Raw genomic sequence first — 121,896 nt, forward strand, 5'->3', positions numbered from 1 at the left:
CAGCTCGGAAGTTCAGCCCAAATCAGAAAATGTCGGGGACAAAGCAGACTGATTTTCCAGAATTTAAAAAAAAAAAAAAAAAAAAAAATGGGACACACATCAGAACACTCTCTTTAAGACTTCTCCAGTCAATCCGAAGAGCCTGGCAGAAAATGCTGCCGTCAAACAACACAAGCAAGCAGAGATTCGTTGGACCTATGTAGCTTGCAGATTCCGGCGTTGATGGGACACATGAGACATTTCTTCCGATTCCGCAGGCTTGCTGAAGAATCAAAGTACACGGTGGACATTTTGGGGCCAACTAATGTGTGTTCTGCTATGTCCAGTTAACAGAGGTACATGCCGCTGGGGGTTCAACGGCTCCCCCAGCAAACCGAAGGACAGCTTCTACTTAGATGAGAGCTCTGAAAGCCTACTTCTATCTTCATCCCACTCTTACTTTCTACGGTTGCCACTCGTTTGCCTGACCCCATAGGTCAGCCCTTACACTATACATTTCTTTGCTGAATTGAAACGAACTCTCCTCCTCTGCAGGCTTCACTGAGACTATATCCTGTCAGCTCGAGCGCCCTGGACAAATGGAGCTTTATTTGTCTTCACGAGAAGGTTTGAAAAGCCCGCCGCTGTGAGTGATGCTCTCGTTGCTCCAGTCGTGAAGTTCGTAGCATATGGAAGAGGGGCGACCGTCTACCTATTACATTCATATCGGCATTTTTATCAATCAGAACTACAGATGGGTCACGAGGGCGTAGCGTGGAGCAGCCTCCCAAAACGCCGCTTTGTCCGTCGCACCTGCTCCTCTGCCCTTCCCTCCCCTCCGCCTCTTACCTTCTGCTTTATGGCAAAGCTCCACCAAAGGTTGACATTGCCTCTGGAAGTCTGGAAAACACACGCCTGGTAAAACTATCCCCGCCTCGACACACAGGTGAACTCACAGAGTGAACTTTCCCGTTAACTCACATTGCCGTTAACTAACGATGGTGATGCTGCGAGCTCACGTGTGTGTGTGTGTGTGGGGGGGGGGGCTGATGCTTTTACGGTCTCCCTCCAGGCTCCTGCCTTGGATGCTGTGAAGTTGTAAGCGATTGAAGTGTTTGTGATCGGACGTAATGACAACGATGTGCGTCATGGTAGCCGTTGTGCATTATGAGAGGCCGAGCGGTCAAAGCACTAGTCTTTGTTCTACTAGTCTCACACCTGCACCTTGTTGCAGGTGTGAGACTAGTAGTGGTTTATTTTGCTTTTCGGCAATGAACATCTCGTCCGAATTGTTTTCGAGAGCACTTGAAAGCAGCACGCGCAGGATAAAGTGCGCAACTGCAAAGCTGATTTCTGTAGTAAGTGGATGCCTCGTCTGGTCACTGTGCAGCGTACGTGATCGTAGTTCTCACTGGGGACTGGAAATGTTATAGTTTAAGGTTGAAGTGTAGAGTGAAACCTCTATTAACACTGCCCTCTTAATGCCCCGCTGCCAGAATCTGTGGGTAGCCTGCCTATGAAACTTGAAAGAGATACCTGCAGACATTACCCAGGGCTGAGAAAGACAGCGAAGCGTCGTTTTTTGGGTCAACATTCTCCTTAAAGAAAAGACGTTAGACTTGAACGTCGGTCGAAGGCAGGGCAGTAAAGCCATGGCTGAATTAACACCCCAGGGGTCCCAGGAGCAAAGATTGGCTGTTGGGTTTCATTATTTCTGGAGGCACTCAGAAACCAGCCAGTGGCCTCATTTCTGGCTTGAATAATGAGTTGATTCACTGATCATTTGACTGACAGAAAGTTAATTGGCAACAATTTTGACATTTGATAACTCCTTTATTGAGCAAATCATTTTTGAACAAGAATGCCAAGAATTGACTGGTACCAGCTTCTCAGATGTGAATATTTTCCAATTTTCTATGATAGCAAATTCAACATCTTTGGGTTTTGTGACTGGTGGTCAGACAAAAAGTCTTCACAGAATAATAATCAGTATTTGTCACAATTTTCTGACATTTGATAGACTAAACAATCAATCAGTCATTTAAAAAATAATTGTCAGACATCGATAATGAAACTAATTGTTGGTTGGTAGCCTTAGGGTACTTCTGTGGTGAAATAATACTTCTTTGTACCTACCTAATACAACAGTTCTGCAATAAATCCCCCATTCACGAAGATTATAATGTTCAGTAAGTAAAGTGATGATGCTTTCAAAATTAATGTCATGAATAGTTTTTATTGATCAGTTACCTTCATACAAAGTGCGGTAAAGAGAAAAACCTGAATCCAATCATTATTTGCTGTGACCAGCCTTTGCCTTTTATGTGTGGAATGTGCCTGAATTTTACAAGCAGACTTTTTGCTTGATAGTAGGATAACAAATATCCTTTTTTTTCCCATCTCCCCAAATATGCTGCCAAAGGTACCATTTACTAATAAGACACCCTTTATACAGTAAATGGCTTATAAATTGTAGCTATGATTGCTTTACTAATGTTAAATGAATCATTTACTAATGCACTATAGAGTATTTTAAGCCATTAGTGAGAGTGTATTTTGGGTTGCCAGGTTTTGAAAAATCCCATTGGCTGGTGTTTATCCTTTCTATTTGGGAACTGTGCAGTTATAAGTGTTGGTAATGGTCTGGTAATTAATAAATACTCGTGGCCATCTCACTTTCTAATAAACCACCAATTGTGAAGTTTATAAATGTTAATAAGTCATGTTTTACGGGTTTTAATCATCAAGTCTGCAGTTGTAAGTTCAGATGCAGTCCTTTGTTACACATGAGTGGTCAAACAGTCTAACCAGTGAAAGGGACTTTTCACAGCCTGGAAACCTGAAAGTTATTAATGTATGAATTCTAATTAATATATTAATTAATTCTTATGATTAATAAGTATTAATTACCTATAACTAATCTACAAAGCTTTAGTGAATGATTTATTAAGCATTTATAAAGCCAAAAACCCCCTTTATAAAGGGTGCCTATAAAAAGTCTGTACTCTAAAGGTTACTTTTGGAGACACACGGAATGATAGCACAGGAGAAAATATGTTGAAGTATAATGTCGAAATGTTTCTGAAAGTTTTGATTAGACAAAGTAATCCACTGAAGAACCTGTACAACTGTAGTCCAGTTTTGTGGTTTATAAAGGAGAATTTCACTACAACTACCTCCTCATAATGTCATTATTTTACAAAACAAGTCGAATTCCTTCATTGGGGAGACCTGATTTCTGTTGATTCAAGAACCCACCATTGATATTAGATCAAATATACTGAAAAATACTCTGTGATTGCGTAGCTAGTATGTATGTACAGTTCCAGTGTTTTTCAGACACAGTTGTCACAGCTTAAAAGAAATAATCAACTCTGCTTTAGGAAAACTGTATTTTTTATTATACACCAGTGTATAATTTCTTAAGAGCAACAATCCTAGATTCCTTCCCCCCTCTATTTAAAAAAAGGCCTCAAAGCAAATGCAAAATTTAAAAAACATGAAATGACCCCTAAAAATCAGCATAAGAAAGTAAAGAAAAAGACTGACGATTGAACACTTTGTAATTTTCCTTAGTGCATTATAATCAACTCTATATAATATCTGGTGATCAGATTAGATTGAGTGTGTTAGCAATTATGCCTGCAATGCAAATTCTCAGTAGCATTCAGCCTAGGAGCTGGTTTTGATCGGTTTGACAATCACTGAGCTGCCGGTGAACAGTGTGGGGAAGAACTCCCCCATGAACTTATTCTTCAGGCGGTGCAGGAAGCTGACGTATCTCACCCCAGGTCCATAGCTGGAGAACACGTGCGACACCTGCAGGCCAACATGGAGACATGCAATAAAAAAAAATGTGCATCCAAGCAGACGACTGTACCTGCCTGGGGACTCAGTGACTCACCTCTTTCCAGGTGTGTGAGTAAGTGCTGAGGTCCTCAGTGGGGGTGACAGTGTGCTCGGAGATCACTGTGCTTTTGTCCGCACCCAGTAACTTCACATAGAGCTCGTAGATGGACACATGCAACTGAGTCTCCTCATACCTGACAAAGTAACAGATAAGTGAAATTTATAGAGAAGGTGTTTCAAGAAATCACAATTAAATGTAGTTCTGCAATTTTATAGAACAATGTTCATGAGTTGACAGCGGTTAGGCAGCACACTGAATTCTGCCTAACCTAGAATAAAGGAACTACAAAAAAAGTATTGGGTTCATTTTACAAATGAGTAATTTTCAGTTTATTTCTTAATAACTTCTAGGGCAACAATTATTTATTTTTTAATATTATCAATTAATCTGCTAATGATTTATGTAAATTGATCAAATCATTATTTAGTCTATGACATATCAAAATATAGTGAAAAAAAAAAAACAACACAAAAAAAAAACTGTCCTTCCCAGTTTGTCAGAGTCAAGGTGACGTCTTCAGATGTCTTGCTTTGGGCTATCAGCCCAAAACCCAAATATACTCAGTGTACAGCAACATGAAACAGACAAAATCCAAAAATCCTCGTACCGGAAAAGGATTATGTTTTCCTTCAAAACAAAATTATTATTCAGTTATCAAAATAGGTGCCCTTTATTCTTCCGTCAATCAAAGAATCAACTGACTAATTGTTTCAGCTCTAAAGATTTCCAAAAATTATCTTGAAAGAACCATGTAGTTTGGTAATCATTTTAGGGAAAATAGTGTAGAATGACATCTACTCGTTTCAGCTCGTTGGATTTCCCTTACAACTACAAATGAAATGTTTCTATTCCTATTGGATTATATACAGCTTTACTGATGATGAACACTTGGTTAATTCTCTTAAGTCAAAGGCAGGTCTTTTTTCTACAAGCAATTCCAAATCATAACACTATTTTCCAGATCTTATCTTTATAAACACACAAGCTGAAAGCCAGACACCCGTCCATGCCCAAATGATTCCATCATTTACGATGCAAACTTACATGACACATGTACAAATGCACAGACTGTGAAACTTGTACTGTACATGGTGTCATTTATGTGTGTCCCAACCAAGCTGATAAGGCCACAGTGATAAGTAATCATACGTGGTCTGTATAAGGGCATGGAAGTGGGAGGTGGGTGGGGGTGCTCATTAACCCACCAGTCTTGGATGACAATTTCAGGCTGAAATTCATCCAGCAGCTTTTCCCATAGTCCCTCTGCCTTCAGGTCCAACACCTGCTCCATGGAGAACCAGCTGAGGACAACAGAGCAGACAGGAGTCATATTCACCACATGCTCATAATTTGGGACAAACGTTTTCTAAGTCGTATCCTGGCCTTAAGTGTGTCAGTTTTACCTATCATCTTGTAGCTGGAAGCATATAATCACTGGTAATCCCTGTTATAACCAACTGTATGGTAAACATCTGACCCTCGGTAGCACCCACCTGTACTGACCCAATGCGCAGGTCACAGCACCTTCTGGGATGCCACTTGTATCATAGGGGAGGATCTCCGTGCTCGTGGTCCAGCCAGTGAAGTCACCTATAAATTAAGAGATTAGCTTCACAAAACATTGTTCATTTTCTTTGTTTTCATTTGCTGCCAAACATACTGATCAAATGCGTCTCTCACCATCAGGTTGAAAACGTGGAGGTCCGTTTGTTGGCACTTCAGGCAGCTCAGGTTCAGGTGGAGGGGTGTCTTTGGTCAGACCTGTGTCAGGAAAGACAAAAGGACAGCTGTAAAAGGTGACACACCTACTGAAGCCACTGTAATTCCACCGTAAATATCACAAGGCCAAAGAATATACCTCTCTGACAGGTTCACTGGGTGTGTCTCTGTGTGAAAAACACACACTTTAAGTATTAAGTATTAGTCAGCAGCTCATAAAAGTCACATCTGTAGTAGGAGACATACTATACATTAACAACTTTCGATATGTACTCTTTTTTTTTTCCTAACCAATACAGTGATAATTTTATTTTTAAAAAATGACAGTGTTACAATCCATGGACCTTGTTTCGCCTTCATGTAATGTGAACGCAGTTGTCAGAATTTCCTCTATAACAACTGTTTGGTGCTTTTCCTCATTACAGATTGGGCTGGACCAGTATCTTCTATAATAATAAATTCACCTATGATTATAGCTTTAGTAAGAGATTTAACAAAATAAAGTTTGAAAAATCACCTCAGTTTCTTAAAAACTGTCCATGCGCCTCTTAAAGCATCAGCAGGTCACTTTCTTCCTATTTCACTTCTCATTGTAGTCATTTTGAATCTTGGAAATATTTCCACTGAGTTTAAACTGGACTAGGTCAAAACCTAGTATGTGGCTGGACCGCCCTTTATCTGTTTGCTTCTCTACTATTCTCTGTGCCCACATACACAGTAACTTATTACAGCTGAATTCCCAATAAAGTTGTTATCACTTACATGTTTTTCTCTTTCTGTTGTCAGGAAATGGAACAAGTATGAAACAGTGACTGAAACTTGGCCCATTAAGACTCCATATTAACCGCCAGTCACTTCCAAGCCATTTCCAAACTGCTGCTCTGCTCTGCTGAAATCCTGATTTTATTACCGTGACGTCGTCTGACAGAATCACCATAAAAATAAGTTAAAGATATCTGTGCTGTGATTTCAGCTGTATTTACTTTTAAAATGATCATTCAGTTCTGTGTCAGATGCCGTGTGGTCAACTGAATGAGACACATAGAGAGGTGTGCCTGTGGAGGGAAAGCCCAAACTCGCGCTCGTGGGACAATACTGGCGACTCTCTTCAACAGAAAGTAGCTATGGTTTGTTCAGAATTTTTTTATTTCTTGCTTCTTTGAAGAAAACTCGCTAGAGGGGTCTGAAAAGTCGGTAAATCTAGAGACAAAGGCGCTAAGTTAGCAAAACTGCCTGTAAAAAAAACCCCTGATGAAGCAATAGAAACTGTTCACACCTATTCATTTTGAAAGAGCAACGGCCAATGATGTAACTTCAGCACTTGGCTTACTTAATCCTTTTCTGTACCTTTAAGATACTGTGTTTGTTTCTGGGGTTGCCACTTTTCCAAATCTCTGTATAAATGGATGGACTGTTTTTATATTAATACTATAACAAGTTGGCACACAGTTGGCTGATGTCTGGGTATCAGAGCACTATGGTTACTTCAACAGATGGGGGACACAGTGATGAGATAGAGCGCTCTGGATAAATACTCCACATAAAAACCAAACCAAGAACAGCAGTGGAGAAACTAACTTCCTGAGGATCAAGATTTACACAAGTCTTGTGGTTTCTTGCCACAAGACTTATTGGATCATTTCTATTACGCAGAGGAGTTTCAACAGTTTTCATGAGGAAGTGTGTGACTTTCAATTTTTGAAACCAGTGAAACCACTTCAGGATCAGTTTAGGTCGAAACTACTTTCTGATTAATTTTGAATTAAAACAGAACTTTGAGATGGAGACCTTTGGAAGATTTGGAAATTACATTGAAACACCCAAACCAATTAGGCTACTGTAATGAGTAGGCTGAAATGTACACCAACATCTGTGCCAGCTATAAACTCCAAGCCCAATGTAGATCAGTATTACTGATCTCTGACCCCTCCTCTGATTCACTACTGTAAATTGCATCTCAGTCCGGATCAGTACTGATCAGGAAAACGACACCAGTCATGTTAGTGGGAGAGTTGCGGTACCGTGAGGCGCAGGGTTCCGCAGTAAATTTCTCCCGAGCGGCTTTGCTTCATAGATGGACTTCCAGTCCAGACCGTCGGGCATCGGTGCGCCCTGCAGACTCCACTCAGCCTCACATTTCTTCCTCCATTCAGTGGCAGACATGGTGCGGGCAGACACTGTGCAACCTCACACTAATTCATCCAGGAAGTCTACACAGATTTCTTTACTCAGTCTACGCCCCTCCCTGCTGTTGCAATGTGCGCTGCTCCCCTGCCCCTTAAAGTCACACTAGTTTATATCGTTTCCAATTTTGTTTTTGTAGAAATATGTTTCTACAAAAAACAAAAGATTTTCAAAAATGTGTTTTAATAATAATTATACAAATAAAATAATATTATGATGTATGATATTGTCTTTAAAGTAATGAGTGTAATAGCAATAGTAAATTGAAGAAGAGTGTCTATATGAGTTGTTATAGAGGCCTAAAACTGATGTAATGCAGTACAAGGTTATTAGACAAGTCAAAAATATAACAGAATACATCAATAAATAATACTATTTGTTAAATAATTTAAATGGAGTGTAAAACGAAATGTAAGCTTTACATTCCAAGAAACCTTTTCTCTGGAGGATAGAGGAAAATTCTAAAGTTTTATATTTCATCTGATAGTCTTTCAGTCTGTCAGTTTTGGGGCTCAATATGAAAATAATCCCAAAACAGGAACTGTATCAAGGCAGGAGACAGATTATAAACGTAAAATTTAAGTCTTTAAGTATTTTATCCATTAAAAAAAACTTTTGTCATAATCTAAATACAATGAAATAGATGTATTAATTGGCACATTATTTTTGTTTTATATTATACATTTTTTTAATTGCAACAATTATTTAAGTACAATTAACCACCAAAAGAGTTTTTAAATACTCCAGCTGTAAACCTCAGACTCCACAAAACACACCTTGAGAAACTGTTTCTTCCCCAAGCTCTTTGCTGCTTTACAGGAACAGGAATATTGTAGAGACACTGATGGCCTGGCCTTTGGACTGCTTAGACGCCTGTACCTTTAATAGGCAGAGTTGAATTTAAGCTTATGTTGCTCTGATATGGATCAAAAAGCAAACTTTATGTCTTAAGGGAAACATTTGACATTAAAAAGCCAACCAAAGCCAAACTTACTCCTGTATGTCTTTTTTTTTCATTAGGTTACTTGTAAAAATCTGACTCACTGTATTTTGTAGAGTGTTAGTAATGACATGAGTTCAGCAGGGTATCTGGCTTCACCTAGTGAAATGACTAATAATAATAAAGTGACATTCATAATATTAATGTGACATTACACTGATTCCCGGTGGGAACGACTCTTTTAACTCTTTTTTTTCCATCTCATCCAGAAAGGTCAAAGGTGAAAGTCCGCTACAGAACTGGAACTGCCCAAGATTCAGTGTTTTTTGTACAAAAAACAAGTTCTGTGTGCAGGATACTTGTGATACTGTTGTAGAATATATTCTAGAATATATATAGAATATATTCTAACAACAAAAATGTTGTTAAATGTTTATTACTTATAAACCCATAAATCTAAATCAATGTATAGTGAGTTTTGTTCAGGGGAGAATTATTTTACTATGTAATAATACATACAATAAAAGTGTAATAATAGTACAGCTCGTATGCTCTTAACTAAAACTAGAACAAAAAAAACATTTGATGTGGGTACAAAGTACTTGACACACAATGGTTTCATGTCAAATGCATGCACTGTATTTCTTTTTGTATTTCATAATCTTATGTTCTTTCTTTTGACATATGTTTAATATATCTGTTTATTATGTACTGTAGTTATGGAAAACCCCAGTTTTCAGTGAGTAATATTCTACTTTAAGAACTGGAAAGATGATGATGATGATGATGGAAAGTATACTCGCCATCAGCTGTATTATTACCAGCTTGGAGATGCTGTTACTGCCCTGACTGACTGTTAAGAGGCTCTTGTCCTACTGACCCGTTAGTTTTCACCAGAGGTTTTCAGTGTACACTCTGTACCGTTTTCGTTAGCGCCACATGCTGGGGGACGGGATCTGCCTTCGTTTGGCTGCCGTGTTGGAAAGGGGAAGTGTTCAGGAGTGACAGCGCAACAGTGCAAATACTTTCCGCGTGTCTCCACCTTGTGGTTGAACGGTGCACTCAGTAGTAAACCCAACTTCAGCGACAGAACAAACGCAGTGCATTTTCCCCTAACCGATGGTTTCTGTACTTTTAGCATAAAAGCTTTAGTTGCAGCAGCTGCCTAGAGGCAAATGCACACTGCGAATAGACATTAACAAAGGCTTACACTTCCAGGCCATGCTAATATAGCTAGCAGACTAATTAAAGGGCTATTTCAGCAATTTCGTATTACACTTCCATAAAGGTGGGAGACTTGTGAAAGACAGATAAAAAAAAGAAATGAGGTCAACATCAGAGCAGTAGCGGCTGAGATACCCTACTGAATCAAGCTCCAGAAACACTGGATCCTACATTTCCCACAATGCAGCTTGAATGTATGTTTCATTAGACCTGTCCCACCTGTTAAAAGCTACAACTTAGCATTTAGCATTATATAGCATTTATATATAAACATTCAATAAATGGTTCATAAAACACTATAATGTAGTTATAGGCAGATATTTTAAGGACATTTTAAGTTTATATTTATTAACAGGCAAAACACCAATTGTCTGTCAGTTTGAACTTCTCAGAGAGGGACATATTTTATGTTAATAAAGCTGTGTTTTACTATCTTGTCATTCATTAAGTGTATATATATATATACATACATATATACATATATATACATATAAATATGTGTGTGTGTGTGTATATATATATATATATATATGTATATGTATATATGTGTATATGTATACACCATTCAGCCACAACATTAAAACCATTAACCGATCTTAATCGGTGTATGTTTTGATCTGGGTATGTTTTCTTATGTCATGGAGGTTAATTTCCAGTTCAGCTGCCAATGACATGAGAAGGACCCAGAGCCAGCAGGGTGTATGATTGGCAGAGAGCCAGAGAAGCAACAGGGGAAAGCAGACGCTGTGTCTGAGGACAGAGCAACATACTTTGAGGTAGTAAAATGGTTCCAAAATGCATACATAGTTGAATACAAAGCAGTGATGTATGAAATATATTTAAATAAATTAAAATACAGTGGAAAGCTCTGTATTATAAGTGTATTTTCTTTGACTGCGGCCATTGGCTGTGCTGGAAAAGTAGGACAGCATACTGTAAGATTATGTAACAGACATTCAGTAATCTGATCGCAGCTGCCAATTTCTAGTCATGTGTTACTGTATGGACAGGTGTTAAGAAAAAAAACATAATCTGTTGACGTCTTAAAGCCTCTACAGTCTGGGCTCAGTAGTGGTCGCAGTCAGTTTTTATTGACTCCAGAGAGAAGATTTCTGAATAGCTCACATTTATTAAAATGAGGTTCAACTGAGTCATATAACAAGTATGGATGAAGACTGATTATAATATGTATTTTTTTTATAACATAGCAGCACCATTGCTTGTAGACATTAACTGTTAGAGCTCTCCAGTGCAGGGATAGACACACGTAGGCTGTGCTCACTTCCTCACCTGTCGATGTCCGTATACAGTCAAACAACACCTGTCGCCTAGCCTTGTGCCCCTCTGCATTGTGGGTTTACTGACCAGTATGTTTTAGAGGTCAACTCTGGCTTCCTGATAATTCATGAGTTAATCCAGTCAATCGGTGAAGCAAACAGTTGAACAAACAGTTCTACTGCCAAAGGAAGGAGGATATAAACATTAACATTGCTCTCAGTGGATGAAGAAGACTCCCGTCTAATAATAATAGTGGCGTGCCACTTTAAGCAGGGTTAAAGCTTAACATCACAGATTTTACTCAAACATATTTAATCTGACAGAGGAGGGTTGGTGCAACACGGCTGGTAAATGCTGTCCCCTCAAAAGTCAGCACTGTCAAGACAGCTTGCTATTTGTCAATGGCACAGAGTCGTGGGTCAAAGTTCACCAAAGGAAGTTGCATTGTTGGAATTGTAGGATTCAGAGTTCTGGAAGTCTGCCTAAAGCTGGGGACTAAAAGCCAGGGTATCTGGGTCTCTTCTGCTTTGATTTTGACTGTCCTTTTTCAGATCCTTTTAAATGCCCCAGCTTCATGGAAGTGCAAAACGAAATTGCTGCAGTACTCCTTTAAGGGTTAGGACAAGTTGAAAGCACCAATAGACAAACTGATTATGACTTTAATTAAACCATCTATTCAATGTATAATAACTCATGCAGACTATAAAAGAATGGACAAATGTGAAAGCAACCATGTGTAACACAAACTGAAGACAAACCTATCAATGTGAAACTTATTCAGCATATGTAGGCTATACAGTATTTTCCCTATGATCTTGGCCCTGAGCCATAGTGGAATGCATGTTACATTGCACAGAACAGCAGGGGATTTACAGTCACATCACATGTGCAACGATCCATGGTTACATACTGTACTCAAAGCCTCTGGAATGCTTGCCCCTTATTCATTCAGATGCACTGATACATATTTGGTACGCTTCAATAAACATTTTCCAACTAGCGCACACTGCGTTCGTGTATTTCGATCCAGATAATCTTGCTGAGAGGGCCATACCTATTTGCCTAGCAACAGCACCTGGATGAATCAATTGTTAATACTGTGAAGAAGGGATGAGGTGGAGGATAAATGCCACATCCCTAATCTCACTTAACCCACTGTTTTCTTTAGTCTGATGCAAAGCTTTAAAATGTATATTCAAGTACGCATTCAGACAAGTACAAGTCATGATAATTCGTGATTATTAATTTTATTTGACCACTGATTGATCATCTAAACTTTGAAGCTGATGAAAACTCGAATTATTTGTCATTAATTTATCTAGCTTCCCTTGTAGCACAGCACCACAGCAGCTGAATTTCTGTAATATTTATGCAAAATGGGATCCCCTTTGGTGGCGGGTTTAGCCAAAGCTTGGAGATATCTAGTCAAGTCAGAGATGGATGGAGAACTGACTCGATGAAATTGAATCAGGGCCCTGGGTGGGCAGGGGCTCCTGTTTGACAGGTTGCAGATGGACCGGCAAGCCTGGTATAATTTTAGCCTTCTCCTGACCACACTATGTACACGTGACCCTAGTGGCTTCAGTTTCAATGGAGTAAGACCAACCACCAACACTTCAACAAGCACTGCAACAAGTACACCACCCCAGGCCAGCAAAAGATTGTTCATTTTGCATAAAATCCAGTTTATCCAATTTACCATCTGCATACTCATCATTCAATAGTTTTCTTTTATGTAGTCATTCTGGGTTTTAAGGGTTTAGGCAGTCAGTAGATAAAACTTCTTTTATTTTACTGAAACACATTGATACCTTAACATTTTTTTAGGATATATTTCCTAAAATTTTATGTTGTTTGCATGATCTGCATCTCCCAGCAAATTCTCTATGGACAAGAGTTGAATTTAATGCGGGAGAAAAGCTTTAAATATAGACTGCCATAAAGGTGTTATTTATAGAGGCTTGTTATGCCATTGTATTTGGTTGCCAAGCATATAATGTTACTTTTCCAGTCATGCTCCATTGAAATGGTTCCATAATGACGAACTGCTGATAAATCTCATAACTCGTGGCAGAGGTATTGAAATTGCACATTTCCACCATTCCTGACCAATGTGACATAATTTGCTCTAGCTTAATACCTAGAGTGTAAAACTGTACACAGCTGCAACTTGACACTGTGCTATTCTGACACAGGTCAGTGCAGTTGGCATAGATTCCTTTCCAAGGGTCAAGCTGTATTTGTTTCAGGAACTTGTCTTAGGCTATGCACTAATGTTCACTTCCTCTGACGAACTAAGAGCAATAAGAAGACAGAAATTGTTCAACACTCGAAGTTTTAAGAAAAATCAGGATTGTGTAAGGACACTGTGCATGCTGAAACCAAATCATTCCACTATCTTCAAAATATTTATCATTCCAAACTATCGTAAAACTTTCACACCTTCCATTTTATCATAGAAATGCCATGGACCTGTCCTCATTCAACAAATGTCCAAGCTTTGACAGGTGAATATTTCTTTGGCCTGAATGGTGTTTCAGCATCGTGTGAAGCTTGAGGAACGCTGTGGCCAGCATTGGCAAAAGGAACATGCGTCATATCACCACCCTGTTGCATAATTGTTCTAGACTGGCATTATTTAATCTCTCTCGGTGATATTTCAGTAAGTAGGAATGGTATCTGGTGGAAGTGGGTGATACTACTTCCTTCTGGAGAATAAAGGTTAGCCAAATCTATGTCTAGTATTCCTTACATATGTACCAGAAATGTAACTAAAATGTTGAGTCTCTTCCCATGGAAAATCCAGGTATTTACAGTATGCTTCAGTAATATACTTGTAATTCAAACCAAATGTCACATTCTGCATGAGGAAAAGAGGAAGATTGGTACATGGAGTGATTGTAGAAAGCTGCACAGAGACTAATTTGGTAACCTCCCACTCTGAGGACGGGCAACAGACAGCTGCGTAACAGGAGACGGGGTTTCAGGGCAAGGGCACTGTGACCAGCCGACACTCCTCTTGCCTACATCTCTGGACCTTCGCAGCTCCAAAAGCAGACGTAGAGAGAAAGAATTGGCAAAATACAACATGAGCAGACTTAGAGAACATATATTCATAGAAGACAGGAGGTCTGAGGTATTTGGCAGGGTTGGATGGGATATCTGAGTTGGAGGGGGGAGTGTTCTACATGCTGGTTGTACAGACAGTGGGTGGTAATGGTACAGAGGACTGGAAGGAGCAGGTCTAAGCCAGTCAGCTGCCAGTCAGAGTTGGCTGGGACATCCCACAGACTAGGTTGCTTGTTGGGACCCCCCCCCCTCTTGTAACAGGGCCTGAGATAACGCTCTTATGGGTCCCCATTTGAATTGTTGATGCACCTTCAGTATTTCACCTCAACACACCTTTATCAATGCATTATGACAACACCAATGGTGTCATCACTACGTATCTCTCCAATATAGATAGATTTAGATTTGATGAGTTTAGTAATGGTATTTGACTTCTATTTTGGGCACAGGGAAACTAGTGTGGTGCCCCTGAAACATGTGGGGGTGATGTAGCCTGCCTAGAGAATGGATCCCTGTGGGATAAACAGTTGTTGGAGAACAGCCCTCTTACCTTCTCTGACAGATATAGCAGGCTATTTTGATTTTATTACTAAAGGATTGGTCCATAGTTTGATCCAAATTCGAGTTAAATTCAGTTATGTAATGGGAATGTTTGGCCAATTGATAACGATAAATATTTTGGGGTTTTGTCAACTAGTCATAATTCAAAATATATCTGTTTTTAAGTATTTTACATTATTGGTCTAAACAAACCTTTAATAAAACAATTTTCATTAATAACGTAGATGTTATTTTGTCTTGTGTTTGTTTCTGTAAAATACCTGCCAATCAATTTTAGAGGGTGGGACTATCTTGATTTAAATTTGAGGACCAGATTGAGGCTTTGAAATAATAAGGCTCAGCTCGACTGGAAGCGAACCACCAAGGCAAAAACAAAAGCCCTGACAATACTGTCACTTGCATGGAATACAATTTTCTCTCAATTCTTCCAGGCAAAACTTTAATAAAATGACGTACAAAGTAGCTGCAGAGCATAGGCATTGGTAAAATAGTGCAAGACATTTGAGAGAGTACAGTATCAAAGAGGGGAGCTAATGAAGCTAATGTCAAAGATGGCATCATCTTTCATCCTCAGCGTTCCATCTGACAGTATCCCTATCGAAGATTCAATGTCTGAGAGTTGGCGTATCAATTAGAGGTGGACTGAGTCATGGCTGGTTTGACGTAGTTTCCTAGGCGGGTCAGTGAGGGTCAGCATAGCAGGGGTGAAGACAACAACAACTTCTGCACAACGTAAAGCTAAAACTAAACGCCCTGCAAAAAAAAATTAGATTTATGAAGCTTTTGATATTCAGTATTTGTTGAGTCTGTGTCAGAGAGGTGTGGATTAATCTCTATGGTATTTTTTGATGGCATACAAATCAGCAATATTCCAGAAACTGATTAAGTATATCTATAAGCCTGGTTATGCAGCCTCTTACAATTGTAAAATTCTTCTTCTAGAATCTAGTATGTGTACAGAAAAACAATATTTGTGGTATATGTATGTACATGTATATATTTTTAAATAAATGCATAAGTGAAAGAATGACATGGAGGCACATTGATTTTCATGTGGGATTTATGCTTTTGTACTTTCTTTCAGAACTGTACAGTTTCTTTCTATCTTTTGGTTGTTTGGGTGGGGTAGATACAAGAAATTGGGGAAGTTCCAGGTTTGGAAATAGGCTTTATTTATTCATTTTTTCTAATTTCCAGTACAGATATATTTCAAAATAAAAACTGCAAGTCATAAAATAAAACTTTTCTTTGACAGTATTCATTCCATTTTGGTTTAGTCAGAACAAGACAAAGAGTCTGACGCCATACTAGTGGCTCAGTGATACTGTACTAGGCACAGTGGTGCTTTTAAACTAAATGCTAACATTAGCATGCTAAAATGCACACAGTTACAAAGATAACATACTGATGCTAAGCAGGTATAATGTTTACAATGATCACCATCTTAGTTTAGCATGTTGGCATGCTAATATTCGCTAATTAGCACTAAACACAAAGTACAACTGAGGCTGATGGGAATGTCAGTTTTACAGGTGTTTGGTTATGAACCAAAGTATTGGGCAAATTGAAATTTGTCCAATGGAAGCCATGTTTGATGAGTGAAAAGAATACTAACCCTTTCACACCCTTTCCAACCCGACACAAAGACTTTGATCTCCATGGCATGTTTGGCAAGAATGAAGTGCAGCTTTTTTCAGTTGCTTCAATTCCCCCAATCCCACCCCACCCCCCATCTTGGATACTCCCACCATCTAACCGGTGCTATGTATGGGCCAAGAGGGGGTGAGGGGTGGTGAGGGTACAGCTGTAGCACCCGTCTTGGATGACTGAAATGTAAATGTGTCCCTTTCATAAACTGTTCAGAGTATCAGCACAGAGGCTCTGGCCAATGAGGGTGTAGCAGGCACTAAAATGGCCAAGCCAATGGTTGAGTGTTTGCCTGGTATATAAGCAGGGAGCAAAGACTACCAGAGTTGGGTGACCCCTATCTTGGCTGTGGTGAACAGGATCTGATCCCAAGGACTGTTACCTCTGTTCTTGTCTGGTGTGCAGGTAAAGAATTATCACAGCGACGATTAGCTTGTGGGGTTAAAGAAGGAGGAGAAGCTATATGGAGACATACGTGGATTTTGAGAACTATCCGAACATTTAGAATGGCAAATATAACTGTTTTTGGTGGCTTTTTTTACTGCGGTGAAGAGTTTTAGACTCCAAGTCCATGTTGAAATCAAAGGATAAATACACAACAATCCTGGGATGTCTGAAGCCATATGATACAGTCTCTGAAAAAAAGAGCCCTTCTGGGTATCAGAGGTCATTGAATTTTGCCAGTTTATTCTCAGTTCAGTGAAAACAGGAATGAGCATGTTGCTTTACCATAGCAGTAGCTGCACTGGTGTTGCATTGTTAACTTGTATTAATGTATATTCTTGCTCTTTGCAAATGGTTATCTCATACGGACAGTGATTTATGTAAACAGGTGTTTCACAGTTTGGCACAGGTAAGAGAGACTGCCCTGAGGCCCTGAATGTCCTGTAACAGATTTTAGCCAATTAAGAGTCACAATTTTAAGATGGATTTTTGACCTTTAAGACAACAAGATAATTGTTATAAGCAACTTGATTACTGCATCAAAAATGTTAGTTTTATAAATCAGCTTATTACTAAAATGTTATACTGTTGTTCACTACAGATCACATTTCAAGTGATGTAAGAAGTATTTCATTGCATGCGTCAGTCTTTTATTACTCATATGATCAGCCTATCAAGGCAAGATGAAACAAGTTCAAAAAAAGGTAACGTATATACCTACAGATAATTAGAAGTAAAGGGATCTTGCTGGATCATGGTGGATGGAGGAGTGGAGGGAAGCATCTGCAGCTTGTCAATCAGGAAATAGGCATAGTGACAACTTTAAGTTATGTAATAAGTGTGTGATCCTGTAGGGTGAGTGGTGATACAAGTGTGAGGGCAAATGTATAAAGAACATGACCATCAAAGACTTCTTCATGTGTATTTATGTGTCAACATGTAAACTGGAGAACTGGGGTTGTGAGTGTGTGCCAAGAGAATTAGAATGCTACTTGTATATGCTGACAACATTTTAAAGAAAAAGTTTACAGTCAGATGTGCTGATGCTAAAAATACCCAGCCAACACGTGTTCCTCCCCCTACTCTATTTCCACTGGACATTTGAGCGGTCAAGAATTGAGTGACACTTGTTACCAGGATTCCTCTGCCAGCACAATTTGAACTCTGCAGCTGTCTTGCGGAAAATCCCATATCTCCAAATGCTGAGGAGGTTTTGTGGATATACAGATCACTTTCACAGATGCTGTCAAATTAGAATTAATTGGTTTTTGATCATCCCTAGCCTCAGCTTAAGTTTGCTCATCCGGTGTTTCTTTCTTTCTCTTTGCAGTGTAAGAAAGCAATCATGCCTTTCGGAAACACCCACAACAACTTCAAGCTCAACTACAAAGTTGAGGAGGAGTTCCCTGACCTGAAAAAGCACAACAACCATATGGCCAAGGTCCTGACCAAGGAGCTGTATGGCAAGATGAGGGACAAGCAGACACCCAGTGGCTTCACCCTGGATGATGTCATCCAGACTGGTGTCGACAATCCTGGTGAGGCCCAGAGAGACACTTCAATTTAGACGAAGAAATTTTTTTATGATTCATGATTTAATTCAGACAAATTCAGGTCTACAAAATTATAAAAAAGTTATGGTGCAGTTGCGGTGAACATTTCTTAGTTTTGTCTGTGAATAAAATCATCTAATTAAATACTCATTATAAGCTTGTCTCAAACTATACATAAGCTATCATCTTCCTTCCCATCTTCTAATTCCTGCTTTCCTATTCGCTCCCTGTCTTCAGGTCACCCCTTCATCATGACTGTTGGCTGCGTTGCTGGTGATGAGGAGTCCTACGAGGTCTTCAAGGATCTGTTGGACCCCATCATCTCCGACCGTCATGGTGGATATAAGGCCACTGACAAGCACAAGACCGACCTGAACTTCGAGAACCTGAAGGTGCAGCACTCTTGTTTTCAACCAAGAGACAAAGAGGAGAAAGCGCTATGGTTAATTAACTTAGAAACTTAGAAATCACTAGAGAAACCTCAGACTTACTGTATAAGACTTTCAGATGATAAAGCAGCCATTACTGATTTGCATGCCTTCAACTAGAGAAATGGAACCCACCAGATGATGATACTTAGTGCCCTAAATTTGTGGACTTTCTTTCACTTTGTAATCAAATTTCATCAATTTGTTATAAGGGTGGTGACGACTTGGACCCCAACTATGTTCTGTCCAGCCGTGTTCGTACTGGCCGCAGTATCAAGGGATTCACCCTGCCCCCCCACAACAGTCGTGGCGAGCGCAGACTTATTGAGAAGCTGTCCGTTGAGGGTAAGCTACAAATAACTTACATTATTTGTAGTACATTAGTATGCAAAAGGTTGGGCAGTAATCTAATCCCAAACAATAGACTGTCCACAAGAAATTGAAATTGTCATTTAAGGATAAGAGGTGGAATATACAATGATGAACTCAAAAAGGAAACACACTGCTTGTTGATTTTAGGCTAAATCAGTATAAATGGTCCCATTGCTAAATAGATCCTGTTGAAAACTATACTATCACCGAAGAACATGCAATCTCCTGACATCTGTATGTCTGTATCTGCAGCTCTGACCAGCCTGGATGGTGAGTTCAAGGGAAAGTACTACCCCTTGAAGTCCATGACTGATGCCGAGCAGGAGCAGCTGATCCATGATCACTTCCTGTTTGACAAGCCTGTCTCTCCCCTGCTGACCTGCGCCGGAATGGCCCGTGACTGGCCTGATGCCAGAGGCATCTGGTGAGTACGACCCATTGTCAGCTGATGAGCTGTGGAAACACTTTTCAAAACTCTCAGAATAGATTTACACTTTCATAATGTTTTCATATTTTACGACGCTTTGACTCCATCTCCATCCAGGCACAATGACAACAAGACCTTCCTGGTCTGGGTGAATGAGGAGGATCACCTGCGTGTCATCTCCATGCAGAAGGGTGGCAACATGAGGGAGGTCTTCAGGCGCTTCTGCATTGGCCTGCAGAGGGTACACATTGATAACAAGTCAAAACAAGCTATGATTTGACTTAGTGAAAGCAGTGTGGATTGCTGCAGGTTGTTCAACTGACTCTCCTTCTTTCATATCTGCCAGATTGAGGAGATCTTCAAGAAGCACAACCACGGCTTCATGTGGAATGAGCATCTCGGCTACATCCTGACCTGCCCCTCCAACCTGGGTACTGGCCTGCGTGGTGGCGTCCATGTCAAGCTGCCAAAGCTGAGCACACACCCCAAGTTCGATGAGATCCTCACCAGGCTGCGTCTGCAGAAGCGTGGCACAGGTATACGCATACACACTCTTTAGCTTGTACACCTGTGGATCACCCTGGCCAGTCCATGAAGATCTCTGCAGACTCAGCAGCATTCTGAGCTATTATATGTTATCTGTACCTGATCCCCTGTCCTCGGTTCTCTTTAGGTGGTGTGGACACTGCCTCCGTGGGTGGTGTGTTCGACATCTCCAACGCCGACCGTCTGGGCTCCTCCGAGGTGCAGCAGGTCCAGATGGTGGTTGATGGCGTCAAGCTGATGGTTGAGATGGAGAAGAAGCTGGAGAAGGGAGAGCCCATCGACAGCATGATCCCTGCCCAGAAGTAAAGAGGGACAATCTTATGTTTTTCTCATGACCATTCATGTTCAATGGAGCCAGCTGACGGGCGTGCAGAGGAAACAGCCGCTCACCTAGAGACTCTTAAATCTTTTCACTCTGTTTTTCCTCCTTCCAGCTTTTTTTCTTTTCTCTGTCCTTCATTGTTTTTTTCCAAGTTCTCCTGTGTTGGTTGGTCACATCCTGGGATCAGCCTCCACTGAGCTGGGCTCACCTAGCAGATGTGGTTTCACCTACTTTTTGTTATAAAAAGTAATGATTATTGCAGCTGTGTAATACTGCTCAATAAAAAAGAGGCCCGTGAAATAACTAAATGAACCATTTTGGTCTTATTTTGTTGAAACATGAGAAACTGGAAATCACAAAACATCAAAGTCACAAACAACTATTTTTAGATCTTACCAAGTGTAATCTTCACATATTAATATTTACCTTGTCAGATGATCCAAAATGATTGACAACTATTCAGATTGTGTGCCAAAACTATGAAAACAAGACACCAAAATGAAAGAAAAAATGCCAACATCAGTGATTTTTATTAATCTTCAGCTCCATGTTCTCCATGTAATCTAGAATCACGCAATCTCAGTTTACAGTTTGTTTCTGAGGAGAGGAATTAAACAGTGGAGCAGTGTAAAATTACTCATACAGGTCAAACTGTGTGTTATTCTGTTTCTTTTGCATATAACATCAACTGTTTCCAAAATCAGTTTTGAAATGACAGTGCATGTTAAATACTGAGCCCCCTGGGGTCGTAATACTGTACCATCCATCATCTGGACCAGACCAGTGACACACTGTCTCTGAGCAGGTATACAAGCATTTACTCAACACTCAGGTCAAAAAAACTTTTCAAGATTTTTTTTAAGACAATGTTTATCCTTCTTATGCTAAGAGTGCATTGTTTTACACTAAGCTATCTGCTCTGTAGCCTGTTTCACGTCAATAATTTCCACTGAAATGCTTCGCAAACAACCTGATTCATATTTGCAATCAGGAAACAGTGAAAAGTGACGTAACGTTTCTATGGCTTGAATGCAACCCAGGGCTTTCAACATTTCAGGGACTTATTGGGATCACTGTAAATTCAAGTTAAAATAGAACTGCCAATAAAAATTGCACAATGTATTCCCAATGTCCTTGCTGGATCTAAAACATTTTTTTTTACACACTGTATGTCGTAGTACATATCATGGCATATCTAAATACTTCTAAGAACTCAGAAGCCCTCCTGAATGTACTGAACCTATCCCCTAGCCAACAATGTGGAGTGAAGTCACGGTACTTCATCCAAACCTTCCTGTTTGTTTTTGTGAAAGGGGGAAGGACCTGGTGCTACCTCTAGCACCATTTCTTTGTATCAATTCATGTCTAAAAATTATCTGCATTTCAAAAAGCTTCCGATCCTAGGTGTGCATCATGTTTCATTTTTTTCCCCCAAAACCCAAACTCGAAGTCATGCAGGATTGCAGGTTGCTTTTGTTCCCCATTGTCACTGACAGAAACTGCTTTAAACTAGAAGTACTTCCCTTGCTCTAGCTATAAATAAACCTTGAGCTCTAAGATATATACTATATTCATATATTTTATATACAGCCATCAACTGACTGATATAAATCCTGTTTTTTTAATGATATTATTCTAAAAAATAAATAAAGTACCTGTGCAAATATCCACAAATTGAAGTGTTTCACATTTAAGACATTGGCGCCCTCCAGTGGCTAGTTCTGGGTATTACCTATACAGGTACACTGGAAGGAGCTGATTCAAGTCAAAGCAAAGTGCATTGAGGTCTATATTACCTAATGCTAATATACACCACAATGAGAAACGTCCAGGGAGAGGACAATGACTGTGCCCATATTGGTTTCTGCTTCTCACCCTGAGGAGAAGGACAGGTCAAACCACCCTCCCCCATGTTGGGCTCCATGAAATAGCACACACCAAACAGGACTGAGAAGATGCCATACATGGGTCTACAGTGTGAAAGTGTGGATGATGGCGGAGTGTTTCCCTGTGAGAAAATATGGTCTCAAACAAAGAGCTGAGGAAAGCCAAACTCTCATTGTGATGATAGAAAAAGTTGGTGGTACATACGTATATGGACAGCTAAGGAGGGTGTCCCTGTTAAATTTAGGGAGTTGGAGAGTTATTTATCATGAGTGGAAAAGGAAATGAGGGTGGGGTAAGGGGGTTTTTTGGGTCACCGTGAGCAAAGCCACAACTGAGAGATAGTATTAACAGTAAATTAGCAGCCAAACAACATGATCTCAGTAGCCTACGTAAATATCACAGTATGTTATTCACTAAAAACAGGGAGGGAGAATAGAAAGCTTTCTCAGTTTTTTCTGTTTCTTTTTTTACATTAAATATGTACTGTATGAAGGCGCTGGGGGTTGTTCACTTTAAAGGCAACGGACTAAACAGAAGAAAATACCGTCCACACTGCCTTCGTGGGGCCTTTTCCAGATTCAGAACACTCCCCCCTGATCCCCACAGCCCACAGTCATCAATAATGGACAGACCAGCTTATTTACTGTGCCACAAGAAGACGAGGGCGGACACTTGGACACGTGTGTGTGAAGGTGAGTGTGTAATCTGAGAGGTTTCACTGCTTGGCTGATCCACTTTTGGTGTTTCCCATTGATATACCTACATGATGACTGAGGCGAGATCATCTGGCACAAAGTAAAACCAAACAATTGCATTGCACTGAACATACACCAGACTTACAGCGTCTCTTATTTTGGGGTGGGACGACTGACTGCTTTCAAGGGCAAGGTTTGAATGACATTTACAGCTCCCCCTTGTTTTAATCGCCTTGAAAGTTTTCAACACTTGAGGGTTTTGAGCTAGAAAGATTTTTCTCAGGTATGTGTCACTGCTGTTGTGTCTTTAGTGCGATGCTTTTGAAGAAACGTAAAGGGATGAGATGAGGTGGGAGGATGGAAAATCCAAATGCTTTGAAAACTCTGAACAAGTTTTACTGTCATTGACCAGCATTGACAGGCAATGAATCCAGCCAATCAGAGAGCAGCACGTAGTGTGCATGTGGTCCTTGCAGGTATCTCAAGTCCATTTCATTCTTTTAGAAAGCCAGTATAGACGACTTATTCACTGAATGTTAGGGTTTGAAAGTTACATAACCTTATAATAGTGAACCAAATCAGCTGTATTGATTCAATTTTGACATTGATGCAACTACAATCTAAATACGACTGCACCATAATGAGCTTTTCTTTTTTGATGCATGAAAATTTAGATAACCAAGAGGTTTGTTTCTTAGTAAATTTTATCCACACTTTAAATTCCTGCTCGTGTCATGCAGAAAAACTAAGCTGATTGAGAGGCGACAACTCTACTAGTTCATCAAGTTCAAGATGTCACTGGCTCATTAGTTGAGAGTCAGCCTCTGATTGGTTTTTCTGTTCCATGTCAGCCTGTGATTGGCTATTTCAAAGGCCTGTCAACCCTGCTCCCACTGACCTTAATCCAGTGCAGCAGTCACAGCTGTATGTACACGAATCGAAGCGATGCAACCCTCTGCGGCTGCTTTTCTTATCACTGAATGTGACCATCTCCAAATTTTGTGCATGTTATTGTCCCCCGGTGATGAAAAGTCAGCAGACGATCATCATGAGGAGAAAAAATGAACATGGTACGTATAGGTGACATATAAAAGAACAATTTAAAAAAAGGACTGGCTTGTCAATGACGTCCAGTACACGAGAGATTATGTTTTTCCGTAGTGGTGAAAGTGACAGTGGGTAAAAACAATGATCAGAGCAATAAATAACAAAATAAAGAGTCATTATGGCTAGAGTAGCAATAAAAAATATTCAACTAGATTCCGTCAGATCCAGGTCCAGTGGGTGCAGTAGCTCAGTGAAGAAGTTGGCTGAGCTGGGTGGGGTGATTGGGTGGAGGGGGTGCCTCAGTCTGTGTGACTTTACGGGGCAGGTGTTTGTGTATCTTTGTGTGTGTGTGTGTGTGTGTGTGTGTGTGTGTGTGTGTGTGTGTGCGCACGCAAGGGGGGGTAGTCATGAAAGAGACGGAAGAAGAAGTAATTTCTCTTGGGTCCAGCCCCTCGCCCCTTCTCTTCTTTTTTTTTCAAATATTTCCCCCCCTCTCTGTTTGCACACACACACATCAACACTCACTCACACAAAAACACACACTCATATGCAAACACACCCTCTGTTCAAAGTTCAAGGTCCTTAGAGATTTGTGTGGCAATGTCCCGAAAAGCTAGCGGTGCCCCCCAGAGTCGCGTGTAGCGCACCCCGTTAGAAGTCTCGGAGTTGCCCGTGGAAAGATGGCACACCTCGGCCTCAAAAGCCACGCGGCCCCCTGCCATGCCGTGGATACAGGAGAGCAGAAAGGGGCCCGCATAGTGGACCTGGCAGCCACATCCGAGCGCCGCCTCCCGCAGAGCCAGTACCACCTCCGCAGGGTCCCGACGCCCACCGCCCCTCAGATCCCAGCCACGTCCGACGGCCCGGGGCTCGGACGCTTTTTGATACCCAGGTAAATGGCAACTAGGGAGAGGCAGGAAAACCAGAAAAATGTTCAAGCATTGAACAGCAGCTACTACTACTGGTCTCATAATCAAAAATGAACTATCATCTAGTTTATAAGTGCAGCCAATGCAGCTGAAACACATGTACTGACCTTGTGACCGCAAATCTCCTGATTCCCTCAGATTCATTTGTGACCCTGTAAAACAAATGGGCAGAATAAGAGGTAATCCACCATAGTACTACGAGTCTTATGACCAACGCAGAACTCTCAAATGAGATGGCATTCAGCAGTGGATATAATACAGTCATACCAAGCAAGCATCAACAACAAGAAGCACATGATGTGTAGCACAGCGTGCCCCCCCGCCCACTTACAGGAATGCACTTTCCCATTTTCTCACTCAAAACTTCTAAAGCATGCAGACACTGTATAATGCAGTCCTTTGACTTTTTTTTGTATGGTACTAAACAGTCCCATCCACTGTTCTCAACAACATATGGAATAAAAATTCTATGAGTTTTATCCCCTCAACCACAAATGCAAAATGAAAACATAAAACACCATTTCTAAGGGTATATTTATGATGATAATAGAGTAAAAGAGTTGTTATAGTCAATCTCTTCTGACAATGACACACAGATCCTGGAACTGAAAGTTAAACATAAAGGCAAATGAATTTTTCTGGTTTGCAACCATGCTTGAAACCACTGTGTGAAACCTTGACAGTATGAGGATGATTAACAAATCATGCAGACAAGCAATAATTCATAGATAAAAGTATGAAAAAGTCAGGCAGGCATTCATGGTCCAGAGCAAATTCCCGCGTGACCAGGCAAACAGATGGGGCAGCACAGGTTGACAAGAAAGAAGCAACAGACATGGGAACTTACTAACTGTTTTTGATCCTTGTGGAAGAGTACAACCCGAGACTGATTTGTTTGAGCCCTGGCGCTTGGACGGGTCAAGGTTGACCCTGATGCCATGACAAGGGAAAGCAGAACGAGATAAAGATGGAGAAAAAGAGGGAGTTGAGGGGTAAGAGAGAAGATAATTGTAGCACAGGAGAGCAAGTGGTGAAAAAGAGTGAAGCGCAGGAGCTGATTGGCAAGGATAAAGCTGAGGTTTGATAAGATTAGACATGTGTGATTATGACGACTGGGAGGGAGAGGGGACCAGAGGATAATCCAGGGCCACAGAAGGGCTTGCCAAAAGGCCCGGCTGATAAGCATGGATCCATACCCAGGCTGTGCCCAAGCTGAAAGTTAAAACTTCACAACAACAATACTACATGATTTCATATCATGTATTTGATATGATTTACAGTGAATCTTATGCTCATCCCAGCAGTAAAAAAAAGCCCCAAATGCTAAATTACAAAAATTAGAGGCCATGGTGTCCCTAGGACCATATAAGAGCATGTGGGAACCAGACATACAATAAAAGCTACGCAGAGTCTAGAGTGTTAGGAACAATCATAGCAAGTGATAATGTAACTATAGCTCCATAAATTAGGATCTTACCGAAATGAATGAGGGAAAAAAAAATTCCCCTCTAAATAGGTTGAAAATGTAAAAACATAAACTTATGCTGTGTGAGTAGGTAGCTACAGTATAACTAAAAACCTTTCAATTCCAGTCATGACATTAGTACTTCAACTTATTACATCTGTAGTTAAGGGAATAGTTTGACATTTTGGAAAATATGCTTATTCCCTTTCTTTACTGAGAGTTAGATAGGAAGTTCAATACCACTGTCAAGTCTAAATGTGAAGCCTCAAGAAACTGTTATTAACTGTTACTTATGTTAGCTAAAGGTTGGAAGCAGAGGCAAACAGCTAGCCTGGCTCTGTCCAAAGTGCACAGACATGAGAGTGGTGTCAATTTTCCCTATTGAAATATATTGAGATCTTGTCTAAATGAAACTAAATTACCAGCTTAATAGACTCAAAGTGTAACAAAATAAACATACAAACTTATTAATATTGCCTAAGTAGTTCGGTAAATAGCTAACAGGAGAGTGTTAGCTTATCTTAGTATAAAGACTGGAAACAAGTGGAAACAGTTACACCAACCAACACCTCTAAAGCTCACTAGTTACACATTAAACACATTAAATTTCAGTAGAGTAACTACTGCTAACTATGCTTGTATGTTAAACGACCCTGCTAAGAAACAGCCCAGAACATAACCCTGTGTAAAACCACAGCTTGTCGTTTTACGCTTCGGTTTCTGTATGGATTAAAAATTACACATATAACCTGTTAATTACTGAGATTAAAAGTAGGTAGGTAGGTGTATTTTTGAACTTTTGACAGAGCCAGGTTAGTTGTCACCCCCTGCCTCCAGTCTTGCTATGCTAATCTAAGTTAACCATATCCTGGCTCCAACTTCACATTTAATCAACAGTTCTGGGAGTGGTATCCATCTTCTCATCTAACTCTTGAATAAGCTTATTTCCCCAAACTTTGAACAATTCCTTTAAAATGTTAACCTTTTCAAAGTAAATATTACTGGCTTAATGTGATGTTACTGTGATGTCACATTTTCATCATATATACAGTACGAAATATTATTGTAGATTCATTACATTTCAATTACTGGAGGTTTTAGAGAAGAGTCTGTGAGAAGAGACTGTTTCGGTCTAACACACCTAATCAAAAACTACACTGCATTAAAACTTGTGGGCTTCTGGGGTTCAGAGGCCAAGAACATTTTTCTGTTCACAAATTTGACCTGGACCTTCTGATGTGATATGTGACATGTAGTGTAAATCTACCTGCGAGTGAGTTTCGAGGTCAGCTTGGTGAAGAGGTTGGAGGTTGCCCTAGTGCGAGCGTGGGGCAGGGGGCTAGCATCATGGTGGGAGAGGGTGGGTGATGTGGGTGGGGCGGAGTAAACCGGGGGCCCACGGTCCCTCAGCTGTCCCCCGTGAAAGGTGCTGCGAATCGTCGAGCCGCGGGTCAGGCGGCATCGGTCCGAAGAGGAAGAGGAGGAGGCAGCTCCGGCCCCAGCAATGCTGAGCGTGGAGGGAGAAGCTGCAGGCATGCGGTGGCTCAAGGAGCTGCAGAGAAGGAAAAGAAACAGTAGGAAAAGGATTTTGCTTTAAGTTAGCCCTGAGAAAATCAGTCCTTTTCATTGTTTCGCATGGGCTTCGTAAGATAACTTTGAGTTTGAAGAGTAAAAAAATCTGGGAGGGTGAGTAGAAAGACATTAGCTTAACAGATCTATTTAGCCTGCTCCTCATATCTGCTTATGGCTAGAGGATCGAGGCTATATTAATCATGACGTTAGTCGCTACTAGCACACCCAGATCTTGGACTGAACTGTCAGTGATTGAGTTGCATTGTGGGAAACCCAGTTTTTACAAGGAATAACAATGTATGGAATAAACTAGACAATATCTCTGATTCGGTGGCATAAATTTTGATTTCAAATGCACTCAGTACAGTACATTTTTTTCCATTTTTCTGCTTACACTTAAACCATGACTTTTGTCATCACTGCACACCAGCATACAAAACAGCTACACTCCCTATTCAGCACAAAATCCGGCCTGTGGGTATATGCCTATTTTGGTTTATCTTCTATCTAACAGTTTTCACACACACACACACACACACACACACACACACACACACACACACACACACACACACACACACACACACACACACACACACACACACACACACACACACACACACACACGCACAAAGCTAAAGAGTCTGATATATCTCTATACACTGTTGTCTTTAAATGTTAGCTTCCAGTGTTTAGCTAAAATGATGAAACACATATTTCTACCTCTGTCTGATTTTGAGGATGCAGGCATAATGTTAATAAAACTGCAGAAACTGAGCCTGCAATTTGAATGTATGTTTCACCATAGAGCCATAAGATTTGTGCTGATGCAGCTCCATCAAATAGTTGGTACACTCACTTGAAGTATCACATGCTAGCCATGAAAAATCTGAACTACTATGAATATTAAAAAAATTCAACCCAAAGCGGTACCTGTTGTCTTTGCCGTTCTGCAGAAGAGAGTGTCTGTCAGCCCCCGAGCGATCTGTGCACACGTACGTATTCCGGCGTGTCATGGCACTTCCAGGGATGTTATTCTATAGAGAGCGGAATAATGTAAGAGGCAGATATTGGTTAAGATTCACTTTGGCAATCAGTGTAGTGAATTCCACAAAACATTACTATAGTGTCACACTCACCATAATCCAGCACTATGTCTCAAAATATTTCAAAAGTGTAATTGGCAATGTTACTAATACTAGCTACTAGGTCTGCAACACAAATCTATATCTGAATCTGCCATATTTTTTTGTATGAGAAGTGGATGGGGTTTACAGCATTTTCTGGGTTTATTCATTTTCTACTGCCAATGATGCTTCTCATACATAAGTGTAGCTGCTTATAAAATACACAAAATGATAATAATGATACTGTTTCAAACCATAAAGCATAACTTGTATTTGAACCCTAACTTAAAAAAAGAAAAGAAAAGAAAAGTATGTCTAAACTGTGTCTAAAAAAAGTTGTGACTGTTAATGGTCCAGGTGGAAATGATTGGCAAAATACAAGTCATAACTGCTTGATTTTTCTATATAAAAACTGTAAGCTGTCTATAGAATGGGAGGAAGCCCAGAGGAATTTTAAGTTGGTATGAACTGTCTGAAAATTAGCCATAATAGCTCATTGGGCCATGCTGTATTACACAATTTAAAAAAGAGGTTTTGCATGCCAATGCATGAGTTGGCCAATGGAACAAGAAACGAAAAAAAATGAGAAAGAAAATGACAAAAAACTAAAAAGCTATTTTTTTGCCGTTTCAATGCACTTTTGTGATGATTCGTTACTTCAGCTTGTCTGCTGTCAAGCCACCAAGGTGTCATGCTTCACTATGAGGTAAAAATCTGTCACGTGTTATCCTGCAATGCACAACACATCCAGTGAAAAGTGCTGAAAAGTTGAGGATGAACCTGGTGAATGTCTGAATATTGAGCTTAAAACCATCTACACCTCTGTGTTTTTTTTTTCTCGTATATTCTGGCAAATATGTATCAAGGAAAGTCCTGCTGCTTCGACTGCTAACAGTTCTTGTTCACAACGTACAGGCAACAACCAGCTGGATTACTTTGATAGTGAAGAAAAACTCGGAATCTGATCATTATGAGCCAGGAACTATATTTATCCTTGATGGACATTGGACTGATATCACTGCACAAAATGAGGTTTGCTGATTGCACTGATTACACTGTGAGTATAATGTCTGCGGGTTCCAGTCTGACTGGGTTATGACTCTGACGAGTGGTATGATGTTTGTGACCAACTGTGTCTGGATTGAAAGGGGGAAAAAGTCAAAATTTATGCGAAAATCTAATATTTGTTGAGGATTAATGCTGGTCAAATCTCCTCAGCTATACCGAACAAAGAAACATCATTTGAGAGACACCGACTAAACTCGACTTGAGAAGGAAATCTGTCCCTTACTGTGGTGGCAGTCATGTCTTTGCGGCGGTCTGGGATCTCAGACTTGTTGGGGTTGTTGGCACTGCTGACCATTGGGCTGGAGGGAGGGAGGCTGTGGCTCCCCATCACACTGCAACTGGCCTTACGTGAAGGCATTCGTCCCTCCCGCAGCTCCCGGTCGCCCGTACTGGTTGGGCTCCGTTTGGGGTGCATGACGGGCATGGAAGGCCCACCTTTGTTGTGGAGGACAGCAGAGCACAGACACATAGAGACTCATATAAGGAGTATTCTGCAAATACAGTGCGTTATGCAGGATAGAATTATAACCCCAATAAACACTCTCAGTTATGAGACTCCAAATGAGGCAACGGGAGTATTTTTATATTATCCAGGTTAACAGGGCACATAACCATGTGTTTTTTGTTTGTTGAAACTCCATATTGCACATTACGACTGGTTTTTCATTACAAACCATTAAAGCACGTTTTCATAATGTCAACTCTTAAGGTGTGAAGACAAAATTTACAGTGGCTCTGAGCAAGTTTTCTTCCTCATATCTGTAACTGTAACACCTTCAGAATTAAGAAGTTAGAGAAGAGACTCACAGAAGTCGCTGTGTCGTCGCTGCCTGTGGTAAGTGGAGGCACTGCGCTGGGTCTTGCTATGTGAGGAGGAGGTGGAGGAGGAAGAGGAGCCAGTAGCTGAGGAGTGCTTGTTGGTCCCGTTGGTGATGGGGCTGGGTCTTACCCTCGCCAGGGACAGGCTACTAGCTGTGCGAGCCTCACTGCCCTCCTGTAACATCACAGTCATATCGAACAGAAAAGTGTGTGAGTCAATATGACATTTGATGAATGTGGAGGTTCCCGTCAAGCTTTTCGCCTCATACTTCCAGCTAGCTGTTGTTTTTTTATGGTCAAGTTCAAGTTAGAATCATTATTTAATAACATTACATGTGGAGAGGATGGTAAGAAAAAAATGTAACAGTTGATAGTCCTTTAAACAAACATGTTAAAGCTATAGAAAGAAAGAGTGGTTATATACAGCACATAAATTCCCGGATTTAACACATAATTTTGCAAATCAGTCTGTATTTTATTTAGGCAACCTTCTTTTATGGTGGTTGGTGTTAAAATAATATTAAACTTACATTTAAAAAATATTGATTTATTTTGTTATATTAAAAGAGATTTGCAGACAAACCTGTTTATATTTGTCAGAGTAATGTATCATAGAAAGTACTGTATTCAAAAATATTAAAAGATACTCCAGTCTCTTGATAACTAATGTTCCATTTACCTCTGGTGATTGAGGAAAAGGTCGAAATGTTATTTCACTGACGGTAAGTTGCTCTGTTATGACAGTCAGCCTAACAGCTACTATGGATGAACAACTGCTGGGCAGATCTGTGAAACTCACTTCGCCTTTGCGGCCCAGCAGTAAGTAGGTGGCGGTGACCTCGTTGTATTTCTGATTGAGCAGAGAGTCCTTGATTTCCTCTGGAGTGAAGCCCATCCCGACCATCACCTCTGAAGAACACAAACAATGAGAAGATAAGAAAGAGACAGCGATATAATGAAACATCTTGTGTCTTGATTGCATTGATTAGTTTTGCAACATTAAAGACCTCTTAATATATTCTTTGAGGCAAAATGGCAGCTGACGCACCTATGCGAGCTGGATCACTGTAGTCCTCAACAGGTTCTATGTGGGGCTTCAGCTCATCCCCCTCATACCCTGTATTTATCCACTTGTCCTTCATGACTTGCTGTAAAAACAGAAATACAGAAGAGCTTCGGCTGTGTTCAAATTTCATGTTAGCTAACTTAAATTTTAACTTTTGTGCTGTTTGGCGCTCCTCACCTCAAGGGTGCAGCGTTTGGCGGGGTTGAGCACCAGGAACCGGCGAAGGATCCCCTCGCAGTCTGTGGACATATAGAATGGCACGCGGTACTTTCCCCTCAGCACACGCTCCCTCAGCTCCTGTTGGCCACATCACTAGCATGTTACACATGTGGCACATCACAAAAGCGACAAGCCAAACACAAACCAGGAGCAAGCTGCAAAAACATTTCAAAACATTCTGAAGATTCTCCAAGAAGAGCTGTAACATGAGTCATCACTTCATATGCTTTTATGTTTTTGTTTTTTTTAAATAGCTTTTGCATCAGGCAACAGTAACAGGAAATACTAATATCAAATAATTCAACTCAATAGAGGAAATTCGGACTTTCCCCAATCACAACTGTCACTCTGTCCATTTATGTGGAAGTCTTACTAACAACATATCCAACGGTACATGAAAGTATTTCACACTAGTCCGACGTTCTCTGATAAGACCAGTCAGTCTGATGTAATACTGATTGTTGCATAGAAAAGAAAATCCCCAGGTTGCTCACTGCGGGCAGTATGATGGGGTGCAGTCAGATATGAGAGGGGTTAAATACACACTCGTCTCCACCCTCTGGGAGAGCTCGAGGGGGCCATTCATTGCCATCTGCTGGATTTCGGATAAATATACTATTTTCGGGGGGGGGTTTTCCTAGCAGCAGTTCCTACTCGATGGTGCAATAACATTACCGAATACAAAGTAACAGAAGACAGAAGATTATTCTTTGACACCTCTATTCATCAGTAGGGGTGACATTTGGAATAGAAATTAGAAGGTCAATATTAGGTATTATGTACATCTGTTATATATGTGAAAGATTTAAATGACAGCTTATCCTGTACCCATAAAAATAATGAGCTATAATGTAGGAAAACTTGACACTAAACTTAATCAAAATAATTTCTTTTCTAGTAATCAGGCTTTAACTTAACTAATCTTAAACCTTTCCCAACAACCCTTCTGCATGGTTGAGGTGGAAAAGTCTATTGAGGTTGCCCAGGTCTGCCATCAGACACTGAGACAAACTGCACGAAAAAGGTGTAGCCACATTAACAGTGTCCTCTTCTCTCATGTCAATACACACTCATGTAAGCGGGATCCTTGAAGTCCCATGATTTTCGTCAGGACACACATACCGAACGTACTGTGCATACTTTAACTGTAGAGACTTCCACACATGTACACAGGGAGGAGTTTCCTGATCCTGATAACTGATTTTAACTTCAGCACAGGCTACTAAAAGGGCTAAAAGGAAAAAAACTAAGTAGCCTCAGTTTTTTTAGCTAGCAAAAATTCAACTAGTTAAAAACTGTTTAACTGTATACTGATTAATAATTATCTTCACGATCGCAGTCACACACAGACTACATCATTAGGGTATATTAAAAAACTGCTATAACTTGATGTATTGATACAAGTAATACCTGTCTGTTATGGTTTAATTTAGTGGACGGAGTTACTAATCTAGAGTGCAGCTTACACTTACACTTACTCTGTGCAATCAATTACCATTAACTTCATATAGAAGTATGCAAGTCGCATTCCAACATTATATGTACGACCTACAAAATGCTGTCTCTACCTTTCTTTTGGAGCCTGACTGATGAATCGGCTGGGCTGATACGCTCTTATCGAAGATACGTATGGAAACCCACTTCTGTAACCATATCCCCCTGAGGGACCCTCCAGCCTCTGAGTGTACCCAGAGAGACAGACAGTCCCCCCTTTCATCCACTTGCCTTCAGGTTCTGCCCATCAAAGGGCAGTGAGCCGCTGACCAACGTGTATAGGATTACTCCCAGACTCCAGACATCCACCTCAGGCCCATCATACTTCTTGCCCTGGAAAAGCTCTGGGGCGGCGTAGGGCGGCGAGCCACAGAATGTGTCCAGCTTGTTGCCCAGTGTGAACTCGTTGCTGAAGCCAAAGTCGGCGATCTTGATGTTGGCATCGGCATCCAGCAGAAGGTTCTCCGCCTGAGTCGTACATACATTGTGATGCAGGGGAGAAAGAAGCGGGGGTGGCCAGCCGGAGGGAGGGAAGGAGGGCAGAAAAGGGATGAATACAGAGAACAACAACAACACATTGGGAGAAGGAAAGGGGAGCAGTGGAGAAAATAGTTGGATGTGGGGAGTGAGAAAGTAGGTGGACACAAGAATGAGAGTTGTGATGAAGAAAAAAAAAAGAGCGCAAATGAGAGACAGATGGGGGGGGGGGGGGGGGGTGCTTGCATGTTGTCCAACAACATAGATACTGGACTTGACTCATACTGTACGTAATTCACTGCATTTGTTTAGGAATTTTATAATCTATTACAACAAGAGCCAGGCTGACTGCCTCAATCCTTTCCATGCATGTTAAAAAAACTACCTCTCCACTCTCCACGTGATTAAGATGCTAAAGGGCCCTTTTCATAGACACAGATTAGGACTAGTCCCAGATTATAATTTTCAATTTAGTGTAATCTGTCAGTAAAAGAAATGTCCTAGTCTTGGACTAGCCTTAATCCCTCGTCTCTGAAAGCAGCCAAAAAAATCTTCGTAGCTTTCTCACCTTCAAATCTCTGTGGACAATATTCTTCGTGTGGCAGTAGTGGACAGCGGAAACAATCTGTGGACATGAGGACACAGACAGACCTGAAGTACTGACAATTAAACGTGAGGACTGGTGCAATGTGGGTATCCAGAGGTGGTATATTCGTACCTGTCGAAATTTGGCTCTGGCTTCAACCTCCTTCATTCTCCCATGAGACACGAGGTAGTCAAACACTTCACCTGTGAGTGAGCGCAGCGGAAACTGATCAGTCAGGTAATGAAGCCAGAAGTATTACAGTCATACTGTTATTTGATTCTATATTGCTGATATACACAATCAATTTCAATTGCATCAATTGAGATATTAATATTCATAAGGTATAAGTGCCGTCAAGGTTTCAACATCAAGTTTAATTAATTCTCCTCAAGAGAAAATTTGTCTTCTAGCCATGCAAATTATAGAATGCACAGAGACTTAAAGGAATAGTTTGACATTTTGGGAAATGTCAAACTTATTCACTTTCTTGCCAAGAGTTAGATGGAAAGATCGATACCACTCTCATATCTGTCCATTCAGTAGGAAACTGAGGCCACTTATCTTAGCCTAGCATAGAGAGAGAGGGAAAACAGCTAGCCTGGTTCTGTCCAAAGCTAACAAAATCCCCCTATGAGCACCTCTAAAGCTCATTAATTAGCATGCTGTACCTTGGTTTACTTAAAGTTTAAAGTGAGACAATGTATGTTTGAAAGGAAGAAATAAAAAAATAAAAAAACAAAATGACAGATTGCACAAACCAGATCACATAACAAAACATTGCCTTCGGCAAATTTCTGTTACCTTTGGACAATGCCAAGCTATGTGTTTCCCACCCATTTCCAGTGATAAGCTAAATTAAGCTAACCGCGAGAATGGTATCATTCCAACTCCTCGAACTCTCAGCAAGAAAGTGAATAAGTGTATCTTCCAGGATGTCAGACTATGATCAAATACAGGAAGATAAAAATATATATCATGAAACAAGCACCAAAATCCACCGTACAGGCTCACATAAACAATAACAATCGACCCCTCACAAGAATTTTTGTACAGTCCCTTAGATGTTGCTTGAATACCATTGTGTTGAGTAGCTGCTAGATTTTGGATTAATGGAGCAAACTGTTGTTTGATATCATATTGAATATACTGTATATAAAGACAGATAGTACATTTTGGTCTTCATGGGCATTCAGGCACCAGTACAACTCCCTAATTCCTCCTTATGGTCCTTTTATCTGTGACTTAAAAGTAATATGGACCTGAAAGAAAGCCACATTTGCAACTGTGTCTGTGACATTCTCCAAGGTTGCAGTGAGCAAATGATATCGTCCGGGCCAGAACAAAGAAGAAAAGGGGATTGCTGACAAGAAACTAACACAAATAGAAACATAAAAGAGACTAATGGAAGCAAAAAGAAAAGGAGACATTAGATGCAATGTGCTGGCATAACTCCTGAAATTGTGTTAAAGTCTGTTTAAACGGCAGCACCATTACTGCGCAGGGGCTGCTCAGTTTATGCTGAGGTTCCATACTGTAATAAGATTGAACATAGCACTGTACAACACCTATTAGGGGAGAGTCTGCAGTCATCTTTAATTTAAAGACACTGTCTCTCATACCAGATTCGTCTACTGTACACTGCATTTTTTACTGTACAAGGTCTAAATATCTCAGAATTCCCAAACAACACATATTTGGATAGATAATAGGTCAATTTCACTTGTTTGAAGTGTAGAATAAGTCATATCCAAATAAAAATTAAAAAATCAAAATTATTTCAAGATAATGTAATAATTTGGCTCAAGACCACTATTGAAACAAACTGATGTACACTGTAAAGAAGTGACAGCAACAGCAGATTTTAGGTACTACTTTAAGACTGTATACAAATACAAATTGAATCATTTGTTAAAGTGAGCTGTAAAATTCCTACTATTTTCCCCAACTGTAAAGTGAATAAAGATGTAGATCTTAAAGACACATTTGAACATTGGACAAATATGCTTATTTGCATTCTTGGCAAGAATTAGCTGAGAAGACTGATACAATTCTCATTACAAAGTCCATTAAATATAATGCTCAGCAAGCAGACTGTTAACTTAGCATAGCTTAAAGACTGGAAGCAGGGGGAAACAACTAGCGTGGCTCTGTCCAAAGGTAACAAACCTCTACATATCAACATGTCTAAACCTTATTAATGAACATGTTACATCTCAGTTGTTTAATCTGTACAAAAACTGAACTGTAAAAAAGTTGTAGTTTTACTGGGGGTTATGTCCTGGACTATTTCTTGGTTGAGCACAGTGACTTCATAGATTCTCCGCTGACTGCCTGACAAACCCACTGTGATGACAAGACCATGTATGCATATGGTGTATGCATTTTATTTTATTTATTTTCAAAAATAAAGACACTATCGGTCAAAACACCCCCAATTTTTCCCAGTTTTCATTGAAATTTCAGCAGTTCAAGTCCAGTGAATGAACCTTAAATGATACGTTAGATTAATTGGTTAACTGACTTACAGCTTTTCCTCCAGCAGTGGAAGTAAATGAAGCCATGAAAATTAATGCAAACAATTCCTAAAGGTTCCCCAACTTCTGTTGATCACTTCCAAACCCTCTGTCTGTACAAAAGACTATACACTCTGATGCATAATTAGAACAACACTACCCCAGGAAGTAGGACTGGTGAGATGGCTTCTCATGATGGAAGACCAGCACCGTCTCCAGTCCTAAACCCCACGGAGCTGGTTTGGGATGAACTGGACGGAAGGTGAAAGCAAAGCAACCTGCAAGTGCAACACATTTGTGGGAACTTCTGGAAAAGTGTTGGGAAGAACTTTTCAGACAACGTCTCGAGAGTGTTCAGCGGCTGTATGAGTCAAACATTTAGATTCAATTTAGGATTCATATTTATGATTTATTTGTTCTATTCCTTAATTTTAGAAACACTGAGACATTCAATGTGTAAATTTCAGTAACTGGAGAAATGGAGGCGTTCTAAAACTTTTGACCGGTAGTGTAAATATTAATATACAGTTAGGTACATAAATATTTGGACAGTGACACAAATTTAGTAATTTTGCCTCTGTACACCACCACAATGAATTTGAATAGAAGCCATCAAGATGTAATTGAAGTGTAGACTTTCAGCTTTAATTCAAGGGCTTTAACAAAAATATTGCATTAACTGTGTACTGACAAGAACTAAGAAAAGAGACCACATTTCTCCTGTGTTAGCATCAAGGCATTGGCTCCCTGTAAAATCCAGAATAGAATTAAAAATCCTCCTCCTTGCCCTACAAAGCCCTTAATGGTCAGGCACCATCATATCTTAAAGAGCTCATAGTACCGTATCACTCCACTACAACACTGTGCTCCCAGAACGCAGGCTTGTGGTTCCTAGAGTCTCCAAAAGTAGAATGGGAGGTAGAGCCTTCAGTTATCAGGCTCCTCTACTGTGGAACCTTTTTTCCAGTTTGGGTCCGGGAGGCAGACACCCTCTCCACGTTTAAAAGTAGGCTTAAAACCTTCCTTTTTGATAAAGCTTACAGTTAGGGCTGGCTCAGGCTTCGCTTGCACCACCCCCTAGTTATGCTGCTATAGGCTTAGACTGCCGGGGGACTTCCCATGATGCACCAAGCTCCTCTCTCCTCGTCTCCCTCTCCATCTGCATGCATTCATATCCCATCAATGCTCGTTACTAACTTGACTTCTTCTCTCTCCTGTAGTTTTGTGCTTTCTCGTCTCTCTCCTCTCTCCTCCTGTCGCTTTCTGGTATTTCTGCCCCTGGTGCTGCAGAGTCTGGATCTGTGACTGCAAACCACCTACTGTCCCCATGATCAACACTCAACACCCACTGCTTCAGTTATTATTATTATCATCATTATATTATTATTAATATCATCACATTTAGTTATATTAGTATTATTATTCACCCTATTATCATAATCATTAGTTTTATTATTAGTCTCATTATTGTTATAAATCTTTATGTTCTGGTCAAGGTTTCTACCTGTTGAAAGGGAGTTATTCCTTGCCGCTGTCGCAAAGTGCTTGCTCATGGAGGAATGTTGGGTCTCTTTAAATAATATTATAAAGAGTACGGTCTAGATCTGCTATATATGAAAGTACCCTGAGATAACATCTGTTATGATTTGGCGCTATATAAATAAAATTGACTTGAATTAACTTGACTGCTTAGGAATTACAGCCATTTTTATTTATACCAACTCCATTTTCAGAGGTTAAAAGTAATTGGAAAAATAACTGACAATCAGTTTCGTGGTCAGGTGTGGTCTGTTCCCTGGTTATTTCATAACAAATGAAGCAGATAAAAGGTCTGGAGTTGATTCCAAGTGTTGAATTTGTATTTGGTAGCTGTTCATGGGAACTGTCAACATGCGGCCCAAAGAGGTGTCGATCCAAATGAAGGAGTCCATTACAAGGCTGAAAAATAATAATAATACAAACCCATCAGACAGATGGCAGAAACTTTAGAATGGACAAATCAACAATTTGGTAAATTCTTAAAAAGAAGGAATGCACTGCTGAGCTCAGCAACACCAGAAGGCCTGGAAGACCACGGAAGACAAATAAAGGGGAAGATCACAGAATCCTTTCCTTGGTGAAGAAAAACCCTTCACAACATCTCGTCAGGTCAAGAACACTTTCGAGGAGGTAGGTTTATAATTGTCAAAGTCTACAATCTATACACGCCTTCATGGTTGTAAATACAGAGGGTTTACCACCAAGGTGCAAACCACTTGTAACAGCAGTGTTATGGCATGGTCATGTATGGCTGCCAGTGGAACTGGGTCACTGGTGTTTATTGATGATGTGCCTGCTGATAGAAGTAGCAGGATGAACTCTGAAGTGTAAAGGGCTATACTGTCTGCTCAGAATCAGCCAAATGCTGAAACACTGATAGGACGATTCTTCACAGTACAGACGATTAATGACCCAAAACATACTGCAAAAGCAACCAAAGAGCTTCTCAAGGCAAAGAAATTGAATATTCTTCAATGGCCAAGTTGGTCACCTGACTTCAACCCAATGGAGCATGTTTTTCACTTACTGAAGACAAAACTGAGGGCAGAAAGACCCAATAACAAGCAGCCACTGAAGGCGGCTGCAGTAAATGCCTGGCAAAGCATCTGAAGGGGGAAAGTTCAGCATTTGGTGATGTCCATGGGTTCCAGATTTCATAATTATGTTGGCTTGTCCAATTACTTTTGAGCCTCTGATAATGAGGGACTATGTATAAAAATGTCTGTAATTCCTAAACGGTTAATGTGATATTTTGTTAAACCCCTTGAAGCTGGAAGTCTACACTTCAATCACATCTTGATGGCTTCATTTCAAATCCATTGTGGTGTACAGAGGCAAAATTACTTAATTTTACTTAATAATTATGTAACTAACTGTATATATGGTGGCTGTATCCCTAGAATAATCAGTTTTGTTTGTACAGTACATATGTTGTATGTATATATTGTTCTCTTCAAGTTAAAAAGGAAAAACAACACATTTGGACAGAGCTGAGCTATCTGTTTCCCAATGCTTCCAGTCTTTTTGCTAAAATAAGATAATCTGGCTCTAGCTTTATATTGTGTATACAGACATGAGAGTGATATCAATAGTCTCATCTATGGGCAAGAAAGCAAATGAGCATATTTCCCAAAATTTCAAACTATTTCTTTAAGATGTTCTTCAGTTATGGTGAAAAAAATAACCCCTCAAAAGAACCAATGTTTTGCAATTTTACTCTTAGCTACTGCGTTTCACCATGCATCCAAATAGAGGAACTAAACTGCATTATATTTCAAATACCAATGAATTTAAAAGGTGTAATTCCACCAAATCGGTAACCCTCTGGATGATTTGCACTCATAGCATTTCCTGGACATGATGGCCGATGTACCCACCTCCACTGGCGTACTCCATGATTAGGTAAAGGGTCTTATCCGTTTCAATCACCTCAAACAGCTGCACTGTAGCCCAAAACAGAATCAGATTAAAATCAAATATATATAAACAAATCCTGCTCATGTTATTAATGATAGCCACAGCTGTCTGCCTGTCTGTCTTAATACAGAGGAACCCGCTGTTAATGCTGTGGGGGCTTTTGATCCATATGTCATTTGAGCTTCAGAAAATCCCACCCAGTGAACTCTGTATGAGGCCTGAGACATCGTTTACTAGACTTCAGTCCATGAATGGTCTGAATCTTATTCAAAGCATTATACTTCTGTCTGGTCACAAATGGAAGCACCCCCCCCCCCGTCTCTCTCTCTCTCTCTCACACACACGCACACACACACACACACACACACACACACACACACACACACACACACACACACACACACACACACACACAGGGATGGTTGCACACCCAACCACATAAAGTCCATGGAGATGTATGTATGTGCATTACCTATGTTAGGGTGATTTAAGCCTTTCATTATCCGTACCTCCCGAAAGAGCTGGAAAGAAGACACAGTATTTTAATGGCATGATTATATTGGCCATAAATACAATCAAATCACAGAAAATCTGTGCTATAAATTTTAGCAATGAGGGCATTGTTGTTATCCTGTTCATAGCAATACATTTATGTATAGAGCCGTGTATGTTCTTGGAGTTGATGAGGGGTTTCTCAGTTATTTCTGACTTGTTACCCTGTCTTTAGGACACAGAAGTCACATGAGCTCAAATAGCTGTTGGGTTGTCATGTAGAAATGAGTATGGCAAACTTGTATTTTCTTTTAGGGACCTCTCATTTTTAGCTGATCACCGTTAAATTTCAACATCTGAAATAAGAACTGTCACAAAAGTTCCAGTGATTCCTATTAATTAAATCTGAAGTTCTTGCAAACATCAAAATTTTAATTTACTATGAAGTCTTGATCTCCATAATTTTCACTGTTCTGTTTAAGAAACAAAAGTCCACTGATGGTAAAAATTTCAGAAGTAGATCCAAAGACCAAAAACCAATCTGGTCAATAAATTTAATTGAAATAATGAGATAAGATTTTAAGATGTCCTGCTGATATAACAGAGAATGCAACGTTGTCAGAGATAAAACCTGTGAATTCTCTGTTATTCTCTTTATTGTCAATTAGACGATCAGGCCTTTCAGTTTGTCAGAAACTTAATATTGCTTCCAAATTTTTACTGTTAAATTGATGTGAATAGTTTTCTAATTGCAAAATCTAGCCACAGGAGAAGAATTTCAGTTCCACTGTAGAATCTGAAATCCATGCAGCTCTTCACTGTGGCATCAAACACGAGCTGGACTGGATGATTTACTCCTTTATAACCCGAAACCAACTTCTACTGAGTCACTTCAGCTGTGACACTTGTCCTGAGTAATTTTTAGAGTTCGGTGGGAAGATTATCATGGAAAATTAGCATACTGTAAACAGTTATTAGCATATTAAATGAGAACTCCACCAGCTTCCCACATCAAAGTCTGGTTACAAGTGTTGAGGAGCACTAATGCATATGTGAAAAAAGTATCTCAGCCGGAGATGCAGAAAATGTGATAAATTGCCTCAAGTGATGTCACTTGAGTCAGCTAGGAGCTTAAGGCTAAATTAACTGCTATAAGCACAACATACCTAAATTTCTGAAAGAAATTCTTGGCGGTTGAGTTGCACTGTGGGTAATGTAGCGATCAGGTTGTGTGCAATCAGTTCTGCTGCTGAAATTAAATTAAGGAGCCCTAAGTCATTGGCGGCTGAGCAGTACATGCAGCTGAATTTATACTTTTGTCCCAAAAGTAACAATATCACCTTCTGTGTCTGATATTCATCCAAATGAGAATTTGCGAAGCTGACAACAACCGTCAAAACCTCCTCACCATTAAAAACCGCAAATGGCCCACACACAAATGTGATGAATCTCCAGTGAAAAACCGACCAACTTCTCACTGCATGTTATATCGCTACTCTGGGGGATGTATTTGTACACTCTGTAAGAGCAGAGCAGGGGATTAAATTTGAGCCAGCTCCCCTGGTTTCATGTATATAACAGTACAGTCCCTCAGTAAAAGGCCATCGCTGAAAACCAGCGACTCTCCTCCATGTCGTCAACTCCAACTGAAAAAAAGATGGTGCGATAAGTTTTTCTATCCTCTTTTCTCAATCCTCCCCCTCTCTTGTTTTCCGATGTGTCTCCCTCCATTGCCTCCTCCTTCATTCAATTCCTCTAGCAGTCTTCTCCTCTAGCAGTGCCCCAACGTCACTGTTGCCATAGCGACCCAGGTATTAAGACCGGGCTCTTTCCCAGCTTCTCCAGCTGCGCTAGAGGGAATCTTGGGATACGTAGTGCTGATACGTCTCCTCATCCAGGCATCCCATTGGTTCCCTGCTCATCACAGCAGAGCTGAGCGTCCAGATCAGTCCAAACAATAAACAATCCCCCAGCAACATGTTCAATCCTGGGTCATTGTTAGCGACCGCAAATAAATAGCAAACCTATGATAAAGCTGACAGGGATGGACGCGCATGCACTGTGGCAGTAAGGTTCCTTGCTTTAATCTAGCAGATGGAAACAATTTGTACTAACATGTAAATTTCATCTTGGACATGTTAAGAGATTAAAATATACTATTAAAATGTTACTAAATCTAATTTCTGGGACATATTTCATTTTCAGGTGTCTTCCAATGCCACAGAGGCCAGTGTAAGAGTCTCTGCTTGTAATCTGCCTCTTTGTAATCTCTCCTCATAAAAATCCTTCTTCGTGGATTTTGAGGTTTGATTTTCTCATCTGTGATTTTACTTCCCTCTTTTCCTTCCTTCCTCCCCCTCTTTTATCCACCCCTATACAATACATCTCCCTCTTTCCTTCTCCCCTCTACATACATCACCCTCTAGATTATGCTAATATGGGCTCTTTCAAGTCTTCAGTACTAAGGATTTTCTCTAACCCACGGGTATGTAAAGAAGCCTGGTATCATCACAAGCCAACTGTAGAGTATTCTCTCCAATCAGTGGCCAATCCTTTGCCTCTCTCCTCAGTGCTGTCCTAAATGTTGCACCATTGTCTTTCACAGCAGCCAGTCTGGTCTAAAAAAGGACCAGGCAGGAAGATGGAATAATATTCAAATTGGGATTACAGTTCCTGCAAAGGATCTCATATTATAGCCAGGAAAGGTAAAGAAAACCCATTTTCTGTCATTATATAAGCACTAGCACTATGATTAGTCAAAGTATCAGTATTACAGGAAGCCAGTGATCAAAAAGGCAACAGATGGCTATGGGGAAAAAAAAACAATGAGAACTTGCATTTAGGGACTAAAGTCTTGGTAATACTATAACAACTCAAGGTCACTGCTATCACTGCACTGTAAAAACAGACACTGAGGAAAAGATTAGTTACAAAAAAAGAGTGTCAAATGAAAAAAATCTATGTAATAAAAAAGGAATATTTTCTTCGGTCCCTATTTATTCTGGACGTTCTTCTTGGATAATTTTGCAATGCAAAACCAGTAAAGTGAAAAATAGTAAGGCTTGTAGAGGCCCACAATATTTCCATTAGGATGTATGACATAAGGGGGGGACCATAGCATTATTCTTCCATGGGGCCCAGAAATCCTAGCTATGCCCCTGCTACTTTAATTCTACATTTCACCTCATGTAAAGAAAAACTGGTGTTTTTACCATTTGTAGCAGGACATATAGACATGTTTCCGTCAAACAAAATCACACACACTAGGCACATGTAAAGCACAATTTTTTCATCCCTGATGTGATCCTTCTGGTCTGTTCACTTCTTTGCCCATAGGCAGAGGAGCTCAGGCAGGCCGAGGGAGGTGGGAAGAGATAAGAGAGAGAGAGGGACAGATTTATGGCTAAATGAGGGAGACACTTTGGCCCATATGTGTGTATAGGCAGCATTATGGGCAAATATGGGTTGTTTGAATGGCGGCTGCATTCTTTGTCTCTCTAAGCTTTTATTCACATTTATTCCTTCACCACAATGTAGTTCTTTACCTGTGTGATCCAGCTCCAGAAAAGTTTTTAATTCATGTGGTTGGGGGATAAGATGGAGATATCTGACCATGTGATCAACCCTGGTCAAATGGCCTTCATGTCAGCCATGTTGTGTCTGGATTTCTACCAGCCCAGGTCTCCTGCTCCATATGTCTAAAACTCGAGCTGCTGAATCTGAGTCAAGTGTGTGTCTGTTCCCACTCTGAGGTTGCCCTTGATAGCTGGTGGAACCAAAGTGTCCACTGTTCAGCCTGTCCCTGACCTTCATGCACAACAAAACTCGAGTGTCCACTACTCAGGCTCAATACTCAACATGCTGACCAGCAGGAAAAAAGAAACCAGCCCATCAAAAGCCCTCCTTGTGACATACTCTACGTAAGCTTTTCTAAAGACACCTCTCGCAGTGAAATGGCCACCAAACCAAACACCATTGGCCACGAAACAATTACAAAAGCATCGTTGTTATCCACAGAAAAATTGTCTTCCCCAGACACACCTAAGAACATAAACACAAACAAAAGGATGGGTTGGGTGACCGCGGTTTCCAACATGAGTCACCCCTCTCTCAGGGCAGCGATTAGCCCAGAAAAAGACGAGAAATGATCTCTGGAGCAGAGGTCTCCTCTTGCTCCAATTCAGTGCACTTGCACCTGCCAAACAGCATCACATCCCACGAGCCCTCTCTCTATCAGCTGCTCGCTCATTCCATCCCCTTCTGAGGGGGAAACAGCTGAGGATAAACCTGAACCTCTCCAAGTGCCCAGCAGCGTATCAGTATTTTGTTGAATTACATCAGTCTGACCAAACCATCCACATTTTTGAGGCTTTGCTGCTGTTTATGAATTCAGATAGTATTAGAAAGTGTAGCATGTGTTTCATTTTGTACAGAAGACATGATGCACATATTCATCAATAAACAATCCATCAGTGTAAATGGGAAAAACTCACCTTTTGTAGGCTTGTTGGGTTCAACTGAGTTTTGTCAATGATTTTTATTGCAACCTGGAAGAGACATCAACCAAGTTTTTGATGAACACATCACCATTATAATTTGCCTTTGCTTTTAATCGCCTTCCTACATGAAGCTCAGAAGCCTTTCCTACTGATACCACTGATCCATATCTCACAATAATTCCTCAACTTACAAGAAGGTAGATATATATAATTCAAAGGACAGTATTATATTGTTTACCAAAGATGGTGAATGTGGGCTGAGGACACTGTGAACAGTCACTTCAACAAGCTGTAGTAAAGTCAGTTTGTGTGGTTTTAATCCCCACTGACCTGCATTGGCAAAACTAACCCTGGCTATAATGATGGTTTATTGTCAATTTCAGGAAAAAAACAAAAACATTGGTTTCAAAGTGTTTTAGCATCATATGGCCATGGCCTAAAAATTCTGAAAGTAATTAACAGCACTATCTACCTTATATTAGAGTATACCAGTCCCAGCTGAGAAATAAATATATAATATCCATTTTTGTGGACCACTTTCAATGAAGCCACCTTTAATAAAGGGGTTTTCGATTGTAACGAATGGCTTTATGACTATTAATTCCTTAATAAGTTCTTTATAGATCAGAAATTAGCCATTTATAATAGCAGATTTGGGGTTGCAAGGTTGTTCAGCCTTTCTATTTGGAGATAATGCAGTTACAAATTTTGGTAATCCATTAAGAAGGTAGGTGGTCATACGGTCCAATCAGTCAAAGACATTTTTTACAACCTGGCTTTCCAAAAGTTGTTGTTAATGGCTTATAACTGATCTATAAAGCTTTATTAAATGTCTTATTTAACATTAAAAAAGCAATTACTTACAACCTATAAACCTTTTATAAAGTGTACGTATTATAAAGTGGTACCTATTTCTGCTATCATTTAGTATTCAATGTTTAAAGCTTGTCCTTCTTAAAGTAACTCTAAAATGGACTGCAATCATTTCTATCGAAATAAAAATAGTGAAATTGCAGTTAAAAAAAACTTAAACAGAGAAATTTGTGTTAGAGGAGGTTTAATTAGGAGGTAAAATAAGAATATACAGTAAGATTTATTTCTTTAAAAACATGTTGAAAACTATAATGATGAAGACTCAACACTTGTCTGAATTACATCTTAAGGGCAACAGCAACATCAGCTGATTCTTGCCTTTCTTCACCTTCTTTCTACAAAGATCAGTTTCTCATTCATCATTTACCCATCCATCTCTGTATTCCCTCCTACCACCCTGGACCTCAAGTGCCCCGTGTCTCACCTCCCTGCCCGTCAGGATGTGGCGGGCCAGCTTGACCTTGGCAAAGTTTCCCTTGCCGATGGTCTTGAGCAGACGGTAGTTGCCGATGTGCGGCTGCTCATCGGAGCAGGAGGCGATGGAGTTCCTGCACCGGGCGCCCAGCGAGCGGCTTGACTGGCTGGTGGCCTTGTCTGAGCGGCTGGCCCCCAGCGACACATGCTGGAAGAAAACAAGGGAAGGGGGTTAAAGAGAGCAGCAGCAGCATCTGACTGGCAAAGGACCTCCAGGACTGCCTGTACTCTTTGAGCACTGATGGTCCACAGAGACAAAATGATCTGGATGAGCCCCTTCTGTCTCTGCAAGCTTGTTATTTACTCTGCACACCTAAGAATAGGTAGATAATTTGCTGGTTTTAAACAGAAACTAAACAGTTTTAAGGCATAGGTCCAGGGAACTCACTCTCACGCTGTGTCATTGCTCACATCGGTTTCACAGATGAGTGTGTATCACTGGCATAAACTACACAGGTAAACATTGGTACAATAAGCAGCCCAGCCTTATATATAATCTGTTGGTAGAATGAGAAAGTAACCTATCACGACAAACACAGAAAGGAGTGATGCTGAGCCAAGTGAATTCATGCCCTTCACTTCTGGGTTAACAGCTGTTGTCCAGCTCATGAACACTTGAACATAATGTTTCCACTTTGGGTTCCACAACATCTTGTTTAGAGCTCTACTACTTGACTGCTTGAAGATGTCTTCATGTAGTATGGCAGATGATTAGGGTAATACTTTCATTGCAATGTGAGGTAGCCCCGAAGCCCTGTAAACAGTTAGCCTCGCTGCTGCTGTTCCCTGTTAACCGCCTGATGCTGCTTGATCCTGGACCCCAATGCTTCAGAGTCTTGTTGTGCAGCAATGATAGAGTCCAAAGCTTGAGTCACAGATAATTTACAGCCAGGAAGCAGAGCAGAAGAGAAAGGGAGGAAAAAAATGTGCATTTACACAAACAAAGCTTGATGTATTACAGTATGAAGTGGCTTCTTGTCATGTGACGAAACAAGGAAAGATACAGGGGAAGAAAGACAGAATACATGGTGGGGGGAGGAAAACAACAGGCCATACCATGAGATAAGAGAACATTTATATCAGATGGAAAGGGGCAGAAAGGAAGGAGATTACCAGAGAAAGGACAACTAGTGGAGAGAGGGATACAGGAGAAAAGCGTAAAAAAGGGAGCAGATGCTGGCACAGTGGTCCCTCGCCAGTCCCAGGCCCTGAGGCATCACACTTCCATCCCCCCAGCATGTCATTTTGCTCTCAGCTTCAGACACACACACACACACACACACAAACACAACCACGCAGCCTTAAGCCCCACCTTCAGACACTCCCTCCTTGCCATGCTTCCATTCCTTTTCTCACGCCCCACCTAGAGCCAATTTGGACTCTCTCTACAGTCTACTCTACACACCAATGAGTCCCAACCGAGAGCACTGGAGGCTTTCACAACGTGCGGCAGAGTACATTAATCCCCCGACTGTACGGTGCACATTAAGCCAAGCCTCACCTGTGCCAATACGGCAACACCATATTTCACCCAGTCAATTCACTCATCTGTCATCATCGCTTAATTGTAGAGTGATGACAGCAGATCGAGATCCATTCTAATGGAAGGAACGGATGTGCATTCAAAATCAATCATGCACCTCGTAAACTCACACACATGTGCACATCAAGTTACACACACACAAACACACACAAACACACACACACACACACACACACAAGTCTACTGGCTTAATCACCCCTCTGTGTTGAAAGCTCTGCTAACAAACAGATGGGGGGAGGAATCGAGCCAAAAGTGTTTAAGGCAGAGAAATGACATAATGCAACGTCAATCAGTCCTGTCACCATTTTGATATACATTAATAAGGATTTTAGATAGACAGAGATAGGATCTACATTCGTGGACCCTGTTATTCTGCCTGTCTCACAGGGATAAATCCCCTTGGCTTCTTTCTTTTCTACAGGCCGCAACTGTTTTCCACTGTACTGAATGTACGGCGCTGTCTGACACCCACTGGCTCTGGGGTTGGGTGCTTTGTAGGCTGCGCAGCAATGGACTGCACATCATTTTACGCAGTAATCCCCTTGGCTTCATACAACAACCCAGATATTCTCCATGTATTTATTTTGGCCTTCTGTGCTCTTGTCCCACCCATCCAATTTCTAGGGAATACACGCACGCAGGCGCACGCACACGCACAGGCACGCACACACACACACACACGCAGCAGCAGCAGCAAGGAGTATAATGTGACATCACACTCTCTCCACAGCTTTATAATGAGAGGTGACGGCTGGTTTTCAGGCTTTCTGCGCATATCCGCTGAGTGTTATCGTATGCGGATGGACCCATTCCGGGGCTGTTCGCCTGCCATCGGCTCTTTCCCTTGCGCAGACACTCAAGGTTAGCCCGTTTCGAAAGAGTCTGTTCTGCTCAAATATGCATCCAAATATAATCTCCGGAGTCCTTTCACCTAATGAGGAGAAACAGCACCATCTGTGACCCCAGCCTGCACTGTGAATAAAGCCAGTAAATGCCCAAGGCCACATATACGAGGAGATCTCCGTTCAGGGATGCAAGATTTATCTTTGGCATGCACACAAATACAGGCTATAGGCTGTAATTGCACTTACATGGTCTCCAGTACTCCTGTCGTTTCCAGACGGTAATGCAGATCGAGAAGACATGTTGTTTTCTTTCTCCTTTTTCCCTGAGTAAGAATCACGGCGTATTTGCGCGGATGATTTTTACAGGCTCCACAGACAGAATAACATCCGCAGATGCGACCCACCGTCCCAAATCAATCTGCCTCTTCTCCAACCGGCTGAGCCGTGGTCAAGAGGAGACCGCTGCCTATCATGGCAGCAATGGATATCTGGAGGGGGGTGTCCTCAAACGAGATGCATGTCCACCATGCACTTTGCAAAAACACCGGGGACCGACGATGCAGCAAATGCAATGCAATGCAATGCAAAATCCCTAGCAACGAATAAGTGCTAAAATGCGGTGATGTTTGGCCGGAGCCCAGCGTCTCTGTGGCGACTCTCCACCCCCTGCCTCATCTCGCCATACAAAACAAACACGGCTCCGTCTCGATGTGTGTCCCCTCCGCTTGTCATAATACCGAACGACAGGCTGTATTCTTTGACTTTCAGCCCGCGATGCAACCCGCTCCGCTTTGCAGCAGCTCGCAGGAGAACACAGCTTACGGTGCAGCGGCGGTGGTGGAGGGGGGGGTGGAGGGGGGTGGGGGCGAAACGTTCAGAAATCGGTATTCCCGGTCGGCGAGATGCGCACCACCATCAAGTCGGGAAGACGACACAGGGACAGGAGTTCCGGTCGCTGGTTTGGAAGCAAAAGCCTTGATGGCGATCGCATCATGTAACTTTATGAAAACACAAGTCGTGATCTAGATAGACAGTGACAATAACAACTCATAAATGTCGCTATATCTATCTATAAATATCTGCTCTATTTCTTTATTTCACCCCTTGATCTTATGTGATAGGACTATTGTTTTATCGTTGGGTATTTTATTCAACTTAAGCTTTGTTGCCTACTTGTAGTGGCCTGATTTGGTTTTGCCACGTAAAGCACTTTGTAACTCTGTGCTGAAGACTGCTGAAATAAAGTGTATTATTCTTGGTTGTGATTGGCCCGTGAGCCCAGAGCTAACACAGAGAGGGCTAACTTGACCTTTTTGTTGACGGGCCACCGGCCCATCAATGCTGCAGCCCGCCGGGATTTGCCCGATGGCCAGTCCGGCTGTGCACGGAATGCATTAGACAAAGCCTAAGTGCCAGCTTTTAAAACTCAACAAATCTAAAGGACAAAGGAGGTGCCGGACTCAATCAAATAGCTGCCGGTCCCAATAGGTCCCAGATCCTGTTCTGGCAGGATCCAGCACAAATGAAGCCCTGGGTTAATCGTTTCATTATCTCAAGATAACAAAGCTCGTTTTCTCAGAATAAAGAGATAAATTAACCCATAATCATGAGAAAACGCTATAATGGTTTATTTCAACTTGTTATCTGGAGATAAATTTGTCATTATCTCGAGATAATTACAAAATAATGACATCCACGGCGGTTCTCGGCTTCCGTAGTATTTGCCCACGGGTAGATCTCAGTTTTATTTCTGGGTCATTTTTCTCATGTGTAACTGCGTGTCCATATACCTCTTAGAGGGCTCCTTGCTGAATAAAGAAAGGTGTTTTCATTCACAGGGCCAGGGTCAACAAACGTAAGATATAGCACTGGACTGATGGCCCATGTGTTAACCTGCGTTTCCCTCCACGTACGTTGGAACAGGCATAAGCATCCCGTTACTCTGAGTGGGAATCGGCGGGAACAGAACATGACTGGGTGGATGAACGCCCAAGTTCCACGAGGTGGGAAAACTTACCCTTTTATTTTGGAAACCAAATCTTCAAACTTCCTGTCCGATCCGTCTAACCGTACGCTGATTGACGCGGTTGAGATGCGCCACATCCGAGATGCTGACAGGTCCAACACAACACAACCCGCTGCCGGTTTTACCAGCGTAGATTTGTGCGTAAATTAGCATAAACTCTCCAAAGATGGCCGAGGAACAGAGCTCCACCATCCAGTCTCTGATTCCTTTGGTTGTTTTCTGCTTTTGTATGATCCGGTGTTCGTGACCGGTGGTGTTTTAGTGGCTTGCAGAGGGAGAGGTGTAGTCTGCACTGTGAGTGCCATGGTTGTTCTCTCAGGTAAAGCAAGTCATTTAAAAGGACAGAGGTATTACTCCACTGAACCGCGCCTCTCTAATACATTAAAATCTTCCCGAAACTTGACTAAAAGACCCGAAAAAATGTTTTGAAATTAGTATGAGATATGTGTGAAATTAGTAGAACAAATATTGTTCATCCAGCCTTTACTCTCTATAATTGGCTTTATAGCACACTGAAAACTGCATGTGCACCCACAACCGTTTGATAAACCTTACAGGGGTTCGCAGTCCCATCGTCTTCAACTCCTGAAATGATGAGAATTCCATGGAAACTTTTGTCTTCGCCCTGTCCTCGTAGTTCTGCCTGGTGTACTCGAAATGGCCCGTTCTAACTTTCAGGGGTCATCTCTGAGATTTGGCGGAGAGAAGAGAGATGCACACATCACATAAGTTGTTTGTGTGCTGCTGTGAGGAGTTGGTCCTTACTGAGCCGTGCGGTTCTGGATGTGCAAAAGGTTATTTTACTTTAAAATCCAGCATGTTCTGGGGTCTTCAAATATCGTTATCAGAGGCTCTGCTCTGATATTTCCCCACTGCTTCCTCCGACTCTGATACTTTGTTACCGTTCACTGTAGAGGTGTATACCTGATAATGCCCCCACAAATGCCTACATTTCTGTCAGCTGCCAAGTTCTCCTCTGGGCATTCTTGTTTTCAGCGGATGGAGGCCTTCTGTTGATGCTGATATCCTGACTTTAGACACTGCTTGGTCTACTTTTGTGTCTCCTACACCTACACTCCCCACATTCCCAAGAAACCCTGGTCTGTCATTTCCACTGACCCTATAATGGCTACAGTGATCTTCAAAATGGTAGGCTGATTCTGCCAGGCAGATCCCTTTATCCTCTTCTCCAGACTTCCTTTACAACCTTTTTACACCAAAATTGGTGCGTGTATGCAGGGTTTTTTTTAAATACGGGTAAACCCGCTGTTTGTTTGTTTTTTCTGGTGTGTTACATTCAATGTCACATACACGCCGGAAGCCACAAACAATGCCATGGAGACCAGTGACCATGTCACGGAGGTTACTTACTTACTCTCACCTCACTGTATTGCTATTGTAGCATCTTGCAGTGATGACGACAGAGAATAAAGTTGCCGTTGCATGTTTTTTAGTTGTTCCATAGACTGTAAAAAACCATAAAATTTCCTGGCTATTAACATGCCAACGTTTGAAAACTCTGACGTAAATACCCATGATTACTGCAGAGTCATTTGACCCTGGAATGAATGCCGATTGTGCCCTTTCCCACTGAAGACAAAAGTCAGATGTTAGTGGGTGTTAGTGTTTTTTGTCCAGTAGAGCCAGTAAGCCAGCACGTTTTCTTGTTAGATGGTATAGCTAACAGTATGCTTGAGCAGTGTACCCACAATAACCTCCCAGTGACAATGCTAGCAGCCTGATGTTTAGCAGGTATAGTCTTTACCATGTTCATCATCTTAGTTTAGCATGTTAGCAAGCTAACAATCATTAGTTCTGCATAGTATAGGAAAAATAAAAACTTTGACCTGGCGATGGTGCTAGATGACAAGAAAAGTTAAGGGATCGCCAACAGTGTTGCCAGATTGGATTGACAAAAACCAGCACCTGCTTATTTATGCAGTTATTCAATCAGCCAATCATGTGGCAGCAGTGCGGTGCTGAAACTCATGCAGATACAGGTCAGGAGCTTCAGTTAAGTTTCACATCAAATGTCAAAATAGGTAAAAATGTGACCTCCCTGGTTGTAGGTGGCAGACGGACTCGTTTGAGTATTTCTGAGACTGCTGATCTCCCGGGATTTTCACACACAACAGTCTCTAGAGTTTTCTCAGAATGGTGTGAAAAACAAAAAACATTCAGCAAGCAAGAGTTATGCGAACGTAACACTTTGTTTATTAGAGAGGTCAACGAGAATGGGCAGACTGGTTGGAGCTGACAGAGAGGCTACGGTAACTCAGATAACCACTCTTTACAACTGTGGTGAGAAGAAAAACATCTCAGAATTAACAACATGTCCAACCTTGAGGTGGATTAGCCACAACAGCAGAAACCCACTCCAGGTTCCACTCCTTTCAGCAAAGAACAGAAATCTGAGGCTGCAGCGAGCACAGGTTCACCAGAGCTGGACAGTTGAAGACTGGAAAAACGTAGCCCGGTCTAATGAATCTGGATTTCTGCTGAGGTAGCAGATGGTAGGGTCAGAATTTGACATCAACAGCATGAATCCATAGACCCAACCTGCCTTGTGTCAACAGTCCAGGCTACTGGTGGTGGTGTAATAGTGTAGGGAATGTGGTATTAGCCAACTGTTGAATCTATACTTCAAACGAATAGGGGGCTGCATATTACCTGAGAGTTGTTTCGTAAGAAACAAAGAAATGCACTCTTTGGGCCTTTGGCATACCGGGACATATCCCAGTGGGCTGCGGCATTGTTGGGTTGGTGAACTGTCAAAAAACCCATAAAGTTTTAACTGGTCCTGTCAGTCTCTTTACCGGGCCTCTCGGTGTACCTGTCATTCGGGGTGCACGTGAGAACGTGCTGCATGGGATTTGCAGGACCGGGCTCACTGGCCACTCACGGCCAAGTTTCAACCCTCACCCTCACCCTCATGCCTAATCTGCATGGATTGGGGAATAATGTTTTCCACGCAGGTTTACCTTGCATTCTGATTATGTAACTGGTAGGTTGTTTTCTGCAGTTCTCGTTAGACTGACAACCAAGACAATTTCACACCCAGTCTGTCCAGTCAGAGAGACAGGGATGATGTAGTGGTAGCTGGTCTAGAGGACAAGCCACGAGAGGTCCAGGAACGTGAGGGAGAGAGAGAGCAGCTAGAGCAGCAGCATCATTAGCTGAGCTCGAGGAAAGATGGAGGAATGTCGCTAAGAGAGGACGGCAACAACACAGGTTTATAGTCCACTCGCAGCTACTACTTCTTCATCCTCTCATGTTCTCTCATGACTCAGGGCAGACTGGACACTACAGTGACTCACTATCGCCTCTCGAGGTACAAAGTGGTATTATGAGACGGGACGGGCCCGGGCTAGCTGGTTAGCATGCTAACTTCAGTAGATATTTCTGCAACACAATGCATGGACGTCTTTGACATAACGTCAAAACTGTTATTTCTAATGTTGATAATCTTAGTTAATTTTAAAATGTTTTAAACTAAAATACTTGTATATTACCCGTTTAATATCAGTCAGTCGTGGTTTCAATACCACAGCCTGTCTGAGTGTTGTTGCTGACTGTGTGCCTTCCTTTATGGTCACAATTTACCATCTTCAAATGGCTACTACTTCCAGCGTGATAATGCTCTATGTCACAAAGCAAAAGATGTCTCAAACTGGTTTCATGAACATGATAATGAGTTCATTGAACTTCAATGGCCTCCCCAGTCACCAGATCAGAATCCATTAGAACACCTTTAGGATGTGGTAGAACAGGAGATTTGCTCCATGACAAATCTGCAGAACTTATATGATCCAGTCATGTCAACATAGACCAGGATCTCCAAGGAATATCTCCAACATCTTGTGGAATCCAGGCCACGAAGGACTGAGGCTGTTTGAGAGCAAAGGGAGGAACTACCCAGTATTAGTAGGAGGTTCCTAATAAAGTGCTCGGTGAGTGTACATATAAGCTGAAGAAAAATAATCGGCTGTATTGCATCAGGTCTTCTCTTTAATCAGTATTTCACAAACTCCAACTCAAACCATGGTTACTATAATGAAAAATTCACAATAGTAGTCGTAAAATAAAATACATCAACAGTTTTTTTGTCTTTAGATAATGTAACATTAAAATTTAAAGGTTTTCACTCATAAAATAATAAAATAATGAGAAATATCTCAAAAATTAATCCCATGAATAAATAAATAAATATGACGGATCGGGGGGGGGGGGTAATATAATGAGAAAATAAGCAGAAATTCAGAGATAAAATACTTCAATTTACAAGAACAATACTTGGATATTTTCTGGGTACATTACAATTACTAGAAATAACACGAGAAAAAAACTCAAATTTTCTCATAGATTATAAAGTCATACGTTTGCCAGAACATTCTCTGAGATTAAAATCACAAATTTACGCAAAAAACACAGAAAAATTGTGTTTTGTTTCTTTTTTTGCCAGAGAAGCACATCCATTCGCTTTGCAAGGTTGGATCGTCATCACATCACAGACAGTGCCGCTTGCCGTGTATTACGCCCGCAGTGGATTACCTACTCAAATTATTTTTTGCAACTGGATTTAGCAATAAGGAAATTCTCGTGATTTTAGCCCAGAATCATCATATTATCACAAGCATTCAGACTTTGAAGAGTTCAGATTTTTTCTCAGAATATTACCCCCATTCCCCTGCTCCATAATTTATTTTATTGTCTTATTCATATTTTATCATTGAGCTAAGCCTACTGAGCTCAGTAACCCGTCAGTTTCAATAATACTACTCAGATCAGAGATGGGGTTCAACTTATCTTTGGTGGAAACCGCCAAAATGGTACAAAAAGTAGCCCACATTATCACAACCTGTCCAGAACTGCAGTAAACCTCTCTGTTGGGCTGCTTTTTATTTGTTGCCAAATTGGACACCCAATTTGATAACAAAAATCAACAAATTCCATGACAATCCATCCAGTAGCTGTTGATATATTTCAACTGAAACCACAAATGTAAACCTCAGGGTGGCGCTAGTGGAAAAGTCAGGGGATCACCGAGGTCAGCAGGATTCATCCTCTAGGGATCATGGATATCTTTGCCAAATTTCATGGTGACCCATCGAACGATCAACAGACAGACTGACGCTCTCATCCCTAGAGCTAAAAAAGGGATGTCCACATTTCTGAGATGGAAATTCAGAGCCATTAGGAGCTATCAATTGATCCATCTTAACAGCAATAACATTTTATCAGCTGGCCACCAGAGAAGTTATCAAGGAATCCATATTTTTGTAATTATTGATTTAACAACAATGCCTCCCAAATACCAAAAAGTCACTATTTCAGCGAGGTTCGTGACCTTGTTTGCCTGTTTGGTCATCATTTGCATGAAAATGTGACACATGGAAATTCTGAGAGGCAAATTAGATGTTGTTCTGCAAAAACAAGTCTCCAAAAAAATATGGACTGAAGACGTCACCGTCAAAGAAGAAAAAACGTCTAAAACTTTGATTCCGTTCAAACAACCTTCAGAGTAAGTCCAAGTACTTGGGAATTGTGTTCATTCATACTATAACATGACTTCCTCTTAGTGCAGCGGTGGTGTGCTTGAAACACTTCAATGTAGACAGAAGATTCGTCATACAACCTAGTATGCTAAACTTTTATCAGTGACGAACACACGTAAGTACAATCTATTGCAGAAGTTGATCGGGTTACTGAAAAGGAGGGAACTTACAACTTATAACCGCACTGTAGCTGCAAAATAATTGTATTTCTATTCTACTGTCACTAATTTATATGTTATTTCTTTTTATCATATTTTCAAATATCATTTAATTCAATTTTTAATTTAAATATTCCGTAGTACTGTGTTTTTACATTTCACTGTAAATGCCTCTGTTGATGTTTTGTAAAGGCCTTTTGCTTGAATGAGGCTGTGATATTAATGTAGCCTTGCCTTTTTACTTCAGTTTGGTGAAGGTCTCAGTAGTTTGCTCGTGTGATACTTCACAACAGCCACTAGAGGGAGGCAATGTGTAACTAACGTTCTCACTTACCCTTGCTTGTCTGGATTGGTGAAAGTAAAAAAAAAAGTGGCAATACACTTAGAAAAGTAAATGTATTGATCATTATGTAACACACATTTGGTTATTTGGTGTCATGCAGATATAAGATTGAAAGGAAAAGCATCTAAAAATGTTGTTCTTCGTTCTAAATATAGTGTATATTCAAGGAATAATTCCTCCTGTAGCTTGGGTCAAATATACATCCATACATTTAAGCAGACAATATAGTCTTGCTGCCTTGTTATGCTATAGCTCTGCTATCCTGTAGGTTTCATTAATGAGCCTCCTGGACGGGTTTCAGTCAGGCGGGTGCCCACTGCCCCTTAGTTGAATTTCATGATCCACACCAGTCAGTGCTTATGACCTGTTGTGTAACACAGACAGGAGAGAGCATACGGTGCGCACACAGATGCACTGCCGAATGTGAAAAAGATGAGTAGCTTCACGTGTCAAAGGTCAAACATACCTATTGTGAAGTGTGGGAGGGCAGGGTTGCAGCGCACTGTCAGCAGGAGGGCAGAGAGGATGTGGCGTCATTGGGCTCAAACTTTAACTCTCTGCCGATGAAAGATGGATGGGAGTTCACGAAGGGGTGAGAGAGGCCGCTGAGGCCTCAAGTTGCAATCACAACACATTTTGGTTGGTGGTGTTTACAGCTTTTAAATCATATGAACTGATTTGGGCTGCAAGAAGAATGCTTTTCTACAGTCTGGTGATAGAATTTTCTTGAATCCCTTCCTAGTCAAATGGAGCTGAACAACAAAGTGAAGAATACATATCTGGTAAATATCTGGAAAATGTTCTCTCTTTCTATTTTAGAATCTGATTGTTCAGTGGAACCCAAGATGTCACTTAAAAATCATGGCCTGTATTAATCCACTTTCTAAGAATTACACTCTTATGCTCTGATGAGCCAAAATAGTGAAAAGTCATTGATGAAAATGAAGAATAAGACACATTTATCACATGACTTATTCCTACAATCAGTGAAAAGTAAAAGTAACATATAGAAGCAACTTTAAAGTGATCACATCATTGAACACATGAACACCTGTCAAACTGTTCATTCTTTCAAATAGACCTGTACAATCTCAGTTAATATATTTATATTATAAAAACATACAAATAGGGATGAAATACTAGGAAACTGTCTGAAATGTAAACTAAACCAAAACCAAATGGGAGCGGGGGGAAAGGTAGAAGTACAGTTCATTGACTAATGCAGAAACTGAAACTAAATGGAAATTGATTGCATATAAAATCAACGCCACTTTTTACTTGTTGTTTGAATCCCTTGATAAATTCAAAAACAAACATACAAAAAACTAGAGTGCCATCCTATCAAATGTGTGTTTGGAGACCAGTGCCTATAAGAAACAAGAATAGCAGCTTCTGCAAATAATAGGCTAAACTACAATATTTTCAATTATACATAATACTTCAGATAACTTATTCATCATGACTAATAAAATACAGGATACTTTCAAAAACAATGCCATAAATAGTTTTTATGGATCAATTAACATCATACAAAGTGCAGTAAAGAGAAAAAAACTGATCAAATCAGTATTTGCTGTGACCCCCGCTTTGTCTTCAAACCAGCACCACTTCTCCTCGATACACCTGGACACAGTTTCTAAGGTTCTCGGCAGGCTGGTTTTTGCAAGTACGGGTAAAAGTGAAAGGTTTTACTTTACTCTTTCATTTGAATCGAAGAGACAAGTTGCATGACTGGTACCTGCAATATAACCTTCAGTCTATTAAGTAAATACGCAATGTTTAGCAGTGTATTAATGATTTCTTTTTGTACATTTGTTTCACCTTCTGCTGTTTTTATTCCATTTTTACTGCGTTGTTTGTCACGTCATAAGCTGTTGCTGTTGAAAGTTTAATGTGCATCCAAAAAGCAGCTTGATGATAACTGCTATTGCAGGTTACGCTGCAGGTCAGCATGACTTCCCAACAATGTGGAAACAACATGACCTGCAATCAAATCCAACGAAGTGAATCTGTGGCTCCCTGTGGGTTCTGGGGCACAGGTCACACTCGTGTTTACCCTTTCTTTCACCCCCCTCGGAGAACAGATAAGCTCCCTTTTGGGGTCTAATGTTGTGAGCATACTCTAAATCCTACCTCAGATTGGGGTTTCCTGCAACACCTCTTCCTGATGGGGTACAGAATACAACCTGCTTACGTAAATAAGCCGGGGGAGAAGGCACAAGGAGCCAAAGGTGAGACCCCGCTGCCATATTTCAAGAGAGGAACCATTGTTTAGCTTGAGGCTTATTCCTTGCCATGCAAAGTAGTTTCCGTTCTTGCAAATGGCCTGAGCCAATGAATTTGTTGTTAACCAAAGAGAACAGACAACTTACTGGAAGTTTGGGGAGATCATGATAAAACAAAGTGGGTCAGGCTGATTCATGAACACTGGGGCTGATCTTAGTCAGACAAACAGTGCATCACGCTTGTTCACTGGCAGACACAAATATGTTGTCATCAGGGAAAATATTTCAGGAGATTTAAACGTAAGCAAAGAGAGTCACCGACTGCTACAATGATTCACTGATACCTGTGTTTATTTTGTTGTTCCTAAACGTTTCCTAATGGAGTGATTTGTGATTGTAGCGCAAACAGCACAACAAGACAGACTTTATGATCCAAGCGTTTCCATTTTTCACATGTGCTAACATCAGCCTCCCGGGCAAGCATAGAGTATCAAAACATCAGCTCCTGCCTCTGTTTCTGCTGCTACAACCACGTTTGTGTTTGGGGTTACAACAACAGCAAGTCCACCCAGAGAGTAAAGGTGAGGCCTCTAGGAGAGGCCATGGACTTCCCTCACAAATACACAGCCTTTAAGGATGTCCGTTTGTCCACCCTTTTTTCCATGAAAAGATCTGACAGCACAGTCACTCACTGTCATCCCCACTCTCTCTTCTTTCTTTTGCCACTCATCTATTTTTAACCCCCTGTTTCTGTGAAGTTAATGTGGGAGCTGCAGAGAATGCAGCACACTGTCAACAACAACAAGAAGAGACAAAGTTATTCTGATCGTATCGTCACTCCGCAAAGCAATGAGCTCTTCTTCCTCTTTTCAAAACAGAAAAACATCTTTTCAACACTGTTGCATGTTGAGTTTTTCTTTTCACCGCAAACTCAACATGAGAGAAAACTAACAAACAACAATATGTAAAGTTGTAATATCGGTATGTGTTGCATGATACGCTGGTTTTAATGTTGCGGCTGATCGGTGTATGACAGCCAACTCGGGGACAGCCAAGGTATTTTGGCAATATGCCGTCCATTTTAATGCAAGGAGGAACCACTTAGTTGTGCGAACTTGAGGAGTGAGCTGGTTGGAAGGTCACCCAAGGATACAAAGGAAATATAGGTAAAGTGACTGCTAAAATTAATTTTCATGGGCACAAAATGAGCCACTTTTGACTAATATAAATCTTGTGGGTTCAAAATCAGAATAATAAGAATAAAACTGGCTGTGTATCATTATGATTAATGTATAAATAATCATGTCAGAAGAGTCTGCAGCCATGCAAGTGTCTCCGAGAGCATTGCACAGCAGTGCTTTGAGCGAAATGCTAAAGTCAACATGCTAACACGCTGATACCTAAGCAGGTATGTTTACCTACTCAGTGGTGGAAAGTAACTAAGTTCAGTTACTCAAGTACTGTTCTTAAGTATACTGCTGAGGTACGTGTACTTTGCTTGAGTAATTCTATCTCATGCTACTTTATACCTCTACTCCACTACATTTCAGAGACAACTATTTTACCACTCCACTAGATTTATTTTAGAGCTTTAGTTATAAGTTACTCTGCAGACTCAAATTATTCATACAAAATAACATAATCAACAAATACATTGTCCTGTATCATTATAGATTAAATTTCCCAGCTGTACATAAAGTAATTTACCAGCTTCAACGTTAAAGTGATACATACTTTAATGCATCACAATTCAATAATTATAATCTGATAGAATGTACATTTTTGTGAAATGAGCCATTCTGAATAATGAGTACTTTTGCTTTTAGTACTTTAACCATATTTTGATGCTAATACTTGTGTACTTTTTAAAATACTATATTTTTGAACGCAGGAATTTTACTTATAAATGAGTATTTCTACACTGAGGCATTGCTGCCTTTAGTTAAGCAAAAGATTGGTGTACTTCCTCCACCACTGTCACTACCGTCATTTGCTTATTAGCACTAAAGACAAAGTACATCTGAGGTGGATGGGAATGGCAATCCCTCCGGCAGTTGCTGAGATTTCATTTTAAACCACAAATGTCAACCTCATGGTGGCGCTAGAGAAAAAGTCAGAGGATCACCATAGTGAGTAGACTTGATCTGTACAGACCATGAATGCCCATCTACCATCCACTGGCCGACCTGCAGACTGACGGACTAACACTGCCCTAGGGCCGTGCTGTTAGCAAGGTTAATAATGTAAACTGATGGTTTTCTACGACTGTAATTCACTTGGTCTGCCTCTTTTATGATGATCATCAACTGGAATTCAGAGGTTGTCCATCTTGTTTACCAGCATATCACTGGTTGATTGCCACTGATACTGAGCGTCCTGCTGTAATGAGGCCGTCTGTGAGGCCAGGGGATGTGCTTGCATAAATACAGACATTCAGGACCAAAAAAGCCACCACCTGTTTTTTCTCACTATTATATAGATGTCAAAATAGTTTAAACAAAGGAAAACAAATAACTCTACAGGTTGGGATGTTTACAGTGTAAGTGGCATCAGGCCAGCACAGACCTGAGGAAAAATATTTATATCGGTGCAGCCACCCAGAACTTTTAGCACAAATCAAATATAACAAGTTAGATTAAAGGAATCTAACCTGATGCATGTATAATTGTTGTTGACACAGTTTAAAAACGACTAATGATTTAAGATATTGTCAGAGTTTATTTTAGATTGCAGTCCCTACTTTGAACAAAGGTGAACTTCCTCTGCTCCGCCTGTGGCCAAGGACTGAGAATGATGATTTAATGTGACTGCTGATAATGAAACAAACAGGTTGGCGTGTCTGCTCCGTCTGACCTGGAGTGGAGCGGGCACCAGCAGGCAGGGCCATGCTCCTCCTCATCGCTAAATAAAGATGCACTTGTTGGGTACACAGTGATAACATAAATCAGGATATCCCATCAGGAGTGACAAAGAGCACCATTGTTTTGGTTCAAGTGGGCAGCCATCCTGACAGACAGTGTACACTGGACATGGGAGAGGACAGGAGGTCCTCTCTATTGAATCTTGCCCTAATGGGTCATGTCAGAACAGGCCGTTTATATGTAGTTACGCAATATGTTGGCTGTCAGGACCACACCTCAACCAAATCCAGACTACACTAAGTGAGTAAGGCGTTTTTTGACATTTGACAAAGCTGCCGCATATTTGACTCATACTCAATTTGAGAATGCAGTGCGTTCCCCTGAATTAGGGTTAGGGTTGTTATGGGAAAGCATCCGAATGAAACTTTGTTTGGTGGGTTAGCAGGTACTTAATACATACATCTGGCCAGTTTCAACTATGATGACTATTTCCACCATAACATTGATTGGTATGAGAGAAAAAGTTGAAGGTCAAAGTCTGACCAGAATCTCAATTGCATCACAAATTACTTAGACCTCCGCAATGCATTCCTACTGTAAAACAATAGAAAAAAAGCTTCACTGTTAACATATTTCATTGAATGTGTTTCTGCTAATGTGTCTAATTACAGAGCAGACAATCAATGTGTTAACTACTTTTGGTTGATTCTCAAGAGTAGGTTAGTACATGTAGAAATGTTCAGTAGCTTTACAATAAAGTAAGTGATAAGAGTTTGGTCAGCACTTATCTGTATGATGGACAATAATGATCACCGTAAAAGTATAACTTGACGTTTTGAAATCAGGCCTACGCTCACTTGCTTCTTGATGAGAGTTAGACGAGAAGGTTAATACCACTCTCATATCTGTCTGTGGAGTATTTGTTTAATCTGTACAAGTTGACAAGTTATGGTTTTACAGGGGAGTTACCTGTGTAGGAAATATTTTTTTCAGGGACTTCCTGGCAAACACACGGTGAAGGCAAAATACTCCAGGAAGGCACTGGGCCAGACCAAAAAATAGTTTCAGCACGTACCTCCCTGTAAAACTGAAGCTTTCATTTTTACATTTGTGTTTGTATACAGATAAAACAAATAAGATGTTATGAGTTTAGGAGGTACTGGTAGGAGGATTTTCTTAACTTTGAACTGAGCCAGGCTAGCTGTTTCCCCTGTTACCAGGGCTAACCATGTCCTGACTATAGCCTCACATGTACAGACAGCATCAATCTCCTTATCTAACTCTCTGCAAAACAGCAAATAAGCATTAATTATTTTTCTGTCTGTTATTTTACAAAGTATACTAAGTTATAACCTTTCCAGGTTAATTTCTTACCTTTCAAGCAGCACTTGGTTTCCATTTATTTCAGTATGTAACCACTTGCAACACTGCTTCAACTTGCAGATACTGAGAGTAGTAGCTGTGAATCTGCTAGATTTTTCAGTAAAAATTGAGTTTGCAGTATTGCCAGGAGTCAATGAGGGTAGAGAGCCGGGACCATTTTGAAAAGTGGCCTGCTGGTGCATTTGAGGATGCTGTGACATCCAAGTGTTGAGAGTTTTCTGCTGAAAGACACTGAATTCTTGAGATATGCTGTTAAACGGTAAAACCAAGCAGACAAACAAAAGTAAAGTTCTTCACTGTTAAGAGTCTCCTATCTACAGCAGTTTCTTAGAGTTGAGTTCGGCTTTCTTGAAGTCTGAAAATCAATCTAAGATCTTTGATGTAGTGTCAAAGTTGTTGGCAGTAATGAAAGTAATACTTGAAACATGCACTTGGATAGTCCTTTAGAGCAGTGTTTACCAAGGTGATCCAGGTTTTATTGATTTTTATATACTGACACTAATGCTTCCAGCTTCATTTTGGAGGGGTTCAATGACTGGATATAATCAGATTTAAAGATGTCACTATCAGCTCAATATTTCAGTGAGCTGGTATATCATTCTAGCATGAGTTATGAACATAGATTTATAGACTGGAGCAAGTGGGAAAAAAATACAGTGGAATGGCCTTGTCTAGAGTAAGCAACCCCTGGTGTTCAAAACTGACCTGAAAGAAGTGCCCCTCTTAGCCACAACACAATGTCTTGATTGAGTACTTTTAAGATATATGGTGCACTGCATGAGGAGCAAACAAACAGAAAAGAGTGGGTCCATGAAATGTGCATGACAGTGTGAACAAAGACAGGGCACGGCTTGCTTCCGAAAACAAACAGTGAATACAACCAGATGGATTTTCCATTGCAGAGCTGTGTTAATGAGAGGAAGCAAGGGAGTGCTTCCCAGGGATTGCATTGTGATACCGTGGACCGTTCCACCTTCAACAGCTTGATCGAGGGAAACCTCCAAGAGTTTGGCCCTCATTTGTACTTGCCCTCCTCAGTCAGAAATGGTAATCCCAACCTGGGATACCTGGAAAACAGCCATCCAGCATCCGCCTTCAGCCTGCTTTATGAGAGGATGTCTGATAATGCTCTCAGCTATACATATGACTCAGAAGCCACACTGCCAAACTTAACATTTAGTTGATGCCAACTACACTTAATGTTCTTCCTGTTCTGTTCCACAAATTCGTGGAACATATTAAAAATAAAAACAAGTGCACGGTGCAGTCCTAGGTCAAAGATGTCTAAGGTATATTGTTGGTAACAGGTAAACAGATTGAAGAGATATAGAAGAATGTTTGAAACTTTTTTTTTTTTTTTAGAAATATACGATTCCTTCTCCTGTTATGCATTAAATAGTTTGCCAAGTTTGCACTCTGATCTTTTTTAGCCATAAATCAAACACGTCAATAACAGGAAAGCTCTGCAGGACTGAACATGTTGCATTTCAGATGGATGGCCAGAAATGTTTAACCTGTGAATGCAACAACGCAATGAACAGCATTCTTCCAGCAATCACAACCCAAATACACAACTCATCTCTGACAAATCGGCCATCATGATTGTTAATAAATCTGGAGCAAGAAAGATAAACAGAGAGCCCTCTTATATACTGTATTGAGTCTTGAATTGTACATTGTGATGCATCCCAAGAAGATAAAACTACAGTAAAAGCAGAGGTGATGATTTCATACAAATAGGATTGCAGTATAATAGTAACGTCAGTAAAGCACATTTTTCTATAATATCTTGACATTCATTGTACGGATGCCCCAAAAATGTTCAAATTCTTAATAATGTCCAAAAATCGATTTTTATATCATTGTCATGCGTGTCTATATAGTACCTATTAGTCATTTTCAATGGAGGGAAAACCTGACAATAAAACATATAAGAGGTAACTGTCAAGTCTAAATATAAGAGAACAAGACTAGGTCAAAACCTAGTATATGGCTGGACCGTGTATGGTCAATGTGCGAAACTGAAGACGTCGCTGAAAACTGTTGTGGAACCGCTGTAAACAACTGCTTTCAATGAAAAGTAGCTAAAGCCTGCTCGATAAGTTGCTGAATGATGCTAGATGACGTAATACGCCAGTTAGCATATCATTGTGTCATATTTGCATTCTGCCTAGTCAGAGACGTTATAAGAGAGGTGACAAGCCACTTATCACCAACACCATATCGAGCCAATCTTATAGTTGCACTGATGCAAACGAACCTTTGTGCATGTGTAGTAGAAAAATAACCTGTGGAAAAAAAGCTTTTTTAACCTTATTTTCTATCAGATTTGACTGGTGATTCTATACATGCCGTTTTTATGTCCGGTGACCATTGAAAGTGAAGTATAGCTCTCTCCCCGATCATTTATACAGGGGCCTGGTATTGTTAGCCCAAAATAACTGCCTGGGGTTATTGCCAAGATGGCTGCTGAGTGGCGAGACTTGCCTATAAGTACTTTCGCCTGGTGTCAGCCACTTTCTGCCGTTTATCTGTTTGCTTCCCTCCAACTCTCTGTGCTCACATACACAGTATTTTATTACAGCTGAATCTCCAATAAAGCTGTTCTCACTTACATGTTTTTCTCTTTCTGTTGTCAGGAAACGGAACAAGTATGAAATAATGACTGAAATGTAGCCCATTGAGACTCCATGTTAACCAGCAGTCACTTCCAAGTCTTTTCCTAGCTGCTGCTCTGCTCTGCTATAATCCTGATTTTATTACCGTGATGTCGTTTGACAGAATCACCATAAACATAAATTAAAGACGGCTGTGCTGTGATTTCAGCTATATTTACTTGTAAAATGATCCCTCAGAGAGAAAGTTAGAAGCTCATTCTTGTCTGTGTCAGGTGCCGTGCAGTCAGTTGCATGAGACCGATAGAGAGGTATGCCTGCAGAGGGAAAGCACGACCTCACGCTTGTGGGGTCTGAAAAAGTGGTAAATCTAGCGACAAAGGCGCTAAATTGGCAACACTGCCTGTAAACGACTCCTGATGACAGCGTCACTTTTGAGGTCCAGCCAAAAAGACCTACATTTACATAGCATTTAGTTGTTCCCCTCCACTCAAAAATGTATCAGTTACTTCACATGGCTGTTTTCACTCTGGAGAATGATTTATGTGAAGTGTTTGACACTTGAGTTTGAGTCAATCATGGTCTAGAATGCAACTTGCACAAATGTGATGCGGAAACTTGAAACCTCAAGCACAAATACACTGAGAACGAACTGAGGAGAGATCTTGTGTCCAGTAGTTAAACTCATTTTTCAAAATTTTAAGGACTTTAAAATGACTGATTTTGGTAAAAAACATGAACTAAATCTGAAATATAAACATTCTAGTGAATCACCAAGATTAGCTGATTAGCTTACTTCTCGTGAGGGACCAGACCTTACCGGACTGATCTCAGTGGCGGTGTCATGATGAATCAGCAGTCCTGAGTAGGCTCTATGATTTTCAAATACATATGTGTCAGTGTGTCCAACCACAAGCTATAAATTCCCACAAGCTGATAACAAACCTCATGAGTCATTTAAACATTTCAAAGCGACCAACTGGCCATTCAGATTCAGATACAGACCCACTGAGTCGGAGAGGTTAGTGTGCGGAATGACCCCTGCTAAGGCTGCTTGAATTTGTTTTGAGAAGCCCACGAGCAGCTCAGACATGAAAAAGCTCTATGGCTGCTGCACCTTCACTCTGAGCTGCAGAGGGGAAGTTCCCTCCTAGAGCATAACGTAAACTTGGCTCCAATAAAAGCATCCGTTGGCACCTCAGTGGACAACAGGAAATCTTTGTTTATCGAAAAACATCCCGTTGTTGGCCTCAGGGTGTGTGACCCCTCTAGTCTGCTGGCAGAGCGTCATATAGTAGCCTTGGTGGAGCCCCATATTTCAGTTTATCTCTGTTTACTGAACAAAGCTGCCATATCCTTAAGATAAACAACAAAGGCATAAAGTATGTGTGTATATGTGTTAGCAGCATTGGTTCTGCGTCAGACCCTCTGACCCCTGTCTGTTTGTCAAAGTGCAGGTTGGTATGTATTGTTTAACATACTGTAGCTCTAGACTTAGTGTCTGACAAGCTCATGTTCAGGTGCCACAACACCTAAAGCCAAAGTTAGGCAGAATAAGACAATTGTAAAAGAGCATATCCATTGTAAGAGCTGACAACCGTGACAGTAGGCAGACAAATGCTATTCCTTTTTGTTTCTCAACTAAAATACAGGATACAGTATTCAAACCCACAATAACAGAGCTGTTGAATCTGTTCAATCCACCCAGTCAATGGGTTTTTATTACAGTTCCAGCAAAAGATCCATTTCATTCACAGTGGGAGTTCAACACATTTACATTTTGATACACTATTTACTTACATATAGGTGCACTATATACCAGAGAATGGGTATATATGGTTGGGTAAATACATGTTAAACAGCAAACATCTTAGATCATATTGCATTGCATCTGCTAGCAGTGGTTTCTGCCATGATGTGGAGGAATGAAAGGCTAAAAAAGACTGAAGAAATTACATTTTGAGCATACTTTATTCCACTTATTTATTTCTGTATTTGTTGAGATCAAAATAGAACAACTACAAGTCATAATGAGCTATTACGATCCACAATCTGTTTCACATTTCCATTAAAAATGCACATGTGGAGATGGAGAAATGTCAGTAAGTGAGCGTGTACAGTACGAGGAGTACCTGAGGTCAAGTTTCTTTAAATGGCTGGTAACAATATTTGGTACAGTTTTTGGTCAAGGTGCATGTACATCTCATTAGTATCTTCACAGCATGTCTGTGACCGCTCTCCTAACACAAACATCAACAGCTAGTCTTCTCTGTGAAGTTTATTTATATCTTCCATATTCTCAGCAGGTTGAGGTGCTGCGTTTCTGCCACATGTCCTGCGGATCCGCCTCGGACGGTGCTCTGAAAACCAGTTGGAGACGGTCATGGCAAGGCGGAGGAGACCTAAGCTGATGCAGTGCACCTCTGAGGTGATAGGGATGTCAGAAAATAGGGCGTGGTCCCGGCACATGAGGTCACTACTGCATTCAAAGTCTTTGACGATGTTGAGGATCTCCTGGCGCTCCGCCTGCCGCATCATCCCCCGTATGTTGAGCAGGGTGGAGACATGCTTCTTCCTGTGGAGAGGAAGGATATAAGGAGGAGGATGAGTGGAAGGGAAGTAGACGGGTGTTGATGGAAGTTTGGTCTGTTTGGTGTCGTCAAAGGCTGCAATGATTTTGAGTAACAGTCATATCTCTCTGAGTCATAGCATCTGTTTCTGGGAAAGAACAGAAAATTTGGCATCTCTTTCTAATAACGCACATTTCATAAGAGTTTTATAAGATGCAACTATATTAATGTTTAGTAAATCATTCACTAATGCTCTATAGATTAGCTATAAGCCAGTAATAAGAACGACTTGTGTTCATCATGTACCAATAATTTACTTTTTTTACATATATTTATGATTTTGTAATTTAAATTTTTTTCCTCTGCATTTCTTTTTTCTAATCTTTATTATTCACACTAGTCATTTGGCGCAACTTCAGAAGCATGCCACGCTGCATTTCACTACATATTATGTGACAGATGTATGTCTATGTATATGTGTAAATCTATCGTGTATGTGACAAATAAACCTTTGAACCCTTGAATCCTTGTTTAGCCAGTTGGTGAAAAACCCCTTTGACTGGTGTTTATACTTTCTGTTTGGTAGAAATGTATGTATAAATGTTGGTAATACTGGATTTCTAACCTTTGGATAAGCCACCAAGTCTGCAGGTATAAATGTTACACTGTAAATACAAGGTTTTTTTTTACAATAATTCATTAAATCTCTATTTGTTCGTTTTGATGAATTAGTGCTGAAGTGATAGAGTGCTAGCTAAGAAGATAAAGGAAATGTCGTATCGAAAATTATAAGTAAATGATTTATAAGGCCATTATTTCCAATATATAAACCCCATATAAGGGCTGCCTTATTAGCCAGTAGCAGGGTTTTTGGTTTTTGACAAGTCAACAGTTGGCATTTAGATGCATGACTGAATGGGGAGGAAAGACTGGAAGGAGATTGGAAGGATTGACATGTATTCCCATGTACAGTCATGTGTCTATGAATGGACTCTGCTGCTGATAAATGAGGAACCCAGAAAACTCAAGGAAGGACGGCAGTCTTGATCGCCTAAAATACCAGCAGGGGATGCCATGCGGTAAACAAAAGGGGTGAGTCAAGCAGTGAGTTAGCATGTCTGCAGGTCTGAACCGCTGTGTTTTGCTCTCCTCTTCCACACCTCTCCCTCTTTGATTCCAAGCGTGGCACCAGTCTGTCTCCTGCATGGTGGCAGGAACAGGAAGTACTCGGCAGCAGCTTCCTGTCTGCTCTACGGAGGGTTATCGCATATCATATCGTGGGTGTTGCCAGCGCCACCTGTCACTCACCACAAACAGTGCCCCCCCCCCCCCCCAAGGCCTCCTTATCCATTCTCAAAACAGACCAAAAATCCAAAAAAAAAAAAAGTTAAAGTTAATGTAGATATGTTTCTTTTTTTTTTTTTTTTTTTTTATGACAAAAAAAAAAAAAAAAAAAACATTCTTTCTCTTTTTTTTGAGTGCCAAAAACAGCACTCTGAATGTGTAGCAAGTGGCAGTAAGCATAAATAAGAATAAGACCTTTGGGGGGTTTTGCATTTTTATAGATACTTTTAAGATACTTCCTGAAAATCCTGGACAACATTCATTACTAAAAAATTAATAAAACCCTCACCACTCTTTTTCACCTTCTTTCACCAAGACACCAGGATGGGTTTGGATGGAGATGGAGTGAGTGGTGATGATGGTGACAGATGACGCAGATGAGCTAGATGAGCTTGATTGAGCTGAATTAGATGATTCCTGAAGCAGAAGAAAACAAACAATTTATTTTTAAGTACAACAAGTTATAGTATAAGTAAAAAAACATACAATTGATTGATATTTACATTGAATTTGTTTAATTTAATTTGTTAATTAAATGTCAATTATGTTGTGTATTGTTACTGTTCATTGTTGTGTTTTTTAAATTTTTTTTTTTGTTCTTTTTAGAGAAGAGGCATGAAGAGCAGTCATGAACACAACCAAAACACAACAGGGACAAACAAACATGCCATTTAAACAAGGATTAAACAAACATCTACCAAGAGACCTGATTTACCAAAAAAATAACAAAACTTTTTTTCTCTGTTTTTTTTTCCTGTTTTTTTTCAAAAAAAAAAAAAAAAAAAAAGAAAAAAGGGCTTTAAAATCCATCCAATAAAATAATGCAATTTTTTTAAAAGCCATTAAAAAAAAATAAACCCCCCCATCCCCCCCCATCTTCATCTCACACTTCATCTCACTCCTCCGTGAAAAAGGCCATCAAGGCCATCCCAGGGCCACATCAAAGCCGGCCAGCTGACAGGAACAGGAAGTTCCTTCTGAACACAGCGGCTTCCTGTTGTCAGCCAAGGTGACGGACACTTGTTTGAACTCACACACACAAAGGAGGCAAATGCCACACTGACAGCCCTAGTCGTTTTACACCCTCTTCCCCCCCTGGCAAGTGCTAACGTAAGCCTGGTTCATCCATCTCTATCTCACTGACGGCAGCCATTTTTCAGAGCTCACTCCTGTATCAACACTGTCTGAATTATTCCTGACCTAGGAAGTTGGAGGGTCAGGCTCCATTCACAGCCACCAGGCTCTGCTTTCCCCTCACGAGCTCTGCTCAGTGTTTTGAACAATCAGCATTTTGGAATTATTTATAATAGTTGGGGTCCCCTGAAAAGTAATTATCAGTTCTGTCTTGGAGATGTAGATGTCATTTGCAGGCTAAGTCAGTGTAAATGTATCCTCTTGAATGACATTGCCTGTTTCATTTACACAAATTAACATTTTGTGTGAAGACCAGACTCACCAGATCTTTAAAGAGTCCTTTCAGCTGTTTGGACTCATCTTGCAGGCGGAAAGCCATTCTCTTCCTCATCTTGGAGGATGTGCAGATGACCCGGCCCCGCATGATGGCTCGGACATACTCTACCAGGACCCGTCGGTGCACCTCACCCACCAGTGTCTGTCAGTCATTCATAACATTAATCCCTGACTGGCTACATATGACCTTCATGCAAATACTGGATTTTACTAAAACGTGTTAAACACCAGCTCAATTTGATCACGCAGTTGTTACCTGATATGGTGGAGAGTCCATCCTTCTGAACTTCTTGAAATGGTGTTTAATGCTGGCTTCAATGGCCTCAAAGGCCTCCGTGTTATTCAGCCATTTTCTCTTTATCAGTTTGTCAAAGAAAGGCTGAAACAACAGACCAAGATCTGATTAACATCGTAAACAAACAAAGTACATTTACTCCAGTGCTGTACTTAATTGCACTTTTGAGCTACTGGTACTTTACCTGCGTATTCCCATTTTTGGATTCCCATTGCTTTTCAGAGGGAAATACTGTACTTTATACTCCACTACATTTATCTGATAGCTGGAGCTACTAGTTATTTTGCAGACTAAAATTTTGACATACAAAACATTTCATCATCTTATAAAATATGATGACATTTTCAGATGAAAATGCCCAACATTATGCACAGTAATTTCAAGCTCCAACATTAAAATCCTGCTTACATGGTTATGGATCAATAATTTTAATCAAATATCAAAATATGAAGCAATAAACATAGACATAGGAGTCTTCCCTCTGCAACATTAGTACTTTCTCTATACTTTAAGTGCATTAAGTACCTTTTTTATATTATACTACTTACTTTTACTTATGTCAAATTTTCACAGTACCTCTGTTCTTTTTTGGACTGACGCTATTTTACCACCTATAACAGAGTATGTTTGAATTGCTACTTCTACTTAAGTAAAAGATCTGAAGATTTCTCCCACCACTGGTACAGTGACAAAAGCTGACAGCTGACATACCCCATGGCTGTGAAAATGAGACATACAAAGTTTTGGAATATGAAGATTTTTAATACATCTCACCATACAAATACACAGCTGACTACCGTTTTAGGGGGACGCTTTGAGAAGCCTGCTAGCTGAGCGCAGGATCCCTGCTGGTCAGTGAATTGCAGGAATATCAGGGTATTATTAATGTTTCAGTCATTAAATTTGAGGGACTTTGCTAATGGGTCACCTAGGTATATGTACAATGTTTTCTATTGAGTTTTTACAAATTAACTGAATCTGATTGACTGTTTTTTACAATGTTGAGGAAGAAAACAGAAAACAATGTTTTGGGTGATGGAATTTCTCCAGCCAGGCCATCTACAGTCATAGTTGGCCATCATGGGGGTCTTGTTAAAGGGAAACAAGCTTTAAGGACTGAGATGAGACTTGCTAATGCCTTACTCACCCTTATGTGCTCAAACAGTCTTTCAGTCAGCACCCTCACTGACTGGTTGATGATCCTGTCCAGGGAGGAGTTGGCTCTCTGCGCAGACTCCTCGCTGCCCTGTGGGTCACACTGCCTGCAGCGCTCCACAAAGGATCTAGAGGACATACAGGAGATATGAAGCTGCATTTTCATCAAATTACTGCCATGCTTCTCAAAAAATAGAATGAATGTAAGAATGACAATGTTAAGTTGAATAATGTTGCCATAACTGTTTGTTACCTGAGAGGAGGGCAGCAGTTGACCAGAGCTATGGTCCTGGAAACATATCCATCCCCTCGGTCTCCAAATTCTGCCTGAGTCTCATGAAACATCTCCACCTTCCTCTGGAAACTGAACACAGGGAGGTTTAATGAGAACCTACTGAATGCTAATATAATCTATAAAATTATAATATTGTCCTGTCTTGTAAAAACACTGTGGATTGTCCGAAAAGAATCCCTGCATTCAGGACATCCTTCAATCAAAAAAATTCATTCAATAAAGACCTGTATTTTCTAAAAACAGAGACCACTATTCCAACTTCAGCATTACTCTACTTTATACCTACTATTGTGTATTTTGTTTTTGCCTACTACAAATCATGCAAGCTAAATCAAATTTGCAACTTTCACCAGGTTTGGTTGTAACCAGAATTTCAGTTCTTTGCAGATTGTTTCCCTGACCTTATTTCTTTCTGATAGCATATACTCACTTGTAGAGAAAGTCAGCCAATCCAGTGAGACTACAGCGAGCCACTCTTGCCCCTAGAAACTGGTTCACAGATGTAGATCTGTCCAAATCCACCTTTAGCCTCTGGAATTGTGAAATACATGAGTGAAAGGAAAAGAGTATTATAGGAAAATCACGAAAATAATTTTTAAAAATCCCTTAAAAGTCAGTTTCCAAGATTTCTTTTCACAGTGAAAATGATCAGTGTACCTGGATGACTGAACGTGCTAGGTGTGACTGAAACTCCTCTATGTGCAGAGTCTGGGCCCATCGCCTCTCCTCTTCATCAAGAACTTGAATAAGCTCCGTTGTCACCTTCTCCTGAAAATCCCAGAAGAAAATTAAAATGTGTCTGCTATCCAGATTTTCTAAGAAACAGACACGCAAAAAAAAATGTCTTACCCTGACAATACTGATGCAGTCTTGTTCCAGCCTGTCCACTGTGTCTTGAGCCAGAATGGGCTCCAGAGGGGAATAGCTGATAGGTGTGGTTGTGCCAATGGTTCCTAGGACATCCCTGGAGGAAAGTGATTAATCATTATCAAATAAATTCAGCTTTCAGGTTTGTAACAGAAGTTTGATATGTCATGATCACCCAGGTTCACAGTCTAATAAGGTAATCTACCTGTTGTAGATGTTGTAGAACCAGTCCAGTAGTGAGTAGACGTCTGTAATCTGCAGCGGGCCACTGGTTGTAGTCCGAAGACGTTGGGCCACGGCTCGATGGTAACTTTCCACATACACCTGGAAGGCAGCAAACTCCTCTGGGTAAATGGATACAGCATTCCTCCTTGCTGCATCGAGGTCATCCACCATCCGGCTCCTCAGGCGCTCCAGGTATGAGGCCAGCTGACCTGCCTGTGTATCCACCTGATGTGGCAGGCTCCAATCTGCGGCCTCAGCCACAGCCTGCCTCCACTTCATCTTCAGTCGCCGGGGACGCTGGCTGGGCTGGTTAGACGGGCCATCTTGCTCTGGCTTGGTCTCCTCTCTCAGGGCCCAGGCAGCATCAGCATGCTCCTCCTGTTGGATCACCAGCACCACCAGCCCAAGGTTGGGACCAGCGCTTGGCTGGCGGAGGGACTCCCGCACAACGTCCCACATTTCCTTCTGCAGGGCCTCATACAGGAGCTCCACATCCTTAGCTTTCCGCCGGCTTGAGTCCAGTGTTGCGTTGGAGCTGAGGGAGTCATCAATGGATGAGGATGGTAAGGGGATCATGCCGGGAGGGGTGCTGGGACACAGTGTAGGAGTATGGGTGGGAGTAGTTGGGGTAGGCAGGAGAGACAGCAGCTCGCACTCACGCTCCAACTCCTGAATGTGTGTGTCGGCCAGTAGAAGGTCCCTGTGGTTGACCAACTGTAAGATCTCCAGTACTGGTGGGAGCAAGAAGAGAAAAAGGAGGCTATGTTTATTTGCAACATACACAAAATGGAGGGCTGACCAAGCATATATCTGTTTTTATGGTAATTGAGTAGTTGTGCGTGTGCCTGACTGACGAATTGGGTTATTTGTTGTTCATTCTGCACACTTGTCTATTCCGAGCGAGGTTCCCTGTGGAGTCTTTGAACAGTTACTTGGTTGAACGTCTATCTAGAGGAACCTGGGGTAGGAGGAAGTGTGGTCATTTCCTGATTTCACAGTCTACTGGTGATTGAACCCAGTGACTCAGGGATCTGGGGACTTTTAAGACTCTTCGGAGGGGGGACTACGATCGCGAGGAAGTACTGCTGAAACTTGACCAGGAAGAGAAAAGTTCTCTAACATAAGGGAAACTTCTCATAAAATACAATTCCTTTAAGGTCACTTGATATGGACATTTTAGATTGTGATCAGGATCTATGCATTTTTACACCTTGATTACTACCTGAGAGGGGCTCTCTGGTTTTGACCACCGGCTCCTCCTCATCTGTTTCCTCCTCAGCCTCTTGGGAGGCCTTGTCTGACATGGATTCCCTCTTCAGCTTGCCCAGACTGACCATCCTGAGGAAGGAGGACCGCCTAGAAGCCTCCGCCTCACTGTCTGCGCTCAGGTCCCCACAGGGCAGGCTTTCTCTGCGTTCCTCCTTACGTCGACCTGTAAAGCTGCGCAACATCCACAGCAGCAAAAAGAACATGAATGGCTGCTGAGTTTGAACAAGAAGATATAGACTGCATGACTTGCTTATATGGGAATATAGTAATACGAATGAGACTTAGGAGGCTTAAGGTTTGTATTGTACTGAACATTGGGCCGAGCAGCTACTGCAGTTGGGAAGCAACATATATACACATCTGCTAAACTGTGTTGCTGCGGAGCATGACTGCCTTTGTTAAAAATAGTTCCATTCAATAAGCACAGCATGTACACAACATGTCAATGAAAAACAAAAGAGGTTGCGATGGCATATTACATAACTCCTCAGGAAATAAGCCCACTATTTGCTATTCAATTACTGACCAGCAAAGGTAACAAGCGATGTTTCTAAACAACCATGTGGTTCTTTGGGTTTATCCAGTATATACTGTACACTACCTTGATCAAAGATAGCATGCTTTTAAAGAACTTCCCTTTTTTCTGTGTGCACTACAATGCCATCCACAAGTGCTGAAGCATTTAAAGAAAACATTTTACTCTTTGTGTTAGAAATCGAAGACGACAGCTAAAATCAGATTTGAAGACATTTTGTCTCCTTCCTCCCCACCCCTCCTCACCGTAGCAGGGTCATAATTCCCTCTGAGCTTCTGCGTAGTCCTTTCTTTTTCTCCCTCTCTGGGGGTAGTGTATTTGAGTCTCCAGGGCTGTAGTGGGGAGAATTGTTCCCCCAAACGTTGCGTCCCGATATGCGGAGCCCCTTCCCCAATTTTCCCAGGGTTTTGAGGGGTGACACTCCACAGATTCGCTCCAAGGTCCCTCTGAGGGGTTTCCCTTTAGGGTTCCCTGCTCCGTGCCTCTCTGCGTTCACCTCATTTTCCTCCTCTTCTCCATCACGGGAGGGCCTAAGCTGGAGGTTATCCCTGACCTTTCCCATGATGAGGCCCATGTCACCTCCATTCCTCTCGTCCTCCTCCAGGTCCACATCCTCAAAGGGGTTCAGGTTCTTGTTCAGATCCTTCAGGTCATTCAGCTCCTTCAGATCATTGAGATCATTCAAATCCCTGAGGTCCAAATCCAGCCGGGGCAGGATCAGTTCACCATTTACTCTGGGGAACTCGTTGCAGCTCTTGGACCTTCCTGGGAGCTTCTTCAGAATGGGCATGGTTGCAATTGAGATTTTAAAAAACTGCAAAACAAGAAGAATGTGTAAGATTTGGTCAAAATCTTCAAGAAAACAACAGTTGTAAAAGTTATAAAGGTCAAATATGTGAGCTTCTTATTATCAGTTCATCTTTATTAGGAATTACTTTTTTTGACGTTTACTCAAACATTTTCTGGTGCTTAATGTCAAATTGGGGTAAAACACATCCCATTGGAATCTGGTATTGCAATATTGATAACAGAGAATTATTAACCAGGATATCTTGCAAAATACCTTTTAATTTCCTATACACAACCCCTATTCATCATTTAAGGGCACAGAAAACAGTAAGTTGACAAATGTGTGACTGAAAACTGAACTTATATAATGACGAAAAATCTGTGTGTTTTTCTGGTCTTATATCAGGCAGCACACTGCTTATATAACAAGAATCAAAAACATCCTTTCACGTGCAGGTTATGTAATGCACATTACTAAGCAAATAGGAAATACTATGTATTCCAAATATTGCTGCATTTACATATGCTGCACAGCAACCTTATATAAATATTATACCACTCAGGAACAAATAATTATGTCCAGCGGGTCAGGAAAGGTTGACCTGCGGCTTGTTGAAAACAACCAACACATGAGTGACAGGAGAGTTAGATAAAGCATAAGAATTACACTGAGGGGGCGTCTTTTACAGTTTTTTGATCTGATCTATCTCTTTGAATCATAACATGACCTGGACATTTTACTGTAAAATGGAGGCAAAATAATCTGGTTCCTTGATAGAAGTCTGTCTTTTTTTGTCTTTTTGACCTTCCAGATATAATGGCTGAGAATTGACAATTTTGTCATTTCTTTTAAGAGACAATGTATCTGAAGAGGCTTCCTGGTTAAATAAAAGGTTAAATAATAGAAAGTTAAGCCAGTCAATCATTTGTAAGTACTAAGGTGCCACAATATTGGAATGCAGATTACTGCAACATTATGTACCATTGGGTTTAAACTCTCCTAGATAGTATCTGGCAGAGGTAATTCATATTATCTTCTAGACTTCTCTAGAGTAGTTCTCTGTTCTGGAGATGAGTCTGTTTTTTTCTGTCCCAAAACAATACTCACATGCTCATATATTCATTGAAAGCATTTTTGTTGGCTGTAACCATTTCTCCTGTCCATACTGGATGCGAGCCGATCCCTTCCTAATGTGATTTCAATATAAGAGATAGGGGGATAAAATCTACAGTCCAGGTTCTGCACATTTCTAATGTTCAGGTGAAGCTGACAGACGGCTTCGGCAAAAGTTAGTCTTACTATGAAATTCCAGGTTTGTGTCACTGTCCTTCCCTTTCAGATCAGCAACTAATTACAAAGCGGGATTTTTTGAATAAAAAAAATGTAACCTTGGAGGATTTATTTGGATTTGATGAATCTGGATAATCTGGAATCTTTTCACAGCCAGGATGGGGACGAGGTACAATTACAGTACGTTATTCAAAGACCCTACGACTGTGGTTTTCCACACGAAATATTTATAAGATCTTGCCTTAAAAAAATCATTTTGAAATAATCTGATAAATCTTGCAAAAAGATTAATGGTGCTGGGATGTAAATGTGCTTTAAACGTACATATTTAGATTTAAATAACTTGAGTGCCTTATTGCAAATCGGGGGGCATCTTAAAAAAGTCAATTTTATCATACATGTTTAGATATTGATATTCAATTTAAGCCCCGAAATCATGGTTTACAACTATTGTGCCTCATTCAGCAATATCTTCCTTAGGTCTTTCTCAAATGTGCTCTTGAAGAGGGTCCTAAGAAAAGACGCTGAAGACGCGGAATTGTTCGTGCGTCTCCTTCGAACGATGAATCCCATTATCCTCGTAAATTGAAAGCGCGTGCCAGGTGTTCCCAATTGACAGGGGCAGACCCCCCCAGCCAGTCCCCGCGAAAAGGCCCTGAGGCTGCAGGGCCGTCTGCACGCGCCCGACCCGTCAGGGAAAGTCGCGAGAGAAGCAGCAGATGCCCACGCGAAGATCTAAAGACGGCGGCGCACCGGACGCAGGAGAAACCTCGGCAGGTCTGAGGTGGAGGTAAACCGCTGCAGGAAGTGAACAGCAAAGGGGCTGACGTGTTTCGTAGTTTTAAGTGGTGGAAATACCGTAACCCAAATAAAAAATATCAGAAATAATAAAAACAGTGTCGTCATTTAAATCCTGTACTATTCTAGATGTACTTTGGACATGTCAGCACTCAAATGTGCGCTCGTGAGTGTGTAGAGTCTGTTCTTACCTAAGAACAAACCCGCCAGCAGCAGCAGCCGCGTTTTCAACAAAGAAAACACAGGTCAAATGGGTGTTTAAGAAATCTCTTCTTGACAACGGTTGGTGAATGAGGCCCAGTGTCTTTAAGGCATTTAGTAAACGTATGGCGAGACTGAAATATGTTCATGACAAAGACCAGAGACTAAGACTAGACTACGACTTCATAAAAGCTCCTCTTTTTTTTTTTTTTTTTTTTTTTTTTGAAGGAACTTTGATGTGAAGCAGACCTAAGTGTATAAAGTCCAGGTCACTGTCATTTCTGCTTCCAGTTGGTTGGTAATGGTTTAAAATGAAAATGATCAAATATGATGCATCTATGAAATCTAACTCCTACAGCTCCTACAGTATACAGTGCTGTATGTGGGTAAAGAAAGCATACCCTTTTTACATGCGCTCTATTTTTGCCAGCTTTTATTTAATTTGCTTTTGTATCACGCATGTGTTATTTCATTTATTAATTTTCTATGTCTGGCCATGGTCTTCAAACACTGCGTGTGGTGCTGGAGCAACTTGATTACCTGTGAGAAGTTAACCCTTTTTACTGTTTGTCAGCCTCTGACAAAAGTGAAGGTCAGGAAAACACTTGGCTGCAAATGGCTGTAATAGTTCACGAAACCCTCTAAAGCAAAACATTTTCGCGAGAGAACGATGGGTGACATGAAGACAGCAGGCATCAATGAAGGGTCTTCATCAGTGTACTACAGTTCTAACAGTTCAGCCCGGATTAAGTTCAGGTCTATTCTTGGGAACTTGAGTCAAACCAGGAGCGAGGAGAGTCTCCCTCAGACACGAGTTTGCTCACTATAACGTGACAAAAACAGTGAGTGTGATTCCCTCAACAACAAGAAGAGTCACTGAACAACACAATCAACAGGTTTTACAAATACTATCGGTGAAAATAACGGTTTCAAGCATATGTCAACAACACAAAAAATGGATGGGCACCAATTACTGATTGGATAACGACTAGAAAAACATTGACCAAATACAGTGACTTTAAGGGAGAAACACAGTGATATCAGTCAGGTTAACCACAGCAAGTGTGAAGGAACAAAGACGATTCCCTCACTGGAAACACATGAATATTACAGCATCAGCGTCTAAACTCAAACACTGTCTGCGGGTGCAGAGGGAAGAGACTTACCTGATGAGATTGTCTTGCAGTGTTTTAGTACAATGTCATCCTGGAGTCTGCTGGCTGTGCGGGCTGCCAGGCTGAGAAGTGTGTGCATGTGTGTGACTGATGAGTGTGAGAGTGTGTCTGAAAGTACTCGGTGACTCAAGAGAGCAATGTGGCTGCCTGTGGTTTCCTGACGGGCTCTATTGTGGTGGAAGGTGATATGTTTTCCTGAGGAAAGGCCCGTCCCGTCCTTTCTCCCCCTCCTACGCCACTGACCCTCTTTCCCCCCCGTCCCTCTGTCCCCAACACCCCCACACCCGCACCCTAGGGACATTTCTAATTACACTAATTGCATTAACTGTACAGTGAAGGAAGATAGAGTTGGACAGAGCATTCCCCTGCAGTGCCGTATGTTTTTATCAGCTCTACACACGCTGTGTGTTTTTGGGCATGTATTTGTGTGTACTTGTGCGTTTGCATTGTGTCCTGACTGATTTCTATTAGAAGTAGATGAGGAACTATGAGGATGATTCAGTGTCAATGGCCTTGAGTCCGAATTCCATTCATACTCCATCTGCAGTGTATTTTTCTCTCAGAGGAAGACTTGTAAGAGGGCAGATCTTCAAGGTCGCTGTGGCTATGACATGGCTCTAATGTCACACAAAGAACAGAGCAGTAAGATAAAACATAAAACTCTTGAGGGATATATGAGAAGTGTGTGTGGTGGGTGTGTGAGCGCGTGCGTGTGCAAATGGCTCAGATTTATATTGTTCAACTTTTGTACAACCTACTAAAGCAACATGTCAGCAAGTTAGGACACGGTTACACGTTTCCCAAACATTGCTGTACTCACGATGGCTCCCTCCTGCCACCCAGTGTACAGTCTGGGGTAGGACAAGGGGTAGACTCCCCCTCTAGTACACCTGAATGTTCCGACATGACCACAATGGAGTGGACCAATGAATCAGTTAACTAATTAATCACCTTCCCAATCTATGTCATCATGTGATGTGGGTCTCATTCAGTCATAGGTTTTCATTAAATTCCTCTGCTCTCAGCTCTACCCCTCTGTACTCCAACATGACCTGCGTCGTTGTGTTATTCTCCATGCTTCTCAACCTGAATTTTAATACGTGTCCTTGGTACCTATAAGTAATACTATTACTATGGATATATACAGTATAGAGTTACCAGTTTTAGAGGTACACCTATACAATCTAATCTAATCTTCGCCACTCAGAGTAAATTTTGAACTTAAATGTGTCAAAAATACTAACAATGACACAAGTATGCTCTTCTTCGTTGAGTTAAAAAATAAGTGCCATGCATAAATGTTTCTAAATCTTCAGACTTATGGTTTCATCTCCAAAGTTATTTGGGAGAGCAGATCTACTGTATTGAATGACATGGATTATAGAGGTGTACCTAATAAACTGGTATATCTGGTATATACTGCCTGCCAATCTGTTCAGATAACCCACATATTCAAATAACCCACAAACATTACATGCAGAAGCAAACTATAGCACACAAAACAATGCACCCACAGGGAAAGAAATGGTTTTATTAGCAATTCTTGCAAAGGACGGGTGTCTCTTTGCAGAGTTCACTTAATATTTAGTGAATGTATTGACAAAACGGAAAATGTAGTAACAACACAACTTAAAAACAGAAAGGATAAATGAAAGTGAAATGTCATTAAATGCTACAGTGTGAGCAATGCAACAGTATTATTATCAGTGTTATTTACTGGTATGTTGGATCTATGTCCATTTCCTGTAACCATGACAATAAATAACTATCACGAGCTAACAGAGGTTAAATAAGTCATATGTGCATCTAAGCTAGCAGTGTTATCTAGAAAATAGTGCATCTAACATACTTGTGTGTTCAGTGGAAGGCGGCACATACACTAAATGTGTCACAGTTCAGTTCAGTAATAAATTCAGACTGATATAAAATCCACCCTTGGATGACCAGTGTGTGATGCTGAATATGTGCCAGGGTTTTATTTTAAAATGAAGAGCTGTGTATTCTTTCTTTCTTCATCCTACTTCCATTCATCTACTTTCATCAGATACTTCATCAGTTTGTGCCGCAAATTGTTGCATCCAACTATTGGCACTTGAGCAAGGAGCAAGATAGTGACACATTTTTCCAGTCGAGTAAAAGTGAGAGTCACATGTTTCGGTGCTGCACATGTCAGTGGTAAAATGGATATGTCTATGATGTAGGTCTTCCTGTATTATTATTATTACTGACTGTGCTAAATGGCACGTCAAGAATGAAGACCTCGCTCTTAGTTTAGCTTTAAAGTTGAAAATTAATTTCTATTTGATGTCCTATCCATGGCCAATTATTCACATATGTTAGCAATAACTGTTTTTTAATAAATGCTTAAAGAAACCGTTGGAAGGTTCTGTAAACATGTTTGTTTGCTTTCTTGCTAAGAGTAAGATGAGAAGATTGATACCACTCTAATATCTGTCCGTTAATTTTACAGCTACGGGGAGCATACAGTTAGCTTAGCATAAAGACTGCAAGCGGTGGGAAACAGCTAGCTAGCCTGGCTCTGTCCAAAGGTAACAAAATCCACCTACCATCACTTCTAAGCTCACTAATTAACATGTGATATCTTCTTTGTTTAATCCTCAAAAAAAAAAGTCAAGTGTAAAAACTACAAGCTGGAGTCGTGTTATCACAGAGGTTGCTTGGTGACCTGTGGAGACTCAACAAGATATGAATATGTCACGTTACCTGCATGCGCGTGCACGTGCGTCTATGGCATGTGTGCACAACGACAAAATGGGGACCCTCCCGTAAAAACATTGCTTCATAGTGCTGCTAGTGTTTCAAAACTCTACAGAGCGCCTGTGGAGTTTACCTTTAAGAGGCAGATATGGTGGACAGAGTGGTAGAGATCTTCTTAACTGTGTGTGTGCGTTGGTTGGGGGTTGTCAAAGGCCTTGGGGTTTTGGCCTTGAGTGTGGTGGCAGTGGTGGTGTTCCTGGTGGTGTGGGTTGTTGAAGTGGTAGGGCTCATGGCGGTGGTGGCTGTGACAGATGACCGGATGCTCGATGCCTTCGCTCTGCAGCTCGTCCTGCTTGTGAACTCCCTCCAGCTTTCCCACCAGCTCTCTGATGAAGGTCTTCGGAGGAGCACAGCACCCAGAGCGGGTGTCACAGGGAGCAGAAAAGAAATAGATTTTTACATGGTAACAGTGTTCCAATACGCCATTCACATTTGTCAGTACAACCGTGGTGGTTATTTGAAAATTTTATTTTTCTTTCACATACACCATCACGTCAAGTAAAGTCAATTTTATTTATATAACTCCAAACTCCCTTTTAACTCACTAGAGCACCACATGTGGATTAATCCGCAGTTGAAAATAGTCCCCACAAAATCCACTATTTATTGTTTGAGTAATGTTTGCTAAAATGCTCAGCTGTTTTAGTAAATTATTTAGCCTTTTTTTTAATGATAAGAAATAAAAGATAGAGAAAGACAGAAACTATATGTTTGTGAGTTGTTTTAAATTCATTATGAATCAATGGGCTTGGCGCTGATTGTTTTAGATAGGTTAGGGAAACTGAGAAGCACTGAGAGACGGACTAACACATTGCTGGTTTGGGTCTTTTTTACAGGATTTGCTGAAAATAAGAAAAAGATAATAATAATATATTACCAGCCTTATCCTTTAACTAATCCCTTTAGCCGTTATGATTAATGATGCCTTTTTTTCTTCTCTTTCCTCTGCTACACCACCAAACACAACTAAACACATCTGCAAAGTTTCCTCTTCAGCACTAGCTTCTAATTTTAAATATGCAACTGGCACGTACAGTGTTAGTATGAGAAAGGGAATCTGTAAAATGCACGTATGGGGGGATAGGGACATGCTTCAATTGATGTTTAACTGCATAATATAACTACACTATAAAAAAAGTATATTTTCTACATATTATGTGAAATTCATGAATGATAATTTAGGCCATTAAACTCAAGTAGGACATTTTCTAAAGAAATTAAGAGCTTTGGTTAAAAAAAAAAAAAAAAAAAAAGCATGCTGTTGTTACGGAGGCAGCACACAGACATTTTAGGGGAGGCATCTCAGTTTTGTAATTACTGAGAGACACTTTATATGGAAACATCTGGCCACTAACAGTAAACCTTGTGTTATTCTTGTCTGTTTACACTGTTAAAATAACCACTTTTACCATGCATTAACTGACTAAAACAATATCCATACAGCCATTATCAGAAAATTAAAAAACAAACAGCAATTATCTGTTACATAGCAGAAACAGTGCCAAATAAATTTAGTGTTATGTTATCTTTTCACCCCTTTATGTTGAGTTTTGAGAGTTTTTATGTCCGTAGATGGAAGAAGGTCTTGTTGAGCAGCTGGGTCCCAGAAGGATAACCTCAAGGCCCAGTGGAGGAAGTTGTGTTGTAAATGTGTTACTCATGATTACTCATGACCGCTGTCAAAATAAATCACTAAAAATGCTGATATATTGGCCGATGTTCTTCGGCCAAAAAACAAACACTATGTATATATAAATATATATTTTTATATACATATATTGTATGTAGAGATAGATAGGTTGGTAGGTTGTTGGTCCATTTGTGGTGGAGATGATAGGTTTTGTTCTGTGTTTTATTGTTTCTGTTCACAAATGGAAATTAGCTTGTGGTAAATTTGGTACAAATGATCGTTTCTCTCTGTTTAAGATAAGATTTATGTTTTTTCATCATTTCTAAATTACCCCAAGCTTCTTTTTCTGCATTATGGTCTGTAAAAACAAAATGTCAATGTCACAAAATCACATTTGGGTGACCTCTGTCACTGCTTACTTTATATAATGGTGAGATAGCCTGATGAGAAACACGATACCCAGATGTGGTGTGTTATGGCAACAGTACACGAAGGGATGGGCAAAACAACCAGCTCTAGTATTTAATAAATACTGACTACAAGCATTTGTCACGCTCTGGATTCAAGTGCTTTTGTTTTCCTTTTATAGACGTTACTCAGCAGTAGTAAAGTTAAGACTAGTCTTGGCTGTGGCTGTTCATGTTGAGGCTATTTTACCATCTGTTCATGTCTTTAGGTAGCCTGAGTAGTCCTATGTGGCATATTTCTTAGAAACCTAGTGTGTTTAGTTGCAGGTAGCTCTTAAAGGATATGTTCAAAATGTATCAAGTCTGTCTTAAAACAATACTCATTTGCCCACTTAACGATGAAACAGGTTTTGTTTGCTGTAATTATTCCTCCTGTCCATACTAGCAATGGAGAGATCTTTCTAATGTCCTCCCAATTGGGAATAAAATCCAAAGTCCTTGTTCTGGGCAAAACCACAATCCAAATTTCATCTGAAGTTAAAGTAATGCTGCAGCAATTTGCAGCAGCACGGAAACATGGAAACTGTTCTCAACAGATTTTAACTTTGGAAGATACCCACTTAATTTGATGAACTCAGATTACTGAAGCATCACATTAACTTCAGATAAACCTTGGAATAAATCTTTGCACAGAACAAGGGCTTTGGATTTTGTAACCATAATTGCCATTTGAAGCATGTTAAAGTTACAATTTGTTACAGTCACCTGTCAGTGGTGTCATATCCATTTTGCGAATGTGTAAGCCTTGTGATTGTCTGCCAGAAGTGGTCTAAACTGACATTTTATCCAGTTTTAACCTACATTTTTATGATAGACTTCTTAGATCTTTTTTAACTATATATTTTAACCAGATGAAGGATATGATCATTGGACTTCTGGATCTTAAGTTATCAGAGAAAATAGCTGAGCAAACATTAGCGGCAGCTCGGCTCCCAACCCCTCCGAGACATCCTTCACTGAACAGTGTCTGAGAAACACTGATTTTAACGTGCAACTGCTTTATTCAGTGTTTTAACCAGATTTAATCCCCTGGTCCATTTGTTTTGGAGAGGACAAGACCTCGGTAGATAACTCGGCTCCTGGCGAAAACCTCATGAACGATTAACACTAAAGGAATCCTGACTGGGAGAAGCTGACTGCATTGACGGCAGTGGTAGTGAAGACAACGACTCCCATGATTCCATGCCACTTCATGACATCACCAAGTGCCGTCTTTTGTTATTGTTTTGATTGCGAGACATGAAATTACATACTGAGCATTCTTTTAATTGCCAGTATAAACAGGAGGAATGATTACAAGAGGAATGATTACAAGATTACAAGACCTGTTTCAGTGTACATATAGTTGTATTAAGGCTCGGATAAACTGTCTGAAGTGCAAACAGTTCCACTCATACTACAATTGAGGGTCTGCCTCGGTCTGGCATTCCACGGATGCACAGTTCCCGATCTACACGCCATTCCAGTTGGTGGTGGTAATGCCCCACTACGTTGTTTGCTAACTGCTATACAAATCAAGAAGTACAGATGTAAGAAGTATATAGTAGGCATTTTCATCTCTCCCATCTGTGCAATTTCTCGCCAGGAGTTCAACACCATTTGGCTGTCTCGGTATTGTTTAAAAGAAGAATTATATGAATGTGGGTAACGCCGGATCTCCTTGCACAACCTCTCTTCAAACCAAGAATCCATTTTGTTATCTGGAGCATGTGCAGTTGGGGCACTCGCCAAGCGTACAGTCCGCATGGACACAAATTTTGGGCTGCACACGAATGTCCACACAGGGGTCAGCGTGGACCATCACAGACACGGGCGGATGATGAAAGTTACGTCACGCGACCCTCGCAGAACAGGAAAGTGTGAATTGCCCTCTAGTACTGTGTTTAGACAGTGCTCCATATTAGGATCTAATAAACTAAGTCTGGTTACGAGAAGCAGCAGCTACACGGGCTCTCCCTGCTCTTCTGCCTTTGTTTGCATCACTGAACGAGCCACAGCGTTCAGAAAGACTCATTGTTTGAGTATTAAAATGGAAAGGAAAAGGCAAGAAGGACAGAGGGCCATTGTTGAAGCATGTGGAGACTGCGGGGTGTGGTGTCATTTGCTGCAGCTTCAGTTTAACTCTGTGTGTGTATGCATGTATGCAGATATAAATTTGCATATGTAATGTGTGTGTCATCATGACTAATCTTAGGTTGGAAATGTAATTCCCAAGTTAAAACATACCTCTGTGTTGTTACTGCACTTTCGAAGAAGCTCCTGTTCCAAAAAAAGGGGATAATGTTGTAACAAACCAGAAACACAATCACATATTCATTGTCAATATTCTCCCATAAACTCTTATGCATTTCACCTAAAAATCTCTCTTACTGTTGCTCAGTATCAAGTACTGTGTAATATGAACTCTTTCAAACATGTGTGAAAGAGTCCCTGAACAAAATCTGCCCCTCTTGGTGCTGAAACTTGCAAATCATGGTGTGAAATGGCTGTGACTGATGACACAACCTGAGTTTATCCATCAACGTTGGATAATTTTGAAAAGTCTTCTCCTTTCTCTCTCCTCCTATTACATAACCAGCACCCTCTTATAGAGTTTGAGTGAAGTGGTCACGCATTTCACATTACCTTTAACTTTTTGACTCTCTCCTCAGCGTTGGGCAGGTCAATCAAGTCATCAATGTTAACTTCCTCTGGCATGTCACGCTCCTGAAGTAAACACATGATGAAAACACACACACAAAATCGTAATGAGTCACCGTACAAGATGGACGCTCTTTGAACACACAGTTATGATCTGGCTCAGTCTCTTGAACCTTTCTCCTTCCCCATAAATCCCCCCGTAAGTGTTCAAAGTTTTAATGTCACTGAGGCTTACAGTATAATACACGCATAGTAACTTACAGCTGCATCAACACATGAGATGGAAAATTCTAGCTGTTTTGTGCGTCATACCGGTTTTCCAGTATGTTTTAGCATATTTAAAGGTCCTCTGCATATCTAAAGGAATGGTTCAAGTAACTATTAAAGGGGGACTCCACCGATTTTTCACGTCAAAAACTGTTTACAGGTGTTTGGGAGTTCTACTGCATATGTGAGACAAGTTGTATAAAGCCTTTTGTTGCTCCAGAGGGAGCTGTGTGAAGTCTGATACATTTTCTCAACTGAAGTCACTTGAGTTGAGAAGTAAAAAATCTGAGGGTGTGGAGTCAGAGAGAAGTGAGCTCACCAGACCTCTGCAGCCCGCTCCTCATCCCTGCTGCAGGCTAGAGGCTCTAGACTACATTAAACTCTACTAGCATAACACACTCAAATCTCCGAGTGAACTGTCGTTGCATTGTGGGCAATACAGGTGCGAGGTTTTGACAAGGAAGAAGAGTGTGTGGAATTAAAAAAAGACGATACCTCTGGTTCTGCTGCTTTGATTTTGATCCTTTTGTTTAAACTGCCCTCATGTGTCTGAATCTTGTTGGAGTGCAATGCTACATTAGTGGATTTATGTTTTAATGGATTCACAATACACATAATCATCTTACTCAGGGTTAATATAAAAATATTGATTAGTGCAGCTTTAAAAGTAACTCGGAGGCCCAATGCTCACTCAGTCACACATGCGGTTAATTCCAGGAAACCTTAAGATGCTTGTGAAGATGAAAAAACAAAAACTTCTTCAGGTCCTTCAACGTGGCACAAGGAGAAATTCTACATGTGTGACATGACCAGCCTGTGGAACCAGATTAAAAGTGATAAAATACGTCCTCACATATTTACCAGTATCTCCAAAAGAATATTTTCAGTTTGAAGAGCAACTGAAGGCTTTGGATTCAGCCCCCACCAACTGCATGTCCATCGTTTGTACCTTTTAGGCTCTGGGGGCTGAATGGCAACAATTTTCACACAGTACAGTAACAGGGGCCTGCTATGTGTGAACAAACAGCCATTGTACCAGCTGAGGGAAGGGACAGTCCCACCCTCCCATCATTACACAGGCAGTGCACTGCACTGCCTGTGTAATTAGGCAGGGCCCTTAGCAGACACAAGATTGCAACTCAACAGCCCACCAGCTTCATCTCCACACTCTGATACTCATACAGATGTGCGACATGACTGTGCAACAAAATGATACTTTTCTGAGTTGTTTTGTTATCATCATAGGCTGCTTTACAACAACAAACTTATTAAAACCAATGAAGCATATTCTAAATGGCCAATTTGCTCCTTTAATACTGCATAAAATGAATGCTTTGGGTATGAGGTTCGTGTGAATACATGAAGGCAAAAGCTCCTTGTGAAAGCGGGATGCTTTTTGGTCCTTATGCTTCACAGAGCTGCCTTATCATTGTGATAGTCTGAATTCTATGCCCTTATAATCAACAAACTCTCACAACAGAATCCTGCATTTTATGTCCAGCAATGCACTCCTCTCCCTGAGAGATTTCCTACCAGCTTCCTCAGCAGCCTGATGCAGTGTTTACCTCCTCCAGGGACATACAAAAGGGCTTTCCTTCCTCCATAAACTTCTCCTCTTCCCTGTTTCTCATCATTCACCCTTGTCTTAGTTCCACACGGCCCATGTAAGGCAGAAACCCCCAAGGAAGATAAAAGGTCTGTGAAGAGGGGACAGCACTGGACAAAACATCTGCAGGAGGCTTGGCCTTGTAAGGAGAACCAGACTGCCCCACCTCTCCTCTTCACTAAAACACCTCATACAGTACATTATAGGAGGCCTGGAGTCGAGTTTCAAGACTGTGTAATCTCAATGTGCTTTAATATCGCACTCTTGTCAAAATACAACTTTCATTTCATATTTAAAGCTCTCTGTCATTATTCATACTCTACTCTAGGGACGTTACATCTTTAAAAATGTACATACGTCTTTAGAGCTGTTTCGGTAGGTTACCTGCTGATCAGATGATGCAGTGTGTTATATTAAAATGCGGACCAGCCAAAGCAGTTTCTTTCCCTTGCTCTCGGGCACCCACCTGACCCGTGTACAGCCGGTCCAGGCTCTCGTCGATCCACTTCTCCACGTCCAGCCGCCTCTGCAGCTCCTTCCTGTTGTATTTCACGGTAACCCGTGCATGTCTCTTGGGGATAGTGGACCCGTGATCTTGAAACGACCCCAAATCTGACGAATGAACTGTGTCGTTTTCCTTAAGCGAAGTCCTGGTCCGATCGTTTGCCATTTCTGGTCTGGACTGGCCTGACTGGTTTCAGCTCTTGTCCAAGCGCAGGGAGAGAGAGCAGCGCTGGCAGCAGCACAGACTGCTGGACAGAAGTGTTTTTTCCCCCCCTCCCCGCTGATGTTTATCTAGAAAGTATTTATACAGATACTGCTAAAATATTTAGACACTGAATCGCATTCTCCGTCTTTTAAAAATGTGCACACAAGTCCAGTGTCTTGACAAAACATAACTATCTATATCTGACACCACAATTTTACAACTTGATAGATTTCAAAGTCTGGGTCACATTATCAGCTTTTAAACGATAGTTTGTTTTATTTTTTTTTATTTTAGCCTGATGTGCAAACCTTACCAATTAGCAGAGGTCTTCGAAACTGTAAAACCTGCAAAACCTGAATTATGATAATAATTTAAACGATAGAGTTACTCCAAAAAAGACAAAATGCAGCTTCTTTATGACGGGAAATAACGGCTCATTAAGTGGGTGTGACAGGTGACTGCTCGGCTCCGTCCGTCAGGCTGATAACAACACAGGCCCAAACTGTTTGTTAGATGGAACACTTAGCACATGTGTCTGCAAAGATTCTCAGTCATCCAGGTCATGGTATTCTGCAAGTGCCATGTGAAAGCAACCGGACGTTTCGCCTCTCATCCGAAAGGCTTCTTCAGTTCTAACTGACTAGTGGGGAGTTCCAGCTAAGTATACCTGGAAGAAGGAAGTACAACTCCACAACACAGCTGGACATTCAAGGAAAGTGGGTGAGGAACCTGTCTGACAGGAACCTCACTCAACCAGAAATGGGTGTCTTATCCAAAGGACTAAACTTTGCCATAACACCAGAACAGCCACAGAAACAACCAATTGACTAATACAGAGGCCGAACAGCTCAGACGGAAAGTTCAGCCGCTCTCGCCAGTGCGAAAGCACCCCCTTCCAACCTTACCATCCAAGAAAGGAAGGCATTGACATCGCTCCAAAGAGACCGGAATATCACCATCCCTCCAGCCAACAAAGGAAGATGCACAGGGGTGCTAAACACCGCCGATTATCACACCAAAGGTGACCAGTCTCCTCAGTGACAGAGCCACCTATGGGGCACTAAGGTGAGACCCTACCAGCGGCTACAAAAAAGAAAGTAGTTAGTTGCCTCCAACAACTGGAGAAGGATAATGCTATTGACCAATCCCTTTATTACAGACTGTAACCTGGGAAAACCACCCCTCGCATTTACGGACTCCCAGAAATACACAAGGAAGGAGTCCCACTCAGACCCATCAGCAGCAGTATTAACTCGGTAACCTACAACATTGCAAAAAAAACCTGGCTACCATCCTGGCTCCTCCGATCGGAAACACTCCACAGCACATCAAGGACACCCAGGACTTTGCCAACAAGGTTGGAAAAATAAAACTGGACTCAGATGAAACCATGGTATCCTATGATGTCACTTCACTCTTCACATGTGTTAAAACAGTAGCAGTCAAACAATGAAATGAAGCAGTTAAAAAATGAAGCAGTTAAAACAGTTCTGCCTGACTACCACCTATTTCCTTCTTGGATTGTGCGATGCACAATGGGAATGACAGAAGCCTCAACATTGAAGTATACCAGAAACCCACACACACGGATCAATACCGACTGTTTGACTCTCACCACCCACTGGGGGAAAAAATGGGCGTCATCAGAATCCTACACTAAACAACCGCTACATAGGCGCATGGCACAACACAGGAGAGCCACTTCTTCAGGTCAGGACTCAGCAGTCCACCTGCATCTTAAAGACAAAGGACACTCTTTTCAGGGCGGTGATGTACACATTTCGGCCAGCGAAGACAATGGTTTGAAAGAGGAGTGAGAGAAGCCATCTTTGTCAGTCTGGAACAACCGTCACTAAGCGGAGGAAGTGGTCTGAGACACCACCTGTCAGCCACCTACATTGCAGTTGTAATTTCACTCCCCAGGAGGCTGAACACTCATCCACACCAGGACTCATGTGACCACTCACCTGATGGGAGGGTGGGTCAACGATTCACTTGTCACCCTAACGACCCTCAAGGTGTCAGCACCCACCCACACTTTGACTCGTGATCCTAACGACTTAGGTGATGACCGGGAGGGTTACCGACTCATGTGACTTCAACGACTCACAAGTGTTGCTGATCTCACCAGAGGATAAATACCTGGAACTCCCCACTAGTTTGTTAGAACTGAAGAAGCTGTTCTGATGAGAGGCGAAAAGAACTTCAAGCAAGTCCAGTTGCCTTCGAATTAGCGCATGTCGACAACCAGTGTTCTCAGCATCAAATAAACCACGCCATGTACTTCAAAGGTTTTAACCCCCTGTTCAATGAAGCTTTATATCTCCTCATGCCTAATACTTCTTGAAGAGGTACTATAGGATGTCCCACTGTTCACTTTGATCAGTTATTATGGTCCATGGATAAATCTGAGTTTTTTCCATCTTTGTTCGAGATGTCAAATCACGTTCATCAGGAAGTTTCCTTTCATCACTTAGATATTTGTATTTGTTACTGATGATATATGTTTATGCACAGTGCTGCTCAGTACCCTTGAGCGTTCACTTAATCTGAAAATTAAGCAGCATCCTACACAGTATTAAATCTAATTGGTAAAGACAGCGTTGACCCACCCAGAGCTGACGTGATCAATTCATGATAAAGTCATTTTGAAAATGCCAAAAAGAATGAATATCTTCATTTGTGTGTATGAATAAAGCACAGGGTTCGAGCAAGTAGAGCAGAGACTTAAATCCAGAATCGCATCAAAGCAAATCTTTTATTCCACATCACAACCACCACATGATGAAGTTAAATAATATGACTGAAAACATGTAACGAAACACAAACTTTGGCATGAATCAAAATGGCACATGAAAGAGCAATGTGATCAGTAGTATATAAACTATTATATATAAATTACAGTAATGGCTGACTCTGTGTGATAGAGCGCATTTTCCTTATATCCCTGCTCTGAATATCTCTGGGAGATTTCACACCAGCCTGCAAAGCCCATGAGACATCCAGGTACAACATCAGGCATCAGTCTTCATTCAGCACCATATAAATATATGTCTACATCTCTGACAATCAAAGTGAAGCTATAAACAGAAGTTTTCAAATAAATAAATAAGATAAAGAATAAAAATGATGGTACGCACAATAAGGAAATAATGGCCAAAGGAAGATTGAAAAGCAAAACAAAAATAAATGAGAAACAATTAAGCAAAGTGAACATATTAAAGACAATAACCCAATAAAACTTTTGGGCAGGTTTTCCAAAGGTGGTCAGACTACTGTGACTTCCTGGATTTGGTTTGTGTTGTAGGTCCTATGAAAAGTGGATCATATTATTTGTCTCTTTGGGTCTTAAACATGGAAGAGCTTTGCCCCATAAACTTTTTCAATAATCTTTGTAAATCATCTACAGCAGAATAGTTCATTTGTCAATATTTTGTTTCGTATGCTTACATCTTTAATGGTATATTCTCTCCAGCATGAGCAGAACAGTTTTCAACTCATGAATCTGCTCCTGTCATGTGCTCATGCTCACTGTGCATGAAGAGAGAGGCGCAACAAGTGCTAGTATCCTTCTTCCCCTGTTTGAGCGTTCATGTTTTCTCTCTGTTTCATCTCAGCCCTGCTCCAGAGCCCAGGCCGGCCTCGTCCCTCCACATAAACTCCTGACGCTCACTTCTGGCCACGTTGCTCTCCACGGGGTTGTGCCTGTACCCAGATCTGCTGTCTGGGCAGAGGGAGAGGCTGAGGCGAGCTGTGCTGTTGCTGATCTTGAACAGGCTGTTGGGTCCAAGGAAGGCTTCTCTCTCGCTTCCTCCCAGATTGTTGACTGTCTCCAAGTCATTATAAACTGCAATGTCGCTCAGCTGCTTCCTCCCTTGCAGTCTCCTCCTCCTCCTCAGGAAGATAATGACGGCCACCAGAACCAGCACCAAAACAACCAGAACACAGGAGATAGTGAGGGTGGCGGAGGAGGGCTGGGAGGTTTGGCGCAAAGCTGGCTTGAAACTGGGCTGAAGCGTGAACTCACAACTCGGACCCATAAAGCCCTTAGGGCACTGGCATACCGGCCCAGTGAAGTGAGTGAAGCAGGTGCCACCGTTCTGGCACGGACGGGCGCCACAGGCATCTGAGCGCACACTGCAGTTCTTGCCAGTGTACCCCAGGGTGCAGGAGCAGGTGTAGTCATTCACACCATCTTGGCAGGTCCCAGCATTCTGGCAGGGGCTTGAGGCGCAATCGTCGATGTTGATCTGGCAGTTGGCACCAGTGAAGCCTGCCTGACAGCGGCACAAGATGCTCTGGCCAAGATCCAGACACTCGCCGCCTGCAGAAGGGAGAAATACTCTTTTCAGCATCCAAGAGATCAGGGGTAACCATTCATTTAAGGATAGCGTGTTAATGGGATTACATTTAGCACTGTCTTTTTAGTGCTGAGTGTTGACAGTAATAATAAAACAATTTAATATTCTGCCAAAAAAAATGCTCTTTTGCACTTCAGCCACAAGATGTCGCCAGAGGGGAGGCCTCTCCTGCCCACTCACCATTCAGACAGGGCCTGTTGCTGCAGCGGTCCAGCTTCTTCTCACAGTTGGAGCCGGTGTAGCTGGGAGGGCAGCGGCAGGTGTAGCCTCCGGTCATCGTCTCCACACAGGTGCCGCCGTTGAAGCAGGGACCATCCGCACACGTCATGGCAATGATCTCGCAGTTCTTACCGTAGAATCCCTGTGGGCAGGTGCATGAGTAGTCATTCTCCAGGTCCTGCGGAGGGTGGAAGAAAATCTTTATGTTAAAGAGGAAATATCTAGAAACAGTTTTTACGTTTGGCAAGGACTGTGAAGTTACGAAGCAACCATTTCATTTGTTTTGAATAGAAAGAAAAAAGATAAAAGCTCCAAGATTTTCAATGTGCATTGTGCAAAATTTAGTGTAGCCCAGCAGAGGTCAAACAACAAACACTGGACTATAAGTCATTCACACTGCCAACTGTAACTATTTGCACTGCTGTGCTTGCATTACAAGACTTACACACTATTATGCACTTTATCAATTCCTTTATTTGTTTTTAATAGATGTTCATAATATACACACTGTTCTTTATTAGAAAAGTATTTTTAAGCTAGCTATCTATGTATCTGTTCTTGTACTCTTGAATGGGATCGATAAAGATTTTTTTATCTCACCTTGTCTTAATGGTCTTCATTCTTTATAACAACTATTTTAGTATTAGTGCACATTATCTCATTATATACTCACATTGCAGCTGCCTCCATTCTTGCAGGGGTTGCTGTCACACTCATTGGTTTCCAGCTCACAGTTGGTGCCTCCAAAGCCGGGCCGGCAGGTGCAGGTGTAGCTGCCCTGGCCCGTGTTGGTGCAGGTTGCACCATTGGCGCAGGGCTTGTGGTTAGTGCAGTAGTTCAGATCCTGGTCACAGAAGAGGCCCCCCCAGCCCTCCTGACAGTTGCACTGCCACGGCTGGCTGCACGTCCCGTGTAGGCAGCCCGGATAGCGGACGCATTCATTGCAGGAGGGGCCCTGCCATCCCATGCGACACGTACAGCCCCCTGGGGCCTCGCAGTAGCCATGCCTCTCACTGCAGTCCGCTGAGCAGATGGCTGTAGAGGAGAGGGAGGGGAGGGTGTGTGCTTACAATGGGCACGCCTTCTCATACATTTCACACACACACACACACACACACACACACACACACAAACACTTAGAGGGCCTCCTGTCTGACCTCAGCCCTGTCCCAGACGTCACTTGTGGTTAAATACTAAGCCAAGCAGCTGGTAGGCACACTGCCGGAGAAAAAAATGCTTTCTTTTATCTCCTTCTTGCTCACACACACACACACACACACACACACACACACACACACACACACACACAGATCACCTTGAAATATGAATGTGTGTCTCTAGTGTTGGCCACAGTTCTCTCTCTCATTGTAACAGAGAACAAAAGGCAGATGGAACACCAGGGACTGTCTTGCAAAAGAGTAAAACACAATGCCACAGGACATTACCCAGATAAAGGAATGACTCGATATGCTCTGAAAAGATTCCTGTTCCAAGTGTCTGTGTAGCAGATCAAAAATCAACCACAGCCGAGTAGTAAGTTAAAAAGACTTTTTCATCCATGCTTTGACAAAACCCGAGTCTGATTTTTCAATTCATGGAAGGAGGAAAGGTTTGGATTGTCTTATCCTGCCAATAGTGTATCCCTTTATGTGAATGTTTTGTGATTCGTCTTCAAGCACAAATGCCTTTGATTGTGTCCACTGTCTAGGTCTTGCAGTGTCTTTGCCTACTCAGATGTATGTTTATATCTTATTTAGTAAAATGCCTTCTTTACACTGTTGTGCATACTGTGAGAGAGTCAAGGACTGGAAACTCCTGCTTATGAGGCCATCCTCTTGTCATAGTTCTCAGAAGGATACCATTTATTTGGCTGTTTCCATCCTTTTTACTGTTGGGTATTGTATTCTGTATCATACTGTGTACTTCTATGAACCCGATTTCATGCAGAATTTCAGTGCAGAATTCTTTTCATTTTGTTTTTCCCATGTTAAACGGTTAGTAACTTTGTTTTGAAAGGTTCCATGTAAACAACGTTTATTAGTCTATTACTATAATTAGAGATAACAATTATTTACTAATTAATGTGATATTTACATTTTGTGATGACACCAAAGATTAAAAATAAAGTGAAATCAGGTTCAATTCTATTATAGATGTATTACAGGTACTATCAATGTACTTTAAATCCATATAGGATATGTGAGGTTGAATCCAGTGTTTGTCGAGGGAAATAACTTTTCTGACATGCTCCCTCCACAGATCAGTCTCTGGACCTGCACTCAGGGTACTAGCACCTGATCCGAGTGCCTTGCTCAAGGGAACTCCAGTAACTATGAACTGATAATATACACTCACGCTCCGAGCAGTAGTTTCCCTTCCAGCCCTCCAGGCAGATGCGGTTGCCCTCCTCGTCGCAGGTGTAGTGGCCCAGCGTGTCGTCTCTTGGCCTGCAGTAGTCGGCGCAGCCGTCTCCGAAGTAGTACTCGTCGCAGAAGACGTGGTAGGAGTAGCGCAGCTCGCTCTGCTCGCCAAAGTGCACGTCCTGGGACCAGTCTTCTCCGATGGCAAGTCTCCTCCTGGTCGCCAGGCGGCTCACGAGGTTGTTTTGGTTGTCTGCGGAGAAGAGGGAGGTGTGTTTTGAACGGCGGCATTGCTGCAGGGCAACTGCGTGACAGCCCGCGCCTCAGATGGTCCCAGTCAATGAGTGAACGGGGCCCGCAGGAAACAACCCACCTGTGTATTCAGTCGGAGATTCGGCGTTCCAAGCTTCAATGATCAACGAAAATGTTCCCTGGAACCGAAACAATAGGCACTTATCGAACATGACTCAATTCAATGGCAGATAAACTATGGCCTCTGGTTATTTATGCATTTTTTTCAATTAAAAAAAAAGAATCAGTCCTATCTTATCTACCACTCACGACACCCTGCAAGACTATTATCGTTTGTGTAACTAAGATTTTCAATGTACCGGCCACTTGAAGTGAAAGGGCACCCTGATGGGCGCGCTGCTGGAAATGGAGGTGTGATCGGCCCTGATAACGTTGGTGTGTCCGGTGCCAAAGGTGCAGGGCGGCTCTGCGGAGATCACATCCTCCGGGTGTTTCAGGCAAATCCTAAAAAATATATGACAGTCCCTGTGTCTTCTGCAGATGCGCTGCGCCGTGTGGAAGGAATGAATCTTCAGCTCAAACACACCGGAGGACAATACCTGCAGTGACAAGCACAGTGATATCAGACGCGCCGTACATAAAGACACGTTGAGGTTGTTATTTCAACACAAACAGAAGCCAACTTACTGTGTCCACTACGGCCAAAGCCAAGAGGTATCTTAGGTGTAGGTGCGTCATTTCTGCTCAGAGTTTGCGCTCCAGTTCTAAGTGAATGTCCGCATTCGGCGTGCGCAATAATATTCCCAAAAGTTGCTGATGAAAACTCTTTCAAAGTAGAGAAAAGTCTCTCAAAAAAGTGTCAGCACCCTGGGGTTAGTGGTCCTTTTGGCGTGTCTTAGATCCTTGCTCTCCCGGTGGCCCGCTTACCCCGTCCGCTTGTTTGGGTTCTGGTGGCGCGGAGTGCTTTTTATCCCCTCAGATGCAGCGCGTCACCGGCAAAGAGGTGGAGCCGGAGCAGACCTCGGGGGAGCAGCCTGGCGCAGGAGGCCTGCCTGGGGATTTAGACAACCTACGTTGCATCTGGACAAAGTTCCTAAGAGGAATATAAATAAGAAGCCGGCGCATGACAGATATGTTTAGCGTTACACGAATCTTAATTACGCAAAAAAGTGTAAACCGATGCGGGTGATGGACCTGAATAGTCACAAAGGCCTAATGTGAACCTATGGCCAACAAGAGGCAGATTAAACAAAGGTTTAACAACAATCTATCCAAGTTTTAGTCATGTCAATTTGAAGAACTTTCTGAATAATAATAACAATGTGGTCGGAGTGAGATTTCCTCCAAATCTGACCACAATAAAAAGGAGAACATTTCATCCAAGACAATATAACGTTATGTAGACATTCGGGGTTGGGGCAAACAATGAACGTGCCACAACAGTAACTCATTAAGCCCCCTGCATTTCACCAAACGTGGACTAGAGCAGTTAATTTTGACAGCGATTTAATTGAATCATTATATTGAATAATTAACACCATTTTCGTGCATATGGATCATTTGCATCATTGTTTGGAAAGTGTTTTTCACGTTGTGGCTTGCCTACACACTAAACAAAGATCAGAAGGAAGCAGGGAAGAATGGCACACAGCCTTTCTTTCCATTCTAAGTGCTCTGGCGCGTGTGAGGTGACAGAGAGTGGGCAGGTCCTGGATAAGACCGCATTGTGCGTCAAGCAGCTATTGAGGCCTCTTCTGTTGTTGTACTCTTGAGCCTGAGGGGGGAGGAAAGTGTGTGTGTGTGCGTGTGTGTGTGTGTGTGTGCGTGTGTTTGGTGGTGGCGGTGGTGGGTTGGTCTCCAGGGTCTGGACTATCATGTGGCTTTTGTCTGGACCTCATACGAACAGCTGTATGGTAATCAACGGCACATGGTCGACCCTGTGGGGGCTCCAAACCCAGCTATTGTCTCCCCCAAAGCGTCTACCCCAGTGCCCCCCCCCCCCCCCCCAGCCCCCCCACACACACATACACAATCCGTTAACCCCTTATTGATTTAGGAAGGACTCTGGTCGGCTGTCGGTTCCGGCACCTGTCGCCAGCAGGGATGTGGTATAGAGTAAAGACACCTAAGCTGTTATCCACACAGTGGAGCCGGTCCAGCCATCAAGACTGAGAGAAACCTCTATGTCCTAATTTCATAGAACAACCAGAAGCTTCAGAAAGGATGTTAAATGAGTTTTTGTAAGAGCCCTAAAACAAATGAACGATTACCTGACTGTATCTGTATTTGTGTGTGGTTACTTTCTTCATGGCGGTCGTCGCCTGGAGGTGAGTTTAAGCACGTATATGTCGCAACACGTTGCTGGCCATGGACACGGAAGGGCGTTTGACTCCGACTGCCTGGATGGAGATGAAACCAAGCGTTCGGGACTCGAGTGAAGAAAAACGTGACGCAGAGTGACACAAAAATCAAATATTTCCAGATGGCATCTGTTTATTAACCGCAACTGCTATTTACTAATCTCACACTCCACAAGCATGTGTGATGGGTTGTGTGTATATGTATGGACGGTGGGGGTGGGGCTGGGGGGCCTATTGATATTATAATGGCAAAAAGGACGCGTGCCTGAAGTGGACCCCTGTATATCCTGGCACGCTTCCCTGCAGGCCGACAGGGACAAAGGAGGGAGGAAACGTACACCATACGATGTAGAGTAAGCAAAGTAAGGTGGCTGGAGGGTTGTTAGCTTTCTGAGCAGCCTCGTAGTCGAAAGCTCGAGTCCTGAACGGTTTCTACAGGTGGAACCGCGGACTTTCCAGTGAATCCCGGCGCCTCCCTGACCCAAATTATCAAATGGCACCGTTTTAATGTTATTACAGTTTCTGCCAGTATTTATTGTGTGTAATAGAGGAGTACATATGTGTGAGAAGGAGGCCCTTTTCATTTGATCATGGCTTTAACTATCTGAGTGTATTTTTAAGACCGGCTTTTTCCGTGGGCCCTATGAAATTGACTTGGTGATGAGTTTGGTGCCGTACCAGCATTCTGTATACATTCTTGTTGTAATTTGATGATTTTTCACAAGGACAAAAGATTTGTGTGGGAGGTCTTGTACAAATCCTTCTGCCTTGACTCGTTTCGGAAAAACCAGCCATTATTTGAACACTTCCTTGACCTAATTCCCCCCCCCCCCAATATCTAGAAATAATATATTTATGGACCACATGACAAAATGGTGAAAATACAGCTTCTGCATCATCTGAACCAAGAGCTACTAAATAAATAGTTACTAGAGTATAAGTGAAAAAATGACCCAGGCACCGGTTGCTTTTGGTCTTGAGCATTTCCCCCCTCCTAAGATTCCAAATATCAGTGTACAGTATTTTTTCCCCCCAATAAATCTGAAGAGGAAACTGTGAAATAATTAATCTGGGATGTGAAAAAACTAAAAAGATAAAAGACTCTGTCCCAACAAATTTGACAAGTCCTCCAGTAAAAAGAAAAAATAGATAACCCCTTCAATGCCGCACTAATTCTCGCACAGTCCCTAACTGATCACACCTGATTTAAAATGTCAGGAATTCAATTTTTGCTCTATTTTTGCACATCAAATTATGTGTATATATGTGCCAAACAACATTTTGACACTTGTGAGTTGTGTGCGTGTAGCACTTGTTTCTATACATCATATCATATCTCTTACATGCTGCATGTCCTACAACAGTTATGTTACACACCTAACCCATACATCCTCCTCTTCTTCTGAAACACTTATTTTGAAGGTATATACTGCTTCCATCTACAGTACCTGCTGCATCTCTCCGTGAAGAAGGATGTGTGTGTATCTTTGTGTCGGGAGAGCAGATGGACAGTGCGCCCTCTCTGTTGTTGTCATCTGTATTACTTGCAGGAGTGTGACACGAGCGTGCCACGGGGCATGGGAACCAAAGAGGAGTCGTTTCATCCCCCCTCAGACCTCCCATTAGTTTGAGTGGCCAGCATCTGCCTCATCCACAGCTCACAGCAGCTTGGAGGTCCCGCTCCCCAGAGACATTTGGAAACAGAGGGCTGGCTGCTGCAAATCTGACCCATGCAGGCCCTCGGGGGAGAAGTTGGTCTGTTGTGGCCACTTCTGCAGCCCCAGCCTGCTGTCTGACTGTGGGACAATAGGAGGTGTGGAATGGGTGTCTGGTGGGTTGCGATGTTCTGTTTGTGTGTGTGTATGTGTGTGCGAGTACACGCAGCCTCAAATTTATGCATGACATTTGGTTGATTGTTTGATCTCATTAAAATGCTGGATGCTAAAGCAGTGTTGGGTACCACACAATGTACATAGCCCTGCCACCTCCCCACTGAGCACATTTATGGGTTAAATCAAAGGAAGCATGAGGTGTCTGGAGATACATTCTCAGGCGAATCGCTGGCTTATAATAATACAGACGGACATACTGTGTCTTAGGACTTTTCTTTACTGTCCATTGTCACAAGTCATGAAATCAGTGTTTTGAAACATTTTAGGCCATTTACTTCTCATTTCGTCAGGCCATCTGTGCTTACTAAGGCAAGCCACTTTTCCTTTAACCCCTCTTCAGACTCTTGCGAAACAGCCGGATTACAGTAATACAAGGAGAACCACTCTACTTTGCTTTGATGCCCCTTGTCCCACATTGTGAAATCTGTATTTTCAACCATTTTAGGCCTATTCATTTTTGTTTTGTTTTTTCATGCCATGTGTGCCTGTGTTCATAGGAAATCTAGTTTTACTGCAGCTTTCCTCCAGACTCCGAAGTCTCCCGCTTTCCTTATTGCCACAACACAAACAGAACCTTTACTTTCCCTTTGAGTCTCATGATTAGAGTTCTTGAGATTAGTCAAGCCAAGTCAATTTATTCATAGGGCACATTTAAAAACTAACAAATGCTGACCAAAATGCTTTTTTTCAGAGAAATTAAAAAATATTAGATGGCTAAACTGAAGATAAAGAGTAGAATGAATGTAACCAAAAAATGTTTGTGGTAGAAGCCAGTTACCACATACAACCTAAAAAATATAATCAAGGATCTTTTATTGACACTGACAAGAGTAACCCCTTTCACTCAGTGCTTCATCAGTCTTATCAGAACAAAATAAGGCAAATCATGATAGTGGTGTTAATAACTGTGGAGACCCATAAAGCAATTGCAAAAAGATATGTCTTATTAAAGTGCCAAAATTAAACAGTACATTTCTTTCAACTGAACATATTTCCATCATAATCAATCTTTTTCTCCACTTATTCTATCATTATTCAGATTCATTACATCCATATACATCAGCCAGTATGTACAATTCATTACTAACAATCCATCAACTCTTACCACCATAACCACTGCTCCATAATACCGCAGCAAAACGTCAAGCAGTTACCACCATTTACATCAATTCAGACCGAGTTCTTCTCTTCTCCACTGCAGGGTTGTGGGTTTCTTACTCGATCCATCATAATGCATTTAAGACCACAATGTAAAAATACTACACCGTTCAGCCACAACATTAAAACCAGTTACCGATTTTAAGGTTGGGGCTGATTGGTGCATGTTAAATTCCTGCGCTGAAAACTTTACTCAAGTAAAAGTACAGAAGTATCATCATCCAAATGCACTTAAAGTATCAGAAGTAAAAGTATGCATTATGGTGAATGTCTTCTTTGAGACTATTACATTATTATACCGCCTACTGTATGTTAAATTGTTGGAGTACTACTGATGCATCAATGTACAAGCAGCATTTTAAAGTTGTAGCTGGTTGCGTTGGTGCCAGTTTTACCTACTTTATATGGCAATGGTGATGGCTAGTCTCATCTAGCAATCTTATGATGTAGAGATTCCCAACCCCTGGACTGTGGACTGGTAATGGGCCTTGGGACATTTGCTTTGAGGCTCATAATCACATGACTCAGCAAAAGAGCTGAATAATAAGTAAAATAACTTAAGAGGCTAGTATTTTGCAGTAATCACCTTGCAGGCGTGCAATGATTTTCCTCATCAGTACTTGTCTCGGCCCCAAACAACAATGTAGTGATTTTGAACAAGAGTAGGTCATCAGTATGTAAGGGAATCAGTGTGTTAACACCACCTTTCAGCGTTTAGCAGTACATGAAATCTGTGTGAGAAATCAAGAAAGAGAAAATGCAGCTGAGAGGTCAGAAGAATTGATGATAGAAAAAAACTGTCCGGAGTGTAAAATTGCAGAGGAACCCTGTTGTCAGCTGTGTGCAAGGTCTCAACACTGACTCTCTTTTCTGTGCCTTTCCATAAATAATGAACTATGATCATTTGAATTACGCTCAAATTTGAGTATAGATGGAGGTAACATCTATTACAGCCTATATCTGTTACTTCCATCACCTAAACCCCTTGAGTGTTGACATGATTTTGATATCAAGCAAATCTGAGTCCATAGCCCAGCAGATCCTCACACAGTACATTTCAAGTCGATGCTTTGTCTTGTGAAGGAACGGGGACAATTTTTCGCTTAGCAAAGCCTGTACCGATGGAAGCCTTGCTTCTAATAAACAGTGTCACATTTAGAGCCCTACATGTTTGAGTTTCTCCAGATGGTTTTGAATGGGAATCCATAAGAATTGTTAAATTTCCTCATCCTAAAGTGGAACATTATTCATTGGTAGGAGTTAAAAATCGACTGAAGTGGTATTAAATCGTTGTCACCTATTGCAATAAAATACTGTACGTATGTTACAGATGCAGTGAGTATATCAATGTGTAAATTGCAATGTATCAGCAAGGTTATAATGTGTTTTCAGGATTTCTTTGTGTATCTTCAGAGATCCAGTCAACATGGTACCACAGTTACACGAGGCTCACACAAATCTTACAACTCTGCAGTGCCCGTGTATACGTTCCTAATCAAAAAAGGTGCAATTACAAAACATTTTGTATTGCGGTTTTCTAAGGCAAAATCTGATTACTGCCTCAACATATGGAACAAAAAAATCGGTCTATGAGTCACAAATCTGTGTTACAGATGTCATAAATCTTCCCCAAAACAACAGATATGATGACGTACATAAAACCGAACTGTTTGGCTTTGCAGCAGATATATAATTACTCTGTTGTGTGGGCACAAAAGCAGGCATGATAATAATTTAGTCTCATCCAAGCTGAGTGACAGATCTGCCTTCCTTCAATCCTACCTTTCCTCCGCCAGCCCAGACCCTGTCCTGCAGCAGCTTCAGTGGCAGATGGGAGATGAAAGAGGGAGCTGAGAGGAACGAGGGAATAAGAACAGGTGGGGGTTAAAACTGAAGAAAAGAAAAGGGCACAGGGGTCAACTGGGGCAATAGAAAGGGGGAGGAAACTTACATATAAACTTGCAGAGGGACAGATCGATGGATAGATTTTTTTCCCTTTTTATTGTGTCTCTTTAAATGAATGTCTCTTTCTCCCAGATGTCAACCAACTAATGTGTCACTTGAAAATATTCTATGGGTTAAATTTTTAGAGAAAGATGAAGAATTGAGCAAAATAGATTGGCTGTATAGACCTTTGGGAAATATTTTGTATAGTCAAGAGGCTCCTTGATCTGCAACAGTATCTCGTCAAGTATATCATTTACTTTAACCCAGTTTATGTTCATGTTGTGTATACGATATTATCTGAGCTAGAGTTTAATTTTGAACCTGAACATTTGTAGCATTGGATTCAACCACATGAATGTAACGCATCATGTGGAGTAGTAACTAGCAGACAAATGCAGCGTATAAAGGCATTTATTATTTCAATTCAATCAGGAACACTTTTGGTGTAAATATTCACTCGCAAAGTACAATAGACAAAGCCCTATTTAATTCTAAAGAGACAGAGGAGTTAGAATGAAGTAGAACACAGTTTTATAGGCATTCAGATTGAATAATGCACTTTCAAAAAGGCTTAAGTCTCAAGTTTAAGAGCTACATAAAGAACTGAAGGTAAAAGACCAGCCCACAATGTGAATACAGCTGCCCATTCAAGACCCCAGCCCCCCAGTCAGGCACTAATGCTGCCCCCTGCCTTCCAGCTATGGAGGAAGCCCCAAGCAGACTGTTGAACTCCCGCTGCATCCCGCCCTCCACCCCTCCCTGCTGCGGCATGCCGGGCCAGCCCCAGCAGCTGTTTAACCAACTGAGGCAGAAAGGGCTGCGGGGGAACAATGCAGTTTGAGTTAAGTCTGGGTGTATGTGTGTGTGCGCGTGTGTGTGTCTGTGCGTGTGTGTGCACTCATCAGTATTTGATTAAGAACGGAGCTCTAAAGACCAGAAGCCCACATTATAAAATCCTAACATCCTTAGCTTGGTAAAAGCTGGAAGGACATGTTTAAAATTACAAGCATTTTAAATAAAGACCTGATCCCCCTCTTAAATACCTATAATGCATTTAACAGAGCTGAATTTAACAGTATCATTCTTCCTTAATTAAATGACACTTTCGGCATAACTCAGCCTGGTTAAATTGCTCTAGAGATTGTCTTACTCAAGAGTTTGTTAGGCAATAAGGTTTTCAATACAAATAGAAAGATATGATGTGTGATATAACTGGCAAAAGGTTTTTCTTAAAGTAATCATCCCAAGACAGTATGATTACCAATGTATGTTCAGTAAGAAATATTGTCTTCATGACGTTAGGGACTGGATACAAATCATTGATGGAGAAGGGAGGATCAGAAAAGGGGAAGCAATATGTATGTTTTCTCTTTCCCGAGGGGAGGATAGTCAGATTGTGTTTGGCTGGATTGCAACAGCAAGGACAGCCTTGCAAGTACAAAGGTCCATGCATGAGTGATGAAGATTGCCCATTGGCCGTTGCTCTTTCGAAATGAATTGGCACGAACAGTTTATTATTGCATCATCAGGAGGTTGTTTACAGGCAGTGTTGCCAATTTAGTGCCTTTGTCGCAAGTCTTAGCGACTTTTTTTCGTAAAAAGCACCTAGTGATAAATCCAGCAAAGCTTTGGACAAACCTTAACTGCTTTCTGTTGAAGAGAGTCATCAGCGTTGCCCTGCGAGTGCGAGGTCAGGCTTTCCCCTCTGCAGGCACACCTCTCTATGAGTCTCATTCAAATGACTACACGCAGGCTGCATAGACGTGAATGAGCTTCTAACCAACCCCAGAGTGATCATTTTACAAGTAAATATAGCTGAAATCACAGCACAGATGTCTTTAACTTATGTTTATGGTGATTCTGTCAGACAACGTCACGGTAATAAAATCAGGATTATAGCAGCGCAGAGCAGCAGCTTGGAATTGGCTTGGAAGTGACTGCTGGTTAACATGGAGTCTCAATGGGCCACATTTCAGTCACTGTTTCATACTTCTTTCATTTCCTGACAACAGAAAGAGAAAAACATGTAAGTGAGAACAGCTTTATTGGGAATTCAGCTGTAATAAATTACTGTATAAGTGAGCACAGAGAGTAGGAGAGAAGCAAACAGATAAAGGGCTGAAACCGGCTGAAACTAGGCAGAATACAAGTACGATGCACTTACATCATGAATATGCTAATTAGTGTATTAAGACATCTAGCAACATTTAGCCACTTTTTGAGCAGGCTTTAGCTACTTTTCATTAAAAGCAGTTGTTCCACAACAGTTTACAACTACGTCCTAAATTTGGCAGATTGGCCATATGCAACCCATCCATATATTACGTTCTGACCTAGTCTAGTCTCCATATAGTATAGTAATACAAGCAGTTTTAGCTGTAAAGCTGACAGAGATAATGAAACAAACTATGCAAATCTCCTCCCTGTCACTAGCAGTTTTAATAGTTAAAATTTTTTTTTGTCTTATGCTTTATTGAACACTCTCGGTCTCTTCAGTTTCACTATTTGCCTTCAGATCATTTAAAGAAGTGCCACTGACCATCTCTCCATTTCACAGGGTTGGCTCTTCTACCTGTCCTGTTTGGTCATATAATATGTCTACTGAAGCCACGTTCCGAAATGAATTTCTTAGCACAGGTTCAAACATGAAAAATGCATGATTCGTGCCACTTATAGGAACTAAGAATAAAAACGAATGACCATGTCAGCCTTGAAAAACGGTTTTGAGAGATGTCTTAAAAACACATCGAGAATTGCTTCATCTTGTTTATCAGCTCCCAACCAGCACAGCCTGACCTCTCAGACAGACTGTGCAGCAGAGCCCCCTACTGTAAATTCTATGAACCTGCAGAACCGGCTGAACATCAACAGTGTGCCTGATGGACTTTTGACTCCAGCTAACAGTAGTACCATGAGGGATCAAAGATACAGCAATGTTGCATGTCCTCGCCTCATAAAGGACTATGCTTAAAGGACGAATCTGGTGGTACTGTTGTTTTTCTTACTGTCAACAAATCGCATAAAAAGACCAAAACCAGCGGTTTGCCTCTAAACTTTCTGACCTTCCTATCCTTCCTGTTGCTCCCAGCCCCAAGCCCAGTAGTTCTTACTTAAGATGTAAATCTTTAATAGTAGGTAACAAATACATACTTTATCTGTTTTTAAAAGCTCAGTAAATTCCCAAATCAGCTGGGCACTGTGGTTTTTAGAAAATGCTACTCAAACAGGGAAAAATTGCAGACTTGTTGGGGACTATTTTCAGCAGCAGATTAATACTTATTTGGTGCTCTAGGGAATATACACAGCAGCAGGACATGGTAAAGGAGATCTATTCAAACTAAAACTACATGTTCATCATTATGAAGAAACATTTCACCTAGTGCAAAAGTGTGGCTCAGTATCTTTTTAATAGTTTCTGGACAACAATGGATAGGACTACAGGGCACAGAGGATACAGGATATCCCAGTTTGGTTTGGGTCTTTTGAGTATGAGAACACGTTGAATATCATCAGCTTTATCCTTTAAGGTCTTTCTGTCATTTTTATTTTATTCTAGTTTTTATACTTCTAAGGTTTCTCTTGTAAGTTTATTTGGACAATCAGTCTGTGAAGCAGTTCATATTTTCAAATTTAAGATGTGTTGATTATTGACAATCTACTATCTTCAGTGAAGTCAGATTATTTTTAATCAACAAAACGAGGGAATTTGTACTAGACCCAGTCTAGAGATGTCAAGATACACGCATCAGCCACAAATTTAAAACCAGTAACTGGTTTTAAATTTGTGGCTGATTGGTGTAGATTTCGTTTATAAAACAATAAAGCCCTGGATGAGAAAGTGCAGCTCCTGAATCCGGATGGATTTACACTTTCTAATGAGTGGATATATGAATTACGTCCACTTTTGTTCTGTTTAAATACATGAGGGGTTTATTCCATGTTTTAAAAGAAATTGAAACTTTCATATTCAAGTGTTCATGTTTGTAATGTAAAAAAAAACCAAACAAACAAAAAAAAACAAACAGACAATCACAAATGATTCAGTTACAGGTATTTTCAAAGTATTAACACACCATGTTTAGCTTTCAGACATATGGACCATATAATGGTCAGGTGCAGAAACCCACTTACCATTACAGTACATGTGATAATCTCCAGACACTGATGCAAGAGAAAGCTATAACTTATACAAGGACACACAAATGGATTTGACCGACTTTTCAAAATTAGAGATTCATTCTTTGCATGTCAACATTAAAAGAATGCAAAGGCTTTAAAAGTGGTGTATGCTTAATAAAAAAAGGTTTTACAATGCAAGTGGTAGGAGGCTCACTTTCAGTAGCAAAAAAAACACCCTCCACATCTTCTTTCATTATGGCTAAAATGGGTTATTTTCTCAATCCATTTTCATGTAACCACGCAGACAACAATTCCATCAATACGTTTCTACGAATGCAGTTTTAAAATATAGCCACAGAAAATCTGTTGAGTACTATCAAAAAGTACAGTAACCTGTGGAGGAGTCCAAAGGAACTTAAAAGTTCCTGCGCCTGAAGGCCATGTATGAAGTCAGTGATACAACTTAACAACTCTGAGGCTTTGTTGCTATAATGCTGGCCGTCCATTCAGTTTGTCATGCATGAGTGCAATGGCTCCACCTGTGAAGTCTCTGAGAACCTGCACCGTCTCCCGCTGGAGCTGCAGCGACTCCCGCACGAACTCCTGTTGAGTCTCTGCCAGCTGCTGAACCGACTCAGACAGTAGCTCCAGGGAGCGGGAAACCGTCTCAAGCAGGATGTTGGTGGCGTGCTGCTCTTGAAGGCTCAGCGATGCATTATGCAGCATGCTGTCCCTCATGTTCTGTGCGGGCTGACCTGGCATCAAAAGTGTGGCTGTTGACGTTGTAGGTCCGGAGCACTGAGGTTGTCCTTGTTTCTGGATGCCGTTGTTTCCTTGATGCTCCTCTGTTGGTTTTGCTGTCTGAGTGGGAGGAATCACTTCCTCCCTTTGGTCATCATCTGAGTCTCCAAATGCAGCTTCGGTATCTTGAGTCAAAGAAAAAGGCTCATTAGTGTTTTATTACTAAAAAATATTACACAAATTCAAGGGCTTTCTTAATTTGAATCCAAAACTTGACAACTCACCTTCTGTCGCAGGTACTTCATATTGCAGATCAAAGGCAGGTTGTGATGAGTCCCCTTCAACGTTCAAAGCATTCAAATAAAACAGTTTGTCTGCATTTCTTCTCAATAAGCTCTAACTTAGCTGTTTAAATGAACAGTTATTCTTAAACACCAGTCAACCACGTGCTATTCATTTATATCATGTGAGCAAAATGCATACTTTTAGAGGAAGGTGACATGGAGTAACTATAATTTTGTGTTTGTTATGTAGACTTATCAACTTCAGTGATGTTTAGACTGAAATGAGGTTTAGTGAATATTGACAACATTTTTAGATTTGATTTAACTATTTCTTTAAGCACTCATGAGAAGAACTACTATAGTTAGACAGAAATCTTTGCTACCTGACTGTGCAAGTCCACTCATGCTGTAAGAGGTTGGCGGGGGCATAGACGTCAAGTCCAACCCGCCGTTAGGGGAACTCTGCATTCCTATCATATCCTCCTCCTCCATTTCTTCTTCCTCCTCTGGCACATCATCGTCATCTCCCAGTGGGCCAAAGTCACTCATACTCTGGTCTTCCTCGTCCATCTCCAGGATCTGAAGCACTATTTTCTCTGTCTGATTAAGGTCTCGTGAAAGACGTGAATTGAGGCCCCTATTGGGCACAGTCCCTGACCGCATGGCAGCCACTTTCCGCTTGGTGTCACACTTAAGGTCAGACCATTTCTTGATGACCTCGATGACTTCGCGTTGGCACTCCCCGATCTCATTGACACGCGCAGTAATCTCTGCCCATGTGCGCTTCTTCATGTCAGTTGGCACACCACGATTGAATTTGCCTTGTGGGGGGGGGAATCAAAAAGACCTTATAAGTGCTTGCCTTCAAATGTTAGCGTGTCAGGGGTTGTGCCACATTCAACATTTTATTATTCAGAAATTTACTGTGATTTTTCTAGTATACCCTTGTATGCCCAAACCATTCTGTTCCCCCTGCTTAGCTGTGTTTATTTTATGTTTTTGAATAACCAGATATACATCGCAATCACTCATTCAATTTCTGGGAACAGAGACACAAAACCTCAAAGCACCATCTCTTCTTTTAGAAGGTGAATGAAATCATTCTGAATGGGATACGCAGCTGAAGACACATACCCACAACAACCATACGATGCTTCCTTACTTCATCCAACAGTATGTGGACTTCACTGAAAGAGAAACGAGCTTTTCTTTTCTTGAAGCGGGTAACACTGTCTTGATTGTAGTATATTGGTGAAGACATCCTCCACACAGTTTCAATAGGTGTCCAGCTGCTTCGTGGTCTCCTCTGTACTCTTCTTCAACTTCTCCAGCTGTCTGTCAGTGGGTCAAGAATCTGATTAACAACGATGTTGAAAGAGACTTCAAGTGTTAATGGTAAATCTGCGTCACTCCTGTATTTTTTTCATACACTAAACTGTGCAATTGATCTTTGAAACTGAGATTACAGGCTATTCATAAATAGTTGACTTTATGAAAGATAAGGTAAGTATTATTGGAACAGTAGCAGTGATACACTCCTTCAGCTGCAACAGCTGGATAATGGCCGTGTGTGCAGGTCTTGTTAGGTGATTAGCTATGGAGATAATATATAATACTATCAACATTTTATCTGTAACGTAGTTACACGTATAGGTCCATCTGTTCTCATACAGGTCAGCAGAGAAATAGTGCAGGTTTAGCGTGAGGATAACTGTCAGCGCTAGCACTGAGAGAGTGAATGAACAATGGACGATGCTATAGTCACTTCACACATTCGACAGCACCATTAGCTAGCTCTATCTAGAGAGCGTTCGTAGTTACAGTCAAATGATACACACACTGCCCTCGTTATTTTTAACGAGTAACACTTGTTTCATTTTCCTCATGCAATTCAACATCCACTTAGTCACCTATGTCTAGTCTAATGTTACACAACAGCACACACTAGGTTAGCCCTCCTTGCAGTAGGATGTTAGCTAACGCTACGTTACAGGCAATAATGGCAAATGACACACTTAGTTCACGTAACGTCACTTGACGAGATGTACGTTAATGGCAAAAATAGCTAATGAGATGATGAACATACCCCAAAGTCAAAAAAGCTGGGATCTGGTCCAAAAACGTGAAGATAAACTTCCTTATCGCCAAGATAGCTACTGTCAATCTCACCAGTACGACGCTAACGCTACACAGAAGATGTCCGGTTAACGTTAGTTAGGTAGTATGTTTTACTAAAGCAGCAGACAGAGAAAACAGTGCTGACAAACATGATATTATTAAGACAGTAGTTATTACATGACGTTTGAGTATTGGTTTTCCCATGTAACTTACAAAAATAACCACAATAATCGGGTGATTTCGCTAATTAAGTTGCTTTATTTTATATCTTACATTTCCCCCACTGTAACAATGTGGTTTTATTTTGAAGGGGTACGTCTAACTTCAGGTATCGCTTGGTGGCTTGATTCAACTACCAACACACAGGGAATACGGGCATCTCGCTCTCTGATCCGGTGTCCCTCACTCGAGAAGCTTACCTCTTGACAAAGGGGGCGTTGGTATTTGTCACTTTACTGCATTAACAGTTAGTATGCTGGTGGTGTACAAGTCATGCACAATATAAAAAAATACTCAGATTTTATTTCAGTGGGTCAGGTTTCCTGTCAGTGGAGGGCACTATTGTCTCATTTTGCCGTTTTTCGTTGTAATCAAGGTTTGCTAGTGCAGAAGAAGAGGTCTAACATTCGCGTAGCGTTCTATTGCAGATGGGACACCAAAAGCGTTTTGGTTGATCAATATCAATCGACAGTCTATCAATTTAAAGCTTTTGTAGGAGTCAAATAGTAAGATGTACTACTGAAGAGAATAGAAATCAGATAGATGACTCTTTCTAGGTTGCTTTAGTATTTTTCATAGATTTTAAAATGACAGAACTGAAATTATATATTTTTTTAAACTGAAACAAATGCCCAGTGTTCCCCAATTAGGTTAGGGAGAGTGTGATTTAGTAGCTTTGAAGCAACATAACATACGAGAAAAAAAATATTGTAAGCTGGTTCCTTTTTTGAGTTCAAAATAGCCAACATTCCATTTTAAATAATTTTTTTTTTCCAATCTGAAAGGTCCAGAGACAGATCAACCTAAAAATGCATTAGTCACTGACTAATGAGTCGAAGGAGCGCACTGCAAATTGTCAGTAGTGTATCAAGAATAAGACTGACACATTAAAGTTACCCTTTTATTCCAAATATGGCACAGGTATTTATTTTACCAAACATTTTCAGTAACAGTTTGATGACTGTGACAACAACTGCATGGTTAAAAATCTTTAATAATGCATCTTTTATTTTGGCTGCATGCATTAGTGGCATACACATCTGTTATATATGATCAATTCACACATTGTGCTGGCATTATCTGGTGCAGGTATTTTGAATAAGTACACAGTGATAAGTGATAAAGTGAGCAGGAAACTGAGATGTAGAGAACGCTATGGCAAAGTTACACAACCAGCATCAACATTCAATAGCAAAATATCAACCTGCCCAAAAACAACATTGTCTCTTGGGGTGTTAATGTACATTACTATTACAGAGAGGATATAAAGCTTGATATAATGAATGTATACATTAACAAACTACCTTTAATATTAGGTCACTTTAAAGAAGGTTTGGGATTTTAGCGGCTGTAGAAAGCATGTGGATTCCTGACTGCTATGTATACAGTAACAGTGCAACTCTGATGTAGAATAACGGAGTCTACAAATCAACGATCTGCTTGTGACAGGCTGTGGTGCGAGCGAACCATAGTTCATACATCTTCCTAACTGTCCTTTAAGCTTTAAACAAAATAATTAAACAAGAATCTCTAGTCAGTGGCCTTGGGCCCGGTTTCACAAAGACATTGAATTTAACTGTGGTCTAACGAATAGTAAGTACTAAGATTTATGTATAGTTTTAAAAAGCTATCTTGTTCTTGACCAGCTGAAGGTTTCTGCAAAGAAGGGGTCCACCCACAAATTTGCTTACTTATTATAACCAATTAGACCTCTTCTTAGGGCTGCGGCAAAATAGGTGGTAGCCATTCGAACTAGGAAACATGGCCAACCTAGCTACAGCTTCACACCTATAACCGCTTTCACTTCAACAAAAAACATGTGCCTTGTGGAAGATTTTTTTTACAGTGATGAGTGAAGTAGGTTTTCCTGTTTTTGACACTGAGTTGACATAGGTTGAATTTTCCTTTCTAAAAACAGGGGTTAAGGTGGCAAACATTAACAAGAAGAAATACCGGCAAACTGTCCAGTGTCAACATTTAAGAATTTAACCAGTTGAAGAGAAAAACTAAGGCTGGCCTCCACAGACCTATTTAATAGATCTTTGTGAAACTAGTCCCAGCCACATAAGAATGGGAGCTTCCTGCTTTCACATTAGGTTTTCACAAATGTCTTGCTGTTAAAGCATCTTGATATTGTACTGCCTCTTCTCATGCCATTTTGACTTGAGGGAATAGGCAGATCAAAAGCAGATGCCAAACAAGATGACCAAATGACACCAATTTAACATACTATCATTTTTTGGCTACATACTTTTCCAGAGCATTCAGTGGCATTTATTTTGGAATTGTACTTTTCTTTTCTTTTTTTTTTTAACAGTTTCAATTCTGACTTGCAAGTATAATGGAATAATCAAGAAATCCCACAAAACTTGCAATGCATTAACATTCTAAAAAAAACTGTACGCACAAGGGATATACTGAACAGCACAGAAGTAATTGGGATGGTTGATAAAATATTTTGTACTGCGTGGACAAACAAAGTGGTTCCATATAACAAGCAGTAGAGACATCATCTGGACTCAAGAGTACATGGTCAACTGAAGCCACTGAAAAGACACAGGAGCAGAGAAGATTTTTTGAAAACAGTGAAATTTTCCAATAAACTGAATCAATGCTTTTAGAAAATCTGAATTCCAGTCAAAACCCACTGATATTTAAAATATCCAAGATGACTTTACCTCCTGAATATTGACTTTGATAGTCCCATTGTTATCCTTATCCAGAGTTTTGAAGGCACCTGAATCAGAAGAGATATTAACCCTACTATACCTTCAGTTTATGAGATTAAATTATAATATTTTAGGAGTGGTCTTTGAAACTCACGGCACATGGCATCCAGCCTCACAAGGCAGCCAATGTAGTTATCAAAATCCATGTTCCCACTTTCATCGCTGTATCTGCGAATGATCATCTCGAACAGCTGGTCATTGAGAGGGAAGCCTGACAGAGAGGGGAACAGATGAAACCACGGTCATTTTAATATCAAATAGCATTTACAGAAAGGCTATCTGTACACGGGCTCAAGACTGCGCTCCTTAATGAATATATTCAAACAACCGGTATGATATTGAAATCATGAACCCTTTATACAGCTGCTCAAAGGTGAAGCTTCTTTTCAGTTCAAAAACATTGGACTGGCTGCCAATATTTACAAAGATATTGAAATATTGATCACAGAGTTTATCTATTTAACTAGCTATTCATCAGGTCATGATGAGAAAACAAAATTATGCCAGCAGACGCTAAGCCAGATCTGATCTGACTAATTCCATATTTGATAGAATAATGTATGAAAAAAACCTATACAAATCCATTATTTTCTTTGTTTAAAACATGCACAGCCACAGTGTCTATGGTTAATTAAATCCTTTTGGAAGTCCTTTCTGCATCTATGGCTATTGCTTTGCCTGTGGCTGTTATTAGCGGTATGAGTAAAGTTTGCTTTGCCTACATCTTTTTAAATAAACATTTAAACAACAATTTAAAAAACAAAAAAAACAAAAAACAAAAAAAACTCACCAGCAGCTCTGAAAGCGTTGGGCAGCTCATCTGCACCAATGACACCAGAGCCATCTGTGTCATAGGACTTGTACAATCCCTAAATAATAACAATACAAGAATTTAAACATTTTTTGGCATTTGAAACCATTTCCTCATAAGCTGATTCAGAGCCTAGAAAGACTAAAAGAAAAAACAGAGTTACTTTCCAACAGCCCAAATACTTGCCAATATGGTTTTAGCAACTGAATTAATCTGAGAAATTCTCAACAAAAAATCATTAAAGTAAAAATTATAATTAACGGAATATCTAATTTCATTTCATTTACAATTCCAAAAATAGTGAATGGGTGTTTTTCTTTTACTGCTATGGTTAAAATCAACAAGAACCTAATTCTTGTGCCATATCATTGACAGAATAAGTTGTTAGTAAGATTTATTTCAGAGGAAATTAAATGACCTGTTCCATAGCGTAGCCAAGTTAATAATGGCACAGATCTACATTTATGTAAAACATGGCAGTTAATGTAAATATGTACGAGTCTGGGACACTGTACATTCAAATCTAGGTCCTCTGTAACCACAATCAACAGCTGATCCTATATACGCTTTACACTACAGTTTCTATTATGTTCACTGTTATTGGAGACAATGAATACTGATCATAGGAATTTAACCGTACAAAACTAAAATGACTAAAAGACTAACATGTGTAGCAAAAAAAGAAATGGGCCTGCTGTACTTGCCTGCCATTTCTTTATATTGTTCCAGAGGTGTTTGAATTCATGAAAGCCGAGTTTTCCAGTGCTGTCACTCTGAAACAGCGTTAAGGACAACAGACAACAGTTTTCTTCTTTAACTCCAGCTTTGACAAACAGTTGCATTACTGGTGGGCACGCTCTATTTGCCCAAGTTGTTTTTACGTACCTTCCGCATTCATGGGGTACAGAATTCACAGCAGGGAATGAATGTCAACTTTATGTCTGACTTGTTCATAACAATGCAGCTGAGGTTTACACTACATGTGCCAAGGATAACATTACACCCATTTAGCTACCTTCACACAGCTTTTTAGTTAAATATGCAATTAAGGTTGATTACTAATAAAACATATATAAAGATTTTACTTCCATCTTACAATACAGAGCTATGAACCCTGTTTCCACAAGCATTATGTCAGAGCTCTTTTAACAGTTTGATCAAACTTTTGTAATCAGGGCCCCTTACGTTGGGGGCAGTGTGCCTGAGGAAATCTGATGTCTGCTCAGCGTTTAACAGTCATACATTTCAAAGTCATTAAACCTGACTATCCAATGTCACAGGCCAAAATGAATGCAAGCTTGGCAAAACTGTGAAAATATGTCAGGATGGCCAAATCATGGCAATAATTTGCCTCAGTCTTTCAATGTATGCCCTCAGCCTTAATGAGCTGTGGGTGTGATGGAGTTCAGTGAGCCAACACATCTCTATTTATAGCCAACTGCCTATGTATTTTAACTGTGCTGTCACTGTCAGCTACATACTTTCACCTGGATTACACAACACATAAAGCCTACTAATGATAGACAGGATACATCCATGACTGCCACCATGCTCCTGCAAGACTCAATGCTGAAACCATCTGTCTTCAGATCACCATCTAAAATATAAGACAGTATATATGTATATATATAAAAAAAGTCATTCACCATTGTTTTATACATAAAATACATACATACAGTACATAAACATGTGTAAATACTGCAAAGGACTGAATCAGAACAGAGAAAGGTAGACCAAAAGGAATTTAAGAACTACACACCGGGATGTGTAAGAGACAGACTCTAAATATGACAAACGCAAACATGTCTTACGCTTTGTGATGATTCTATTAAGGATGTTCATCAGCTCAGTTGGGCTTACTTCCAAGTCCTATATGACAAATATTCAGCGTTAACATTGTAAAGCCTGCAGAAAGATGTACAGGCAAACATCTATATTTTGTAATGAGAGAGAAACGTGGTTACTGCAGAGAACACCAGAAATTCGAAGAGAGGTACAGGTAGACATAGCACTCACATCTCCAGCGAGTTGCTGGAAGACTCTGCGGAACTGTTTCTCCTCATCACTCTCATGCTGCTCTGCATATGCAACTGGCCTACGGGGTGGAGGCTGTGGGACAGAGGCACCAGTAAAAAATCACTAACTCTGATCACCTAGACTCGGCAGTACAGTGATGGCCAGACAGAACTGGTAATGTAATGACTGTCACTCACAGGGTCAGATGGCACAAACTGGGCGGGGTCAATGTTGCTACAACGACAGGATCAAGTGATGAAGTGACAAATTAAACCACAAACCACATTTTTTGGCTTGAGCAGTTACTTTGTGCAGATTCTTACCTTACAACATCAATGATGCCACTGATAAATTTTTTGGCAAAAAACATCTTCTGTCAACTGTGAATGCAAAAAGTAACATAAGTCAGGGAAAAGATTTACACCACAAGCCACCTGAGTCCAGATTCTTGAACAACCTCCCTAAAAATCCCAGGCAAGACCAGAATCTAGTTTCAGATGAAAATATAAAGGAACATTTAACAATAAGAATCTGAAAGCAGGAGTAGATGGCATTCCAAAAAAATAAACATAACATACAAAGACAATATAATGTGATCGTCAACATTACAAACATGAACTGGTTTTAAAGTCATTCACTATTCGGTCCTGTCAGGTCTATCCTATGTTAACCGGCTGCTGTTTCAATAGCTAGCTACAGCAGCAGTGGCTGGAGGTGTTGTTGATCAAGCGATAACATGTCTTTCGTTTTCCTCAACTACACAGTCATATTAGCGGCACACCCACTAGCCCTCTTAGAATGTTTCCCTTTTATAGAAAACATTCAAATGCCGTTAAAAAAAGACTGCCGAAAATAGATTACATTTAAAAGATTGTTAGCTCATCACATCTTTATAATGACATCTTTGAAAAATCTTTTAAAAGCCCACTAGCGAGTAAAATGTCCTACTTCAACATTACTACTAAGGCTGGGGCAAGTGTCGAACTCTACACACGACAGAGCTAACGTTACGGTAGTAACATTATGCTAGAAGATCAACATTATGTTGATGTTACTGACCCAATCAATCGTGGCCGCCTAATACCGTCTAAACGTTGTCTAAACCGTGCAACCTCTTCGCTGCAAGGATCTGAGCTAGGATATACTGGCGGTAGCATGTAGGTCGAAGCGACTAAGTAACTTTAGCGTTATCTAAGCTAACATTCAGCTAACGTACATAGCTAGGAAATACTGTGATAAACAACTAGCTAGTCCAACACTGGGTTAAAGGTAACCGATATTATGTTCAACTAAAACGTGACATTTTATTTTTTTTACCGTAAGACAACAGCACTCAGTGAAGTCGGTGGCAGGATATCTGGCTCAGCTTGGCTGAGTTTCACTTACCTCGGATTGCACTGGAAGGTGGGGGCAGTTATCACGCCCCAATTGACGCTGCAGAGAGGAAGTGGGATGCGAGAGAGAGATTCTCTCAGTTTTCCGAGGTCTTTGCTGCGAGGAAAGAAAAGCAAAGAAAAGACCTGTGCCGATATGATGCAATACAGTTACATGAGCTTGCTCATATACTGGCTGTTGTCTAGCCGCACTGGCGGCGGGTTGAGAAGTGTCTTCAAATACTACACGTCGGCCCCAGTGGAGATGTTTGTTTTTGGACAGGCGCAGTGGGATAACGCGCAACCCTGATAAGTTACGCCACTCAGGTTATACTGTGTACGTAATTTGAATTGACCATTTGTTCATTTTGATAAGGTTGATAATTTAACATTATTTGTCCATTCGCGTGTCTCATCAAGTTGTGCTGACAATTATTTTTGACATTTGGTGTAGCACTCTATTTGTTCCATTTATTTTTTCGCGGTGTGTGATTCGTTTAAAAGCATGTTCCCACCACCCTCCGGTCCAGAGTGTGAACCGAGGTAGCTGTCATAAAATATCCTGTAGCTGTAGAGTTTCGCTATTACGTGACACAGTGTACTCCGCTGACATGTTGTGTGTGTTTTATGTATTAATCCGTCTTCAAGTGAAAACGCCTTCAGTTTCCTTGCCCTTGTTCCTCTGAGGATACTGTGCCAAAAACATGTTTTATTACAAGGTGTTTATCCTTATAGCCCGTTTACAGAAGCTGTAAGTCAACATAGCATTGTGTGCTCAGTATGAACATAGATAAACGGGCTGCAGTGTATTAACAAAACAGTTCATCTGGGCGCAAAGTGTACCGGCTACGGTCAGTTATAAGATAACTTTAAGAGGAAATATCAATAGAACACAGAAATGAGGAGCTGGTTAACAAAAAGCAAACTAGAGTATAAACAGAATATCACAAATGAAGTTCATATATTGGCGTTATATTGATTGTTAATTACATCATACAGTTTTACGTGTTTAGAAAATAGGGATTTATAGGTGCAGGTATGTCTCAGGCATTCCCATCTGAATTCTACTGTCTGTATCTGCTGCAGGTGTCTCACTCTGCTGACCCTCACTGAATGCTAGAATAGCACAGTTACATTGATCTGCATTTAGCTGGAGAACCCTGTGGACTCTCATATGACCCCAGGTGGGTCATAGTTTGAAAACAACGGCATTTGCCCTAGCAGGAATTATTTCCTGGCATATAGCTATTTCCTTGCCATAAATCATTCACTTCGACTTTGCTCTCTCTATAATTTCTTTGGAGAAGCATGTTTTATGGCAGTTAAACAGTTTCATAGAGAAACTAGAGTACTGTTAAAAAGCCTAACAATCCCTCAAAAGATTTGCCAATGGACTTGGAGCATGTTTAAAATGATAGCACACCACACTGAACAATGAAACACAGCTCAATGACAAGGGAGAGACAATTGTGTTGTCATTTATTTTGACAAAGTCCTATTCTCTGCTAATTGGATCATATAAGCAGTGATTACCCCCGACTCAGAAGTGATTTTGCCAAACTGCCGAGGGAACTTTCTTCTCGTTGTTGTTCAGTGATCAGGACCATGTAGAATAGTATCAAGAAAAAACGCTTTTGTTTCTACAG

The 121,896-nt window shown here is 41.0% G+C and overlaps 8 protein-coding genes across 11 annotated transcripts; 1 reads left to right on the plus strand and 7 right to left on the minus strand.

The window, feature by feature from the left end:
- Positions 1–2,975: 2,975 nt before the first annotated feature.
- On the minus strand, positions 2,976–7,821 carry nccrp1 (P1, F-box associated domain containing). The gene is made up of 6 exons (XM_040150764.1): positions 7,630–7,821; positions 5,570–5,650; positions 5,383–5,479; positions 5,095–5,190; positions 3,884–4,022; positions 2,976–3,798 (listed from the first exon to the last, which is right to left on the minus strand). The coding sequence occupies exons 1-6, from the start codon at positions 7,769–7,771 to the stop codon at positions 3,652–3,654; spliced, it is 702 nt and encodes a 233-aa protein (XP_040006698.1). The 5' UTR covers positions 7,772–7,821; the 3' UTR covers positions 2,976–3,651.
- Positions 7,822–18,300: 10,479 nt separating this feature from the next.
- On the plus strand, positions 18,301–20,805 carry ckma (creatine kinase, muscle a). The gene is made up of 7 exons (XM_040150326.1): positions 18,301–18,493; positions 18,746–18,900; positions 19,149–19,281; positions 19,561–19,732; positions 19,853–19,976; positions 20,082–20,271; positions 20,409–20,805. Exons 1-7 carry the CDS (start codon positions 18,301–18,303, stop codon positions 20,585–20,587), a joined length of 1,146 nt encoding a protein of 381 aa, XP_040006260.1. The 3' UTR covers positions 20,588–20,805.
- A 4,259-nt stretch (positions 20,806–25,064) lies between these two features.
- Positions 25,065–50,208, minus strand: mark4a (MAP/microtubule affinity-regulating kinase 4a). Its single transcript, XM_040150564.1, has 18 exons — positions 49,996–50,208; positions 47,312–47,509; positions 46,009–46,062; positions 41,496–41,544; positions 40,984–41,049; positions 35,187–35,257; positions 35,037–35,093; positions 34,223–34,459; positions 32,456–32,575; positions 32,261–32,360; positions 32,012–32,121; positions 31,201–31,387; positions 30,617–30,828; positions 29,132–29,235; positions 27,894–28,178; positions 26,009–26,091; positions 25,269–25,313; positions 25,065–25,135 (listed from the first exon to the last, which is right to left on the minus strand). Exons 1-18 carry the CDS (start codon positions 50,047–50,049, stop codon positions 25,071–25,073), a joined length of 2,097 nt encoding a protein of 698 aa, XP_040006498.1. The 5' UTR covers positions 50,050–50,208; the 3' UTR covers positions 25,065–25,070.
- An 18,425-nt stretch (positions 50,209–68,633) lies between these two features.
- On the minus strand, positions 68,634–81,365 carry exoc3l2a (exocyst complex component 3-like 2a). The gene is made up of 13 exons (XM_040151108.1): positions 81,186–81,365; positions 77,186–77,754; positions 76,359–76,576; positions 75,117–75,867; positions 74,894–75,008; positions 74,702–74,812; positions 74,475–74,575; positions 74,003–74,113; positions 73,742–73,877; positions 72,556–72,678; positions 72,286–72,441; positions 71,132–71,246; positions 68,634–69,593 (listed from the first exon to the last, which is right to left on the minus strand). The coding sequence occupies exons 2-13, from the start codon at positions 77,728–77,730 to the stop codon at positions 69,175–69,177; spliced, it is 2,901 nt and encodes a 966-aa protein (XP_040007042.1). The 5' UTR covers positions 77,731–77,754; positions 81,186–81,365; the 3' UTR covers positions 68,634–69,174.
- Positions 81,366–82,713: 1,348 nt separating this feature from the next.
- On the minus strand, positions 82,714–93,318 carry ppp1r14aa (protein phosphatase 1, regulatory (inhibitor) subunit 14Aa). Its single transcript, XM_040149555.1, has 5 exons — positions 93,259–93,318; positions 91,049–91,377; positions 88,695–88,775; positions 88,296–88,328; positions 82,714–84,309 (listed from the first exon to the last, which is right to left on the minus strand). The coding sequence occupies exons 2-5, from the start codon at positions 91,250–91,252 to the stop codon at positions 84,088–84,090; spliced, it is 540 nt and encodes a 179-aa protein (XP_040005489.1). The 5' UTR covers positions 91,253–91,377; positions 93,259–93,318; the 3' UTR covers positions 82,714–84,087.
- A 752-nt stretch (positions 93,319–94,070) lies between these two features.
- Positions 94,071–99,401, minus strand: dlb (deltaB). Its single transcript, XM_040149646.1, has 7 exons — positions 99,171–99,401; positions 98,843–99,082; positions 98,605–98,662; positions 98,227–98,484; positions 96,545–96,906; positions 95,833–96,049; positions 94,071–95,615 (listed from the first exon to the last, which is right to left on the minus strand). The coding sequence occupies exons 1-7, from the start codon at positions 99,219–99,221 to the stop codon at positions 94,900–94,902; spliced, it is 1,902 nt and encodes a 633-aa protein (XP_040005580.1). The 5' UTR covers positions 99,222–99,401; the 3' UTR covers positions 94,071–94,899.
- Positions 99,402–109,375: 9,974 nt separating this feature from the next.
- On the minus strand, positions 109,376–113,302 carry zgc:153990 (uncharacterized protein LOC768125 homolog). 3 transcript variants are annotated; one of them, XM_040150301.1, is made up of 5 exons: positions 113,071–113,302; positions 112,119–112,338; positions 111,368–111,805; positions 110,985–111,038; positions 109,376–110,885 (listed from the first exon to the last, which is right to left on the minus strand). In XM_040150301.1, exons 2-5 carry the CDS (start codon positions 112,243–112,245, stop codon positions 110,446–110,448), a joined length of 1,059 nt encoding a protein of 352 aa, XP_040006235.1. In that variant the 5' UTR covers positions 112,246–112,338; positions 113,071–113,302; the 3' UTR covers positions 109,376–110,445. The 3 variants fall into 3 exon arrangements, with proteins under 3 accessions (XP_040006235.1, XP_040006236.1, XP_040006234.1); XM_040150302.1 differs by having other exon boundaries at positions 112,119–112,315; positions 113,071–113,301; XM_040150300.1 differs by having other exon boundaries at positions 112,119–112,319; positions 113,071–113,301.
- Positions 113,303–114,208: 906 nt separating this feature from the next.
- Positions 114,209–120,369, minus strand: capns1a (calpain, small subunit 1 a). 2 transcript variants are annotated; one of them, XM_040150304.1, is made up of 11 exons: positions 120,264–120,369; positions 119,201–119,257; positions 119,075–119,111; positions 118,878–118,970; positions 118,673–118,730; positions 118,394–118,458; positions 117,566–117,634; positions 116,841–116,919; positions 116,145–116,261; positions 116,000–116,058; positions 114,209–115,867 (listed from the first exon to the last, which is right to left on the minus strand). In XM_040150304.1, the coding sequence occupies exons 2-11, from the start codon at positions 119,245–119,247 to the stop codon at positions 115,841–115,843; spliced, it is 651 nt and encodes a 216-aa protein (XP_040006238.1). In that variant the 5' UTR covers positions 119,248–119,257; positions 120,264–120,369; the 3' UTR covers positions 114,209–115,840. The 2 variants fall into 2 exon arrangements, with proteins under 2 accessions (XP_040006238.1, XP_040006237.1); XM_040150303.1 differs by having other exon boundaries at positions 120,195–120,278.
- Between the last annotated feature and the right edge of the window lie 1,527 nt (positions 120,370–121,896).

Source organism: Xiphias gladius, chromosome 17 (assembly GCF_016859285.1).
Source record: "Xiphias gladius isolate SHS-SW01 ecotype Sanya breed wild chromosome 17, ASM1685928v1, whole genome shotgun sequence".
Classification (NCBI taxonomy): Eukaryota; Metazoa; Chordata; class Actinopteri; order Istiophoriformes; family Xiphiidae; genus Xiphias; species Xiphias gladius.

What these genes read in the sequence shown, in the direction of transcription:
- zgc:153990 (XM_040150301.1), bottom strand. Translation starts at nt 112,245, where the DNA reads ATGTCTTCACCAATATACTACAATCAAGACAGTGTTACCCGCTTCAAG. An exon ending in GCATCGTATGGTTGTTGTGG is followed by an intron (nt 111,806 to 112,118) that starts GTATGTGTCTTC and finishes CCCCCCCACAAG; the next exon opens with GCAAATTCAATCGTGGTGTG. An exon ending in GAGTGGACTTGCACAGTCAG is followed by an intron (nt 111,039 to 111,367) that starts GTAGCAAAGATT and finishes TGAACGTTGAAG; the next exon opens with GGGACTCATCACAACCTGCC.
- nccrp1 (XM_040150764.1), bottom strand. Translation starts at nt 7,771, where the DNA reads ATGTCTGCCACTGAATGGAGGAAGAAATGTGAGGCTGAGTGGAGTCTG. An exon ending in GCGGAACCCTGCGCCTCACG is followed by an intron (nt 5,651 to 7,629) that starts GTACCGCAACTC and finishes TTCCTGACACAG; the next exon opens with GTCTGACCAAAGACACCCCT. An exon ending in TGCGCATTGGGTCAGTACAG is followed by an intron (nt 5,191 to 5,382) that starts GTGGGTGCTACC and finishes TGTTGTCCTCAG; the next exon opens with CTGGTTCTCCATGGAGCAGG.
- ckma (XM_040150326.1), top strand. Translation starts at nt 18,301, where the DNA reads ATGCCTTTCGGAAACACCCACAACAACTTCAAGCTCAACTACAAAGTT. An exon ending in TGAACTTCGAGAACCTGAAG is followed by an intron (nt 18,901 to 19,148) that starts GTGCAGCACTCT and finishes ATTTGTTATAAG; the next exon opens with GGTGGTGACGACTTGGACCC. An exon ending in TCTGCATTGGCCTGCAGAGG is followed by an intron (nt 19,977 to 20,081) that starts GTACACATTGAT and finishes CATATCTGCCAG; the next exon opens with ATTGAGGAGATCTTCAAGAA.
- exoc3l2a (XM_040151108.1), bottom strand. Translation starts at nt 77,730, where the DNA reads ATGCCCATTCTGAAGAAGCTCCCAGGAAGGTCCAAGAGCTGCAACGAG. An exon ending in GGAATTATGACCCTGCTACG is followed by an intron (nt 76,577 to 77,185) that starts GTGAGGAGGGGT and finishes GATGTTGCGCAG; the next exon opens with CTTTACAGGTCGACGTAAGG. An exon ending in AACTGCTGCCCTCCTCTCAG is followed by an intron (nt 73,878 to 74,002) that starts GTAACAAACAGT and finishes TATGTCCTCTAG; the next exon opens with ATCCTTTGTGGAGCGCTGCA.
- capns1a (XM_040150304.1), bottom strand. Translation starts at nt 119,247, where the DNA reads ATGTTTTTTGCCAAAAAATTTATCAGTGGCATCATTGATGTTGTAAG. An exon ending in TCCAGCAACTCGCTGGAGAT is followed by an intron (nt 118,731 to 118,877) that starts GTGAGTGCTATG and finishes TTTGTCATATAG; the next exon opens with GACTTGGAAGTAAGCCCAAC. An exon ending in TAATAGAATCATCACAAAGC is followed by an intron (nt 118,459 to 118,672) that starts GTAAGACATGTT and finishes CTTATATTTTAG; the next exon opens with ATGGTGATCTGAAGACAGAT.
- ppp1r14aa (XM_040149555.1), bottom strand. Translation starts at nt 91,252, where the DNA reads ATGGCAAACGATCGGACCAGGACTTCGCTTAAGGAAAACGACACAGTT. An exon ending in AGAGAGTCAAAAAGTTAAAG is followed by an intron (nt 88,329 to 88,694) that starts GTAATGTGAAAT and finishes TTTTTGGAACAG; the next exon opens with GAGCTTCTTCGAAAGTGCAG. An exon ending in AGTGCAGTAACAACACAGAG is followed by an intron (nt 84,310 to 88,295) that starts GTATGTTTTAAC and finishes GCTCCTCCGAAG; the next exon opens with ACCTTCATCAGAGAGCTGGT.
- dlb (XM_040149646.1), bottom strand. Translation starts at nt 99,221, where the DNA reads ATGACGCACCTACACCTAAGATACCTCTTGGCTTTGGCCGTAGTGGAC. An exon ending in GGGAAACTACTGCTCGGAGC is followed by an intron (nt 96,907 to 98,226) that starts GTGAGTGTATAT and finishes TCTCCTCTACAG; the next exon opens with CCATCTGCTCAGCGGACTGC. An exon ending in CAACAGGCCCTGTCTGAATG is followed by an intron (nt 95,616 to 95,832) that starts GTGAGTGGGCAG and finishes TCCCTTCTGCAG; the next exon opens with GCGGCGAGTGTCTGGATCTT.
- mark4a (XM_040150564.1), bottom strand. Translation starts at nt 50,049, where the DNA reads ATGTCTTCTCGATCTGCATTACCGTCTGGAAACGACAGGAGTACTGGA. An exon ending in ACAGGAGTACTGGAGACCAT is followed by an intron (nt 47,510 to 49,995) that starts GTAAGTGCAATT and finishes GTTTTCTTCCAG; the next exon opens with CATGTGTCGCTGGGGGCCAG. An exon ending in CTTAAATCACCCTAACATAG is followed by an intron (nt 41,050 to 41,495) that starts GTAATGCACATA and finishes TTTGGGCTACAG; the next exon opens with TGCAGCTGTTTGAGGTGATT.